Source organism: Kogia breviceps, chromosome 14 (genome assembly GCF_026419965.1).
Source record: "Kogia breviceps isolate mKogBre1 chromosome 14, mKogBre1 haplotype 1, whole genome shotgun sequence".
NCBI lineage: Eukaryota > Metazoa > Chordata > Mammalia > Artiodactyla > Physeteridae > Kogia > Kogia breviceps.
The window spans coordinates 13,948,133-14,072,735 of record NC_081323.1 but is presented as its reverse complement, the minus strand read 5'-3'; the positions used below and the strand labels follow the sequence as shown (position 1 = coordinate 14,072,735).

At 46.5% G+C, this 124,603-nt stretch overlaps 3 protein-coding genes across 4 annotated transcripts; all 3 read right to left on the bottom strand.

The window, feature by feature from the left end:
• Nucleotides 1-16,397: 16,397 nt before the first annotated feature.
• Nucleotides 16,398-23,030, bottom strand: OCSTAMP (osteoclast stimulatory transmembrane protein). The gene is made up of 3 exons (XM_059037537.2): nucleotides 22,987-23,030; nucleotides 19,781-20,783; nucleotides 16,398-16,972 (listed from the first exon to the last, which is right to left on the bottom strand). The coding sequence occupies exons 1-3, from the start codon at nucleotides 23,028-23,030 to the stop codon at nucleotides 16,610-16,612; spliced, it is 1,410 nt and encodes a 469-aa protein (XP_058893520.2). The 3' UTR covers nucleotides 16,398-16,609.
• A 4,961-nt stretch (nucleotides 23,031-27,991) lies between these two features.
• SLC13A3 (solute carrier family 13 member 3) lies at nucleotides 27,992-120,137 on the bottom strand. 2 transcript variants are annotated; one of them, XM_059037798.2, is made up of 14 exons: nucleotides 120,039-120,137; nucleotides 111,915-112,032; nucleotides 72,766-73,031; nucleotides 69,939-70,099; nucleotides 61,642-61,708; nucleotides 58,756-58,941; nucleotides 56,400-56,525; nucleotides 51,654-51,749; nucleotides 50,576-50,680; nucleotides 46,114-46,211; nucleotides 42,116-42,228; nucleotides 33,547-33,708; nucleotides 30,921-31,058; nucleotides 27,992-29,650 (listed from the first exon to the last, which is right to left on the bottom strand). In XM_059037798.2, exons 3-14 carry the CDS (start codon nucleotides 72,999-73,001, stop codon nucleotides 29,474-29,476), a joined length of 1,665 nt encoding a protein of 554 aa, XP_058893781.1. In that variant the 5' UTR covers nucleotides 73,002-73,031; nucleotides 111,915-112,032; nucleotides 120,039-120,137; the 3' UTR covers nucleotides 27,992-29,473. The 2 variants fall into 2 exon arrangements, with proteins under 2 accessions (XP_058893781.1, XP_066868316.1); XM_067012215.1 differs by lacking the exons at nucleotides 111,915-112,032; nucleotides 120,039-120,137 and adding an exon at nucleotides 102,703-102,896.
• Nucleotides 120,138-120,438: 301 nt separating this feature from the next.
• Nucleotides 120,439-123,145, bottom strand: TP53RK (TP53 regulating kinase). Its single transcript, XM_059037863.2, has 2 exons — nucleotides 122,814-123,145; nucleotides 120,439-121,023 (listed from the first exon to the last, which is right to left on the bottom strand). Exons 1-2 carry the CDS (start codon nucleotides 123,094-123,096, stop codon nucleotides 120,545-120,547), a joined length of 762 nt encoding a protein of 253 aa, XP_058893846.1. The 5' UTR covers nucleotides 123,097-123,145; the 3' UTR covers nucleotides 120,439-120,544.
• Between the last annotated feature and the right edge of the window lie 1,458 nt (nucleotides 123,146-124,603).

Below are 124,603 nucleotides of genomic sequence, written 5' to 3'. Positions count from 1 at the left end.
TTTTAAATGTGAGAAAGCCTTCTATAGTATACATCCAGGATCCAGGATCTCATAGGGAAGCAAGCAGAAGAATGTAACCAACACAGCAAAGCTTTCACCTATTTTAATGAATCCATATAAATATTTTGAATGTATGAAAATGTAGAATTCAAACATTCTCTAATCCGAGAATTCATGCTGAAAGGAAATCTATCAGTGGCGAGCATTGCATGGCTTGTCCAGCTTATGGTTTGGAAAGAGCAGGACTGGAGGATTGGGTGACAGCAAGAATATCCAAGGAAAACACGTGTAACAGGGAGCTCAGCTCCGTGCTCTGTGATGGCCTAGATGGGTGGGATTGGGGGGGAGAGAGGTCCAAGAGGGGGGCGATATATGTATACATATAGCTGATTCACTTCACTGTACAGCAGAAACTAACACAACATTATAAAGCAATTATACTCCAATAAAAAAAGACGATGTGAAGACAGAGGGAATGAAACCTACAAGCCAAGGAACGCCTGAGGCTACAAGAAGCTAGGAAAAGGGCTTGGCGAATCTCCCTCACTTCCCTCAGGAGGAATCAACCCTGCCAACAAGTGGATTTCAGACTTCTAGCCTCCGAACTGTGAGACAATAAATTTCTGTTGTTTAAGCCACCCAGTTTGCCGTACCTTGCTACTGCAGACCTAGCAAACTAACACAGAAGGCAAGATGGCAGAAGGAATGATTTGAGGACAGGCAGAAGTTACTGCAGCACTATGGAAATTTTTTAAAAGGAAAATACTTAACATCAAAGATAAAATTTTCCTATGAACCTGTACCTAAAAGTGATGATTTAGGTAATATTTTTATTCTCTTTTCTTCAGTGCTTATCTCAGTGAGGATCTGTGTGTATTCTATTCTTTCTGCCTTTACACACACACACACACACACACACACACACACACACACATGCATACATTTGAAATTCAAATTCAACTAGTACGCTAAGAATACCCTCATAGTCCTCTTCCTAAAAAAAAAAAAAAAACAACATTTATGGCAGTGGGCAAAAATTGTGAAGATCTTTGTGTTTGTATTAGTTTTCTACGACTGTGTAACTAAGTGTTAAGGCCTTACCTGGGTCCTTGGAGTCTAATCAGTAGAAATTGATAAGAGGCCACAGTGGAAACTGCATTGTCAATATCTGCTTGCTGGTCTGCCTCTTTCCCATCCTCCCTCCAGCCATTTTCCCTCCTCTGCCACCCCTTTCCCCTTGCTCCCCTCCCCTCCTGCTAGACTATCCAGACTGATTGATTCATCACCTCTGAGGACCAGTCCCCGAGCTCTGAGCTAACAAGATTGAGCCGTGGAGTTGGGGACCCGGGAAGCTATAGAACTCAGATCCCATCCCCCTATCACTTTCCCTGTTTCCCCCCTTATTCTTGCAATAATTTCCCCTCTGTTTTTTAAACCACTCATTCAACAGATGTTTATTGGAGCACCACCTATATGCTGGAATCAGCCTGAGATTCACTATCTCTGCCGTAGATTCCATGCTGGGATTTCTACCCTTGCAAGACCCACTTATGTCGTATGGTCCAAATAACTCAGAAGAGAGATATCCATACACATCACAAAGAAAATATAAAGTCATAATTAATTCTATTCTGATAGAGCTATCAGAAGGATTGTAGGATGGCGTCATGTTCCCCTAAGAGATGTTGAAGTTTTAACCCCCAGTACCTGTCGATGTGGCCTTATTTGGAAATAAGGTCTTTTCATGATCAAGTTAAGATGTGGTCATTAGTGTGGACTTTAATCTGATATGACTGTGTCTTTACTAAAAAAAAAAGGGGGGAAGGAAGCAACATGCAGAATTTGGACACAGAGACAGACATGTACAGTATTATCATGGGCCAGCGGCTGTTGACTATAGGTGAACTTTGCTGCCCTGGCAGAAGGGTCCTGCTGCTGTGAACCTGGGTGGACTCTTCTGTGGTGGATATCTATTGTTGTTAGTTTTTTTGCTTTTGTTTTTGTTTGGTCCTCTGACATCCATACTGCCTTTTTCTGATAACAAGCACTTCAACTTTCCTTTGAGGAACCGCCCTATTCCCATTCAGGTCTGCCATATACACTCACATAGGCTATGCACTGCACAACTTCAGAGGATCCATCCATTTAAACTGCTGAGTGGTGCCCACTGGAATGGAGCAGTACCCAAACTATACAAGAGTCAACGGCGGCTATTGAATGACAGTCCAATAAATTGCCCATCCTTCTCCTGGCCTAGGTGGGGTTGATTCATTCTGGTATAGACGCCATGAAGCCACTGCCCATTAATTCCTGCTATGTGGATCCCTGGGGTTATCCTGGTTATGGTTCTTTCCAACTCCAATCAATTCCTTTTTGATTTAATTAGCCAGAGATACTTTCTATTGCCAACAACGAACTCCCAACAAGTCACAATCTACACCTCACACTGGTAGCCAGATCTCAGCAAAGGGTGTTGAGTATTAAGATTAAAGTTAGTTTTTTATTCATTATCTATTCATTTGTTCACATAATAAATAATTGTGGCTACCTCTTAGATTTGTATATTTATTAAACTGGGAAACTGTTTTACTAAATATACAAATCTAGGCTGTCGGCAATGTTAATGGTGATCCTTAGGGTTGTGCAGTGCACAACCTGTGCACCTCTACCGAACAGCCCTGGATACCACTCTCTCCTCCAAGAGCCATGTTTCCCCGAATGCATGGAGACCCCTTCACCTCAGCAGGGGTAAGAGGGTGGGTCTTGTCCTGATGTGCCAGGATCCCCTCCCTGCCTGGACATCACACTTCCTGGTTCCTTCCAAGAGCCCAGTGTGTGCTGGGAACAGTCTTTGATGACACTGTAGTAAACAGGGGTGGCCTCCTGGGGCAGAAGCTGGGGCACGGCCAGCCGGCACTGAAATAGCCCATGGAAGGCCCCCCGGCAGCGCTGGGACCTGAGGGCATAGATGATGGAGTTGACTGCACTGTTCACATAGATGCAAAGGAGGCAGAAGAGAAAGAAGCTGAGGTTGAGGTAAGGCGGGCTCAGGAAGGAATTCACCACCACCAGGGTGGGGTAGGGCAGCCACAGCAGAGCAAAAAGAACCACCACCACAGCCAGCATCCTGGTGACCTGCAGGGTAAGACAGGAAAAAAGAAAGGCACGGGTGCCAAGGGAGAAACCTGGGTTCTGGGTCTCTCTGTGAGCTTGCAGGAGGAGTAACCCAAAAGAGTATCCGGGCCTTGCCAAGCTGTGCCCTCATGCATGCTCTCCCCTCAACTCCATTCCCACCTAGAAAACCACTATACAGTCTTCCCTGCCCTGCTCAAGCTTTTGGAAACCTCCCAGCTCCAATCTACCTCCAAAGCCCTTGGATGGGCTACCACATACTGTAAGCAAATTCATTCATCTGCTGAGCCTCAGTTCCTTCTTCTATAAGATGGAGACACAGTACTGTCTTCATCATAGGTGGACATGAGGAGTGAAAGAGTTAATGCCAGTAAAGAATGTAGAAGAGTGCCAGGCATGTAGTAGATGCCTATGTGGGTTTACTGCTGCTGCTACTACTACTAATATAACCTCTACTACTATTACTACTGCAGTTGCATGAGGTTCAGAGCTGGGCAGAGCTGGGTTAGAATCCTGGCTCCACCACGAGCCAGCTGTTTGGCCTTAGACATGTCCCTCTCTCCCCAACATTCCCAGCCACACGCTCCCTTCCGGCTCTTTCACTCACCTTACTCCCTCCCTCCTGATGCTCCAGGTGTGGTAGCCCTCCCTGAGTGTGGTCCAGAGCAATCCTTTTAGCCATATTAATCTCAAGTGGTTCCTGGACTTCTCTAAGCCTGCCAACCCTCTCTCTCCTGCCTAATTGAGCTGTTCAGTTGCCAGCAGCAAGGCGCAGTACTTGGCAATGAACTGAATATGTCTAAAGTGGAATTCCTTGATTCCCCATATCCTACCTCATCCATTTCTAGTCTTCCTCATCTTAGCAAAGGCACCCGTTGCTAAAACATCCACCCAGTTGCTAAAACCAAATATTTGGGAGTTATTATTTCTCTCTCTCCCTCACCACTGACATCCAATACTTTGGCAAGTTCTTCAATTCTACCTCCAAAATGTACCTCAAATTAATCCATATTTCACCACCATGTTCTCTACCAACACTTTCATTTATCCATAATCTTTTGTTTGGACAACTGTAATTGTTTCCTAGTGGGTGTCTCTGCTACATTCTTGCTCCTCTCTCTACAGACAGTATCAAGTGATCCCTTAAAAAATATAAGCCATTCCCCTGCTTACACCCTTCAATAGCATCCTGTTTCACTTAAAACCAATCCAAACACTTTATACAAGCCCTAGAATGCCCTCGGTGATGCGGCCCTTTTCTACCTCTCCCTCTTACTCACGATGCTTCAACCATAGCTTCCATCTTTCTGTTTGGCTTACATGGTATACGAGGTTGAATAGTATCCCCCCAAAATTCATGTCCACCAGAACCTCAGAATGTCACCTTATTTGGAAATAGGGTCTTTGAAGATGTAATTAAGATGAGGTCATACCGGATTAAGGTGGCCCTAAATCCAAGGGATGATATTTTTATTTTTTTATTTTTTATTTATTTTTTATTTATTTATTATTATTTTTTGCGCTACGCGGGCCTCTCACTGTTGTGGCCTCTCCCGTTGTGGAGCACAGGCCCAGCGGCCATGGCTCACGGGCCCAGCCGCTCCGCGGCATGTGGGATCTTCCCGGACCGGGGCACGAACCCGCGTCCCCTGCATCGGCAGACGGACTCTCAACCACTGCGCCACCAGGGAAGCCCTGGTGATGATATTTTTATAAGAAAAAAGGAGAGGGAGATTCAAACACGGAAACACAGAGGAGACATTCACAGGGAAGAAGGGCATGTAAAGACGGAGGCAGAGACTGAGGTGATGCAACTACAAGCCAAGGAAGAAGCTAGGAAGAGGCAAGGAAAGATTCTTCCCGTGAGCCTTCAGAGGGAGCAGGCTCTGCTGACACCTTGATTTCAGACTTATAGCCTCCCCAAATGAAGACAATAAACTTTTGTTTCAGGCCACTCAGTGTGTGGTGGTTTGTTACAGCAGCCCTGGAAAGCTAATAGATATGGCAAGCTCCTTCCTGCCCTGGAACCTTTGTAGCTGCTGTTCCCTTTACGTGGAGACCTCTTCTCCTGGGTCATCACATGGCTGGTTTCATATCATCCTTTCTGGTCTCCACTGGGATCTGTCTCCTCAGAGGTGCCTTCCTTAACCACCCCGAAGTCACTTCCCTTGAATTACTGTGAACCACCACTCCTTTACTTTTCTTCATAGCACTTGCCACTCAAACTGTTTTATAGATTTCTTTGAATATTTATTTGTTATCTTTCTTATCCCAACAGAAGCAGGCTACATAAGAATCACAGCTACACACGCAATACCCAGACAAGTACCTTGTATATGAGAGGAACTCAATAAATATTTGTTAAATGAACTTATTAAATAAAGGCTCAGAACAGTTAAAGAAGAAAACGTGCCCAGTGTTACACCACCAGGAAGTGGCATAGCTGTGATTTAAACACAGGCGCTCTGATGATAGAGCCCAAGCCTATAACCATTATGCAATAACATTATAGTTAACTTTGATGCAGAGGAGAAATAAATAAAATTTGGGATGGGGTCCAATAAGAAAATAAGACACAAAAGAGATTAATTTTACTCTAGTTATTGGGGTTAGAGTACGGCAGCATCAGCCGGAAAAATAAGACTGGGTTTGCAGAGCAAGTCTGACCTAGATTAACTTAAAGCCAGGAAGAAACATTCTCAACGTTGGGGAGCTGTCCAAGGCCCCTGGTGCTGAATTCCAGGTTTGAGTTGGATGGTGTCACCTCATGGCTTTCATGTTTGAGGTCCCAGGGCACACGCCCTGGCTACTCACATGTTCCTCCACTACCCCACCCTCACTGGGGGCAGCTCGTCCTTCATTGCTTTGTTTAATTCCTGAATTGGATTATTTGGTCCAAAAGTCCATTGAGCATCTGCCATGTCCCCTGTCCCAATCTCAGTCTAGTTAGGAAGGAAAAACTCACCATCACAGAATATCTAGAAAGGAATTTATAAGGGATTTGAATCTACTGGAACATGGTAGGATTCAGTCTACAAAGGCATTAGGGAAAAATAAGAAAAATTCTACCACTGGTAGGCACTGATCACTGGTTTAACTTCTGGTCTCTTCTTTCAGGAGGAGAAATGCACAGTGACTGCTTCCAGAGTTCAGTGATATCCCCCTGATTACAAGGCCTCTATTTCAGCTCTTGGAGGTGCTGCAGATCCTATGAGGGCTTGCTGGGAATCTCACTTGATCTCCACCTGGATAGTCCATACTCTAGACCTTGGACCCACCATCCCTACACCCGCTCCCTGCAGTGAAGCCCCGGGTAAATTGTCCCCCAGCCACCTTTTTTTCTCCACCACATCCCCACAGGGCATGGGCACTTCCGAATCCTGTACATACCAGTCAGGAGCTGAAGGACACTTGAGGTTATCTTAGGTCACTTTACAAAGACATTTACTTGTGCTTTTTTTTGTTCTGCTCCTGAGCCATATCGTACATGGCATTCGCCCAGATATTGGTGACAAATCAGTTTATAAGATTTCGGTCACAAGTAACAGAGTAGGTGATATAAAGTGGCTTAAAAACTGCGACCTCCCCAGTAACAATGATGATACCTGCCACCCAGATCTTGGTTTCTAATACCATTCTCCAATAAAATGAACCAGGACTCTTTGGATAAATGGCTGACTCCTGGAACAGGAATATTCATGATGAGCTTGAAACATCTTGTAGTGGCAGAAAATAAAACCTTAAAAAAACCCACATTGATGGGAATATGTCAAGGAGATACAGGAGCCAACTAAAAGAGCTCCCATTAGGCAAAGCTAGAACAATCTGAGTAACAAAAAAAGTGCTATTAGATTATAGCCCAAAGTATAAAGTAGGTATCCATGATTCGATACAGGTATAAATAAAGAACTTAAGAAATAAATAAATGGAGTAGGGAGAGAGAATAGACAAATCTCACATACAGAAGAATTTCAAATAATTTATGTAGCTACTCCTCTCTCAGGAAGGTAGAGCATAACTCTCACCTCTTAGTGTGGGCTGTGCCTAATGACTTCCTTTCAAAGAGGAAGCATGGAAAGGAGAGAAAAGAGTAACTTTATAGGAGAGAAACCTGCTGGCAAACGCCACCTCCGCCAGGTGATCAAGATTACATCAACGGTGGGCAGTCCTGTTGACGTGGTATGATGAAAATGGCAGTTTACCTCTGTGATCTTCCTTGAAAACAAACCATGACCTCGGTCTAATCATAAGAAAAACATCAGAAAAATCCCAGCTGAGGGGAAGTCTGCCTGGCCAGTATGTCTCAATATGGTCCAGATGAACAAAAATAAGGAAAATCTGAGAAACTGTCATTGCCAAGAGGAGCCTAAGAAGACGTGACAATTAAATGTCATGTGGGATCCTGGAGCAGAAAAAGGACATTAGGTAAAAACTAAAGGAATCTGAATAAAGCATATACTTTACTAAGTAATAATATATTAATATTAGTTCATTAATTGTAACAAATGTACCATGTTAATGTAAAATATTAATAATAGGGGAAACAGTAGGGTAGGAGCTGCCAGTAGCCTGGTGTTTCAGAGTCAGGTCAGCCACTTCCAAAACCAGTGTTTCCTCAGCTCAGTGCCCGGCCCAGATGCCTCCAGTCCTGGGCATGCGATTCCTAGGGTGGGAGTGGGGGTGATGCCTCGTTGGTGGGGAAGGAGAGGCTCCATTCACTTAGTCATTCAACAAACATTCACTGAGCACCTGCTCTGTGCTAGATCCTGCGGATGCAGAAGTGAATAAGATAGTCCTTGACCTGTTCACTCACACCTTCATTCATTTACTCACTCATGGATTCACTCATTCATTTGACAAATATTACTGTGGGCCTAGACACATTGTAGAGGTTTTTAATAATGGTCCAGATTGTTTGCCATTCCTCCTGGAGAGGCGAGGCCTCTGTCCCTTCCCTTAGAGTCTAGGCGGACTTGTGACTGTTTTGACAAATAGAGCATGACAGAAGTTATGCCGTGTGACTGTGCGGATAGGTCATAAAAGACGACCTGGCTTCCACTTGATTCTCTGAGAATGCTCATCCTTGGATGCTTGCTTCGGGGATGCTCTTCTCAGAGCCCAGGTGTTGTGAGAAGCCCACGCCCCATAAGCAGTCACATGTAGGTACTTTAGTCAACAGTCCAGACGTGACATCCCATCCCAGACAATAGACATGTAAGTGAAGAGGCCTTCAGCCCCTAGCCATTTGAGTCACTCCCAGCTGAGGCCCAAAATCTCATGGAGCAAAGATAAGCCATCTTCACCCTGCCCTATTCAAATTTCTGACACACAATCCATGAGCGCTATAACACGGATGGTTCTTTTATGCCACTAAGTTCAGGGTGGTTGTTAAGTAACAATAGGTAACAGATCACACTGAATCAGACTGTCCTCAATTATCAGGAAGCGAAGACTATCAAGGTGGCAAGGGAAACCCATACAGTAATTTAACACATGTTCACTGATGCTCTTCTATTATGTTAGGGACTGGTCTGGGTTGTTGTTATGAACAGTCAGGTCTGAATTAGGCACAGTGGGCATGATTACTCCCATTTTACAGATGTGGAAACTGAGGTTTAGAGAGATGAAGTGATCTTCTTGGTGTTAATAGACAATAGGGATAGGGAATTCCCTGGTGGCGCAGTGGTTAAGAATCCGCCTGCCAATGCAGGGAACACGGGTTTGAGCCCTGGTCTGGGAAGATCCCACGTGCCGTGGAGCAACTTAAGCCCGTGCACCACAACTACCGAGTCTGGGCTCTAGAGCCCGCGAACCACAAGTACTCAACTTCCATTCCTCCTTCCCCTCCTTCCCGGAGTGGCATCTGGAGGAAGCAAACAGGCAGATGGCCTCCATCACCCTGTCCTTTCCAGCTGAATTCAGAAAAGCTCCTGATCTTTGAAAGCCGAAGTCTTCATCTGGCTCCTCCTGCTGCCCTGGGGCAGGTTGCCTTTTCCAAGGATGCGCCCCACATGTTCTTTTGCAAGGTGACCTTGCTGCTTCCAATTGAGAGGTGAGGTATGTTTCTCCACTTCCTTGAATCTGGGTGGGAAGATGGGACTCCTTTGGTGGAAGCACTCTGACCAGTTCCAGGTATGGCCCTTCACTGGCTTGACAGCTTCTGCTTCCTGCCTCAGAGCCCCAAGTTGCCATTTAAGGCAATCAGGATGCTCTGTCCAGGCGACATGAAGGGATACTGAGCCCCAGGCTCTATGAGTGGAGAAGCCAACGTGGATGGCCAGCCCCGTCAAGCCTTCGAATGACCCCAGTCTTTGCCTTCACCCATATAAGAAACCCCAAGTAAGAACCACCCAGCTGAGCCCAGCCAACCCACAGAACTGTGAAAGATAATAATAAATTATTGTTTTAGGTCCCTAAGTTTTGGGCCACTTTGCTCCACAGCAACAGATAACCAAGAACATCCACACTACAATGAGGTAAGTCTATGATAGAAAAAGAATTAGAATTCAGGAATCTGATTCCCAGTTTAGAGATATTTTGTTTTGTTTTCCTTCCTCTTATTGGGACCTAGGACAAATCAGCCCTGGGACTTTGGCATCAGGACCCCCTCTTCACACTCAGGAAAGCTGAGACCCAGCATAGCTGAGGAACTTGTTGAGGTCATAGAATCAACAAGTGCTTGACTGGGGATTGGAACCCAGCACTTGAACTCATTTCTAGGGTCACCTGGGCATTTCCAGGTGGGCAGTGAGGTGGGGCAGCAGAGGACTTGGCCTTCTAACCTGGTACTTTTTCCTCCTGGCGCTCATCTTGAGGATGGTCCTGTGGCAGCCAGCAGAGGGCGTCTGTTACTGCCAAGTTTCCAAGTCCTTGGACAATTCACGGTCTCCAGCTGGAGATCCCAGGGCTCTCTCTACTACCTCAATCGAGGGGAATTAGCACCCCCTTCCCCATCTCACTTCCTTTGAATTTGGGGAATCTTCCTTGGGTAGGAGAAAGGACAACATTAACATTTATGACTCTTGGAAAATCCCATAATCCTCTCTGAACCTCAGCTTTTTCATCTGTAAAATGGGCCTGACGGTGGCCCCTTTGCTTGTCAGAGAGCTCTTGGGATAGAAAAGGGAAACAGTTTCCAGCTGCATGTTTTCCAATCTCTAGGCCAAAGAGTAAGAGGCTCCCGAGGTTAAGTGTGGGATTGTCAGCAGGGCTGGAATTATCCTTCACTTTGCTCTGTCCTTTTGGCCCTGGCATCCAACAGGTAGTCTGGTGGGGGTTCTGCAAAGGAGCTGAGGCCTCGGACAAGCTATCTAACAAGCTCCCCATCCTCATTTCTGTCCTTAAGAAACATCAGACTTATCCCCACCTCAGTGCCTTTGCACTTGCAGTTTTTCCTGCCTGGAATGTTCTTTCCCTTTCTCTTTGCATGTCTGGCTACTGCTCGTCCTTCAGGTCTCAATTCAAATGCCACCTCCTCAGATAGGCCCTCCCTGGCCACCCCATCTAAGATTTCTCACCACCCTCTTTTTTTTTTTTTTTTTTTTTTGCTGTATGCGGGCCTCTCACTGTTGTGGCCTCTCCCGTTGCGGAGCACAGGTTCCGGATGCGCAGGCTCAGCGGCCATGGCTCATGGGCCTAACCGCTCCGCGGCATGTGGGATCTTCCCGGACCAGGGCACGAACCCATGTCCCCTGCATCGGCAGGCGGACTCTCAACCACTGCGCCACCAGGGAAGCCCTCTCACCACCCTCTTTATGACACTTATCTCCACATGAAATTATCTTGTTTATTTATTAACTTGTTTCTTGCCAGTCTCTTGCCTAGAATGTAAGCTCCATAAGGAGTCTGTGTGTCCCTTTTACCACTGGACCACCAGAGCCTAGCACAGGGCTTAACATACAGTAGGTGCTCAATAAATATTTGTTGAGTAAATGAATGAAATGGTGAAAACTAAGTATGTGTAAAGGCTGGGCTAGACACTTCCTTCCATGGTTATCTCACATGGATGCGAGGAAAGTTCTATTATCCCCACTGAAAGGAAAAGTAATTGAGGTTCAGGGAGACTTAATGATTTGTTCCATGTCACACAGCTACTAAGTGGTGGAATCTGGATTTAAACACACACTCTTCTGACTCCAGATGGTATGTTCTTCCCAGTATACATGGAGGAGAAGATGCTCTCTGAGCCCCACTTGTATCCCCTCGGTACTTTGAGTTCCAGTTCAGGCTGCTGGTGTCCCACTGTAACACATGTGACTGTACCTGGGCATTTTCTCTCAGCCCAAGCAGAGGGCAGGCAGGAAGTGCCAAGGGAGTTACGTCTCCAGGAAGAGCCCTCAGCCAGCGGCAGCTATTAGTTGGAGGATAGATTCCCAGGACTGAGCCTCAGTTGCCTATAGCAGTGATCTGCTCACGGATGCACCTGAATGGGTTTCTTTCCCTTTCTTCCTTCATTTTCCCATTCCCCACTGGTGCTTCCAGGAATCACCTTCCAAATAAATGACTGCCCTTGAGTCCTTGTCTCAGTGTTGGCTTCTGGGAGAATCCCAGCAGTATTATTGTATAATAAATGACCACAAATGACGTAGCTTAAGACAACACACATTTCTTATCTCATGGTTTCTGTGGGTCTGGAGTCTGGATATGGCTTAGCTGGGTCCTCTGCTTCAGAGTCTGACAGGCTGCAGTCAAGGAATGGGTCATGGCTAGGGTCTCACCTGAAGGTCCAACTGGGGAAAGATTTGCTTCCAATCTGATTTAAAAGGCTGTTGGCAGAACTGGGGCCTGTTGGACTGAGGGCCTCAGTTTCTAGCTGACTGTTGCCAGAGGTCACCCGCAATTCCTTCCATGGGGGCGTCTCCAACATGACAGCTTCTTCATCAAAGAACGCAAGCCAAGAAAAAGGCAACAGAAAGAGTCTGTCAGCAAGATGGATGTTACAATCTTATGGATCATGGAAATGACATCCTACCACTTTTACCATATTCTATTATCTAGAAGCAAAGTCAGGTTCTGCCCATTCAAGGGGACAGGATCACGCAAGGGTGTAAATCCTAGGATGTGGGGTCATTGGAGGCCATCTTGGATGTCTGTCTGTCTTTCATCCCGCTAACATGCACCTAAAAACTAAAATGTCATCATTTAATAAGAAAATTCAGTAAGAAAATTCCTATATAAGAAATTCTACATCTATTCTAAAGAAACCCTCTGACATATACAATGGGTCATAAGCAGGATGTCCATTGCAGCATTGTTTACAACAGCAAAAATTAGAAACCACCTAAACATCCACCAACACTGAACTGCTGAACAACTCATGATATTTCAATGCCCTTCAGCAAAGACAAAGAATGAGGTAGGGCCAAGACATATTGGTGAATGAAGAAACAGGCTTCAGAACTGTACATATAGTATCATATTTACATATACATACACATACAGAAAAACATCTGCATGGTACCCACTCAACTGATAATAGTGGTTATGTCTGTGGGCGCAAGAAGGCAAACAGATTTGAGTGTGGTGGTCAAAGGAGGCTTTACCCTAATTTGAGAGATCAGTTAAGATCATAGGCTCTGGGAGCCAGACCCGCTGGGTTTAAATCCTGGCTCTGCAGCTTATAGCTGTGTGACTTTGAGAAAAATAGTTAACCTCTCTGAATCTCAATTTCTTTGCCTCTAGAAGAAGGAAAACAATAATACCATCGATCTCATATACTTCTGTGAGGTTTAAATAAGATGATGTACATAGAGGTTTTTACCGCGTTTGGGCACAGCTGATGGTATGCTGGGGCCGACCCACGCCAGCTCACGGGAGCCAGTTGCAAGCATCTCTTCCTAAGTCCACTTCCAGTGACAACGTGTGGGTCGCTTGAAGTCACATGGTGGGAGTGTTTACACCATGGAAATCTGCAAACACCACAAATGAGGGCTTTTTAAATTTTGTATTTATTTATTTATTTTTAGAACCAGTTGTTAAGCACTTACTAGCATACTCCCCACACATCATAAGCATCTAGCAAACACTAGCTATTGTTATCTGTCATGTTCAAATTTTTATAAGGACAAGGATTCATGTATTACTTGGGCAGTTAAAAACATGTGTGGATGAGTCACTGCCTAAGCAAACAACAAGGCAGCTTTGTGGGAACAGGAGCTGTGATGGGGGCTGGGTGTCATGGGAGGCCAAGGGTGCCCCTCAGGCATGAGGACAGACACCTTCAGAGAGTGGGTGGAAAAGTGGCTGGAGTGTGGCCCTGCTCATTGCAGCTGGCGATTCACAGCCTAAACATACCTCAGAGCTGGGGGCCTGCGGGTGGAAGGGGCAGGCGGTGGCGCTTCTGTTCTCCATCCTTTTGAAAACCCAACCACCGAGATGCGCCTTTGAATGTCAGCTCCATTAAAGGGCGGATCAGATGCTCTGGGCTGAAGCTCCCCCTGTGTGTCCTCCCCCTGTAATGACACGTGACCGCAGGGAGCCTAGGCCGCTGGGTGCCCTTTGAGTTCTGGCATTCAAAGAAACGCTTTGGCAGCCACATAGACCAAAAGCGGAAGGAACTTTTTTTTTTTTTTTTCTCTCGTTACGCGGGCCTCTCACTGTTGTGGCCTCTCCCGCAGCGGAGCACAGGCTCCGGACGTGGAGGCGCAGCGGCCATGGCTCACGGGCCCAGCCGCTCCGCGGCATGTGGGATCTTCCCGGACCGGGGCACGAACCCGCGTCCCCTGCATCGGCAGGCGGACTCTCAACCACTGCGCCACCAGGGAAGCCCCATCTCCTCCTTTTGACTCTGACCTTCCTTGCTCCCTCTTTCTTATAAGGACCATTGTGATTCTATTGCTTCCCCCCACCCCCCAGAAAATCCAGGATAATCTCCGCATCTCAAGACCCTTGACTTAATCACATCCACAAGACCCCTTTGGCCATGTCAGGTAGCACATTCACAGGTTCTGGGGATTAGGGTATGGACAGCCTTGGGGGGCATTATTCTGTCTACCACATGTGTGGTGCGAGGGAGCTGGCCTTAGGAGGCAAAGCTGATGCACTTCCTGGGGCCTGATGTGATTCTCTCAAACGTACCGGCTGTTTCAGTTGAAACTCTTGTCTGGGGATGTATGTCTTTTCTTTCCTTTTTTTTCTTTTTTTTTTTTTCCCAACACCTTTACTGGAGTATGATGGCGCTACAATGGTGCATTAGCTTCTGCTGTATAACAGAGTGAATCAGCCATACGTATACACATATCTCCATATCCCCTCCCTCATGCATCTCCCTCCCCCCCCTCCCTAGGGGATGTATTTCTTAGCGCTTTGTATCTTTCCCTTTGGCCACAAACTTGGCCTGATGCAGGCTGCTTCCAGTGCCTGACTATTCCCTTCTGCAAGCCCAAAATCTTCAGGAAGGAGCCGAGGCCAGAGAGAGCGCAATTCTACCTCCAGATATCTGGCCGTTCAACAATTGTCACTGAGCCTTTGCTCAGGTTCTGCTTTAGCTGCTAGGAAAACTGTGGAGGACCAGACAGATAGCATGGGATTTACACGTTTATGGGGATGACATGAAACACACCAGCAAGTAAAGAAAAAAAAGAGGCAGCTAAACATACAAATGCATACGGAATGAAGGATATTGATAAGGGTATGTATAAAGATGGTAAAACAACTTAATATGATAGATCAGCGGTCAGCAAACATTTTATTTAAAGAGCCAGATAGTGAATATTTCAGATTTTCTAGGCCATGTCTCAACTACTCAAATTTCCCATCAGAGCAAAAGAAGTCAGAGATACTTAATACTTAAACTAATGGGTGTGGCAATGGTCCAATAAAACTCTAGTAATGGAAACAGGCCCGATTTGGCCCACAGATTGGAGCTTGCTGACTCCTGTGATAGAGTAGAACTAGGTGGGATGGGACAGTTTTAGGTAGAAGAGTCAGGGAAGGCTTCTCTGAGGAGGTGTCATTTGAGCTAATGCCCAAATGATGCAAAGACGCCGGCCATGCCGAGACTTGAAGGAAGAGTGTTGCAGGATGTGGGAATAGCAAGGACGTTGCCCCGAGGTGCGAACCAGCCTCTGAGGAGCTTAAGTCCATGCGGCCAGGGCATAGGGAGGGAGGAAGAGGCTGGCTCGGTCAAGGTTTTGTGACCCAGGAAAGAGCCCTCAAAGGGATAACTACAGAGAGGGTTTTGTTTTTGTTTTTTCTTTTGGCCTCACAGCATGAAGGATCTTAGTTCCCTGACCAGGGATTGAACCCGTGCCCCCTGCAGGGGAAGCATGGAGTCTTAACCACTGGACCGCCAGGGAAGTCCCTAAAGAGAATTTAATGAAGGCATAGAGGTGGGGACTTGGTTAAGGGAATGATAGGGACACCCCCAGAGACCTGTACCTGGTAGATGGAAGCTGTGCCTCTCTGGACCACAGGGGGAACCATAGCAATAGGAGCAAGATCACCCAGAGCGTGGAACGTGGCCTTCGCCAAATAAGTGCCCAGCAGGCCGCAGGGACAAACAGCCTGACCTCTCTCTCCCTTCCCACTTTAAATCACCTGCTGGTGCCTCCCATTGGCCGAGCCCAACCAGGAGTCAGAGGTCAAAGGGACCAGGGTGATAGAACCACAAATGTCAGACTCCTGGGAAAGAGAGCAGGTGAGAGAAAGGCAGATAATGACCTGGAGGGAAAAACGGAATACCAAGCCCACAGGGTAAGGAGTTGCGATTGTATTGTAACTTTGATAGGGATGGAGTTGCCATAAAATATGGATTACCTATCAATTTGAATTTCAGATAAACAACAAATATGGGTTTCGTATAAGTAGCCTCGGGACATACTCATACCAAACCCATATTCGTTGTTTATCTGAAATTCAAATTGAACCCGGTGTCCTGTATTTTTATTTGCTAAACCTGGCAACCCTAGATGGGAAAACCCTGAAGGAATTTGAAGCAAAGGAATAACAATCTAATTTAGAATTTAATAAATACATTTATTTATAAAATCAAGAAAATTTGCATGACTATAAATAAGTTCAGAAGATTCAGAGACATATAAATAAGTTCCAGGGGCATTTAGACACAGTCAGGGTGCAAAGTCTCCATCTACCAGGTACAGCAGCCTATGCAGATGGAAGCCTGGACAGACACCTGGCACCGGCCAGAGGAACCTTGTCTTCACTTTGCATCGTCCTTTTCTGTTTATCCAGGCCTTTCCTGCCCAATATCTCATTCCGCCCTTAACACATTCCCGTGTGCAAAGTAGGTCACACTAATTGTTGTTACGCAGTCCTTATGCAGATATAGAAACCAAGGCTCAGAGAGGTGAAGCGACCTACCCAAGGTCACACAGGGGAGGCAGCAGAAGGGCCAAGGTTACCACTCAGGTCTGGGCGACTCCAAAGCGCCTTCCTCTCGGCGCCACTGCTCTCTGTCCTTCCAGGTATCCAGCAGGTCTGTCTAGCCGTTCTAGGTGCTTGCTGCCCGGCCCAGGTTTCAGGAGCAGGATGGAGTGCCCGGGGCCAGCTGCTGGCCTCGGTGCCTGTCATATCTTCGCTGGAGCCGGGCACGAAGGTGGTGGACCCTCCTTGCCTCCTGGGTCGAGAAGAAGGAGGCAGCGATGCTGTGCCTCAGGCGACGGGCGTAGGTCTCCAGGAGGACCGTGGAGCAAGCGACGAGCTGCAGGGCGCCTGCAGCCAGGGGGGCGGCTGTGTGCGGGCGCCGGGGGGGCAGCAGCGGGCAGCCAGGGGCGATAAAGCGCAGCTCCCACTGGAAGGAGTTGTGGGCAGAGAGGAAGGGGCTCTCCGGAGGCGGCTGGTTGAAGAGGAAAGGAATGAAGCCCAGGATGGTGTATGCAGCCTTCAAAAGGGAGAAAAAGGCCAAGTCAGCAGACAGACATCCCAGCCGTTCCCTGCCCCCCACCACATCCGGATGCTCGTGGGTCTGGACGGGTCCAACTTTCCCCGTCCTCATCTGCAAAATGGGCACAAAATCTCCCCGTCTTGAGGAGGGTCAACTGAGATCAGGAATCTGAAACAGGCTTTTTGCGGAATGAAAAGCACCATACAAATGCTATTTATATTGTTATTACTCTTTGCAGGGAACACTTTAGAGAAAACCAATTCATGCTTAAGGGCATTTACTCTTTTCTGAGCCCTTAGTGAAACTTCAGATGTTCTAGTCCATCAGGTAAGCACACAATTTTACGAGGATGAGTCCATGAGGAGCCTCATTTAAAAGACGGGAACCTATGGTCGCACCATGGGTTACATGCAGGCCACCCAGGGGTCAGTGCCAGCCAGGGTGGGTCCCAATATCCTGCTCCTAAGTATTAGGCCCTACAGTTTCCATGGGGCATGTTGGAACAAGAAGGATGGGGTCTAGAGAAGCAGGGAGGTCAGAGGTTAACCGTTTGAACTTCGGCGCCGGACTTCTTGGATTGGACCCTGGCTCTGCCCACGGACGTCTTCCCCATAAAGCACCGTGCTGGGGACCCACAGTACTTTTAGGGGTCTACGAAAATGTTTTATTTTCTTTTAAAATGAGAATTAAAAACCAAACTTCTAAGTTGAAGAATATGTTTTACCATATAATATTAATATATTTGTCATTATACCAATGCAATCATTAATATTTTTTCTGGAGAAAGGCATCCACAGAAGTAAACCTGTCTAGGGTCCACCAAAGTCACAGTGCAGCCCTGGTTCTGCACTTACAAGCTAGATGAACTGGGGCAAGTTCACTAACTTCTCTGAGCCCCGGTGTCTCCACCGGTAAATCAGCGGTGATAGTAATTCCTGTCTTACAGGATCACCGTGGCAATTACATGAACTATTTTATTTCAACAGCTCTGGGATTCTTTTTATTTTTTTTCCCCCCACATTTTCACATCTTTGCGATGAAGGTGTGTCTTCAAATCAATACGACTGGTAACATGCTTTCTGGTCAGAGGGTGCCAGCAGCAAAACTTGTGGACTGAGTGTCCACAGTCTGGAAGAAAATGATGGGAAACATAGTGGAGCATCCGAGTGCTCTCTCTCGAAGGCACAGAGAACAGTATCAGGTGAAAAACCAGACACTGACAACTCAGCCAGAGTCATTGCGAAGAGTCAGGCTTGAATGGGAGGAGGTTTTAGGAAAAGCTTCACAAAATTACTTCGCTATTTTTCTTGTTATCCATGAGAAAAATGATAAAATAAATCCATGCTAAACGATCAGTGAACAGTTTTACATGAATACAATTAAAATTCTAAATGATAAGAAGGCATTGTGTCATGGTTTAAGTGGCACCCTTTTCTTATCTAATGATGCATAGAATGATGGTATGACTTGCAGAAAACGGCATCTTAGATTTGATGAAATACAAAAAAATCAGGTAACGCACTTAGTACATTGGCTGACATGTTTCTTTACTGTGACTGACAGTAAGAAATGCATTTTATGAAGAAAATTTTGATAGAACAGTATATCCCCCATCACCTATGATATACTCTGAAATACATTTCTAGTCTATTCTAGCCATTAAAAAAAAAAAAAACAGCGACCATGACCCCTTAAATTGATTTCATGCAGTTTGAAGAACACTTTCCCAGTAGATATATAAGTACTCAGCAAATATTAGTTATTAATATTATTAACGCAGGGTCTGACACTTTGGCATGTTTTACACAATGGACTTTTGCGTGAGATCTCACCATTAAAAAGAAAAAGATTTGTGGCCAAAGAAAAGATTAAAAACCACAAAACTTGATGAGATCATAAATTTTTCCAACAGGAAATAGATGGTAAATATATATTACCATTAAAATAGTAAATATTTTAGGCTTTGCAGGCCATACAATCTCTGTTGCAATGATTCAGCTTTGTAGAGCAGCCATAGACAATATGTAAACAAAGTCATGGCTAATTTGAGTCCAATAAAACTCAGTTTATAAAAACAGGAAGCTGGCAGGATTGGCCCGTGGGCTGTTCCTAAGGCTTCCTCCAGTCTGTTATCTACAGATGTGAGCTATTAATAATAGTCACTACTTATTAAACATCTCCTATGTGGCATGGAGCCGACTAGGTACTTCTAGAGACTACCACATTTTAAGACTCACAGTTACCTTGTAGGGTAAGGAGGATTGATCCAGTTTGTACAAGTGAGAAAAATGAGGCTGGGATATGCTGTGACGTGTGAAGAGTGGCCTTGGGGGGCAAATTATTTTAATATCTCTGGGTATCAGTATCCTCACCTGCGATAAGGGGTGAAAACAGAACCCACTGCCTCAGGCTGCCGTAAGAATTACATGGTTCATCTGCCAAAGCCCCTGGATCCCACAGCGTATCCAAGAACCACGACTTGAAGGCGAGTAAAATTCAATTTTGAGTCAAGGGTTTAAAAAACCCTATCCTTGGGCTTCCCTGGTGGCGCAGAGGTTGGGAGTCCGCCTGCCGATGCGGGGGATACGGGTTCGTGCCCCGGTCTGGGAGGATCCCGCATGCTGCGGAGCGGCTGGGCCCGTGAGACATGGTCGCTGGGCCTGCGCGTCCGGAGCCTGTGCTCCGCAATGGGAGAGGCCACAGCAGTGAGAGGCCCGCGTACTGAAAAAAAAAAAAAAAAAAACAAACCCTATCCTTTCCCTCAAGGAAATGACTCTATGCCCACCTTCCTGTCACGGCACTTACATCGTATTTGACAGTGAGCGTGACGGGCACGGCGGGAAGCTCCTGAGCCCAGCCCACGGCTGCCTGCGCCAGGAGGAAGGCCACGTGGTCCATGGCCACTGTCACAGCTGTGGCCATCAGAAGCAGCGTGAGCCGCCCCAGCCTGAGGAGGCAACTCAGCAGCTCCCCCTGGGACAGCCTTGGCCGGGCGGCCCACAGCAGCCAGGTTGGTGGGGAGGCCACCAGGTGCGTGGCCCTGACCTCTGCCAGCTGCTGAGCCAGCTGCCAGGTAGCATAGATGTTATCAAACTGCAGGTCAGTCAGGTATCGATGGAGGTACCAGGCTGAATCCACCAGGAGGCCCAGCACAAAGAGCCCTGTGACTGCCCGCTGGGTCCCCAGTGCTGCCACTTGGGCCAAGGACTCCAGGTCAGAGAAGTCCTCCAGGACCTGCTGAGTGACCCTGAAAATATGGAGCCGAAAGGCGGAGCCATTGCCCTGGGCCTGGAGCGTCAGGCCCTGGCTGCCTGCTTGGCCGTCAGGGCCCAGAGCCTGGGATGCTCTGTGCAGCTGGTGAGTGGTGTTGAGCAGACTCTCCAGGGAGCCCTCCGTGACACACCTCAGCACCTGCCCAGCTGCGTGCACGTTGGCCAAAATGTTGGGCACCACAACGATGGCCAGGGTGGTGGTACTCCAGGATAGGAGCAGGCGGCGGCCCTGCTCCGTGCCCAGGGTGGGCACGCTGAGTGCAAACAGACAGCGGGCGGGTGGCACCAGTCCCAGGCCCAGGAAGGCCAGGAGGCCACAGACAGTGGCCACCATGGCCGAGGGCCCTAGAGGATAAAGCAGCAGGGACACCAGCCCATGGTAGGTCAGACCCGCAGCAGCAATGGCCAGGGAGCCGCACAGGAGGAGCTGGGTCAGCAGCTGGCCACAGCTGGCTGGGACAGGCTGGGAGAAGGCAACCCAGGCGGTCTGCAGCAGGGAAAGGGCCTTGTGGAGCCCCAGGTACCAGAATCTCCACCTGCACACAAGGAAATAGGGGGAGCCTCTATCAGGAGGGTTGGGGCACTGTGTGTGTCTGCCCAATGCCCCTGCCCTACGAACTCGTCAACTGCCAACAGGCTCCACCCCTTTAACCACAGTGGTGGGCACTCCTCCCAGGTGGGCCAATCAGAGTAACCCACCCCAAACCCACATGACCTAATCTGAGCCAATCAGAGCCTTCCCCAGGATTATTCTCACTGAGTTGTCAGGGAAGAACTAGTTTCCATGTAGTTCCTGAGGATGAGAGGATGAATACCTGGGCTGCTTGTGTCTTGTGAGGGCAACTGGTGCAAGGGAATGAAAGAGTCATGGAGAGAGAAGCACAAATGAAAGAGAGAGGAAGAGAGAGAGAGAAATGGGGAGAGATGCTTTTTCACTTGAATTCATAGTCTTGGTCAGCTCAGTGTGACCCTGGACACTCCTTTATGGATCTCAGTGTCTCCTCTATAATTTAGAGGATGGGAAGAGTGGACCAGTTGATCTCTGAGGAATGTTTCTCCTCTATTGTACTCTTATTTATTCATTCAACAGATGTTTATTAAGCAACTACTATGTGCTAGCCATTGGAGAAACAGGAACGGATAAAACAGAGGAGAATTCCTGGCCTCATAGAGCTTCCATGGAAGAGTGATAGCAGAGGAATAGTAAGAAGAGGTTGGGCTCTGGATACATTTTGCTGGAAGAGCCAACACGATTGGCAGACTGATTGATTGTGAGTGTGAGAGAAAGAGGGGGGTTCAGGATGACAAGGAGGTTTTGTGTCTGAGCAGCTGAAAGCACTGAGGTGTTGTTTCCTGAGATGGGAAATCTGCGGTTGAAACAGGTTTGAGTGGAGGGGGGAGAGGAAGAATTCAGCTGGCAGTCAGAAATTTGAGGTGCCAATCTTGCCATTTGGCAGAGCTGCTGAATGTGTGATTGGATGTTTCCATCCAGATTGTATCTGGAATTCAGAGGAGAGGGCAGGCTGGAGATATAAAGCTGGGAGTTGTGGATTGATAGATGGTATTTAAAGCCATGGGGTAGATGAGATTCCTTAAGACAGTGTGTTGACGGGAAGGAGAGAGCTCCGAGGACAGAGCTTCGTGGCACTCCAGGGTTCATGGGTTGGGAGATGAGGAGGAACCAGTACAGGAGACCAAGAAACCAGGCACTGTGGAGCTTGGGAAGCCAAGTCAATGAAATGTTTCAAGAAGAAGGGAGCGAGCAAACGTGTCAAGTGCTGCTGATGGGTCAAGGAAGATGAGAGCTGAGCAATGACCATTGGATTTAGCCACGTGGAAGTCACTGGTGACCTGGACAGGGGCAGCTGGGTAGCTTGTTCACGAGAGTGGACCCAAGGGAGGCTGGATGGAGAAGAACATGAGGCACGAGTGCAGACAACGGTTTCAGGTCATTTCTGCAGTAAAGGTGCAGAGAAATGGTGTAGTAGTTGATATGGGAAATGGAATCAAGTTCATTTAAGGTGGAGGAACTTGAGCATGTTTGCAGATGTGGGATCCAATCAAGAGGGGAGACATCGATGAAGGGGAGCCTCGCTGGTGTGATATTCTTCAGTGAGTGGCCTGGGTGAGGTTGAGAGCATGGAAGCTGGGGCTGGTCTTAGAAAGGAGCAGGGGCTATTCATCCTTAGTAGCAGGTGGGAAGGCACAGGAAATGGATACAGGTGATGGTGGATGGACAGGTAAGGTGTGCGTACTTATGTATCGGTATCAACCAGTATACACAGAACGGAGCGATAGTTAAGGGCATGACCTCCAGACTGCTTGGGTTCAAATCCCTGCTTCATCACTCACCATCTGTGTGACCTTGGTCAAGTTTCTTAAGCTCTTCGTGCCTCAGTTTTCTCATCTGTAAAATGGTGCGTAAAAGTAGTACCTCATAAGGTCATGGCACATAGGAAGTACCATGTCAGCTATTACCTGTCACTAGAGCCTCAATTCCACCAGGGCAGGGTGGAATTGAGGCATGCATTTTCTCATTCAATTCTCACAACAGTCTCGTAGACATTATTATTACTCCCATTTCACAGATGGGGAAACTGAGGCTCAAAGAGGTGAGGATTTACCCAAGGTCACACAGCCAGGGAATGGCAGAGACTGAGACCTAGCTCATACCCATCAGGCCTGACCACTGACTGTTTTCTTGCCTGTGACCCCCAGTGTCCAAGTCCCCAGACCTACCCGGTCCTGACGAGATGCTCAGCTATCTCCTGGGGGGCCCTCATGCTCCCTGAACAGCAGTGGATCTGGGCAGGCGGGCTCAGGCAGCGAAGGTAAGTGGAGAGGAAGTGGGGGGAATTCCGTCCTCCACAAGTGACCAGAACTGTCACTTCTGCTTTTCTGCCCTGAATTAAGTGCCTCTGGTGGCCTTGTCCCGCCCTGCCTGGGCCCACCTCCCAGGGGGTTGGGCAAGCTGACTCATCCTCTTTCGGAGGGCAGGAGCCAGTGGAAGGTATGGGAGGAGAGAAAAGGCCTTTTCCAAGCAAAGTCCCTAATCCCGATAGCAGGAAGGTAGAATTAGTCCCATTTTACAGAGGAGGAAACTGAGGCTCAGAGAAGCCATACAGCTCATTAGCGGTAGTGCTGGGGCTAGAACTCAGCTTGGCTTCATGTTCCCTCCCCCTGCAGAGTTATGTGCCCCCAGAAGAACCTGATCCCTAACTCTTAGGCGGTGGAAACCCACAGGAGACAATTGGACCTCTGCTATGACTCTTTCCAATCATCAGGGACTCTGGTCTCCCTCTCAGCTCCCTTCCTGTCTTTATCCCAACATGGACCTGGCTTCCAATCACAGTTCTGTCCCTCCCTAGCTGTGTGACCTTGGGCAGGTGATCTTGCCTCTCTGTCTCAGTTTTCTCCTCTTAAAAGAGCATAATGATAAGAACAGGTAACACGTATCGAGCACTTGTTAAGTATCAGGCACGCTGCTACATAGCTTCTATTGGCGTTCACTGAATCTTTTTTTTCCAACAACCCTTTGTGGCAGGGACTGTTATTTCCATTCTTCAGTTCAGAAAACTGAGATCCAGAGATTTAAGTCCCTTAATTCAGCCGCTCACTTAGTAACAGAGCCACGATTTATAGTCAGCCTCCTTGCTCCAGAGTTTACTGGTCAGCCACTGGACCCTACTGGTGGGGAGGGAAGAATTCACAAGATTCATGTTGACCTTGGGATGCATCTGGCACTGCCAAGAGCAGGCACTCCGTGAATGTGAATTCTCTGTTTATGGGCCCTGCCGCCGTCACTGCCCTGCAGGTACACTTCTGGGCTGTTCTGAAAGCCAATCCCTTCCTGGAAAGCAGACCCTCCTCCCCGCTACACTCCAGAGTCTCTGTGCCCCATCACTGCCAGCAGGACCACCTCCGCCAGGAGGCCTCTCCTGAGCCCCCAGCCCCCCACGCTACAGGATGGACTGGGGCGGGGGGCACAGTTAGGCAGCATTCCAGACTCCCTGTCGTTTCCTTTCTAAGGACATTGCCTGGGTCACTTGCTCAGGCCTGAAGGAGCGTGTTCCATGGCCCAGATAAGGGAAGTGGCATTCTCATAGTCACACAATTGGATGAGACACCTGTAGTCCTCAGAGGGCTTAACACCCTTCCTGGATCAAAAGCCCCTCTAGGAAGCCAGGCCACTGTCAAGTCTGCAAAGAACTGGGCACACAGAGTAGACCAAGAGCAGGAGATGCAGACAACTGCAGGGGCCACCTAAGGTAAGGAGCAGAGGGCCAGGTGGAAACAGCGGTGAACTGCCACGTGGAGGCCCTTCGAAAAGGGTAGCTTCTACTCCGCTCCAGCCAAGGGTTGAAGCCCCTCGAAAATGACGCCCGACATTACCAGGGTGGCCAGTTTTTCCAAAGATGCCAGTCATTCCCAATTTTATGTAGAAGTCTCCAAGTTTCAAAAGCCAGTATTTTTTTTAAATGAAAGACCAGGGCTTCCCTGGTGGCGCAGTGGTTGAGGGTCCGCCTGCCGACGCAGGGGACGCGGGTTTGTGCCCCGGTCCGGGAAGATCCCACATGCCGCGGAGCGGCTGGGCCCGTGAGCCACGGCCGCTGAGCCTGCGCGTCCGGAGCCTGTGCTCCACAACGGGAGAGGCCACAACAGTGAGAGGCCCGCGTACCGCAAAAAAAAAAAAAAAAAAAAAAAAAAGACCATTGTGCAGGCCAGTCTTGGTAGGTCTGTGGGCCAAAGTCAGCATGAAGGCCACTGGTTTACAAGTTCTGACAGAGGCCTCAGTAGGACTGATGCAGGGAGCAGTCTAGCTGTTCCTCTGATCCGCAGCGTCCCTGGGATGGAGGTGGCAGACCTTCACTCAAATGCCAGCTATGCCACTTACTGTGCTGTGTGACCTTGGGAAAGACACTGTCCCTCTCTGAACTTGGATGTACTCTGCTATAATGAGGAGAATACTAGTATGTGCGTCTTAGGGTTGAGAATTCAATGTGATAATGTATGTTCAGTGCCCAGTAAACAATATATAAATGCTCCAGGCCAGCTCCTTCCAACCTGGACTGATAGCTTGGCCTGAGTGAGCCCCAGGCTTCTCAGACCAGATCATACAGGCCTCTGTGATGCCCACTGGACCAGATTCCATGGCCTGGGTCCCATCACACAGGAAACTTCAGGGCATTGTGCTGGTCGGAGGGAAAAGTCCTGGAAAACACTAGCATTTGCCTAGTTACTGCACTGGCACGAGGGAGCTGATTGGTTAAGGAACATGTTGGTCATTTCCCCAGGGCCTCTAGTGGATGCATAAGATCTGGGAGGATGTGAGCATAGGGAGGGAAAGGGCAGAAGATATTTTTGGCTTTTCTCAGCACATAGAGGCAGTCACTTCTGCCTATTTAAGGCCGGCCTGAGCCTAAGCCCACAACATCCGGAAGGAGTGTCTGAATCATCAAAAATAGAAGGAGCTTTGTTGAGGGGAATTCTGGGTGGAGGATTCAGAGCCATAAGACAGAACATGAAGAGGAAGTGGTAAGTCTTCAGTTCTAGAATCATAATCAGAGGTCCGTAGAATATTAGAGTCATTGAATTTTACAGCTTGTGGGGGTAGAATGTTGCCACCATCCAGTTGGCTTCAGAATGTGGAGAGGTGGCTAGAGTCTTATCAAATAGGCCGTGCTCTCTTAGAGAAATGATGTGAGTCACATAGAAAATTTTAAATATCTAGTGGTCACATTAAAAAAGTGAAAATAATTTTAATAAAATATTCTATTCAACCTAATACATCCAAAATATTATCCTTTTAACATGTAATTAATACAAAAAATTATAAAGGGGGACCTGGATTGGCTGTATCCAAGGACTCCCTTACATCCCCAGTGATGGTCACCTTGGTGGCCTCCAGTTCCTTGGTACCTCAAACAACTGTGGCATGAATATCCTCCTACATTGTCTCTTTAGGGACCCATGGGATAATTTTGCTGGGGTATAAGCCCAAGAGCAGGATGGGCCATAGGGAACGCAATGAATGCCCGATTACTGCCAAGTTGCTTGCCAGGCTGATGGTAACAGTTTGTTGTCTCGCCAACAAAAAACAAGGGTTTCTGTGTCCTCCCATTTCACCATCACTCACTGTCCACTTTTCTAGTTTTTGCCAGTCTGATTGGCATGTTGTGGAACCTTGGTTTAACTTGCACTTACCTGATTACAAGTGGTCTGAGCATCTCTTTATAAACCCGCTGGCCACTTACATATCCCTTTTCAGAACGGCATATTCGTAACTTCCACCCAATTTTCTCTTGGGTGCTATGGTGGAAGGCTTCCAAAGTTGGTGGCTAGCCATCTTCTGCCCTGGATGTTGATGACACTCCTCCCATCAAGGAGTGGAGTGATTTCCCTCCCCTTGAACCAGGCTAACCCTGTGACCTGATGTGACCAATAGGATGTGGCAGAATTGACGTTCTTGGACTCCTAAGCCCACGCCTTAAGGGGACTTGTAGCTTCTGCTTTTGCCTTCTGAGAAACCCACTGCCATGTACAGAGGTCCAGGCTGGACTCCTGGAGAAGCCACGTGACCCTGGAGGGTCCACAGCCATCATGGACTTTCCAGTGCCAGCTAAACCCCCAGCTGCGTGGCCCCAGCCACACCATGTACAGCAGAGACAAAACCAGGCCTGCAGAACTCTGACCAAGTGCAGAAATGTGTTGTGTTTTAAGGCCCTGAATTTTGGGGTGATTTGTTATGCAGCCTCAGGTAAGTGTTTTGTTTTTGTCTCTTCTGGCTTCTGGGTATTCCTTGTGTATTCCAGATGAGTCCTTGGTAAATTTCTAATGACTCTGTACCACCCCTGCCATCTCCTTTCCTCCCACACCACTTCGAGCACATGGCTGACTCCTACTGGTCTCAGCCCAGGGCCGCCTCCTCAGAGAAGTCCTCCCTGACCACCCTGGCTAACATAGCCTCTGAGTAGGTTTCTCACATTGGCCAGTTTCATTTTCTTCTTAGCCCACGTTATGACCCAGAGTCACTTTACCTATTTGTTTACCTGCCTACTGCCTGTCTCCTGGGCTAAGTTCCATGTGGCTGGGGACAGTGAACTAGCACGTAACAGATTCTAAACAAATACTGTTGAATGAATAAATGGAAGAATGAGTGAATAAAGAAATGAGCCAAACAGACCCCAGATTGAAGAGTGAGTTTGCTTTCTCATAAATTCTGGTATAGATTTACTTATCAAATGTTTACTAAGCATCTACTATGTGCCAGAAACTGTTCTAGGAACTGGAGTTACAACGCTGAACAAAATAAAGTTTGTATTCTCATAGGTTTATCTTCTAGAGGGAGAGAAAGTTAATAAACAAGAAAGTAAATAATACAGTGTCCTGACTAAATATTAAGGAGAAAAATATAGCAGGATAAGGGGATAAAAAGTAATGAGGGTGATATTTTAGACCTGATGGTCAGGGAAGCTTCTCTGAGGAGGTGACATTTGAGCAGAGACCTGGATAAAGTGAGAAACAAGCATATATTCGGGAGCAAAGTGTTCTAGGTAACGGAAACAGCATGTGCAAAGGCCCTGAGGCAGGAGAGTTTGAGTATGTGGCTGGAGTAAAGTGGAGAGGGGAGAGCAGTAAGGAAGTGAGGTCAGGGAGGTCAATTCTGTGAAACCCCCAGTTCCAGAACTTAGGGCTTTGAAGCTCTTTCATGGCCACAAAGGAAAATAATCTCCAGGCCCAGGGTTGATTAACATTCTTTATTTTATAGAATTTTCAATCAGAAGTATTTGAAATCACGATTCATCCAGTTATAAGCCCCTTGGGTTTCTCTGTGAATGAATTTCTCCACTGCCCCATCCAATAGGAGTGCACGCCCCACCCCAACGGGCTGTAACTGTGACTAAATGTTGAAGTAACCCCATGGGAAGGACAGGGAGCCCATTCTCCCTACTCCCCACTGCTCCCAGGGGAACATCCATGACTCATTTGTGCTGTTTCAAGAACAAGTTCAGTCCCTGGGTGCCGCTTCCCAGCCCGAGCTGCTTGGGGAACCTCATCCCTCAGAGGCGTAGGAAGTCGGGGATGTGAGCTTTCTGGGCCCCTCAGCCGGTGCCTTTTCGAGATGTTCCTACTTGAAGTAAGGAGGGATCAGATCCTCTAGGACAGACCCCACCAGCCACTGGCTCAGGGGAAGTCTTAAGTTGTCCTCATCTGTAGAAGAGGATTATGGTGTTTCCCTGCCTGAAACATTTGACCTCTTACAAGGCCCCAATTTATCTTTTGACTTTTCTCTCACCCCTGAAAAATGTGGCCTTTGCTTATGTGACCCAAACATGCTTCCCGCTTTGGGTCGGGGTGGGGAGGTAAAGACCAGCTCCTGGAGCAAGAAGAAGCCTGCAGCCACGAAGGCCCCTGCGGGCCACGTGCGGAAGGGGCCCGGCTGGAGGGGCCATGGGTCACCTGTGAGAGGGCATGGCCCAGACTTGGCCTGACCCTGGAACTGTGGCCGCACTGAATCAGACTGAACAGGAAAATCCTAATAAGCTTGGGTAGAAAGGTCTAGAACTCCCCTTGTGTGCTCGGGAGCCCGGAGAAGCAGCAAGGAGGCTTTGCACGATCTCCATGTCCTCGGGATGTCATCTGTCCCTCCCCCTGTCTCCAGGGATTGAAAATACCCCTGGATGCTGGGTATCAGCAGGGGTGATATTTGAATAACTGGCAGAGAATTGGCCCCCACCAAGCAGAGCACACGCCAGCTGTGAACAGCTGGAACAGCTGGACTGGGACACAGCAGCCCCAAAGTCTCTTGAAGGAAGGTGATCCCTAAAGGCAAGATGGTCTCTCCAGATGGTAACTCGTGTAGTCAGTGAGGGCTGCTAGCTGTGCTTCCCACCCTACCTATTCAAGACAAACGCCATTCCAGATTTGCTTATTGTTGCTGAAACTGGGCTTTCTTGTATCCTAACCACGGAACAGCTCAGGGATAAAGGAGCTTGTTGCTCAGGCAGCAGATCTGGGAGGTAGCTGCACCCTGAACTGCATGACAGAGGAGAAGGTATCCTAGAGAACGAGACTATGGGCCCGAGTGGACCACTGGAAGTCACCCTTGCTTGCTGCGTACTGGATCACAGAGAAGAATTGCTTGATCATCCTGTAGGGTCCTGGCAGCAGAGGATGGCGAGAACTTCTGGGAGGGCCCAGCCCAAAGAGAGTACCTGAGGGGGGCTCAGAGGGTCTGAAACGTGTCATTGGCCAAGGTGGATGGCAGTGCTGTGACATTGGGTAGGTGGATGTTGGCCCAGTCCGGGAAGGTGCCCAGCTGGAAGATGGTCTGCGCCCAGGTATTCATGGCCAAGCTGAGCAGCAGGACGCCCATCACGTTCATCAGGAGTCCTGTCCGCGCCTGCAATGGAGCCCAGCGTGAGGGAGGGAGGGGTCTGCTCGAGGCCCATTATACAGATGGAAAAGCCCAGGCTCAGAGTCAGAAAGTCCTTCACCCAAGACTGCACAGCTGGGAAGTGATGGAGCCAGACCCAAACCCGGGTTGGTCGATACCCAAGACCCTTCCATCTTTACGCGCCTTAGGCTGACCCTCAAGGAGCTGAAAATGTCCCCATTCACTGAGCGGTTTCTAGGTGCCATGCAGTTGTCGCAGCGCTGTGTAATTTACCCTGAAAGCAACCCTGTGAGGGCTGCTCTCATCTTCATCATCATCATTATTCCCATTTTACAGAAGAGGGAAATGAGGCTCAGAGAATTTGGCTCACCCAGGATCACACAACCTGAAAATAAACTGCTTTGATCAGTAAACATACCCTCTGCTTTTCATGTACTGTCTCCCTCATAGAAGGCAGCCTCCTCAGAGGCAGGCCTGTGTCTCCCCTACGCTGTTCACCCCCCTGCCCAGAACATGGAATGTGCTCAGCACATATCTGTGCAGTGGATGAACCCACAGTGGATGAATGTCTGTCTGCCTGGGTCCCTGCTGTCTCTCTGCTCTGCGATCTCTTTCTGCCTCTCACCGTCTCCATTTGTCCTGGGGGAGCTCTGTGCCTGGAGAGCCTGCATGGGTTGAGGACTGGTTAAGCAGATTCCCCCTGCTCAGTTGCACCAGCTTAGGACCCCGAAGCTTAGGTCCCTGAGCACCCGCGGTGCAGACACCCCAGGCGGCCAGGGGAGCAGGAAGCAGGCGGAGGACGGGGCAGGAGCCGGTTCAGCAGGGGAGCCTGGGGGAGAGCCCTGCGGAAAGCTGGAGGTCCCCCGCCACGGCCACGACCCTCGGCCTCTGCGTCCTCTCCAGCAGGCTGGGCACCGAGGCCCGGCCCTAAGTCCCAGGTGTGGGCCACTAGTCCTCTCCTAGAGACGCCGCCACCGGGCACAGAGCACTTGGCCAAACAAGTCAGAAGACACGGCGGTGCCCAGAGAGAGGGGAAGCCCCTCGTCTCTGAAGCAAACTTTGGAAAGTAGTCGCGGAGGCGGTCCTTCCTGAAGTTGCCTAAGCATAAGAATCATCTCAGAGTGTTTGCTAAAAGGTATATTTCTGGGCTCACTCGGAAGGACCTAGTCAGAAATTGCGGGATGTCGGGGGAAGCACAAGTCCTGCCTTGATGCCTTGCCCACCCCTGGCGTCCACCCACCTCCCCGGACCTCTGCTAGAAAATGCCCAGACTCACCATGTCTTTGACCAGCAAGTGTCCAGAGGCGAAGGCGATGGAGTTGGGGGGTGTCGAGACTGGAAGCATGAAGGCATAGGAGCAGCCGACTGTGCCGGGGATCATCAAATACAGGGGGTGCACCCTCAGACGGATGGCCTGGGCCCAGCAGGGGCGGGAGAGACCGAGACCGAGAAACACAGAGAAACCACACGGGAGGTGGAGACAGGTGGAGAGACGGAGATCCGTGGAGAGAGATTGGCGAGTGAGAGAGAACGAGAGAAACAAACAGGAAGACGGATTTAAAGACACACAGAGAGAAATGCGGCCGGAGCGGACACACAGGCAGAAACGGAGACAGACAGACAAGAAGAGAACCAGACCGAGGGAGATATGGAGAGAACATTCCTAGGTTAGCGACATTCCAAGCACATGCAGGTTCACCAGGGAGGATGGGCTGGGGAGATTAGTCTAGAACACTCCCTCTTCCAACTTGAGTGCGTATCAGAATCACCTGGAGGGCTTGTTAAAACCCAGAGCGCTTGCGCCACCTCTTGCAGAGTTGCTGAGTCAGCAGGTCTAGGGCAGGGGGCCCCCAAGAGTTTGCGTTTCTAACAAGCCCCCAGGTGAGGCTGATGCTTCTGGTTCAGGGACCACATCTTGAGAACCACGGCTCTAAAAAGCCTCAAGTCCCCTGCCTGGTCCTTCTCTCAGCCTAACAATCCAAACAGCTGGCCTCTGGGTACCTTTTGTTGGGGCCTCACTGGATTTCAGAGATAAAGAGAGCTCAAGGTAGCACCCGTCGGCACTCATTTCCAAATTTCTAAGACCCTGTGGATCAAAGGTGTCTGTGGGTTGGCCTCAGTTAGCAGACCGCCGGGTCATCACCTCCCCCAAATGACATGGCCACCTATAACTCATGTTGATCACTTCGCCAGCATTTTATTTTAAGATAAGGATTTTTTTGGCCCCCCTAGGGAATTTTTGTAAACCAAAGCATATACATTTTCTCAAAAGGCACTGAGGTCACCCTCTTGCATGTAAAATGTTTTGATTTTGATGATAAGCAACGTTTAGAAGAATAAATCATTTGCTAGTATCTTCTTCAGCAAAAGCTGTCCCTGCAGACCTGACTGGGTCTGCTCTCCCTCCTCTCCCCCAGGGCACCCCCATCTCTCTCAATTGCCAGATCCATCAGATCCTGGGGAAGGGTGTGTTTAAATCCAATCACACTTAGCAAGGCTATGGGGACCCCTACCCCACACTGCTGGTGGGAGTGGAAATGGCACGCCCACACTTGGGAGGGCAATTTGTCCATTTCTTACAAAATTGTAAACGCACATGCTCTTTCACCCAGGGATCTCAGCTCTGGAGATCTAGATGTATCTACATATAAAAAGGTGCTCAGACAAGGAGAGGCCAAGGCAGCATTGTTGGGAAATAGCAGAGGCCGGAAACAACCTCTGTGTTCATCAGTAGAAGATTGCTTAAATAAAATCAGCAACTATGGATTCATAATGGAATATTCTCTAGTCACTGAGAAAGAATAAAGTGTACCTGTGTGAGCTAATACAGTGTGATATCCATTATAAATTGATGCATAAATAAACAAGTAAAAAGCAAAAAGTGATTCAGATAGTGTGCCTGGTATATCACTGTTTGCATACAAAGCATATACTTGCAACATTGATTTAACTTTATCATTTTGGTCTATATTGAGATAATCATATGGTTTGGTCTTCTTTAGTCTACTTAAATATAAAACTATACTGACAGTGTCTGTTAATCAGTTTTGAAATTTCTAGTAGAATTCATATGATCCTGGATCCATTTTGTTATTCGCATCCTTGTTTACATGTGACATTGAGTTGTAACTTTCTTTTCCTTTGCTCTCCTTCTGTTTTTGGTGTCAGGGTTTTGCTAACCTTGTACCTTGATTGAACAGCTTTCTCGATCTTTCTGTGCTCTGGAACACTTGGGGTAAGTGGGGACTATCTGTTCCTTGAAGGTTTGCTAGCTCTCACCTCAGACATCCCTCATGGGGCTAGTGATTTTTAGAGCAGTGATTCTCAACCGGGGATAATTTTGTCTCCCCAGGAGACATTTGGCAATGTCCGGAGACATTCTGGATTGTCACAATTTAGGGGGGATGCCTTTGGTACCCAGTAGGTAGAGAACAGGGATGGTGCTAAACATCCTACGATTCACAGGACAGCTTCACATAACAGAATTCTCTGGCCCAAAATGTCAGTAGTGCTGAGAAACCCTGCTTTGGAGGGAGGCTAGAGCTTTGCCTACCTACCATTAGAATTTCTCCACCCAGATTTTCTACTTCTTCTTAATCCATATTTGGCAATTCCTATTTTCCTAGAAAACTCTCCATGTCACCATGGGTTACTTTATCCAAAGGAGGGAATCTGGTGCATTTGGAAAATATTTACTCTGTTTACGCATTTCTTAAAGAAAAAAAAAACAGTATTCTTTTTAAAAGACATATCATGGTTCTGATACTGTCATGCATTTTGGCCGAGAGCGATGACCAACTGTGGCTCCCGGTGGAGCTCCCAGGAGCGAGAAAGGGCTTTCTGAAACGTGTGTTGGGGAGAGGTGTTTCCCTCCCGCCCCCGGACCCCACGTGGACCCTCACCAGCTCCGCCAGGACAGGCAGAAAGATGATGATAGTGGCCGTGTTGCTGGCAAACTCCGTGAAGAAGGCAACAACCACAGTGATGAGCAGCACGGCCAGCGCCGGCGGCAGCTCCTCCAGCGGGTGCAGCTGCCCGCCAATCCACGCGGACAGCCCCGACTCCTGCAGGCGGCAGCAAACGAGGACACCTCTTCACCCCCCAGCCCTCCGCCAGCCGCCCCGCCCCCGAGCCTGGGCCAAGGTGGGGGGGGGTGGTTAGGGTCGGCCACGGCCGTGACAACTACGCCCTTTCACACATGAGCTTCAGAGAGGGTGAGGCACCCGCTCAAGGTCACGTATTCCATCCTGGACTTCAGTCAGCTTCTCTGCTTCCTGAGCTGCTCTGTGCTCCATACTCTACAGGCCCAGGCCCCAAACCCCTGGATCCTCGAAGAATCCATTTGGTTCTCCAAATAATCCATTTGGTGGTGGGACCCTCAACTTGAGTGGGAGATGGGAACTGGACCCCCCCATGCTAAATCTTCTCATTCCTCCAGTGATGGTTATTAATTACAAAAATATTAACACATTTATACAAAATAGTCATGATTAATTTCATAATTATTATGTAGTGATACATACCAAATATATAATACGTACAAGATATTATATATATCATATATAATAGGAAACGTGTCAGTTATATATCAAATACAACACAATGAATAGGATTCTCAATAATAAAGATATTTATAATGAGTAGTACAATGGTGGTACCACAAACACTAACATTATTAACATATTATTCATTATCATAAGAATCACCATTATTGAGGCTTTACGGGGTGCCAGGCACCTGCCTGCATTACCTCCCTGACCCTTCCCAACCATCCAGCAAGGTAAGCATTCCTCCCTGTGTTACAGAGAAGGAACCCTAACTTGGGCAAAGTTTTTGTGACTTGCTCAAGGTCCCCAAAACAGTGACTAAGATGTATTTTGCACTCAGGGCCACGTACGTCAGTAAACTAACATTCTCCTGCAAAGTTCCTTGTCACTGGGCACCCTCCACTGGATACACCAGATTGTCACTGCACCTCTTAATGAAGGGCAGTGCCCAGAGCGGACCACTGCCCTCCAGGACAGAGAAAAGACAAGGTAGATTGTCTCCTCCCTGGCTCCAGACTACACCGGCCATCAACGCTGCAGAATTACCTCCGAGCTCTCTCTCTACTGAGTTCTCCAGGAATTACTGTACTTATGAGGATTTAATAATGATACTCTCCCCCACCTCTGTCCTCACCACTTCAAATGTATCCTTAACAACCCGGAATCCAATGCACCTTCATTAAGACCCCAAAGAGGAAAAACTGATGTAAAATTGTGCTCGATGCTGCCCCCTGGTGGTGCCATGCAGCAATATCTCATTAAAGCTGCAAGGGCGCTGCCTTGTAGGTCGTTTTCTTAACAAAGGTAACAAAGTTGTAGGCTTAGGACCTGATCCAGGACAGAGTTGGATTAGACCCCTAACATTGAGAATCAAGTGTATGTCTACCATAGCCCTTTTATGGTAGACATACACTTGTATGTCTACGCAGTATCTTTTGGTACCAACAAACTTCGGTTTATCAGAGACAATTTATGCTCTTTTGTGTTTAATAGAAAATTTGCTGCTTATTCCAAAACTTAAACTTTCGTAGTGGATTCTAGAATACAGTAGTCTGTTTTTACATAAATAAAATAATACATTTGTCGCTACGATATGACTTAAAATTTACCTTCAAGGAATGAATAATACATGCTTAGTTTTCCCTAGAAGAGACCTTATAAAATTAAGGTGCTTCTTTCATATCTGCACTGGCTGATAGCTTAGAAATTATAGAATATGGCAGAATCGAGCCCCAGCCCCTCCTCTGGCCCAGGGAACGCTGCAGGGAAAAATGGGTCCACTAGTTTTTCCCAGAGGCCACAGCTCTGGCAAAGAGACCAGCAGCCGTGTGCGCAATTAAATGGAGAGCGGCTGGAGAGAGGGAATATTAATGACTCAGATGAATGAGGAGCCAAGAGCTTCCCTGTAGCCGGGCCTCTGGGTGCCAGGCTTCCAGCCAGCGTCCCAGCAGCCACTCAGGGCCCTGGCCCAGCTTCCGTAGCTGGAGGGAGGTCTGGCAGCTTCCAGAGAGAGGAGACCCCCCAGCTGCTCTCAGGGGGACTCGAACGGGCTTCACCTGCCCTTTCCCATTCCCTTCGAATCAGAAGCTCTGTTTCCTTGGAAACACACAGCCACATGGTTTTCCCAGGGACTCCAGGACCAACAACGGCCAAGGTCAGAGGCAGCATGCCCAGGGGGTGAGGACAAGGGCTCTGGAATCAGATTAAGTTTGTCCCCCCACCTTAATCCATCCTAGCTGTGTCATCCTGGGCAAGTAACTTAACCTCTCTGTGCCTCACTTCCTCTTCTGTAAACTGAGATGTACCAGTCCCTGTCCCAGAGGGTTATTGTTGGGAGAAAAGGAGCTAATCTGTAAAGCACTTAGAAAAGTGCTTGGGCACTGGGCAAGTGCCCAAAACATGCCAGCTGCCATTAGTGGCATCAAGTCACGAGATGTCAGAGGTGTTAGAACACTCAGAAACTGCCCCATGCTGTGCTTGTCAAACTGTGCTCCTTACAGCCCTCACAGATGCCAAGAGGTACCTGAGGCCACATCGCAGGATGGGAGGGGGAGGCTGAACTGTGCCCTCTTCCTCCTCCTTTCCCAGTTCCACGAGGTCCTCTCTCCCTGATCTCTCTGACATATAGTAGGGTCAGATCTTAAAGGAGGGTGTTATGGTAGAAGTGGAATGTTTAAAGTTAAAATCTCTGGGACTTCCCTGGTGGCGCAGTGGATAAGAATCCGCTTCCCAAAGCAGGAGACACGGGTTTGATCCCTGGTCCGGGAAGATCCCACGTGCTGCAGAGCAACTAAGTCCATGCACCACCGCTACTGAGCCTGCGCTCTAGAGCCGCCAGCCACAACTACTGAGCCTGCGCTCTAGAGCCGCCAGCTACAACTACTGAGCCTGCGATCTAGAGCCTGTGAGCCACGACTACTGAGCCCGCGCGCCTAGAGCCTGGCTCCTTAACAAGAGAAGCCACTGCAATGAGAAGCCCGCGCACCGCAACAAAGGGTAGCCCCCACTCGCCGCAACTAGAGAAAGCCCGCGCGCAGCAATGAAGACCCAATGCAGCCATAAATAAATAATAAATAAATATATATATTTTTAAAAAGTTGAAATCTCAATAGAAAACCCTTGAAAATCTCTTTAAAAGCCTCATAAAACACAATAGGCTCAGCTGTGTGTGTACAACTGTATAAGAATTCTTAGGTAAAGAGAGTCAGTCAATTTGATTAAAGGAAAGGAGGAAGACTTTACGCACATGTGTGAACATTCAAACCACTGTAATACTTACAAGCTGTGTGGCATTGGGCAAATTAATGAACGTCTCTGTTCCTTGATTTCTTCAAGGGGCTGTGGTGAGGCTTAAATGAGTACAGGTAGAAACGATTCCTCTATATAGTAAGTACAGAACAGGGCTTATTGTTACTTATTTAACAAACACCTAATATAGTGCTCACTCTGTGCTGGGCACTCTTCTAAGTATTTTGTTAATGTTAACTTATTAATCTTCGAAACAACTCCATGAAGTAAGTAGTAGAATTATCTATATTTTATGGTTGAAGAAACTGAGGCACAAAGAGGTTGTGATTTGCCCAGATAAGTCAATTAAGTTTGGAATTTTGAGCCCAGGATCTGGCTCTTACTTCATCAGTCTACCTCGTCAATAAAATAACAACAACAGCAACAATAATAATAATAAGATAACTCTCCAGCAGGAAATGAGGGATTCAGGAGAATACACACATTTCTACTTGCCTATAGGGTCTGTTCCACCCTGATTTAATACCAAGCTTGTATCACTGAATATATTTGTAGATAAGTTTATTGTGTGTAGAGATTCAAAGAGATATAAATGAAGGTGTCAGAATAAGAGCTTTTTCTATGAGACAGTAAAATTATAATAACAAGAAAAGTGGTGAGGTTGACATAGGCTGCTGGTTTTAACACCTGGTCTGTATCAGCCCTCTGCTAGGTACTTGCCATCCATCATGTCATCAGTCCTCAAAACAGCCCATATTGTAGGTCTTGTCCAACCAATATTTATTAAATGATCATGTTATGTACTAGGACTTTTCTAGATGCTTAGATAAGACAGGTATGGTCCCTGCCCTTGTGGAGCTTACATTCTAGTAACAGAGATACCAATAAACAAACAAATGAACAGGATCACTTGGGGAGTAGGTATGGTGTAAAGGAAATAAGTGGGGTGATAAGAGGGAGAGTGACTGTGAAGTGCAGACGCTACTTTAGACAGGGTGGTCAGGGACGGTCTCTCTGAGGATGTGACCTTGGAGCCAAGACCTGAGGGTAAGGGCACAGAGATCTCAGGCAAAAGCATTTGGCAGAGAGAAAGCAGATGCAAAGGTCCTGGGGTGCAAATGAGTCGTGTGGTTGAGGAACATTAAGGGGCCAGTGGGACTGGAGGTGAGCCCACGAGGGGATAGAGGTAAGAGCTGACATCAGGAAGGTAGGCAGGGGCTGTCGTGTGTAGGCCAAGTCAAGCCATCAGACTAGAGTCTAATTATATGGGCAGTTTTTCAGTGAGAGAAACCTGCAGTGAGGATATCAAGTGGTCAAGCTCAGAGCAAGCACTGGGATCTGCTTCCAGCCGTTCAGAACCAGCAGGTGGGAGTCCAGTCCCAGTGCAAAGGCCTCTAAGCCACAGGAGGCCTGGCTGTCACCTGGCGAGGGCACTGGGCAGGGCTAGGAAGCAGGACATGCCATGAGCACACTGGTCCCTCCTGCAGCAGGCCGCCTGTTGGGGGGATGGTACGAGCAGGGGTTGGGGGAGGGAGCAGCTGTCACACAAAGTCCTTTTTGAACAGAAACCGCGGTCAGCTGCCCAAGGCTGGGCCAGGAGCCAGACTGGCCTCCCGGCATGCTCAGCGGTCCTGCAGCCAGGCTCACTGAGAGCCAGGCTTTGTCCACCACTGCCTGAGCTTGGAGAAGCCTTTGGGGTGCAGGTCAGGCTCAGGGTGAGGCGAGGTTCATATCATCTCGATAAATAGCATCATTTCCACCGAGTTGCTCAGGGCAAGAACCTCCCCTTTTCCATAATATCTAATCATAATAAACAACTATGTCTGGCTATGTTCTAAGTTCTCCACATGTATTAATTCACTTAATAAGTGTAACAAGTCTATGAGATGGGCACCATTATTATGCCCATTTTACAGATTAGGAAATGGAGGCACACAGCTCAGAGGTGAAAGTTCGACTCCAACCAAGATGGTCTGGGTCCACTGCCCATGCTTTCTACCATTGCATTGCATGGCCTCCTCAAGGCCATGGCTAACATGCCACTCCCTCCCAGAAGCCTTCCCTGATACATCCCCAGTAGGAGGCAATAGTGAGAATAGTGAGAAGAGTCAGACAGATGCAAGTTCAAAGCTCAGCTCTGTTACCTATGAGCTGTGTTCCCTAGCATGAGTCACTTAACCTCTCTGGTCCTCAGGATTCCTAAAATGGAGACAAAAACAGTACTTTTGCTCATCCATCCTTTTGTTCCTTTTGAAGTCTGTACCTTTGTATGTGCCATTTATTGAAAAAAAATGAACAAAATAAAAATACATTTCACATAAAAAGAGTAGCTATGTAGAGAAGCTGGATGTGCCCCCCAGTCCCCCTTTAGTGCGGCCTTGGTGTGGGGTCCGTAGCGTGATGGTTCCGCTCTCGGGACTCTGAAGGCCTTCTGTCCCAGCGCAGGGAGTGCGGGCAGCAGACAGCCCTCACTGTCAGCCCCTGAGGGACCGTCTCAGACAGGGAGCTGTCCTGCCCGAGGCTATACCACTCCTGGGGCGGAGTCTCCCCACCTCTCCTGCTTCCTTCCCTCCCTACCACAGGGCACAGCTTAATGCCTGCTCACTAATCCCCGCCTCAGAGTCAGCCTCCTGGAAGCTGAACCTGCAATCACCATGGAGTGAGTGTTTCGAGAGAACACACAGGGAGCTTTGGGCTCCTATGAGCGGTGTATCCCTTCATTTACTCTCTTCTTTAGTTACTCCCAACAATCCCCTAGAGTAAGAACTTCAAGCCCATTCGTAGCTGAGAAAACTGGTGCCCAGAGGGGTTAAGGAACTTGCCTAAAGGGCCCCAGCAAGGAGTAGGATAGCTCGGATTTGAATCCAGGTTCTCAGAGCCCCAAGCTTGGGCTTCCGTAACACTATTTGAAACTGATAATTAAAACCGAATTTTATAATGCCATTTGCAGCAACATGGATGGACCTAGAGATTATCACGCCAAGTGAAGGAAGTCAGAAAGAGAAAGACAAATATTGTATGATATCACTTATATGTGGAATATAAAATATGACACGAGTGAACTTATTTACAAAACAGAAACAGACTCACAGACATAGAGAACAGACTTGTTGCCAAGGGGGAGAGGGGTGGTGGAGGGATGGATTGGGAGGTTAGAATTAGAAGATGAAAATTATTACAGAGAGAATGGATAAACAACAAGGTCCTACTGTATAGCATAGGGAACTATATTCAATATCCAGTAATAAACCATAATGGAAAAGAATTTGAAAACGAATGTGTATATATATATATATATATATATATATAAAACAATCAATTTGCTGTGCAGCAGAAATTAAAAGTTGTAAATCAACTTTACTTCAATAAATTTTTTTTAAAACGGAATTTTCTTTTTTTTGAATTTTATTTATTTATTTTTATACAGCAGGTTCTTATTAGTTATCTATTTTATATATATTAGTGTATATATGTCAATCCCAATCTCCCAATTCATCCCACAACTCCCATCCTCCCACCCCACTTTCCCCCCTTGGTGTCCATACGTTTGTTCTCTACATCTGTGTCTCTATTTCTGCCGTGCAAACACAAAACTGAATTTTAAAAAGTAAGCGAATTGAGAAGTAATTTCAGGTTTCCTTTACCTTAATTTCCCATTGACCCTTAATTGGCTGTGGCCTCTCATACCTCGGCTTACATGGCGAAATTTGCAGGGTGGGGGGGCCCAGCTTCATGAGCTGTGGGTTCAAATCCCAGCTCTGCCTTCTGGCTGCACAAAAGTAGGCAACTTGTTTAGCCTCGAGTTGCCTCCATTTCCTCATCTTGGAAATGAGGACAGCAACAGTATCTACTTCAACTGTGTCTTTGAAGATTAACAGAGTCAGTATTTGCAAAGTGCTTCCTGAGGTGCCTGGCACTTGGGAAGTTCTCAAGAGTGAGCCGTTAGGAGGCTGGACTCTGAAATCAGACGGACTGGAGTTCGAACCCCACCCCTTAAGCAGAGGGCAACTGTATGACCTTAAGAGAATTGCTTCATTTTTCCAGGCCTCGGTTTTTCTACCTGGAAAATGGGTATAAAAATATTCCCCCCGCAGTGGTTAAGAATCCGCCTGCCAATGCAGGGGACACGGGTTCGAGCCCTGGTCCGAGAAGATCCCACATGCTGCGGAGCAGCTAAGCCTGTGCGCCACAACTACTGAGCCTGTGCTCTAGAACCTGCAAGCCACAACTACTGAGCCCATGCGCTATAACTACTGAAGCTCGCGCACCTAGAGCCCGTGCTCTGCAACAAGAAGCCACCGTGATGAGAAGCCCGCGCACTGCAACAAAGAGTAGCCCCCGCTCGCCGCAACTAGAGAAAGCCCGCACGCAGCAACGAAAACCCAACCCAGCCAAAAATTAAAAAAATTAAAAAAATAAATATTCTCCAACCCTGAGAGCCAGTGTGAGGATTCAATGAGATAATATGTTATGATACACGTTGGACACTGAAGCTGCACTTCCTCTGAGCAGGGCTGGCTGTGCTGAGACTGCGTGCCTCCGGAAATTCTGCTCTGTCAGTGCCTCACTCACTCAGTCTAGTCCCGGCTCTGCCTCTGTGCTCACAGAGCCCTCTAGAATAACATTAATAGTAACACCAAGTAATTAATATTCACAACACCTAACACAGTGGTCAAGAGCATAGGCTCTAGAGCCAAACTACCTGGATTCTTATCCTGGGTACATAGCTGTGTGGCCTCAGGCAAGTTACTTTACCTCCCTGTGCCTCAGTTTCCTAATCTATAGAATGGGGATAACGACGGCATCTATCTCATAGGCTTGCTGGGAAGTTTAAATGTGATATGTGTAAGGCACGTTGAACAGTGCCTGGTACAGGGTGAGCCTGCTAGGGTGTTACTCCTCTGTGCTCACAGGACCCTCTAGTCATGATATCAGTAGTAGTACTAGGGTAATGCTCACTGCAAGCTCCTTGAGATTCTGCACCGTACCTTTTCTCTCTCTTTCTGGGCAGCGCCAGGCACAGCACGGAGCTGGGAGGTGTTAGCTATGATGACCCTCAGGTGGCAGATGGGGAATCTGTGGTGCCCGTGGGGCCCGTGTAGTCAGCTCCTGCGCCTGCGGCTGCCCCGGGGCTGGCGCTCACCTCCCCAGGCTGCGGCCTGCCTGCTGCTCTCACCTCACAGCCTTTGGCCATGGCGAAGCCCCCTCCCAGGAGAAGGATGATGTTCCAGGGCACCGTGTCCTGAGCCTTCTTCCACGTCAGCAAGGGCTCTGTCTCTGTGTTGGGAGCTGGGCAGAGAGAAGACACTCAGCCTGGGAGGGGACACCCTTCCCCTCCGGGCAGGGAGGAGACCCAACACACATTCAGGACAGTCAGCCGGAGGAGGGGATACCGGCCCCAGCAGCCCCATCTTGGTGGGGACACTCAGGGGTCTCCAGGAAGCCACAATCTGGCTCCAGCATCCGATTTGGGGCGTCTGCTCTACTCAGAATGCAGCTTGAGAATCTTCTGGAAATGGGCAGTCCACACGCAGAACATCCTTTAAATCTCATAACAGCCCTTCTGGGTAAGTACTACTTTCACTCTCATTGACAAGAGAAAAGGCCCTCCTTGTAACTGAAGGTGTACAGAGAGGGGAAAAAAGAGGAAGGAAATGCAGGAGAATAGAAACCAAGGGAATGTTTGGTCCACGGAATTACAGGATGATTTGTATTTCTTCAAAAGCAGCCGCGTCTGCAGTAGTTAGAACAAGGGGTCGGCAAATGTCTTCCGTAGGGAGTTGGAGAGTGACTAATTTAGGCTCTGCGGGCCTCTGTTGCATCAAGGTTGCCACGATAGCATGAAAGCACCACAGACAAAAAACGGATACACGTGGGTGTGGCAGTGTTTCCATGAAATTCTATTTACAGAGTGGGTGGCAGCCCGATTTGGCCCACGGGCTATAGTTTGTCGGCCCCCCGCACTGAGAGCATCCTCCTGGACCCTGGCTCACCGTGTGCCCTTGAAACGTGACCTTGCCTCTAAGCCCCCATATCCTCAGCCAACACCTGACACAATAATAGTACCTTCTCAGAGACCAATTGGGAAGATGACACGGGCCCATATATGCAAAGGGCTCAGCACAGGATGTGGCCCAGAGCAAGCCCTCGGTCATTTATTTCACAAGTGTATATTGGGGACCTACCATGTGTCAAGCACTCTTCTAGACACCGGGGATATGGGAGCGGCGAAAACAGAGAAAATCCCGCCCATTGGAAAACTTACATTCCCATAAGTAAGGCAGGTGATAAATCAGTAAGTGTATAATGTTGGGACATTTTATGTGCTATGAAGAACAAGAAAATACAGGAAAGGGACAGAGTGACAAAGGAGGGGTGCTTTTATAGATGGTATAGTCAGAGAAGGCTTCTCTGGAGATGTCTGGAGGAAGAGCTTTTCGGGCAAAGAGGAAACGGAAGCTGTCACCATCCACATGGTGGTCACGTCCTCCTCCTCATCAACAACCCCCTCCGCCTCCTCTTCCTCCTCCTCACCATCCACATCACCATCATCTTCATCCTCAACATCATCGTCATCACCGTCGTCATTATCGTCAACCACAAGCTCAGTGCCTGGCACGTAGTAGGCAGAGCATCAATACTTGCTGAGTGACCATAAAGGGAGTTGCAAGTGCAACTCAGATCCATAGAAGAATGGAAGACAGTGGGTAAGATAAGAAGAATCAAGGTTGGCTTGGATGTCTGGGTTCCGCCTCCTGTCTCTTTTGAACTAGCTGTGTGACCTTGATCAAGTCACTTTCTCTCCATGGAAACTGACTGACCACTCTCTAAGGCTGCCTCTAAGACATGGGTGTTGAGTCCTAGAAAGTATCATTTCAGCCAAGTCTGCCCGGGGCCCACTGGCTGCCGAAGGAAGGGCAGTGAGGATGGAATTCCCCCTCCCCACCCACTGGGCAACTCTGAAGCCTCAGCTGAGGCGGGATGCTACACTCCATGGGCCAGACCCAACCTAGAGATGTGTTTTAACACTACTGGACGGGCCCATGTAGTATTCGTTTTCCAGTGTTAGTTGCCAAAGTTTAAAATCAGGGGGATTTCATACAATTCCAGATTCTTTGCTTCTCTTAAAAAATCAGCAAATCTGGCTAAACTAGTCGTGCTTTGCTACACGGTGACAGTCAGGGGAGACTGAGTAACAGCCGCCCCCTTTATTTGGACATTGGCTTGGCTGTTTTCCACAGATCTCACCAGGCTCTGACACTGAAGGTCTTGCCAATTACGATCATCCTCTGCTGCTGTTTTCCCTGTAATACAGAAACTGTCCTCTGTTTCAAAAATGTGAAAGGAGAGATGGACAGGGAGGGCCAAGTTTCACCAAACACATTCTCCTGCATCCCATCAGCGGCACACAAAAATGTTAGGTGGCGTCTGAGTTTGGACATGTCCTGGACAACTGCTGAAGCCAGGGGTGAAAAGTGGCTAAGGGCCCCACTCACTTCCTGACTGTGAAAGCAAGGCCCAGAGGGTACAGGACCTTTCTCGAGGTCACCCAGCCAATCCGTAACAGAGCTGGGATTCCGCACATCTATGCCATAGTGCCTTCACAACAGTCCCAGCTGAGAGGACGCTCTGGGCCTTAGGAGCCCACCCGCAGGTGACAGAACCATGGCTGGGCACCTGATCTAGAGCAGAGAGGCCACAGGCTGGCCAGGAAACTATGAGGCTACAAGGTGACACGGCAGGAAGCGATCTGCTTTTATAAGAACAAGCTGGACCAAGCAGTCTCTGACTCTCATAAGCATCAGTAGGAAGTAGAGAGACAACTCGGTGAAGAGAAGTGATAACTGGAGATGCAAGAGCGGACGGAGAGAGACAGGGCCGGGTGATACGGAGGCCGTGAGTGGGCTGAGTTCTGAGGAGGCAGAACGAGTGAGGCAATAGGTACTGTGAGGGAGAGGGCGCTACCCCACAAGGGAAAAGAAGTTACAATGAAGCGGGAACTAGGATGGAGCAGAAGCCACCAGGATGCCAAAACTCAGAAGCAGTAGAAACTCTGAACAGACCAAGAAATGATACCGAGACTGGATGGTGAGGAAAGCCGGCTGGCCACAGGACAGAGAAGCAGAGAGGAAGAGAGTAACTGAATCCTGTTCAGTGGCAGAGCCTCAGGGGCCACAGCCTAAGTCCCCTCGGACCCAGGGCTAGCCTCCTCGAGGTCCAGCTCTGCTACAGTAACTGTCTGTGCGTCCCTGGGAAATCGGCTCCCTACCGGTCCGTATGCCGTACTGCACACACACACAAACCCACTCCTCCTTGAAACTGGAGCTGTCCTGTGTAATACGCGATTTTTTTCCGACAATAGAAGATAGTTGGATTACAACCCCCTAGTTCCTGACTCCTGGTCCAGAGCTCATCCCACTGTCCCAGATGGAGATGGGCCAGTCACAGCCTCTGTCACAGGTGGCAGGTGTTGGCACCTTCTTCTGCAGACACCGGCTGGAAACCCGGTGGGGTCACAGACTGGTGATCTGAAGGCCAGCTTACAGGCAGTTTGGTGTGGAGGGCTCAGTGATTCCCTGAGGCTGAACTTGAATGCCTATCGCCAGTTTTGCCTCAGTTCCCCCACCACTTGCTATCCGTTTAAACCCAGCTCGAGGTTTTCATCTCTGGGCCCTTAGGCCACTGACTTGCAACTCCTGCTTTGGGCCCAGAGTTTTTCTGCGCAAAGTCGAGGCTACTGTATAGGTATTTGTATGACTAAAGAAAATACTAATAGGTGTCCGCAAACCTCTTATTGAAGAAATTAAAAACATTTTATTTGTGGACACAACTTTGAATTTCATGCCATGTTCACGAGTCATGAAATATTTTTCTTTTGATTCTTTTCAACCATTTTAAGAACGTGAAAGGCATTATTCTTAGCTCACAGGCTGTATAAAAACAGCCATCCAGCTGGATTTGGCCCACGGACTATAACTGCTAATCTCTGCCCTGGACTGTCACCTCTGGCAGCACTGAGTACCCCGACGTGGTAACTGCTCAGACCGGGAAAGGGAAGACGCAGCATCACGTGATGTTTAGTACAATAGGGCTGTCAGTCCCAGGAGGGCCCTGCCTTCAGGCCACTGATTACCACGCTCCAGGCCACCGACACCCCAGCCTTGCCCACCTTACCTTTAAAGTCAAACCACCACTTGAGAGATGGCTTTTGGGATGGGAAGAAGAACAAGATGGTGACAATGGACACGCCAGTGACAGCATCAGAAATAAACCTACAATGACAAGGCCCCAAAGCATGTGACCCTGGGCATCTCAGCAGGCCAAGCTTTGGCAGATTTGCAAATGAGGATTTGTCGAAGGGAATTAGGCCCACCGTGAAGGGGACATTGTTGGAGGCCACCGATTCTGTTCTGCACTGCAATCGGCAGGGGTGCAACCACCCACGGATGCAGAAGCTCTTTATCCACTGCTCCCTGGGGCATTTAGACTCTGCTTGAGCCAAACAAATGTTTATCCTCCCATTTCAAGGGCCCTAGGAAGAGGGACTTGATCAAAGAGGGGAGAATCTGAGAGCCACAGAAGGTTGGGGTCTATGGTACCCCCATGCATCACCATAACCGGGGCTCCTGTAACAGTCCTGTATGTATTTGTTCAGCTCCTGCTTGCATTCCTCCTGGGACGGGCAGCTTAGTACATGGAGCTGCAGCCCATTCACACCAGCAGAGCCCAGATGGAGCCCACCTCACAGCCCCTCAAAACCTCACTACCACCTTCCAAGGATCCACAACATGTCCTATGGAGACATTAAGCCCACAGAAGTCTCAGAAACAGCCCTTGAGGGCAGGCATCTTCCATTTCAGATGAGGAATCTGAGGCTCAAAGAGCAATAGCAACTTGCTCAGGGCCAGACCATAGTCTGTAGAGGAGATGGCCTTGAACTCAGATATATCTGGCTCCAGGTTCAATGAAGCACAGAGCCAAGTGCCAACAAAAGGGCTTTCAGCCCACATATTTGGGAATAAGAGTATTCAAACAGCCAAGAAACTGGAAAAGATGGTCAATATCACTGTAATAGAGAAATACAGATCAAAACACATGCTAACAGACAGGCAAAACGTGAAAAGGGTGACAATATCTAATGAGGATGTTGAGAAACACATGCTGGCAATACATTTCAAAACTTTACGTGTGAATACCCCTCAATCCAGTTGTTGTACCTCTAGGAATTTATCCTCAGGAAATAACTGGGCTCTTGAACACAGATTATGTACCGGGATGTTCATTATTGATAAGATTAGAAAAAATGGAGGATTTTTAGTAGGGACATGTTTAAATACATTGTGTATTACAATATATATAACGAAATACCCCTCAGCTGTTCAAAAAAAGGATAAAAGATATTATCAATTGTTACATTTGACATGGAAATACAACCAAGTTACCTTGTAAATTAAAAAAAAAAGCAAGTTTTCATCTGCAGTATTGGACACGATCTAAAAAGGAATTGGTTAAATAAATTAAGATGCGCCCATTCTATAGGCTACAATGCACTGTTTAAAAAGAATGAAGTAGGTCAGAAATAGCAAGTTGTCTATGATCGTATTACTGTATTTTTCCAATTTTTTGTTATATGTAAACTTATATGTATGTGTATATGTATTAATATGGGTTGTGTGTGTGTATCTGAAATGTTATACACCAAACTGTTAATTGTGATAATCTCTGGGGAATGAAGGAAAACTAACTTTTACTTTTTCAATTTAGCATTGTTTGAGTTTTTTATAATGAGCATAATTTTGTAATTAAACAACAAAGAAAAAAGCAGATCACAAATACTACGTTTCATGTATATGTATAACTGAATCATTTTGCTGTACACCTGAAACTATCACAACATCGTTAATCAACTCTACTCCAATATACAATAAAAAGTTAAAAAAAACAACAAATACTATGTTTACTGTAATCACGTTTCTCTTTAAAAAATTCTTGTGTTTGCTAGGCTTCTTTTTAGTGAGTTTGCATGTGTTTTAAAATTAGTTGTACTGAGGTATAATTAACATGCCATAAAATGCACCCATTTAAGGATATAGTTCAATGAGTTTTGACTAATGTATACGGTCCTGTAACCAACAATGCGATCAAGATGTAGAACAGTTCCCAGACAGGCATTTTTTAAGTCAGAAAAAAGACATACATCAGAACTGGAGACTGAGGTTCTAAGTGATTTTCACTATTGTTGGAATGTTTATAACACCAGTTTTCATTTGAAAAAAAACCCAAAGTACCTACATTTTGGAAAAATAGAAGAGTGGTAATAAGAGCCACTTCTTTGGGCTCCATGATATTATATTGTTTCTTCCTCATAAGAACCCTCATGAAATTGGAACGTATATCCCCCATTTTGCCAGGGGTGGGGGGATCTGAGGCTCAGAGGGTGAAGTGTGTAGGGCTGCTCTATCCAGTATGGTCGCCACGAGCCACATGTGTCTAGTGGATACTTGAAATGTGACGAGACTAAATGTGGCACGTGTAAAACACACATCAGATTTTGAAGATTTAGTGTGGAAAAAAGAAAGTAAAATAGCTCAACAATAATTTACTATATGGATTACATATTGGAATGATATTGTGTTAAATAAAATACATTATTCAAATTAATTTCATCTTTTAAAAAAATTTTTTTATGTGACTACTAAAAAATTTAAAATCACATTTGTGGTTCACATTACATCTCTATTGGATGGTGCTGATCAAAATCATCAGAGCTCGCCAAATCCAGAGGACGTATCTTCCATCTAATCGTGTTCTAACTCACACCAGAATTTGACACATTTGCCCACTCACTCTTTCCTTAAACACTCCCCTCTCTTGGCCTGCGCTAGTCCGTTGCTCCAGTGTTTCCCCCTACCTCGCTGACTGCTTCCCCATTTTCTCTAATGGGATCAATTCTCTACCCAGCTCCTAAACGTTGGGGTTCCTCAGAGTCTTCTCTGCGCTCCTATATGCTTTCCCTGGCTGAGCCCATCAATTCCTAGGGATTCGAATTGGAAATTTATATGGTGACCCCCAGATTTACATCTGCAACCTGACTCCTCTGAGCTTCAGGCTTGCGCATCCAACTACCCTTTGCAGTATTTGAAAGGCATTCTAGACTTGACATGTCTAAAACAACACCAAAATGGAATTGTTGATAAGCCACCCCCAACCCCCTAAGGAAATGTTATTCTCCAACTACCCACCTATGCAGGTACTCCTTTCCCTCATGCCCTCAAATCCGACCCAGTAGCAAGTCCTATCATTTCCAACTTTGAAATATATTTTGTCCGCTCCATCTCCATTGCCACCACTTTCATTCAAGCCATCGAAGCTTTCGTCCTCAACCAGGTTCAGTAAACATCTCCTATAAAGGGCACACAATACGAAAACAGCCACAGACAATACGTAAATGAATGGGTGTGGCTGTGTTCCAATAAAACTTTATTTGTAGATACTGAAATTTGAATTTCATATAATGTTCATGTGCCACAAAATGTTATTTGTCTTTTGACTTTCCCCTAGCCACTTAAAAACATTTAAAAAAATTCAAAAACAAGCAGTGGACCAGATTTGATCCATGAGCCTTGGTTTGACCACCGCTGGGATCATCTAGGTGGTGGTATAGCTCCTAACTGTTCTCCCCACCTATATTTTGCTCCCACTATCCATTCCCTAATAAATACAGCTAACATTTGATTGAGCTCTTTCTAGGTGCCATTCTAATCACTTGACATGTATTAACTCACTGCTCCTTAGAACAATTCAATGAGAATTGGACTATTTACAAAACCATTTTACAGATGAGAATGCTGAGGCACAGAGAGATTAAGTACCTTAAAACCCTCCAATAGCTTGCTACTGATCTCCCATAAAACAAACAAACAAACAAACAAAAAACAGGACCAAAACTCTTAGCATGTCCAACAAGACCCTTCATGGTCTGGTCCTCACCTGCCCTTCCAGTCACATGTCTGCCAATTTTCCTCCCTCCCACCAGGCCCTGGTTACACTGGGCTTCTTTCAGTTCTTCAAATGTTGATTTCCACCTCAGGCTTTTAGTGGATATTCCCAGTGTGTCTCTAATTTTTACTCTTCCTAAACTTTGGTTCTTTCCAGAGCTATCCAAAGTCAATGCCCCCCACTCCATTCTTTTATAGTATAACCCTCTCACTCCTTCTTTCATAGCACTCATTACAATTTGCAGTTATTTTGTTGTCTGTTTTTATCTCTGTCCCCAGCTGCTGGCATAATGTTTAACACAAAATAGGTGCTCAATAAAAGTTGTCTGAGTGAATGAATGAATGAATGAATGAATGACGTGCTCAGGGTTGCACAGTTTGTAAATGGCGGAGCTGGCATTCGAACCCAGTTCTGTCTGATTCCAAAGGCAAACCTCTTAACACATGAGACCCTAAATGTTTTATCATCCAAATCTAAACTCTTTTGAGGGCAAAAGAAGGAAACTGTTAATAATTACATGGGATGAGAGGTGGAAACCTAGCCCAGCTCTCCCCAGCTGCGTGGCCTCCTCAGCTCTGGCGGCCCAGCCCCGAGTCTTCCCTGTTGGACTCCATCCCATGGGTCCCCAGAGTCTCACCCAGGAGTGAAGAGGCTGGCCCAGCCAGGGATGAACTTCGGGTCCCGGGAGAAGAGGAGGATGGCGAATATGCAGAAAAGGATGAACACGGCCTGTTCAGCAAACCTGTGGCACAGAGGTGCAGACACCGTGGTGACGGCGGGCTGTGGCCGGACCACAGCACAGGAAGCCCTCGGGCAGGGGCCCACTGGGTGTGACTGGGCCAGGACCTACCTCTGAAAGCTGGAAGTACTTCACTCCCCAGGTGGTCCCGAGAGTGAGGGGAGTGGTGTCCCAGGTGTAAGTGATTCCTTTCCTGGGGCTCCCATGCTGCCCTAGGATCCTTCCTGAGCATCAGGCACCCCTCCCCACAAACCATTCATATCATTCCCGCTGGGAATTTCCCATAGTCCTAGGGACAATCCAGAGAGAAAAAGAAGTGAAACAGAGGCAGAGTCAGAAAGGCAGAGAGAAAGGAAACTGACAGAAACAGAGAGGTAGGCAAAGAGAGAGGAACAGTCATACATACAGAGGGGCAGACATAGAGAGGGACAGACATGGAGAGAGGGGTAGACAGAGGCAGAAAGAGAGAATCCCTAAATGTTGGAGCAAATATCTACCCAATGTGCCCATTTCACAGATCAGGGAGCAGGGCCCAGAGAGGGTTAGTGCCTTGTTCAAGGCTACACGAGAAATTAGTGGCAGAGTCAGACCTTGTGTGAAGGCCTGCTAACTCTTAGTTATTTTCACTACGTGAGACATATGCGCTAAGCAAGGGTCTGGAAGCCACCCAAGGCAGCATCGGGTATTCCATGAACCAGGAAGGAAAGTGTGCATTAGGCGGGAAGGTGACAGGTTCCCCCTCCAAGTTCAACCTGAGAGGCTTACTGGTCCTCAGGGTATCTACGCCAGTGACAGGGCAAGAGCTGACTGTGTAAGTCATCTCCCTACCCTCCACCTCTAGGCTCCCAGGCCGTTGGTCCTGAAATCCCCTTGGGACTCAGTCTCCAAGGGGGTCAGGGATTAAGCCAGGAGGTAGCTCTCCTGAAAGTCTAGTATCTGGCTCTCTCCCCACCCTGAGAACCCCTGTGCCACGTACTTGATGGGCCCCAGGTTCTGGAATTCCTCCTGAATCATGGCTCGAGCCCTATTTTCTTCATCACTTCTGATCTCAGATTTCTTCTTCCTCCAGCCCCTGAAACAGAAAGTGGGGAGGTTAGGAGTGGCCACTGCAGTCTAACTAACGTCTCACCTCCCCCACCACCATCTGGCCAGGTCTCACTATCTCTGTTTAGGAGACTCTGCAACAGCCTGCTGAGTGGTCTCCCTGCCTCTATGTTCCCTTTCTAAAATCTGTTCTGCCCACCTATAGCCTGGATAGTCTTTTAAAAATGTGAATCTGATCATATGGCTCCCAGGCCATATGATCCTTTAGGGGGTCAAACAGACTCATGAATAAACAGACAAACCAAGGAAATAAAATAGAAAGTCCAGAAATAGACAAAACCGTAAATTGGAATTCAATCTATGATAAAGTTGGTATCCCAGCTTGGTGTAGAAAAGATGACCTATTCAGTCATTGATGTTAGACATATAGACCAATGGAATCGAATCGAGAGTCCAGAAATAAACCCACATTTCTATGGTCAATTGATTTTTGATAAGGGTACCAACACCATTCAATGGGGAAAGAATAGTCTTTCATCAAATGGTGTTAAGACAACTGGATAGCCACATGCAAAGAGATGAACGTGGACCCCTACCTCATACCACATACAAAATTTAACTCAAAATGGATCAAAGGCCTAAATAGAAGAAGAGCTAGACCTGTAACATTTTTTCGAAGAAAACATAAGGGTAAATTTTCATGGCTTCAGATTAGGCAAATATTTCTTAAACATGATACGAAAAGCACAAGCAACCAAAAATAGATAAATTGACTTCATTAAAATTTAAAATGTCTGTGTGTCAGTAAATGGTATCAGGACAACTGGATGGCCATCTGGAACAACAAAAAAAAGTTGGATCCAAACCTGTACCCCAAGGTTGGATCCTTACACTGCACCCTAAGGATAAGCTCCAAATACACAAAAAATTTAAACATAAAAAATATTAAAATACTAGAAGAAAACATGGGATTATTCTTTTATAACTCCTATAATGGGAAGACCTTTCTAATTGTAACTGAAAATTCAGAAGACACTTAAGAAAATATTGATAAATTCATCTACATAAAATGTTTCTAAAAAATTCTGCATGGAAGAAAGCACCATAAGCAAAGTAAAAAATCAGGAAAAAATATTTGCAACTCATACTCAAAATAAGCACTAATCTTTCAATATAGAAAGAGTACTCGAAATCAATGAAACCAAGACCAACAATCAATTTTTTAAACGTACAAAGGATATAAACACACAGCTTAACAATTCACAGGAAAGGAAATACCAGGATCTCCCATGAATATATGAAAAGTTTTCATATTGTTCCTCAATATGAAAAGTTTCTCAAAATTACTTCTCAAATAAATGCAAATTATTTTTCTCTTATCAGATTGGCAAAAATCCACTTTGCTGCATGGAAACAGACACTCTCATACATTGTAAATGGGGGAACAAATTAGTGCAATTCCTATGGAGAACGACTCGACAATATCTATTAAAATAAAGTGTTTATTCTCTGACCCAGAAATCCCTCCTATGGGGCTTCCCTCGTGGCGCAGTGGTTTAGAATCCGCCTGCCAATGCAGGGGACACGGGTTTGAGCCCTGGTCCGGGAAGATCCCACAAACCGCGGAGTAGCTAAGCCCGTGAGCCACCAGTACTGAAGCCCACGCACCTAGAGCCCGTGCTCCGCAACAAGAGAAGCCACCGCAATGAGAAGCCCGCGCACCGCAACGAAGAGTAGCCCCTGGTCGATGCAACTAGAGAAAAGCCCGTGCGCAGCAACAGACCCAACGCAGACAAAAATTAATTAATTAATTAAAAAAAGAAAAGAAATCCCTCCTATGGAAAGCTACCTTACAAAAATACCTGTTGCTATACAAAATGCTATCTGTCAGGGAGACCAGTCACCAGAAAATATATAGTATCTGTTTGTATTTGCTTATGGAAACTCTGGAAGATTACCCAAGAAACCAATAAAAGTGGATACCTGTTTGGGCGGGATGTATTGGGTGACTGGGTAATTGAAGGCGTGGTTGGGAAGAATTCTCACTGCATAACCTCTTTGTGTTGTTTTTGATTTTTGAACCGTGTGTATGTGTTGCTTATCCAAATTAAACAAATAAATGCTTTTTTAAAAACTCACAACGGTTCTTTTTTGTGAAGATCCATGTCCCACAAGGCCCTCAGTGATCTAACCCAGGGTTTCTCAGTCTTGGAGCTCTTGACAATATTGGGGCAGGATCATTCTTTGTTGTGGGGTGGGATAATTCTTTGGTGTAGGGGGTTGACTTGTATATTGTAGAATGTTTCGCAGCATCTCTGGCCTCTGCCCCATGGACCCCAGTAGTACTTCCTCGGCTGTGACAACCAAAATGTCTCCAGACGTTGCCAGAAGTCCCTGGGTCGGGGTGAGGTGGGGGGAGGTCAAATCATGCCCAGCTGATCATTTTGCCTCATCGCCCACAGATCTCCCTCACACCCTGAACTCAGTCCCTTTAACCTTTTTTCATTTCCAGAAGACCCCTTGCTGCCTCTGGCCTGGGGGCCTTTGCATTCATTGTTCTATCTGCCCGGAATGCTCTTCATCAGCCCTATCTCCTTCTCTCCCTTTACTGAGTTCATCTATCCACTCTTCCTATTCCTGCTCAAAACGCACTTTCCCAAGGAAGCTCTCCTGCCCTCCCAGTAAGGTGAGAGCCCTCTAGCGTGCACCCTCAGATCTCACCATCCATTTCCCTCCCAGCGCTAATCATGACTGGTATTTCTGCTTTGATTAGTTTGTTCACTGTCTGTCTCCCCCGACCTAGACTGCAAGCTCCCCAAGGGCAGGAATGCCTCACCCTTGCCCAGGGGCTGCATCCTCGGCACCTGTGACAGCATCAGGCACGTAGCAGATGCTCGGTGGATACTTGCTGAGGGAAGGTGGTGCTATGGGATTGGCCGGAACCTTTCATGCTACCCACCCAGAAACACCTCTCTCACTGGGCTTCCCTCCACCTCCATTTCCTTCATCCCAGCCTCCTCCGAGACCAAGTATTGCAGATGTCCAAGGAACAGGCAGACAGGAGAAAGGGGCTCTGTTTCAGGCTCAGCACTGGGCAGTTTTCGCACTCTCCCTCATTTAGACTTTATTTTAGCTGTAGCTCATTATTATCCCCCATCTACAAGTGAAGAAGTTAAAGAAGTAAAGGCTCAGGGAGGTGACAGAGTTGCTCAAGGTCATGCAGAACCATGATGCGAACTCTGGTTTATCTGAGTCCAATGTCTGGGCTTGCTTCTCTCGGCTAAGCTGGGCTTTGAACCCTGAGTTTCTGCTTTGAGGGATCAAGGAACACCACGATCAGAGCCTTTCTATTCTCAAGGTGTTTTCACATCTCTTTGATCCAGAGTAGCTCTTACTGGTCCCATTTTACAGATGAGAAAAATTAAGGCCCAGAGAGGTGAGGGGACTGAGTCAGAGAATGACACTATGACATGCCTGCTACCCCAGCCCTGAGCTGCAGCTCCTATTTTAGTACTCCCCAAACTCCAGGCATTCATAACCTACTTTCACAAACGTTCCTATAGCTACATACTACGGGGCTCATGTTTCCTTAATATTTTCCTCCAGCTAGACTCAGCAATTTTTTTGGGGGGGTGAGGGGTACGCAGGCCTCTCACTGTCGCGGCCTCTCCCGTTGCGGAGCACAGGCTCTGGACTCGCAGGCTCAGCGGCCATGGCTCACGGGCCCAGCCGCTCCGCGGCATGTGGGATCTTCCCGGACCAGGGCATGAACCTGTGTCCCCTGCATCGGCAGGCAGATTCTCAACCACTGCGCCACCAGGGAAGCCTGACTCAGCATTTTAAATAAAGAAATGTATTTGAATGGAAAACTTTCTATCGCTCCCATATGTAGAAAACAAAAATCACTTGTCATACATAGAAAGTACCCACAAAAATAAAGACATGAAAGCAAAGCAAAGTGGCTAGATACCACTGCTGGCTTTAGTCTCTGGGCCTGAGGCTTGCTCTTTCTTTTTTCCGTATGCGGGCCTCTCACTGTCGTGGCCTCTCCCATTGCGGAGCACAGGCTCCGGACGCGCAGGCCCAGCGGCCATGGCTCACGGGCTCAGTCGCTCCGCGGCATGTGGGATCTTCCCGGACCAGGGCACGAACCCGTGTCTCCTGCATCGGCAGGCGGATTCTCAACCGCTGCGCCACCAGGGAAGCCCTGCTCTTTCTTTTTTAAAAGGCTAATTTGGAAAGGTTGGAGAGTTAAAGTTTTTCCTCACCCTACTGAGACTTTCTCCCTAGCATAAGCAGATTGATTCTACATGAGTCGATAAAGGAATATTTTTCTCACTGTCTCAGTCAATGTTATTTGATACCTTGTCCTCATGAGCCCCCAGACTCTCTCCCGTACTGAGGCCCCGTAAAATGGGAAACGCTACACATCTTCTCCTCTGAGTGTGTACCTTACTTAAGTAACAACACTGTTAGTAATTACTGATGGTGAGCGACATTCCCTGAGGGCCTGGGCTTAGCAGGCGAGTTCCCACACCACCTGTAATCCCCACATCCCCGGGAGGCGGGGAGGATTACAGGCACCACATCTGACATGAAACTGTAACGACCTAGGAAGGCCACTCGCTACTGAGCACAGTTCATCCTGCCGCAAAGCTCGGGTGAAACACCAGGGTACCTCAGGGTTATCCCTCCGTACAGGAAGGAGATCCAGAGCCAGCCCACCAACAGGAACATCAGCATGAGAGGGAAGGCGAAGATGAACCAGGAGCCGAAATTCACCACGTCGCACTGTGGGAAGAAACTGGAGAAAAGAGGGAGGTGAGAGCCCGCCGAGGTCGGCCACCCCGATGGATGCACGTATACTTACAGAGGAAAACTAAAGGAAGCATGCTAAATATTAACAGTGGGATTGAACGTCGTTCAAATTTTTTTTTCCTGTATTTTCTGAGTGTTCTATAATGTGTCTATATCGTGCACGATCAGAATAAACTAATAAAATGTATTTGGGGAGCCAAGGCCAAGGAGAACATTCAGGGCAGCCATTTCCCTGTCTCCCAGGTTCCCCGAGGGGGTTCAGAACCCCACATTAACCCCATATTCCTTTCAAATACCCTCCTTTCCTGACCAGAAGGTCCTAGCTTGTGCAATTAAATGTTGTATAGGATTTGCATGTAATTTGCGTGCACTTTACTCAAAATCCTTCATGTTTGATACGTTTACTTACAGCTCCAGCATCTTCCCCCTAATTTCTTTTCAAGTTGGAACAAAGGCTTGCTCACATAAGAGCAGACGGGCAGCCTAAAAACCCTCTGATAGCAAATGCCCTCCCATTCTCCCCAACCCCCAACTCAGGACCAGCCCCTGAGGCCCCCAGAGCCCACAGCTTTCCTGTCCAGTCCTGGGGATGTGCCCCAGCAAGAACTAATACACAACACTCCGCTTTGTCCTCCCAGTCAACGGCCCCTTTGCTGGCACTTCCTGCTAATGGAGGAGACTAAAGGGTCAGCCCAGATCGTCCCTACGTCTGAAGCAGGACCATCTTGGTTTCTGGTTTTCCAGTCTCACAGCCAAGTCTTGCTCAGAGAATGGAGACGAAAAGACACCGAAGGTTTGCAGTGGGCTGAAATCAATTGGGGAAATACTGATACCTGGCCCCCATCCCACACCTCCTGAATCAGAATCTCTGCAACCGAGATCCAAGCATATTTTTTTCACCTTCCCTGGAGACTCTAAAATGCGCCCGTGGCTGAGAATCACTGTTTTTCATCATACTCTTAAAATCAAAGGATCTGAGAACCTGAGAACATGGTGCAGGGTTAAGGTTTTAAAATTGGTTCATGAGGTAAGACATGGGCGTACTTAAGTTTTCTCATGAAAATAACTTTGACTACCTGCAAGTATAGTACTGACTTATGTACACCAAGCCCACTCTCAGGGAGACCAACCCAACCAGCTTTCCCTCCAGCATCCCAGTAAGTCCTTGATTCTTTGGTTGAATACCAGATAAAGAAGTTGGCCAGCACATGTGGCCATGTTGAATATCAAATAATTTTGTTGCTGTTTGTTTGTCAAATGCTTACGTTCATAGATTAAATGCATCTCCACTGCAATGAAGTCTTAGAAACCCCACCTCTCAGAATCCTGGAATCTGAAAATACTTAGAATCTTGAAGGATTCTAAGGATTTTTTAAATCTTCAGACTAAGAGGTTTGGTATAATGGAATCAATGACAAGCCATCTTGTCTAATCCTTCTCTGATTCTCACGCCCTGAAAGATGGCCACCCAGCCTCTGCTTGAACAGTTTCAGCGATGGGGAAATTTCACTTCTTGGCAGAATCCACTCCACTGCTGGCCCGTGTGGCTGGTTGCAAAGCTTCTCACGGCACATCACAGCCACACACACCAACACCTCCCACCGGGGTTGGTTTTAGAAGCAGATGTCATATCGTGTCACCCCTCAGCTCTCAGCCCTCCTCTGGCTCCCCATCTCACTTTTAGGAAGAGCTGCGTCCTCACAATTGTTGCCTTAGTCTGGCCTCTTCTTACCTTATCCCCTTCTGAGCCCCAGCCTGGCTGGTCTTTGTGCTGTTGCCCAGGACGGTCCCCCCTTTGCACAAGGTATTCCCTCTGTCTGGGATGCTCTTCCCTCCTGTGTCCACAAAGTTCACCCCCTCACTTCTAGGGCTCTGCTGAACTGTCACCATATCAGAGAGGTCACCCATCCACGACCAACCTACCTAAAACAGCATCACTCCTGTCACCTCTACTCCATTATCCTGCTTTATTTCATAACTCGTCACAGCAACATATTATATATTCTTTTGCTTTTTCTTGTTTTGCTTGACTCTCCCACCAGAATGGAAGCGCCCCAGAGTAAGGACTTTGCTGGGGTTTGTGCATCGCTGGGTCCCCAGAGCCTGGCCAATAGAAGACATTCAACAGACGCCCCTGAATGTTGGATGAAGGAGGAGGAGAAGAGTAGGAAGAGCAGAAACCCCAGTGCTGGAGGGGGGTGGGCACTGGCTTTTACCTCTTGAGCTGGCCAAGCAGGATGAGGTTGGGGGCCGTGCCCGTGAGGGTGGCAGTGCCCCCGATGCTGGCCGAGTAGGGGATGGAGATGAGGAAGCCCTTCCAGATGTCCCTGCGATAGTCCTCCTCCTTCTTAGAGTTTGCCTGGAGATCCGTTGGAGCCTCCGCCTCCTCAGGACAGTCTTTGCTTTAAACAAACCCAAAGAGGAAGCCATTCAGAAGACGCTCAGAATTCCTGGCCTTCTGGGGAAACACACTGCCCAGGACGGGAGAGCTAAGTGAACTTTCTAGAAGGCAACTGGCACAGGCTCCAAAAACCTCTAAAAATGTGCAACCCTTCAGCTTAAGTGTTCTACTCTAAGAAGTTGTCCTAAAGCAATAATTGGTATTAAATATAGTTTAAATGGAAAACAACCTAAATTATCTATCCAAAAGGGATTGGCTAAAAAAGATGATCCTCTTTCTGGATGGAATACCAATGCAGCTATTAAAAATGGTGATTTAGATGGGTGTTTATTAAAATGACAGATGTCCATTATATAAACTGAAAAGGTAGGTAACAGCACTACTTAGTTTTTTTATTTTAAAAATATGCATATATTTCATGAATATATGAATATTAAGAAAAGTCTAGAATGGTATACACAAAGTTGTTTTGGTGCCTTTCTTGGGGACGGAATTATGAATTTTTTTCCTCTTTTACTTTTTATTTGTATTATCTGGGTTATTTTCCTGGTACAGTTGAGGAGTTTGGGGAAAAAATAAAATTAAGAATGATTAATTATATGATTAAAAGATAATGATGTTGACACAAATTTATTGAGGTGAAAAGATGCCCACTACACTCCATTAAGTGAGATGATGCGTTATAAAGTGGCATATGTAGCGTGATCAATTTTTTTAAATAAAGAAGTGCACTTATGTATATAGACAATATTAAGAAACAATCTAGAATCGTATTAACTGTTCTAATCTATCTTTGGGAGTGAGATACTGAGTACATTTTTCTTTAAGAGTTTTTTCTTTTTACTTGTGCAGTTATAAAATGTTTATCAGTGAATAAAACTAAGAATTGTCCCTGCGTAACAAATCAATTTCTTTTGAAGAATGAAAGATAGTTCAAATATCTTCAGGCCTTCATTATTAACATGAGGGGCCCCTTCTCCAGAGGGCAGTGGGGATGTGATCTGGGTCTGAAAGGAAGACAATGGCTGGAAGCGGCTGGAGACAGATGCCTTGGCCTGACTTTTCAAGGTGAGAGGCCTCGTCAGGAACCTGTGGCCTCCCTCAGACCTGGGGCCCCAACCAGACTGAGCCTCATAGGAGAATGAGAGAGGGAAAGGGCCCTCAGGCTCGTCTCGTTCATTCCCTTCCTCATTTGGATGGGAAACGGAGGCCCAGAGTGGGGCTGGGGACTGCATCCAGTGGACATGGAGTTCCAGAGGGTGGGGATCAGCTCTTTTCCAAAAGATTCAGCACAAGCTCTGCGTGGGCAGGTGGTTCCCAGGTTGCAGGGTAGTGAGTAGCTGGGCCAACTATAGAACCCATATCTCAAAGCTGGACTCAAAGTCCCCAAACAAGGTGTCAGGAAGGAGCGCAGGCCATGGGATAAGATAAACTCATGTAAAATCATGTCCCTCCTCTGCTAGAACCCTCCACCAGCTCCCATCTCATTCAAAGTCAAAGCTACATCAATGGCCGATGAGGTCCTGCATGCTCTGTCCCTCTACCACTGTCTTCCTGCCACACAAGCAATCTCTCTGACCCCCACCTCCAGCCACACTGGCTTCCTGGCTGCTTTGAACTCTCAGGAGTTTTGCACCTGCTGGCCCTTCTGCTGAGAACCCTCTTCCCACAGATCCTTCACCTCCCACAGCCGTTTGCTCAAGAATGACTTTTTTAGCGAGGCTTCCCTGACCACCCATTTAAAAACTGCCCTTTACCCCAACCCCATCCCTAGCCTGCTTTCCTGCTTTGTTCTCCTGCATAGCATTCACCAACCTTCTGACACACTATGGATTTTACTTGTGTATTTGTTTCTTCGCAAGGGCAGGGTTTTTTTTTTCCTGTTTGTTGCTGTATCCCTGACAGTACCTGGCTCATCATAAGCTCCCTATAAATATTTGTTGAATGAATGAAACAGATCTGACTCATGCCCAGCAATGCCTTGAGCAAGTCACTTTACTTCCTGCTGTTTGTTTCATCACCATTAAATCGAGATAACAATGCCATTAATAACAAGCATTACCATCTGTGCATGGAAGCCCCAGAAACCTGCTTTAGCTACATGTTCTCATTTGATATCAAAACAGCCCTATAAGGTGGGTTCTGATATCATGTCTAGTTGGTAAGTGAAACTAACTGAGGTTCAGAGAGGTTAAGTGACTTGTCCAAAATCACAGAGCCGGTAAGCGGCAAAGCCAGGCTTCAAAGCCAGGTCTGCATGGTTCTAAGCACCCAGATCTTATCCACGCTGCCATATACAAAAGACACCAAAGACTAAATGTGCTGTCAATGTCAAGATACTTCCTAAGTCACACAAGTGCGAAGGGTGTCTCAGGATATTTTTGTCTTTGGAGCCGCTTGGCCTGGTACACCCTCTCCTCCGCAACTGTCATGTGGCCTGTGCCTCCTGCTCTTCTGGTCCCTCCTTCCAGACCCTGCACCTCAGCAGACCTTTAGGCATTTAATGTGCTCCCCTGCCCTTCCCACATTTGCTTTTTTCAAGGAGGCTGGAGCCAAAGCTATAAATGGTGGAAACTTGGGCATTAGGTCATTTGGGGAAAAACTGGGGGGTAGGCGGAGGATTGCTTGGAGCATTGAATTCTTGTTCATAATCTCCTTGGATCAAGCACTGGCTCCCCTGTGAATTTCACCAGGTACTCACTCTTCTGTGCCGGCAATAAATTGCATCTCCGTGGGCACACTATGCAGGCCATTTTTCCGCACAGCAGCTAGGAGGAAAGAACACGACGTCTTTAGTGTGATGTAGTAAATGGGACAGGAGTGTCCCATTCTTGTGCAGTCAATCAAGAGTGCTTCCTCAGGTCCTGGCCTATACTAGTCATTGGATCTAAAAAAAAAAAAAAGATACTCAAAATTCCATCCTCCTGTCCCACGCATCCCTTTTTGGAGAGGGCTTCAGGCCCGTGGGCAGGGAGTTAGCTGCAAGGCTGCTTGACAACCCGTACCTCAAGCCTAGGCTAACCTGAGCTGTCATTGTCAAAGGGATGTCTGGGAAAGACTAGCTCTAGTGGTAATGGATCAGCAATGGGATGGGTGACCCCAGTCTGCCATACATTCAAAAAGCATTTATTGAGCACCTACTGTGTACTATTGACTATGAGCTTGGGGTACCCAGTGAATAATATAGAACAGTGTCCTTGCTCCCATGAAAGTTACATTCTAGAAAGGGAGCCAGACAATAACCAAATAAAGAAAACTTCAAGTTGTGATGAAAGTGACAGAGGAAATGAAACTGGGCAATGTGATGGAAAATGACTGCAGCGTGGGGAGAAGGAGCAGGTGGACCACTGTGATCAGGTCAACAGAGAAGACGGATGAGCTGATGGCACTTGGGCTGAGACCTCAAGGATAAAGAGGAGCCAATCATCTGAAGAGTTGTGGGAAGAGGGGTGGGGGCAACAGGAACAGCAAGTGCAAAGGCCCTGAAGTGAGAGTGCGTCTGGTGTGTTGGGAAGCAGGAAGGATATCAGTGGGGCTGGAGGGGCATGAAGGAGGAGGAGAGGTGGGAGAAGTGGCAGGAGTGAGGTGGCAGGAAGTGGTGTGGATCACACAGAGGTCTTGGGGCTCACAGTAAGGACTTTAGCTTCTCCTCTGAGCCAGATGGGAGTGGAGCCAGGGGAGTGTTTGAGCAAAGGAGAGTCAGGACAGGATCTGACTTCATTTTTAAAGAAGCCCTTGCTTGATAGGTCAGTCTCCCCGCAGGAGTCTTGGAGTGTCGTGGAGACAACTGATTTTTAAAAATTAACAGGAATCTGAACACTAGCGGGAATTTAGAAAATGTGGGTTACTACTAAGAAAGAATAAAAGAGTGGCCCCTGAAGTCTGGAACTGGTCTGACCCAGATACAACACATCATTCTCTTGTTGGACCTAAATAATCTTACACATCACCGACTTCAGACAAAGTCACTCTGGGACTGATAAAATGAGCCAGAGCAAGGACACCTCATAATCTCGTTTAGGTGCCAAGCCACTCGCCACCCACAAAATATCAAGCTTCCACTTCTCTTGCTAAATAAATGGTTACTGCTTGCCTAATCACAGAATCACCCCCAGTCTCCGAGAGCACCCAATCTAGAGCAAACCCTGCTTCCTTAGCCCCCATCCCCACCCCAGATGACCCAGCCAAAGCCCCAATCCTACGAGAGGTGCTTTCTAGCACCCTCTGAGTTGAGTGTAGTTGCCCGTGGTGTGTGCTCTCCCTCACTGCAGCAAAGATAACAAACTCAACCTGTTTAACTACAGAGGTATTCCTGGGGGGCTTTGGCCACGTGGATTGGGTGGAAGGGTCTAGACTCCAGCCTCAGTTCTTTCCCTGTCTCACCAGGGGGCTTGGGGAAGTCCCCTCCTTTCTCCACTCTGGGCTGTTCTTTTCCTGCTGCCGAGGAGCAGGAAAAGAACAGCCCAGGGTACGAGGGAGCAGGATTCCATGGTGGCTGGCTGGGTCATTTTTACTGTGCCTGAGGCTGGCCCTGCTGACCACCAGCAGGGGTCTGAAGGCTAAGTTCAGATCAGCTCACCTTGGGTCATGGGGACAACGGCTTCAGGGCTCCCGTGATGGGAACACATGTCCACATGCAACACATGAGGCCAGAGGCCGGGGCACTGAAGCAGGAAGTGAAGGGCTGTTAATAGGACACTGATGCTGGTGGGCAAAGTTGCTCCCCAGGAGATGGCCAGACAGGAGGAACCCTGACCCAGTGACTCCCTACCCCCCACCCATCTCTAGCTCTCTCTGTACCCTTCTCACCCGGGTTGGGAATGGCTGTCACGCAGCATCAGATGTCCGCAGAGCTCACAAGCATCTCGGGTGTAACAATAGGCCACCTTCCTCAGCCCTGGATGAACATTAGAATTTGCTGCGAATGCCCAGGTCCCACCCTGGAGGTTCTGGTTTAGAGGCTCTGGGGACTCAGTATTTTTAAAAGCTCTGTAGGTCATTCTTTTGGGCAGGCAGGGTTGAGAAGACTCCCCTGGAGTTAGAGATGGGGAACTGAAGCCTCCAGTGGCTGCCCATGACCTTACAGGGGGGTGAGTCCTCACCAGTCTGCCACAGTCCTCACCTGTCCGCTTTTCTCAGCCATGGAAGCTGGTTGCTGCCAGCATCGGAGTTGGAGAGCCCTGATACAAAACTGTACGTGCTATAGACGAGGCAGAGGAAGCTATTCATACACACACGGCTATGAACAGTAATTATCTGTAGCAATTAAAATTAGGAAGGAGGGAGTTTCACTTTTTCTTTATGCAAATTAGTAATGTGAAAAAATTTGATACCAAGCGTTATTTTTTTCTAATGATGATGATAAAACCAACGAAGATGAAGTTGAAAAAACCTTGCAAAACCAAGGTGCTACTCAGCCGCCAGCAGCTCAGCTACTCTTAACCATTTATTCCGGGTCATCCTTGTACTTCTTGTGACCACGGTGACCCAAGTGACCACATGAAAACAGGCCAAAGTCTCCAAAGGTTCTGACTTCCCTGGGTCCAGAAATCACAGGCTGGTTAGGAGCTTGGTGCTTATGTAAGATCTTACTCGAATAATAACAATCTCTGAGTTTATATCGGGTGGGGGAACTGAGAACTTTCACATTTGTAATCTTCCAGCAGCCTCAGAACAGACTGGGAGAGCTGGGCAGGGGTTATTACCTTCCTCTTTACACCTCGGGAGACGGAGGCCCGGAGACGTGGGGGAAGCGTGGGACCAAGACGACCCACTGGGTTAATGGCAGAGTCGGGCTTGTTCCCAGGACTACTGATTCCCCAGCCCTTGAATCTCACCCCACCTCCAAAGGCACCCACCTGGCTCTGACCTGGAACAGGTAACTCTAATCGAACCTCCCCGGTATGACTGAAATGTTCTTGAAGTTTGGCACACAGAAGGCTCTCAGGAATGAGTTCTTGAATCAGATTAGGTAAACAGCACCCCAGGGAAAGTCAAAGGTCCCCAGGATAGGCAGTTTTATATCCATTAATTTACTTAGTTCTCACAACTACCTGGGTGGTAAGGATTAATATCCCCATTTTATATATGAGGAAACAGGCGTAGAACAATTCAGTAACGGGTTTGTTTATTTATTTATTCATTTCACACACTTATTGATGATCTACTACATGCCAAACAGTGTTCTAGGTGAGCAATACTATAGTCCATAGCAATGAGAAAGATTGACACAAGCTCCCACGGAACTTGGAGTCCATGGAGGAGACAGGTAATAAACAAATCTTTCTCAACGAGCAGTCATAGGAAACTTCAACCTGAATCAAGGTGTAGGGTCTTATTACCCACTCTTTCCAATTCCTGGAACTCTTATACTGGTTTTTATATAATAGCAATTGTATAACTGCCATGTATTAACCATGCCTATGTGCCAGGCTCTCATTTCTCATGTAAGCCTCACAACAATATGTATGAAATGGGTGGTTTTGTCCTCATTTTATAGATGAGAGAAGAGCCTCAGGAAGAGGACCCCTCTCCCAGCCTCATGAATGAAGAGGGAAGAGGAGGGCAATGCTTACCTCAGCTTACAAGATTGCTTTTGGAATGACAGCATCTTGGGCATTCCTAAAGGAAAGGCATGGGTGGCAACCTAGCCTTCTTTGGGCAGAAAAAAGGAGGGGGAAGAGTGGTAGAGTTTAGATTCAAAAGCCCAGTGGGCCCCTTACTGGCTGAGGGACTTTGGGCAAATACTTTACCACGCTGTGGTGAAGTTTCCTCCTCTGTAAAATGGGCATGAGGATAGGGCCACCCTTGCAGGGCTGAAGTGGAGGATCTAATGAGAACATGCATGTAGAAGGAGAAGCCACCACCCATGTGGCCCGGGTCCCCCAGGCAGTGCAAGGAGCAGAGTGTGTAAAAGGACTGAAGAGAAGCAGCAGGGCTGATCTGCAAGGCTGAGGATCCCTGGGGTCTCCTCCAGCGAGCCCTGCCCTGCCCCAGGCTCTATCTTGTTCTGGCTTGTAAGCACAGATTCCAGATTCAGACAAAGCTCAGCAACTAACTCACCATGTTGCTTTGGGCAAAACATTTTGCCTCTCTGACCCTCAGTCTCTTCATCTGTAAAATGGGTGTCATCTAATTCACAGCACTGTCATGAAGATTAAAGGAGCTAATGGGTATGAAAAATTTAGCACAGTGTCTGGCATAGGGTGGTTCTTCAGGAAATGGTAGCTCACATCATCCTTATAGTTGTTGCTCTGGGGGTCCCTCAGGGACTTAAAGCCTCCAGGAGCCTCCTCGCCCCTATCCTGGCCCATAAACAGAGTCTCCACTCCCTCCACTCCTGTTCTTACCTCTTGCCACCAGGACAGAGCACAGAAACTGGATGAAAGAGAACATATCTCTCTGTACTGGAATTACCCGTTTTAGGTCTTGGGGCTGATCATTAACTAATCCCTGCTCTCTGATCCCGCCGCCTATGAAAGCAGGGGTCTGCCCCAGCCTACCAGGGTCTCCTGCCTCCTGACATCCTGCAGCGTCAGGGAAAAGACTCTGGATTTCGCATGACGCTGTGTGTGACTTTGGGCAAGTCCCTTCCCCTTCCCGAGTCTCAGGTTTTTCATCTTCTTTCATATAATGAGGGAATTGGCTTTCACATTTTTCTTTTTTTTTTTTTTTGCCACTAAACTCTTAGAAAAAACATCTTCTATGGGAGGCAGAACAACAGAGGTTAAGAGTACAGGCTCTAAGGTCAACCAACCTGGATTCAAAATACCAGAGCTGCTGTTCTGGAATTATGTGACCTTGGGGACTACTTTAACCACTTTTAAAATTTCTTCCTCCATTTCCATTGCTCTAAATGAGGTCAAAGCTAGCTCCACGTCATTCAGATGTAAGGCCCTTAGATGAGACCTTGCATAAAAGTAAGTACTCAGAAAACATCGGTGATTGTTACTTGGAAGCTCAGGGTATAAAGTATGTAAAGTGGCCGCAGCCCGGTTGAAATGAGAGAGCAGAGTTAACTGCTTGCTGCCACCCCAAGGTGACTATGAGGTATTCTCTTGGAGCCCCAAGACTCAGGGGAAACAGTTTGAAAGCTGACAAAGCCAATACTAGGCTCCTACTAAGGAATACTAGGGATCTGCAGACTATGGTCCACGGGCTGAATCTGGCCTGCTGCCTGCCAGCTGTAGTTTTCACACTTTTAAGTGGATGGCTAAAATCAGTAGAAGAATAATATTTTGTGATGTAAAAATTATACAAAATTTTAATTTCAGCACCCACAAGTAGAATTTCATTGGAACACAGCCACGCCCACTCATTTACATATTGTCTATGGATGCTTTCTCCCTGCAAGGGCAGAGTTTGAGTAGTTGTGACCAAGTGGCCAGCAAAACGTATTTTACTGTCTTGTCATTTACAGAATAAGTTTGCCAACCCCTGCTATGGAACATCTCTTCCCTTCCATGTGGAAGACTTTGAAGACCTTGCATAGATCCCGGCTCTACTATTTTACCAACACTATGATTGATTCTTCACCTCTCTAAACCTCATCTGTAAAGTACTTATAATCATTTCTAGCTTTCAGGGCTGTCATAGAAATAAAATAATCAAGACCCTTTACTGCATGATGGGGAAATACCCATACCACAGTAAGTGAGATTAACATAGGTGGCACATGGATCGATATTTAGATTTTTAACAGATATGTATTTATTTTCATGAATATTTGAAAAAATATAACTAGCATACAAAGCCCATGGTTTTTTTTTTTTTTTTTTTTTTTGCCGTACGCGGGCCTCTCACTGTTGTGGCCTCTCCCGTTGCAGAGCACAGGCTCCGGACGCACAGGCTCAGCGGCCGTGGCTCACGGGCCCAGCCGCTCCACGGCATGTGGGATCTTCCCAGACCCGGGCACGAACCCGTGTCTCCTGCATTGGCAGGCGGATTCTCAACCACTGCGCCACCAGGGAAGCCCAAGCCCATAGTTTTGTGGAAAATGCTGTGTTCACTGGAGTAAATGATCCAAAGCTACTGGAGCAGATCTACGATCCCCTCTCTCAACACGCATCTTCCATCTTTGGGTCCTAGGTAGCATCTCTCATCTGCACCATCCTATTCACATCCCAACCAGCAGGAGTAGGAAGTAGGAAGGGCAGTACTCAGAAGCTGCACACACCATTCCCACTCATACCCCATTGGCTAATCTCAGTCACATGACCACATCTAATCACAAGGGAAGCTGAGACATTCAGTCTTTTCTCTGCACAAGCATGTGCCCAGGTAGGGGTTCTATTACTAAAAGAACAAAGGAAGAATTAATACTGAAATCTCTGCCCGCATATATACCAATTTAAAACTTCCTTTTAAAATACATGTGTGTAGGGCTTCCCTGGTGGCGCAGTGGTTGAGAATCTGCCTGCCAATGCAGGGGACACGGGGTCATGCCCTGGTCTGGGAAGATCCCACATGCCGCAGAGCAGCTGGGCCCGTGAGCCATGGCCGCTGAGCCTGCGTGTCCGGAGCCTGTGCTCCGCAACGGGAGAGGCCACGGCAGTGAGAGGCCCGCGTACCACAAAAAATAAAAATAAAAATAAAATACACGTGTGTAAAGAAAGATGTTTTAAAGCAGACGGATGTGGCAGCCATTTTGCAACCATGAGGGAAAGACCAAGGGAATCACAGAGATACCAGTAAACAACCCTGACTTCCTTGTGCCTCTGAAATGACCCTGGAACTGCCCTTCTCTGACTTTTTGACATTTGAGGAAAATAAACCCTTGTTCATTAAGTCACTGGCAGACAGGCATCCTTTTACCTGCAGCCAAAAGAATTCTCACTGATGCAGCTGACTTCATGGGGAAGAGAGTGGGCTCTGCAGCCAGACTGCCTGGGTGCAAAGTTGAGCTCTACCATTTGCTCGCTGTGTGACTTAGAGAAGTCAGTTCCCCTCTCTGAGCTCTCATTTAGTCACTTAAAAACATGGCAGCTACTTGTGTTTTGTTTTCTTTAGAACAAATTCTTTAGAATTTCTCATGGCACATTCTCACTATCTGTTGCACAAGGCCACTCTTTTTGTTTTATTAATTTGGTCCTTTTTATCCCCATTTCCCAACCCCATCCTTTCCAGAGCAACCACTGGGATGCGTTTAATGTGTAGCTTTTCCTTTATGTTCTTGCAAACGTTTTGTCTTTTGTGAGTATTTTTAATTTACATAATGATATTGTGTTCTATATCTCCTTCTGGCTTTTCCAATCACCACTAGGTTTTATGAGATTTATTTATATAACTGTATGTCCCTCTAATTCTTTGCTCCTAAAAGCAGCATAGTGCTCAGTGACATGCACTCACCACACTCAATCTCCTCCTTTACTGGCGATGGTGGCCATACCACAGCCCTAAACCTAACCCGAACCCGAACCCTAGCTGGCATCCCACAGGGAATGCTGCACTCAACATGGTCACACGTGTCTCCTCATGAACCTGTGTCAGAATGCCTTTAGCACTTGCATTCAGGGCCAAACTTCTGGGTTCCAGGGTATACGCACTCTTAATTTGATTAAATATTTGTAGAATGCCCTTAAGAAAGGCTGACTGTCCACACTGTCTAGCAGCGCACAGAGTTCCAGTGGCTCCCGTTCCTGCCAACACTGGGCACTATCCAGCTTTCTTATTTTTGCCAATCTCATTGAAATAAATCTCATCATTGTTTCAAGTTGCATAGTACCTGCTTCATGAGGCTGTTTTGAGAGGCCAAGGAGTTAATGTATGTAAAGTGTTTAACTCATTGCTTAGCACATAGTAAACGCTCAATAAATGCAAATATTTAGAAAAGGTACCATGGTTTGACTTAATGAATTCTCAGTTATTATTATTAAACTTGGCACACAGTAGGTGCTCAATAAGTGCATCCCCTTGGCCTTCCCCAACACCCTCTGGATGTCCCCACACCCACTCTTCCACCTTGGTGGAGTTCCTCCCAGTCCCTTCCCACAGACTCACCTGCTTTCTCTTCACTCTCCCAGCTGAGGTCTTTACGAACCTCCTGGCCAAAGAGACTCTTCAGGATGGCGCTGGCAATGGGCAGCATCATGGCAGTGGAGGCCGTGTTGCTCAGCCACATGGACAGAAAGGAGGTGGTCACCATCATCCCTAGGATGAGCCTGGGAACAGAGAGAGTTAGAGGCAGATCTAGAACTGGGGCCTCTGGTTTGTATCTCACTTGTTCACTCATGAAAAGTTAAGGCCCAGAGAGGACAAGCTAGTGGCCAAGTGGAAACCAAATCCATTCACCAAGCTTATTCTAGATCTAAGGAAACTGACTCAGTATATGTAAGTGAACTGACCTCAGGTACCCAAGGTAAAATGGTTCTAAAGACACACCAACCCTGAAATTTTCTCTCCTTTGCCCACATATCTTGGATAGCTCCCATTGCAGAATAAAGGTGTCTCGGTTTGGCACCAAGACTCTCCACTGTTTCACCCTAAGTGGTCTTCCCAGCCTCCTCTCTCCCCCTTCCCTTCCCACTTCTCCCAGGCACCCCTGCTCAGGCTCTGCTGAGTTTCTCACCAGCTCCCAAACACACTTTGATGTCCTGACTGCCTGCCTGCCTGCCATTGCTTGGTCTCTCCCACCAACAGGAATCTAAGTTTAGTGATTTGCTTTTCTTTACATAGAACTCTTAATCCACCTGGAATTTATCTAATCTAAGTAGAATTTTTTCCTAAAGAATACACAAATTATTCCAACTCCCACCACTTCTTGAATCCTTCCCTTTCCCATGGATTTAGATTTCTTCAAGATTATTTATTCTGTGTTTTAAAAATCTATTTCTGAACTAGTGTCATACTGTTTTCATTGTTGTAACTTGAAAACATGTTTGACAGCAGCCTCATCCATTCTTCAAGGCCAAATGTAACCTCCTCCAAGAAGTCACCCTATATCTCTCATGTGGGCTCATATTGCACCATGTGTCCCTTAGGTATTAAATTCTGTTCTGTGTTGGGATCAGTTCTATAGATGGAATCTCTCCCATAGGACTGACAGACAGTTCCTCCATGAGGAAACAGCTACAGAGCCTAGCAGAATGCCTGGCCCAGAGCAGACGCTAGAAAATCATGAGTTATTCAGAACCTCCTTCTCCCTCATCACCACCCCCATCCCCACCACAAAAAGAGCTCTCAAACCTACCCATTCAGTCCATCTCCATTGCCACCACCCTAGTCCAAGGTGCCGCTATCTCTCATCTGGATCCCCAGAACAGTCTCTTACCTAGGCTGCATCCAGCTTCTCACCTTCATCTGATCCCCACATGGCAGCCAAGAGGAATTTTTTTAAAAAGGCAAATCTGGTCATGTCACTCCCCAGCTTAGAATTCTTTAAAGCAGAGACTGATAACCAGGGGGACCATGGATATAATTCAAAATGGACATGATAGGGGAAAATACACCTCTATTTTACTAACATCTAATAGAAATTAAATATTTCCTTCAGTGATAAACATAGGCAAAAAAGTTCAGTATTATTAGAAGGGGAGGACTTCCCTGGTAGTGCAGTGGTTAAGAATCCACCTGCCAATGCAGGGGACACAGGTTCGAGCCCTGGTCCAGGAAGATCCCACATGTCGTGGAGCAACTAAGCCCGTGAGCCACAACTACTGAGCCTGTATTCTAGAGCCCGCGAGCCACAACTACTGAAGCCCACGCACCTAGAGCCTGTGCTCCACAACAAGAGAAGCCACCACAGTGAGAAGCCCGCACACCACAACGAAGAGTAGCCCCCGCTCGCCACAACTAAAGAAAGCCCGCGTGCAGCAACGAAGACCCATTGCAGTCAAAAATTAACTAATTAATTAATTAATTTTAAAAAGTTTTTCTCCATTAGAAGGGGAGTTGGTTACCAGTAAAGATCACAGACACTTCCATATCACATTATAACAGTTGAGATATACTGGAATATCATTGACACTCAGAACTGCCTCAAAACTACAGTTATGAGGCTGTTGCTAGATCTCATCATTTATTGTGTTAATAAAGAAGTTCATATAGTATTCTATCACAAATTTGTGTGGTTTTAAAAAATTGTTTGGATAAGTGCATTTTGCTGTAATTGTTGTGGTTGTTGTTTTAAATTCTGTATGTTGTGCTTTATGCATTTAAAAACTTTACTGGGAAGGAATCCTTAAGATTCAACAAATTGCAACAACAACAAAAAGATTAAAAGAACAACAATGACCTTATTTTAAAGGCCATTCAATCATCTTAAAATAAAAGTTGGAATCCTAGCTAGGGGGCCCGAGGCCCTTAGGAATGGACCCTACCTCCCTGCCTCTCCAAGGCCATCTCTCCATCCACTCCCCACCCACCATGTCACCTTGGCTGGTAAATAGAAAACCAGGATGATAACAGCCAGCATTTACTGTGCAGGTCCAAGCTACTGTATCATCATTTTAGAGGCAAAGAGAGGCTAAGTCACTTCCCAGAGCAGGAAGGGTGGGATTCAGCCCCAAGTAGTCTGAGTCAAACTGCTCATATGGCCCCTTCTAAAACTACTGGACAGGAATCCCTGGGGGTGAGGTCTGGGAATCAGCATTTCAACTGATTCCCCTGTGATTCTTACGTACTTTCAAGAACTGCCCAAGGGCCTAGCACTGTGTCTGGCACACAGAGCGGCTCACTAAATATTTGAGAAATGAATAAACAAGGGGATGGTGGGACATGATGAGTTTGTTGCCCTGGATGACCAGAGCAGGAAGAGTGGGTTTGGGCTCCAAGAGCTATGGTCCTTCTGCCTCGCCACCTCTGGGCTGGACCCATTACCTGGCCTTACCTGGCCGGCTGGACCCCAGTGAGCATCAGGACCTTGAGGGCAATTCTCCGGTGCAGGTTCCACTCCTCGATGGCGCTGGCCATGATCAGACCGCTGAGGAAGAGGAAGTTGGTGTCCAGGAAGTACTGGGCGCAGACCTTGTTGGAGGGCAGGATGCCCAGGAAGGGGAAGAGGATGATGGGAAGCAAGGCTGTCACCGAGAGGGGCAGGGCCTCTGTGCACCAGTACACCGCCATGAGCAGGATGACGAACAGGCAGCGACCTTCCTGCAGGGGGGAGATGCAGGCCCAGGAGGGTCAGCAGAGCTTGGGGTGGCAGAGAGAGGAGAGGTCCTGGAGCAGGGCCCACCAGGGCCCATTCCTCGGGGAGGCAATGGAGAGGGTATGTGCCCAAGGCTCAGACTTTGAGCCAGTGGTGTCACCTATCTGAGCCTCATTTTGCTCAACTACAAAATGGGGAAGCTATATCTGTCCATTTTATAGGATTGTTTGACGATAACATGAAATACCCCATTGTCTTAGAAGTAGACCCTGAGATGAGCATGAGAGGGAAAAGTAGTTTGCTCGACAGGAAATCTCAGAAAGTTCTGGAAGGGCAGTGAGGAAGTGAAACAGAGAAGGACGCCAAGACAGTGTATTAACAAGAAGGTTACTAGGGAGGGCAGCTGGGGCTCAGTCTTGACGGGGACCCTAGAAGACAGTGTAGGTCATGCCTCAGAGTAGTCCCCCAGGGAGGCAAGGAAGCTGGCTATTTATCTGCCAGCTCTTGGTCATCACTGGTTGAGGGCTGCTCATGGGAGCGTTAACTCTCCAGCACTTTGACCTGCCCTGTGCAGCAGCCAGATAACAAGCTCACGCAGAGCATCCAGGGCTCTGCAAGAAGCTATTGGCATGTGCAGAATGGTAACCGCCAACAGGGATGTGGAGAGAGCACCAGTAGCAAGTGCCGCATCCACACACGGCATTTAGCACAATGTCCAACACTTGGCACCCACTCTGTAAATAGTAATAATAATAACTGATATCTATTGGGCTAGTAGGTACCAGCTATTGTTTATTCCTCACAAAATCCCAGTGAAGTACGTATAATTATTATGACCATTTGGCGGATTGGGAAACTGAGATTCCAGGAGGTCAGGAGCAAGGCAATGGTTGTGAAAACAAGACAATCTGCCTCCAGAGCCAACTCCCTTAACCAAGTACCCCACAGCTGTTATCAGCTGAATGCTAGAATCTATGCATTCAGGATGACAATGCAATTTCAAAGATTCAAAACAAAACGGATCTGTGGTTGCCAAGGCTGGGGTTAAGATGTTTGTGTTTTGTTGGCGGCGGGGGGGGGGGGAGCTGCAAAGGAAACTACTGGGGTCACAGAAATGTTCTAGACCTCGATTGGGGTGGTGGTTACATGGGTTTGTACATTTGTCAAAACCTGTAAAACTATTTACCTGCTGATGAGACAAGAGCGCAGTAATGGTAACGTCTTCTAATAACATCAGTGTCCCACAGGATCCATAACAAATAGTGTCTTATTATTCCCATAGTCACTATTTAAATAAAACTGCCTACTGCCCTGACCTTGCTTTCTTATATTCTCTCAAGGCAATGATCTTGCATGTTCCAGTGAACACGGACTATTTCTTGGATTTGGTGCTGTCTGGTGCCATTTATTCTTACTTCTTACTCATCGTAGGTTTTGTTGACTTTATTCAGTGTCCACAGCACACTGAACTGAATTCCATCCTAACAAGCACCATCCTAATAGAACATATCCTCAGCTACACAGGACAGGCATCAAACTATGTGCAGACACTATGATTAGTTAATCCATCTAAAGGGGCAAGGTCCAATGGTCCAGGGAGACCAATGAGATGGCTTTGGCAATAATCCAAGCAACAGATACTGGCAGCTAGGGTCTGATGGGAGCAGTGTAGGTAATGAGAAGTCTTCAAATTCTGGATCTATTTCTAAGCTAGCTTTGCCAAGGATCTGTTATGATGTGTAAGGCAAAGAGAGAAGCCCAGGGTAATTCTAGTTGTTGACCTCAATGGAAGAATGCGGTTGTCCCTTACTGTGAGAGGGAAGACTATGAGACACACCTACATCCACTTCCAGATCTTGAAAACACACCCTGAGACTCTGCTTAACACGCCCAACATTGGAGAATTTCCATTTCCCAAGTGCCTTAGCTTTTGTACCAGTGTTTACATTCTCTCATGCAATTTACAGACATACAAAAAGTCTCTTGCGGAGGGAATTTTTGTAAAAGAAATCCTCTTTTCCCATTTGTCTATTTTTTCTTTTGTTGCCTGTGCCTCTGGTCTCATATCCAAGAAATCATTGCCAAATCCAATGTCCTGAAGCTTATGTCTTACGTTTTCTTCTTAGATTTTTATACTTTTAGGTATTATGTTTAGATCGTGAGCACATTGAGTTCATTTTTGTATGTGATGTTAGGTAAAGGTCTAACTTCATTCTTTTGCATATGAATATCTAGTTTTCCCAGCACAATCTGGTGAAAAGATTGTCCTTTCCCCATTGAATGGTCTTGGGACCCTCTCCAAAAATCATTTGACCATACACATGAGGGTTTATTTCTGGGCTTTCTATTCTGTTCCATCGGTTTATATCTGTCTTTTTGCCAGTACCACACTGTTCTGATTACTGCAGCTTTGTAGTAAGTTTGAAAATCAGGAAAACTTCTGAGTCCTCCAGCTTTGTTCATTTTCAAGATTGTTTTGGCTATTTGGGGTCCCTTGAGATTCCACATGAATTGTAGGATGGGTTTTCTATTTCCACAAAAAAAACCCATTGGGGTTTTGATAAGGATTGCACTGACTCTTTAGAACACTTTGGGTAGTATTGATATCTTAACAATATTAAGTTTTCCAACCCATGAACACAAGATATGCTTCCACTTACAGTCAGTTCCCTATTTCTGATGGTTCAACTTAACGATTTTTTAAACTTTGTGATGGTGCAAAAGTGATACGCATTCAGTAGAATTTTGAAGTTTGATCTTTTTCCAAGCTAGCAATATGCAGTCTGATCCTCTCTCCTGATGCTGGGCAGTGGCAGCGAGCCTCAGCTCCCAGCCAACCACACCACCACGAGGGTAAACAACCGATGTACTTACAAGCATTCTGTACCCAGGCAACCATTCCGCTCTTCACTTTCAGTACAGCATTCAATAAATTACATGAGATATTCAACACTTGATTATAAAATAGGCTTTGTGCTAGATGATTTTTGCCCAGCTGTAGGCTAATGTAAGTGAGTACATTTAAGGTAGGCTAGGCTAAACTATGATGTTGAGTAGGTTAGGTGTATCAAATGCATTTTTGACTTATGATATTTTCAATTTACAATGTGTTTATTGGGATGTAACCCCATTGCAAGTTGAGGAAGATCTGTATTTATGTCTTTCATTTCTTTCAGCCATGTTTTGTAGTTTTCATTGTACATGTCTTTCACCTCCTTGGTTAATTCCTAAGTATTTTATCCTCTTTGATACTATTGTAAATGAATTATTTTCTTAATTTCCTTTTTAGATTGTATAGAAATGCAACTGATTTTTGTGTGTTGACTTTGTATCCTGCTACTTTGCTGAATTTATTTATTAGTTCTCACAGTTTTGAGTTCTTAGAGTCAGGGAAGAATAATTGTAAAACAAATCAACATCACTTGAAACAAATATTTTAAGAGGTCAGATTATTGAGCACACACTTTACAGATCGAAAGCAAAAGCAATAATATGGAATCAAATACCACGACTAAAACTTGCCTAAGTTTTGATTTCCTAACATCTTTTTGGTTCCTATACCAGGCAGATTCCTACATATCAGGGATGAGAGATCTTAGATAATCACAGATTTATAAGTATTTATAACTTCCAGCTCTTTGTCCAAGCAAAATTGTATATTGAATCACAACATAAAACAGACAAACCCTGAGAGTAAAATTTAGTTAAAAGGAGTTTTACTGGGACAAGTGGGATGAGGAGCTCACTACTGGGCCCCCTGTTCGCTCTGTCCCTCCCAGCCACCCTGGCAAACCTAATACCTCCCTGATCCAGGAATTCAATGGAGGACAGTCAGACCATTGCCAAGCCCCCTGCTTTACGAATATGAACACTGAGACCAGAGAGGCAACAGATAGGTGTCAGGCATGTTTCTAGAACCCCAAACTGGGGTTTCCCAGGCAGCTGAGATTCTGCACTGCATCTGTTATAGAAAAGGACCTCTTTGTCTCAATGGGTGCTTGGAGCCAAAAGGCATCGTTCCAGGGTTCCACAGAGGCAAACAAAGGGGCAGACCCAACCCAGGTACTCCTAGTACAGCAAAGAAAGATGCAGGAAAGTGGCAGCACAATAAACAGCACCCCATTTACAGAAGCTTCTGGAATGCCCACATTCTGCCAGTGGAGTTTCAGGGACCACCCAGGAAGCCAATGAATCCAAAGGTTCAGACCACAGAAAAGCAAATTTGGCCAACAAGGTCTTCTTAGGGCTTGGAACCTGTGAGTCCACAAATGGACCCGAATATCAGCTAGAGACAGTTTTCATAGCTCAGAGAGGTCAAGTGACTACTCTGAAGACACACAGCTTCCTAGAGATGGAGCCAGGTTTTAAGTAGAAGGCCATGTCCTGGCTCCTTGTGTGGCAGAAGCTTGATACCACTTGTCTCCATCCCCTTCTCCTGCTTCACTTTTCTTCACATAACCAATTGCTGCCACCTGTATTAGTCAGTGTTCGCCAGAGAATGGATAGGATATATCTAGATACATATAAGAGGAGATTTGTGATAGGATTTGGCTCCCACAGTTATGGAGGCCAGGAAGTCTCACGATTTTCCATCTGCGAGCAGGAGAACCAGGAGAGCTGGTGGTGTAATTCAGTCCAAGGTCAAAGCCCTGAGAAGCAGGGGGACTGACAGTGTAGGTTCCAATCTGAGTCCAAAAGCCCGAGAACCGGAAGCACCAATGTCTGAGGGCAGGAGAAATGGATGGCTCAGATCGAGCAGAAGGGAATTTGCCCTCCCTCCACCCTTTTGTTCTATTCAGGCCCTCAGCTGACTGGATGATGCCCAACACATTGGTGAGTGCAGATCTCAAGTCTACTGATTTAAATGCAATCTCTTCCAGAGACATCCTCACAGATACACTACGAAATAATGTTTCACCAACTAACTAGGCATCTCTTAGCCTAGTCAAGGTGACATAAAATTAACCTGAAAGCAGATTTTGTACTTTACTGGTTTTCTCTTCCACTAGAATGTAAGCTCTAGGAGGGCAGGGATTGTGTCCCTGAAGCCAAGAACAGTGCCTGACACATAGTAGGAACCCAAAATATTTATTGAATAACTAATACGTGCTTCTGCAACTCAGACAGTGCTTACAACATGTTCACTATCATCCATTCAGCAAACGTTATTCCTGACCATGTGCTAAGCACCAGACTGGGAGTTGAGACTACGAAAATGACTGAGACATAGTCACGGCACTTTTACCAGGAAACCTGACAGTGCCAATCATAGGACCATTCTCAATGGCTAGTTCTTCTCAAACTCAAATGACCTTATCAGACTCTAACCACAAAATATCCTTCAAGCGGTGTGCCGGTAAATGTTTAACAACTGGCTCTCTGAAAAAACTGTGGGTGTATATGTTTGTGTGTGTGTGTAAAAGTTCTTGATTATTATTCAATTCAGCTAAGAAGTCACTCATGTTATTGACCAGTGAGTTTAGTTCCACTATGAATGTCGGTTATGTTTTCATTTACATTAATTATTAAGACAAAACAGACACAATGAAGGAATATGTCAGAACGTCACTTGCTTACCAGTGGTGTGTCTTCTTTACTGAATCAAATGATGGCTTTCAAATACCAGAAGAATAGTTCCTCATTTTTTGTGCTAGTCACAATATAACAGCTATAGACAACACATTTTAAGTGTGATCTGTATTACTAACTTTTCCCATTACCTTCTTAAATCTAGACAAGCAACCAAACAATGAGCTAAGCCCTGATTTGTAGTGTTTACTGATTTCTATGGTGTAAATATGCCCACATGGCTGATTTCAAGCCACCAAGTTACATCACTGAGCACAGTGTTGGAAAGAGATGGACTGTATCACAACACTCCACAGTATTTCCTCCGCACATATAGATGTAAATAACCTCAAGACCATAGATAATAGTAAAACAATTAGGAAGTGATGAGTTTTGACTATCTATTGCCTTTGTTTTGACATAATTTTTTAACCCCAATTAATAAAATTTCATTTAAAATCGTATCTATGTTTAACAACTAGCTAGCAAAATTCATGAAAATGTAACCATTAGGTCTCGTGAGCCAGTACATGGGCTCCAGTCACTCTGTGGGCCTCCAGGCAGAAGAACATCCATGGAAAGCCCCCAAGGAATCTGGGTCACATTCTGGTGCAGACTTGACATTCTTCAACCCATGTGTGGTATCATGCTCCATAATGCATCTATTGTTTAAAAATATACAATTATTTGCTGTCATAGTTGGAAACTTGTTGCTGGCGTTGGATGACACAACTATCCTGTTTTATGCACCACCTGACAGACCAATAGGTATTCCAGTTTGAAGAATATATGTCTGTCTTAATCAGCTCAGGTTGCTACAAGCAAATAGCACAGACGGGGTGGCTTAAACAGCAGACATTTATTTCTCACAGTTCTGGAGACTGGAGGATCTAAGATCCAGGTGCCAGCAGATTTGGGTTGTGCGGAGAGCTCTCTTCCTGGCTTACAGACGGCTGTCTTTTCCTTCTGTCCCCACATGGTTCTTCCTTGGTGCCAGGCATGCAGAGATAAGCTCTCTTCTTCTAAGGGCTATAATTCCATCATGGGCACCCACCCACCCACCCTCATGAACTAATCTAATCTTACAGATTTGAAAGGATACTAAATGGACAGTATGAACTAATTTATACCAATAAATTTGATAACTCAGAGGAAACAAAAACTTCTTGAAAAACATAACTTATTCAACTATGAGAAAAAGAAAAGCTGAATATTCCATTGTCTCTTAAAGAGAATCAATCATTTAAAAACTCCCCTCAAGGGCTTCCCTGGTGGCGCAGTGGTTGAGAGTCTGCGTGCTGATGCAGGGGACGCGGGTTCATGCCCCGGTCCAGGAAGATCCCACATGCCGCGGAGTGGCTGGGCCCGTGAGCCATGGCGTGTCCGGAGCCTGTGCTCCGCAACGGGAGAGGCCACAGCAGTGAGAGGCCCGCATACCGCAAACAAACAAACAAACAAACTCCCCTCAATAAACAACAACACAAAAAAACCCCTCTAAGCCCTGCTGACCTCAATGGTAATTCTACTAAACATTTAAGGACTAAGTAATACCCATCTTACACAAACCCTTCCAGAGAATAGAGAAAAGAGGAGCCTTTCCCAATTCATTTTGTGAGGCCACAGTAACCCTGCTACCTGAGTTATCCTTACAAGGGCATGAAAAGAAAACAAAAGAAAAGAAAAAAGAAAAGAAAAGAAAAGAAAAGAAAAGAAAAGAAGAGAAAAGAAAAGAGAATATTATAGTGGTCGAGGTCAGTGGCATGGAAAGCCACCTGGAAAATCTGAACCCTAAGAAGTTCTGTTCAGAGCTGCCTTTTCTATCCTGTCCCACATCACTATGCAGGAGAATAATTATGATAATAATGACAACCCAAACCACCAACATGTTTTGAGTATTTATTAAGTTCCAGGTATTTTACATATATTAATTCATTTAATGAGAGGTCCTATTATTTTTCAGAGGGGATTATAAATGACATCAATTTAGTCATGCATGTAAAGCTGTGACCCAGGTAATTCGGTCCCAGGGTAGTGTTAATGTTCATGAACTGCATATCTAAACAGAAATTCTAATCTTTAAACTCTCTTCCCCTAAACATTTAAAGGGCTCCGAGTATAATGAGAGTTAATGAACAAGTACTTAAAACTGGCCAGGTACTTTTCCTAATAATTTACATGTATTAACTCATCCCGTTCCATAGCCACGCTTGGAGGCAGGTATTATTATTTCCATTTTAGCGATGGGACAACTGAGGCAAAGAGAGTAAGTCAGGTAACCTGCCCGAGGTTGCTGAGGCAGAGCCAGGATTTGAACCCAAGGCGGTCTGACTCCAGAGTTTGCACTCTGTACCACTCCGCATCTCTGCATGATCCATGGGTGCCCTTGCCACATTCCTGCAGCCTCTAACTCTCTAGCATCCCTGGAATCTCTCACATTCCTAGACCAAAAGAACCCCTCTCAAGCCTGGCCTTGCCATCTATGTCCCTCCATCACTTCTCGTCTGTGCCCCACTGCCTCCAAAGGGCATGCTTTTAATAATCGCCATGTCCCCTCACAATTCTCCCATCCAGAAGCCTCATCCTTCTTTCCATTTTGGCTCTTTTTCTCTAGAGAATAATCTAAGTGGAAGCTATAGTCCTCCCTCTCTTCATAGGATAGCAACCACCACCACCACAGTAAGACTACTAAGACCCAACATCTACTGAGAATGTACTATGTGCCAGACACCATTCCAGCTACTGTCCCTGCGTTATCTCAGTTTAGTTGTGATTGTCACAACAGCCTTATGAAGTAAGTCCCGTGATTATCTCCATTTAACAGATAAGGAAACTAATGCACAGAGTGATTAAGTAACCTGGCCAAGGTCACAAGGGCAGCCTACTGGATAAAACAGGCAGGTTCCCGGGCCTCCGCTTAGCATTATGTCAGTACAGAAGTGGGAGGTGGGGAGAAGCTAAGCAGGCTACTTCCAAATGTCCAATCAGCATCCAGATGAATAGCAATGAATGAATTTTTTAGCGTAAGTATAACCCATGTAACATTTGGAACATACTTATACTAAAAAAAATTATTCACTGTTCATCTGAAACTCAAAGTGAACTGGGCACTCTGTATTTTATCTGGCAACCCTAGCTGGACAAATACTCCAAAAATGTGAGGAGGAAAATCCCGAGTGTTTCTTGAGGACCAGAGGTGGGTCACCAGGGCCACTTTAAATCCTGCCTAAGAAGTCTGCTTCTATCTAGGTCCCCCCCAGCCCTCAAAAGTTCACACACAGCAAACCAATGGAAAACCAGGCACTGGAGGGGCGCAGCCTGTCAGAGAAAATGTATCCCACAAGGAAAGTGTTCCTGGAGTGGGGACCCTCTGTTCCCCCACCTCCTGCGATGCTCGCAAGACAATGTGTCAGAGGACGTACCAGGCCCCCAGTGGGGGAAGCCAGCCGAACAGAGGAGCCAGCAGGCACTCACCCCCAGGCTCCTCTTGCCCTCCTGGCTTCTCTCACACTGGATGTCAGAGACCTCTCTCTAGAACATGAGGAAGAGGAAAAACTTAAGGGGGAGTCCGGGAGAGAAGGATCTCCCTCTCAGTGGCCCCCAGCCCATGGAGCACCCAGGTAGGGGAGGGAAAAAGACTTCTTCGAACCAAGTTCCACATTTTGATCCTTGCCTGGAACTGAACATTGACTTTCTGAATAGAGATCGTGTTTGTATATTCAAGTAATTGGAGGATTTTAATTACTTCTCAAGAGTGATGGGGAAAAAGTCATGGTCTGCAGGAGTTTTAGTCCAGGTTATAGGGGAAGAACGTCCCCTACTGAATACATTTTAGAGCAATAGCTGGAAAGAAAAATAAACATGACTTTTTAAAAAAAATTAGCTTTATGAGCTATAGTTTACGTACAATAAAATGTGTCCATTGTAAGTGTACAGTTTGCATTTCAACAAATGTACGTACCCATACAACCACCATCCCAGTCAAGACATAGAACATTTCCAATAAAGAAATATACATACAAAGGAATATTACTCAGCCATAAAAAAGAATGAAATAATGTCATATGCAGCAACATGAATGGATATAGAGATTATCATACTATGTGAAGTAAGTCAGATAGAGAAAGACAAATATATGATATCACTTATATGTGGAACCTAAAAAAATGATACAAATGAATTTATTTACAAAACAGAAACAGACTCACAGACATAGAAAACAAACTTATCAAAGGGGAAAGGTTGGGGGGATAAATTAGGAGTTTGGGATTAGCAGATACAAACTACCACTTATAAAATAGAGGACCTACTGCATAGCCCAGGGAACTATATTCAATATCTTATAATAAACTATAATGGAAAAGAACCTGAGAAAGAATATATATATGTATATACGTATAACTGAATCACTTTGCTGTACACCAGAAACTAACAGAACATTGTAAATCAACTATAGTTTAAAAAAAAAGGTATAGAATATTTCCATCCCCCAGAAAGTTCCCCTTAGCCCCTTTCAGGTCAATCCTCACGCCCCCTCCAAAACACTGCTGTGATTTCCATTGCTATAGATTGGTTTCTCCTGTTCTTGGACTTTACTTAAATGAAATGATGTACTTTTGTACTTTCTGCTCAGTATAATGCCTGTGGATTCATCCATGAAGTTGCATGTATCAGCAGTTAATTCTTTTTTACTTCTGCATATTATTCCATCCGGTAAATATACCACTCTTTCTTTGATCTTCTTGCTGGTGGCAAGTGGAGTGTTTCCATTTTGGCATTATTATGAATAAAGCTGCTGTAAATATTCAAGGACTTCTGCTTCGGGGGTGACATCCTGCCAGTTGTTTAGTGCAATGTATTAACTCTGCACATTATAGAATATGGAGGGAGAAGTGTTGGTAAATTCTGGCTGCAAGTGTTGCCTTTCAAAGGCCTTGAGTCCCAGGCATGCATTCTCCCTCTCCCTCTTTCCCCTCTTTTCTCTCTCACTCTGTTTCTCTCACTCCCTCCTATTCTCTCCTCACTCTCTGGGTGCTCTTGCCCGGATGTCAACATCAATCCTTTGTGGAGGAATGATTCCAGATGCAGCATGCGTCAGCCAGGGAGGCGACGTGAGGGAAATGGCAAGAGTTGGGAAGTCGATCCTTGGCCCACACGCGGCTTGGGCAGTGAGGGGGTCGAGAGTGTTTCATTACCTTGCTGGTTAGGGATTGCAGCAGGGCCGAGGTGACACCAAATAGCTTCCCTGCCCCAGCTGAGCTTTCTGTGGGCAAACTGGATTCAGAATTGGCATCTGGATGCCAGACATCTGGTGAGGAATTAATAAGTACTACTGCCCCTCACCCCCACCCCTCCACCCTGGTGGGCCGCGAGGACAATAACTGGCTTCCGGAGAGCAAAAGTCTCCCAGGAGGCATGGAGGCAGGGACCAGAGAGCTGGCCTGTGGACACTAAGCGGTGGGCTCTCAGAGATCCAGCGGGCCAAGCCCATTCCCACCTCCAGGTCTTTGCACCTGCTGTCTCCTCTGCCTGGCCCGCCTGGCCCTCACTCCTTGATCTCTGGCCCCTTGATCTCTGCCCAGCTCACTCCTTGTTGTTCGGCCTCATCTCAAAGGTCACCTCTTCACAGACCACGCTATTGTCTGTTGTCTGATCTCCACCATCCAGCCTTGTGCTCGTCAAGCACTTACCAATAGCCGAAGTATTTCTTGTTTGTTCACTTATCATTAGCTCTCTTCCCACCAGACTGTAAGCTCCATACAAACAGGGCCCTTGTCTGTGTTTGTTCACCTCTATCTTCAGGGCCTTGATGGACATTTGTTAAATGAATGATTAAGTACTCTAAATCAGGCATCACAAACTCAAATGCAAGGGACAATTTAATGAATGAAGTAGGCTGGCATTAAGAAATATCACCTTGTTTTCTCAAGTCTGATTTGCAATTCTGACAGTGTTTTGGGTACAGAAAACCATCCTTTCAGCAGGGAAAAAAATGCCCAAGTTTGATGATAAATTACAGCTGGCATTGGGCTTTATTTAGTGTCATGGCTGCGATAGGGAGGAGTGGGGACTGTGGTGAAGTGGGGAATATATAGGCCCCTTGGAAACAGCAACTGCTGCTAAGCTCCTGACGGTTGCCATGGGGAAACGTGGGGCCCAAGATGACAGATCTCCTGTTTTTTCAAGAGAAGCTTGAAATTGTGCTTTTATGTGAAATCTTACCATTTTAAATGATTTGCTCATTAAAAGGAAAGTGTGGTCCAAAAAACACATCTGCAAAATGCATCAGACCCACGGTCACCACTTTATGCCCTCTCGTCTAAATGGTTTTAATTAGTGGAAAATCCCAGAAAAGTGCTCACACATACACAACTTGGAATCTAATGTCAAGTTGTTCACAGATTACTAGGAATCAGGATGCTCTGTGAAAAATCCCTGCTCCGCCTTAAAATACCCATTTTACAGGTACAGAAACTGAGGTCACAGGAGGCGTGATCTCTTCAGGACCATATACAGCACAAGAGAAGATCTCACGGCCCCCGGTCCAAATAGTGGATCAGGGAGTGGGGTCCAGTGAATCCATGATTTTACTCCAGTGCACAGCACGTCTGACCCACCTCTACCTCTGGGCCCCCTGTTTGGTGAACTCAGAGCAGCCACATGGACACAGGGAGAGTCAGTCTGCGTGTCGGCAGAATGGAATCTTCCTTTGATCCCTCAAGGGCAGATTAGGGTAGAAGGAGGGTAGAAGGCTAGAGTCACATGATCCCGAGACCCTGTTCCTTTGAATTTTAACTTCTGGAGTCCAGAGGTGGGGGAAAGTGTCTGATCTTGCAGGCTCACTTTCTGGGTCATCTCAAGAGTCAGCAGTCTGCCACTTTGCCACTTTGTTCTGTCCAGAGGCTCAGCTTCAGGAAGGGGAATGTTGCTGAGGTGGCCCAGGGTAGACGGAGTCGTGGCTCCAGGTGAAACATCTCTCACAGCCCCAGCCTGTCCCCTCTGCCAGCAGAAGCTGGAGTGACTCAGCTAAAACCTCCAGGGGTGGACAAGCCCGAAGGAGACTGCAGCCTGAGAAGACAGGAGCCAGAAGCCAGAAGGCTGGGCCTAACTACGAAGGCTGATTGATCCCAGAGGCCAGAATTTGGAAGAACTTGATGTGGATGTGCTTGGGAGATGGCTGAAATGGAAAGTGATACGCTTTCTTTTTCAGAAGGGAAAAGAATGCCAAGGAAATCTCTAGAGCTGGGCTGTCCGAATATAGTAGCTTCGGGCCACCTGTGGCTACGTAAGTTTGAATTCATTAAAGTGAAATGAAATTTAGAATTCCAGTTTCTTGGTCACACGAGTCACATTTCAAGTGTTCCATAGGTATGTGAGACTAGTGTCTACCCTTCTCGATGGAGCAGATCTAGAACATCCCCATCACCACAGAAAGTTCTGTTGGACAGAGCTACTCTAGAGAATTCGGGACTGAGGGCCAGGAAGTCTGGGTGTAGTGGTTTGGCCACTGAATTCTTGTGTCAAGTCACTGAGTTCATTCATCTGCAAACTGGAAATAATAATTTTGCGATGTCTACGTCACAGAGGATCCCATTAGAATGAATGCACGTGAAAGCATTTTGAAATACGTACTTGACAGGCAGACTATTTTAGGAGTGAGATTATGAATACATGTGTTCATTATATGCTCTGCTTTTCCAAATTTCAACAATAAACATGGATTTTTTTTAAAGTAGACGTTCCCTGAATACACAGTTAATATATCTGCAAAATTCTGGGGTTATGCTTTCTTTTTCTGAGAATTAGGAGATATTTCACTGTGCAGAAATTTGAGGCCAGCCTGATTTCTTCCCTCTTACAGCTCATCAAATTTTTTGCCTGGAGAGCCATAAGACTTTTTTGGTTGAATCCTCAAGTTCTTTCATGTTACCATGATATAGCTCAGTGTTGATGAGTCTCTGTAAGTTTTTTTCTAGGAGACAGAAAATTTGCATGTGTTTTAAGTTAGTTTGGTTTCAGAGACGTTTTCTACTATTAAAGATTCCAATATTGTTTTCTGTTTTACTTGTTTGACTTCTTTTTCTTTCTTCTTCAGCAATACCAATTATGCAGAAGTTGGATTTCCTTTGTCCCCCCTATTGATCATTTTTCTTTCATCCTTTCTTACTCTTTCTTTCCCACTTCATTTTGTTCAATCTTCTTTAGCCTGTGTAACATGTCCTTGATTATGTTTTTAATATTTTCCATTTTGCTGTTTCTAAAAGAGCTTTTATAATAGAGTGGCTTCACTTTTCTCCTCCCTCCACTTCCAGAAGACTGCTTTTTTCATCTCCGTCTACTTTTTATTATCTCTTCTTTGACACTTTTATTTCTCATCTTGAGATTTATTTTAGGAAGGCCATCATTTTTTAATTTTTTTGTGTATTTCACAGAAAAATGTCTGTTCAGTAGTTTCTCTTCATTACACAACTCTTCCAGTATTCTTTGTCTACTTTTCATTTGACGTTCCCTTTCTTCTTATTTCTCACACAGTCTTTTTGTAGGTCCCATGCTGGCTACTTATCACAGTTCTTTGTTAAAAGAAAGTGTGGGGAGAGGGGCTAGGAGGAAGCCGGGGCAGCAGGTGTCTATGCAGTAGCCCTGTGGATTATCTCAGAACCCTTTCTCACCACCACTGCCCTGAAATATATCTCTACTCTAAGCAATAGACTTAGTGTGGAGATTAAGTGTAAAGACCCAAGAATGTCACAGTTCTTCAGTATCTCCTTGAGTAAGTCTCTTCGACTTACTGAGAGAGAAAATTAGAACCCTTACAACCATATGGTTGATCGTTACCCATCCTTCTCTCACCTGCCACTTTAACATCCTGCTTCTTACCAATGGTCTTCGAGCCTCTTCATCCAGTTCATCTGAACTCTGAACTGTCACATACATTTCAGCAACTCTCCCTTCCCGTGTGCATGCTTCAGGCTTTGCTGGGATTAGGAAGGGCTCAGAGAGTTGAAAAATACTTCTGGAGAATTCTGCCTCCTGCCCAGGGGCTGCAGAAGCTCTTGGTTACATCCTGCAATTTGGTCCAAATCCTACCACCACTGTCAGCTCTTCTTCACAAACCAAGGGTGGGACTGTGGTCTGCCCTTCTTTCAGCAGAGACGGCATTTTCTTCTCCATTTGTTGCTTTTTGTTGCTGCTTTCAGACTGCTTCAGAAAGGTGAATGGAATAGAAAAGTCTGGACTCCACCAACTTAAACCAGAAGTGCCTTCCACCTAATAATTCTGTCATCAGAAAGTACTATATTTCCTTTTGCTTATCTGTATTTTCTAATCTTCCTTCAATAAACATGCACTCTAGAAATAGTATGGGCTTTGGAATCAGACAAGCCTGAGCTATAAACTCAATCCTTCCACACTCTAGCTGTGTGACCTAGTTTTTTAACTGCCCTCACCCTCAGTTTCCCTGTGTGCTGTAGGTACATAATAATAGTACCTACCTCGGAGAGTGATTTATTTCATATAAAATAACCACTGACCCGGTGATGGACACGTGGGAATGCTCAACAAATGTCAGCTATTGTTACGTTGTAATAATTATTAAAAATCATATATTAATGTTACTTTATTCTTAATAATACAAGTTTAATTTCTTAAATGCTGAGTTTTAAATACATTGTTCTTAAATCTTTAAATAAATCCTAAAATATCAGAGCCAGAATGAACCTGAGATTACTTAATCTAGTGGTTCTCAATAGGGGATGATTTTGAACTCCAGGGGACAAAGGGACATTTTTGGGTGATTGGAGGGGATGATGCTGGTGGCATCTAGTGGGTAGAGGCAAGGGATGCTACTAAAAAACATCCTATAGTGCCCCACAACAGAAAATTATTTGTTCCCAATAGGATCAATGTCACCAGTGCTGAGGCTGAGAAACCCTGGTCTAATTTAACCCCTAATACAATGACTGCCCAGAGAAGGAAACTGGCTTGCCTGAGGTCACACAGCAAGTCAGAAGTAAGGACTTGTTTTATGTTGTTTCATGGAAAGACCATTGTGCCCTGAGGTTTATCAGATAGCAGGAGTTGGGAGCTGGGCTGTGACCAGGGTGAGGCAGGTGCAGCATGACCCTGACAGTGGGTCCCTCCTTAAACTTTGTTTCCAGGGTGCCTCGCCTGGCTCTCCCTAGTCCTGACCCTGGTTGGGAGCAAGAATTGGGCCAGGGGTCCCCTTAGTGCCTGACCGGCCTGATTCATGCCAACTGAACCCAGACATTTCTTACAGGAAGCTTTATAATCCCCCCACCAAAGAAATCCCAGCTTCTCAGGCTCAGCCAATCCATAACCACGGGGATTAAAGTCTGCAGGCAAAACACGCAGAGGTGACAGGGGAGAAAGAAGAAAGTGCCATGTCAGGCGGTTAATTTTTGAGCTGGGGAATGATTTCTAGGCACACACACGGCAACTTTCCCCCCATTGCCCCCAAGTCTGCCCCCCTCACTCAGGAAAAGAAAGAGAAATGGTGTGTTCTCCGAGCCCAGGGCAGGAGCTGTCTGGAAACTGCATCCACCACCACCTTCCCTCCTGTGCCCCATCTCCCTGCTGGGCTGAGTTTTTGTCAAGGCACTGGGCTGTGACCAGGCTCTCAGCAGGCACTGGAGGCTCCATGCCAGGCCCTTCAGGGAGCAGGACCAGGGCCAGCTGCCCACAGTGGTGCCCTCCTGCTGTCCACTAGAGGCCCATGCCCCCGGGGTGTCCAGGGCCAGGGCTGTGGGAAGCCTTGAACATTGAACTCTAGAAAGGCCAAAGCCACGCCTTAAACCTTTCAGTATCCCCTCATCACCCCCAGCCCAAGGCTGGGCCTACACAGTGGTCAAAACCCCTGGGGCCACTCAGGGCTTGAAACACGGTGGCTCAGGCATCCATGACTGGTGTGAGTGGCCTTGGGCAGGCTCGGAGCTCACTTTGCTCACAGATAACCCAGGAACGATGGCATCTCAGAGTCACAGTGGTACAGCACCTGGAAAATGACCAGTTCCCGAGAAGCTGGAGCTGTTGGGGTCAGCAGAAAGAGCAGTGGACAGGGAGCTAGGAGACGGGGGCTGAAATCAGGACCTGATGCCAAGAAGCAGAGGAGCCTGAGTCACGAGCCTGGCTTTCGGTGCCAGGGTGCCTGGGCTCGAATCCTGTCTCTACCGCTTCCTAGAAAAGTGACTTAACTCCGTGCCTCAGTTTTCTCATCTGTAAAATGGGGACGATGATAATGATGATAAGAATTTCAACCTCATAGAGTTATTGCTATGGGGATTAAATAAAGTGAATGTAGGTTGAGTGCTGGGAGCAGACTGCTGGTAGAGTAAGGAATATATATAAAATGTTACCTCCTACTGATGGAATCTGTTACTTTTGCACATTTCTTGCCCTCTTTATATCAGAAGTTTCATCTTAGTGATCCCTAAAGCACTTCCAGTCTGCCATGTGGGGATGAAGGCAATGATGCTAGGTAGATATTGACCCCAAAAGGAAAGGAGTTTGGAGCACACACAGCAGGCCCAGGCAAAGGACCCAGCAAGACGAGACAACCCAGGAGAAACCCTCTCCACTGAGGCCAAGAGGCACTGAGGCATGAGCCTCCACTTACAAAAAGGGAGTTAAGTAAGGCCAGCTGAGGCTCTGGGTATAAGGCCACTAGGAGTCACAGAGTTGCCGGTGCAAATCCTGGTCTACCACCTACAAGCTTCGGGCTTTGGAAGGACCGGTGGCCTTTTTGAGCCTCTGCGTCCTCATCCGTAAATGAGGATGCTTATTACGCCCTCCTGAGAGAGCTGGGAAGGAGATCAAAGAGAACATGGATGGATGTGGCCGTTCTTTGGAAGCCCTGCAACGCTGGCAGCATGTCTCTCCATGGTCGCCCGAGCAGCTGTCCCTCATGGTCTCAGAGCAGCAGCACTGTTATTCAAGATGGCCGCCCACATTGAGCACTTGCTATGTGCCAGGCACGGTTCGTGGATTCCCTCATTCAACTCTACCCACAGCCCCACGAGGCAGCTACGACTGCTGTTCCCAGTTTACGTGTGGCTCAGAGAGCTTAAGTGACTGGCCCAAGTTCACACTGCCTCCGTGTGAATGACAGGTGAGAATAATAAAGCCACCGTTCATTGAGGGCTTACTATGACCAGGCACCAAGCCTTGCCTGCATTAGCTCACCTGCTCGTCTCACAACCCTGTTTAGAAATGAGAAACTGGAGGCACACAGAGGTCCTAGCAGCTTCTTCATCCATGTGTGCATCTCTAGCAAGGGATGAAGCCGTGATTTCAGCAGAGTGGTCCGAGCTCAGGGCCGTGGTCCACGATCCCCTGGGCCCTCCCTGGTCCTGGGCTCAGTGAGGAGAGTAACAGTAGTGATGGTAACAGCCAGCATTTACTGAGACTCACTATGTACAGGTGCTGAGCTAAGCCTTTTACACTTATTGTGACTTTTGCTCCTCCCACACTCTGGTAGTTTCTGGAAATGGAAGGACAGATATTCAACAGAAAAGCACTTTACAGGCCCTTTCACATCCTCTCTGGATCTGTTCAGTCTTGAGGATAAGCCCGGCTGATCTCAGTGCCCACTTTCTGGAGGAGGAGACAGGCAGGGAGGGTTAAGACCAAAACTAGCCCAGGGTGACCCAGAGGGAAATAGTTGAGACAGCGCAGATGTCTAGTCTCTGATTTCCAGGCAGGGCTCCCTCCTACCCTCTCTTCTGAGAAAGCAGTTAGGAACCACCTGTGTCTATTTGGGCTCAAGACTCAATGGGGGAAACAGGAGAAAGTGGAAGGGGTGACTTGTCCCAGGAGACCTCTGAGGCAGCCACTCTATCCTCCTACCCCTTCCTCTGGAACAGACTGTGTTAGACCCCTGGACTTATTAGCAGGTGGTGTCACAAGTTAAAGTTCTTCGAGCCATTCATTAAAAGCCTTCCTGGGGCAGCTCACACCCCACTGCCGCCCACGCCTCGCTAATCATTCATGAGCCAGACAGGCAGCTGGGGGCAGCTGCATGGGACCCAGGAGTCCCCAGCGGCCTGGCTCAGCCAGAGGAGGACAGAACATGTTCTTCTGAAAACGAGGCCAACTGACTGTGTGACCTTGAAGGGCAGCTTCTTCTTCTCTGTGGGCCTCAGTCCCCATCTGCCCAAAGGGCTCTTCAGTTCCCAACATGGGTGGCGGGTGTGTTTAAAGCCCGCTCAGGGCTTCTCCACCTCTCGCTGCTCCTGATAGCCTGTCCCACACCTTTGGAGGCCTGGTGTGGGAAGGAAGCCTTTCTCTGGTTGAAGGAAAATCCAGCCTGAAGGCATTATGGTGGGATCTGCCTTTAAATCCCATTTAAGATCTTCAACTTAGTTTCCCTATGATCAGGGGGCCAGGGGTCAGTCTCCTGGAAGAGGGCTGTCACGAGGACCCAGGAAGACCTTTTAATATTTCTTGAACAGTCTCCATGCTCCCATCTCAGGACCTTTGACTTGCTGTCCCCTCACCTGGAATGCTCTTCCTCTATATACGCTCAGGGCTCCTTTCTTCACCTCCTTCAAGTCTTGCTCCAATGTCATCTCCTTCAGGTATTTGTTCAAATGTTCCCTTCTCGAAATCTTCCTGATTCTAAAATTGCACTTACCTCCATTCCAGGCTCCCTGCCTTCTCTGATTTTATTCTCCACAGCACTTATCAACATCTGACCTACTATAGATCTTACTTATTTATCTGCTTGCTTTTCTTTGTTTGTTTGTTTCTAATGTTTACCCCCTCTAAAATGTCAGCTCCTTAAGTATAAGAATTTGTGACTATTTGGTTCATTGCCATGTTCCTCTAGAACAGTAGCTGGCATGTAGTAGGTGCTCAATTAATAGTTTTAAATGAAATGTAATAATCACTTATGGACAGTGTCTGGCCCACAGGAAACACTAAAGAAATATTGCTTTGATTCTGTATTCATTCTGGACATATTTATTAAGCACCCTGCTTGCCAAGTGCTAGGGGTATATTAGTGAAGATGGACAGGATCCCTATTTGTACTTTACTATTTGCAGGGTACTTCACTGTTTACAAAGTGCTTGGTTTCCCTGGCTCCTCCCCACAGCACCATGAGGGAAGCGGGTGCATGAGACAGATGAGGAAACTGAGGCTGGCAAGGGAAGTGTCTTGCTTCCCCCCACAGAGCAAGTGCTTGGCAGGGATCCATCCTGGATCATCTGAGGCTGCATCCTGTGTGCCCACCACTTAGCCTAACTTCTCCTGGGCACTGAGGTCTTCCCTGCCCCTGACATTTTCAATTCTCTACAGTTTACCATCATCCCACCTCCACTCTGGTCCAGCTGGCCCTGCCCCAGGCATCCTGGGAGCTGATGCAGTGGGGGATGGGAAAGCTGACCTCTGCTGTTAAGGCCTGACCTGTGGAGTTTCCAAGCCCCTCTTGACAATGACCCTCCACTGCCCACAATCCCTCACTTCTTAGGCCTTTGGGGCTCTGGGCTTCAGGGCAAGAATAAGAATGGCAAGGGAGGGCTTCCCTGGTGACGCAGTGGTTGGGAATCTGCCTGCCGAATGCAGGGCACACAGGTTCGAGCCCTGGTCCAGGAAGATCCCACATGCTACGGAGCAGCTAAGCCCGTGTGCCACAACTACTGAGCCTGTGCTCTAGAGCCCATGAGCCACAACTACTGAGCTCACGTGCCACAACTACTGAAGCCCATGTGCCTAGAGCCTGTGCTCCACAACAAAGAGAAGCCACCGCAAAGAGAAGCCTATGCACCACAACGAAGAGTAGCCCCCACTCGCCACAACTAGAGAAAGCCCATGTGCAGCAACGAAGACTCAACACAGCCAAAAATAAAATAAATTAAATAAATAAAATTTTTTAAAAAAGAATGGAAAGGGAACTTTCACTGGGATTTTTCTCTGAATAAACACTATCTCATTTAATCTTCCCAGCAGCTCCTAGGAGATGAGCTTTACTCCATATACAGCGGAGGAAATGGAGGCTCAGAGAACCCAAGAACCTACACAGAGAGTAAAGGGAAGAAGCCAGTAGGATGCAGAAGAAAGTCTCATCCCCTATAAAGCACTTCCATGGGATCCATGGGCTCATTTGTAATGCGAATAACAATACTACTACTGCCAAACATAGTAACAATAGACATTTACCTAATACCTCTTATGATCAGGAGCAGCCCAGAGTATTTTAGGTATCTGAACCAATCTTCACAACACCCCTCTGCGGTAGGTCCCATTACTGCACCTCATTTCTCAGAGGAGGAAACTGAGGCACAGAGAGGCTAAGTAACTTGCCCAAGGTCACACAGCCAGGAAGTGGAGGAGCTGTCCTGGCGTCCAGGAAATCTGGTGCTAGAGTTCATACTCTCATGATGTTGCCCCCTCCCCCTCAGAGAGTGATTCTGGGGGACAAACCAGCCCAGTGATTCTGGGAAGACCCCTTGTCCAGAGGAGGAAAGCCAAGGTCTGAAGGAGGTCCAGATCCCACAGAAGATCAGGAGCAGGAAAGGAAGCCAGGTCTCCCAGGTAGATGGCCAGTTTAGTGGAGGTAGGAAGAGCCTCTCAGCACAGTCTCAGTTTCCCCAACAAGAGGTGGGAGCTGGGTCACGGGCAGGGCCCTGCATCAGGCCTCTGCCAGCTCCCCCAGGCCTGGAGACCCCACATTCTAGTCCCAGATATCGGCACAGCCGACCACATTCCCAGGACTCATGTCTCAGGAAACTGCCTACACTTCTGTTTTTTGGACTCTGTGCTGTAAAATGCCCTGCTCGGGCACCAGGAGAAGTTTTGCTGAGTCCCAGCCCTTTCCAGAGAAATCCAAGGGGGCTCCAGACAGGGGCAGGAAATGGCTAAAAGGAGCAGGAAGACTTTTCCTTCCTTCTCCCACTCTCCAGGCCTCCGAAGCCAGCCAGCAAAGTGGATTGTCATGAGAGTAAGGTGCAAGCGGCATGTGAAATCGAGGGGACAATCCGGACTGTGGGTGGCAGCAAACAAGGGCCTCTCTTGTTATTTCTCCCAGCCAAGGGAAAGGAGGCTGCTCCCGCCCGCTGACAGCCCAGAAGGCAGAGGGAACGGGTCAGCCCCGTGTAGCAGAGCCCGCGTGGGGCTGGAGGGCCCGGGGGTGTTTTGTCTTGCCTGGAACGCCCTCCATTTCCAAATCCCCTCCACCCTGGGAGGCCTTCTGTGGCCAGGCTGTGTGTCCACAGGCAAGCACTTCCCCTCTCTGGGACACAGTGTCCCTGACAGAAAATTGGACTTGACTGTGCCTGCCTCACAGCCTGCTGGGGGATGGAACAAACTAACGCATCGAAGGCAGAGGTTCTCAACCTCAGCACCACTAACATTTGGGGCCCGATAATTCTTTGTTGTGGGGGCCATCCTGTGTACTGTAGGATGTTTAGCAGCATCCCTAGATGCCGGTAGCAGCTCCTTCCAGCTGTGACGATCAAAAATGTCTCCAGGCGCTGCCAAATGTCTCCTGGGGAGCAAAATGCTTAAGAACCCTGATTTAAAGGATTTCCCAGAGCCCAGGACACAGGCAGTGATTTATCCATGAAGGCAGGCAACATCTGTTGAGCCCTTTACAAGCATCATTATTATCATACCCATTTACAGAGGAGGAAACTGAGCACAGAGAAGTTAAGTAACTAGCCCAAGGTCACACAGCATATTAAAAAGCCAGGATTTGAACCCAAGCACCCAAATCCAAGCTCCTACCTATCATGTTTGACCAGCCACGTTAGTTCCTATCTTCAGGCCCCTCTGAGACCTCCAAACTCCCACTCCAGTGTCAGAAGGACAGGTCTCTCCTCTGGGAAGCCTTTCTTAATGTCCTCCACCACACCCAGCACAATCACTCCTTTCCCCGTTACCTCCACTGAACCATAAAGGAGTGTGGGCTTTCAACAAGGCAGACGTAGGCTCGATTGGCAGCCTCACTTACTCATTCAATGGCCGTGAGGTGGCAGGTGACTTCACCTCTCTGAGCCTCAGCCTTCTCACTTGTAAAATGGGTCCATCACCCCTGTGTCACACAGCGGCTAAAAGCACAGACTCTGGGGCTTGAATGTCAGAGTCGGAATCCCAGCTCTGCCACATCCAAAACGTGGGAGCTTGGGCAAGTGACTGAACCATTCTGTGACTCAGTTTCTGCATCTATGAATGTGGATAATAACAGCACCTGCGCCACAGAGCCAGGGCGAGCATAAACGAGCTAGCAAGCATATCTTGAGTGCTTTGAACCGTGCCTGGCACTTCATAAGTGCTAGAGAGGTGTTGACTATGGCTCTTAGGAGGCCTCTTGGGGGACAGAGGAGAGAGTATGAATAAGGCATGTGGCCTAGGACATCAACAAACTTGAATTCACTTCCTGAGCCTCCCAGGGACCAGCACATTCCTGTAGGAGAGCTTAATATGGCTGAAATCAAATCCCTCTCAGCCCAGACTGAGAGAGGACCCTGCAGGAGAGTAGAGCAAAAGGAACTGGGCAGGGGAACCACTGGGCTGGCCAAGAGGGGCATGCTGGCCTCCTCAGACCTTTTCCAATGTCTTTATCATACTGGGGATCACTGTTCTGTCCTGTGTATCAGTCCTCCTGCCTTCCTCTGCCCCCCACCCAGCACAGCCTCCTTCCCATTGGCTGCCCCTCCCCCTATGAATTTCAAGGACAAGTACATAGAGCTGAGAGCCTGGTACCCCTATTTTGCAGATAAGAGAAAGAGCCGCAATTCATTATCAAGTACCTACTATGCGTCAGGCACTGTCAAGTCTTCCAAGCAGGTGGGTTTCATTATGCCCATTTTTGAGATGAGGAAATGGAGGTTTGCCAGAGATGGCGTGGCCTTGTGCATCTCTCTCGTCCCTGGTGCATCTCCGCTGGACAGAGCAGTTCGGGCACACCTGTGTCACTTGGTCCAGGCCCTGGCCAGGTCCAGCCTAGCTAGGACGCTGACTTTGTGTCTTCAAGGTCTGAGGGTGTCTGAAATCCTGCTCATCGGTCCAGAGGGCATTGTCCTGCCGAGTTAGGTCAGGAAACACGATCTTGCTCCCCGCCGCATCACCAGGAATCGCACTGGCCTGTTTACACACCTGGCAGGAGCTCTGGGAAAGTGGAAAGTTGGCTGGACCTCAGAGGAGCGTTTCCGAGGCCAAGGGGTCTGTGTGGGCAACTGGTGAAACCTGGCGGGAGAGCATGGAGGGGGCACAGATGAGGGTTCTGGGACCACCTGGCTGGGAGGGGCTGGGAAAGTCCCTCCATGTGCCCTCTGGGCCTCAGTCTTCCCAACTGAAAAACGAAAGGGCTGGAAACACCGATTCCAGCTCAAATCTTCCACAGATTAGTAGCAGTCTGGGGTTTTAGAAAGTGCATGTCTTCTGAAATCAGAGATACCTGAGTTCAAATGCAAATTCATTCATTCACTTGTTTACTGAGTATCTACTATGTGTCAGACGTTGTCCTAGGCACTGGGGATGCTGCAGGGAACAAGACAGACACGGGTCTTGCCCTTACATCACTCACAGCCTAGTGGCAGAGGCAGACAGTGAACAGATAACACTTCAGATTGGGATGAATGCCATGAAGGAAATAAAACAGGAAGCTGTTTTAGAGAGTGTTTTGTACGGTGAGGAGAGTAAGTGTTCTTGAGAAAAGGTAATCAAGGAGGATTCCTTGGAGGAGGTGCCTTTGGAGCTAAGACCCAAATGACCAGACAGATCCAGCTGTAGAAGATCAGGGGCAAGAGCATCCCAGGCGGAGAACAGCAAGTGCAAAGGCCCTGAGGCAGCAACAAGCTTGGCAGGTTTAAAGACCCAAAAGAAGGCCTATGAGGCTGGACCATAGTGAGAGAAGAGAAGAGTATGGGAGATTGTAACAACCATGTTTTCAAGTTTCTGAATTTGATGCTCTGGCATCTTGGGACCTTGCTAAACCTAGAGTGTCTGCCTCTCCCAGGGCTAGCTAATTCCTAGAGATAGTAAACAACTCACCTATGCAACAGTTTTTCAAATGTAAACCAGCCAATCCAGAGTCCACACCCCCAACCACCTCCTTTATTGGGCTCTCTCACTCCAGGCCACTATCTGCCTGCCATAATCATCCAGGGCCGGGGACCAAACAACTAGGGACAGTGTCTTATGTCCCAGAGCCCACTGAAATTATTTGAACTAGCCAGTCCTAAGTCTGCTTACTCTGATTTGGCCGTTCCTTAAATACATAATATATTGGCAGATAGTGATGAAGACCATGAAGTAAGATAAGGCAGAGAAGAAAGTGTAAAGGATTTTTTGTATTCTATGTTAGATAGGGTGGCCAGGGAAGGCCTTTGAGGAGGTTCATCTTTGAACTAAGATGCATGAAGTGAGGGAGCAAGGCTTGCAGACACCGGAGGGGGGGAAGAGCAGTTCAGACAGTAAGTGCAAAGGCCCTGGCGTGAGAGCAATCTTGGCATATTTAAGGAATACCAAGAAGACCAGTGTGGCTGGTGCAGAGGGAGAGAGGGGGCCTGAGATTCTAGTAAGTAATCAATAAATATTAGCTGTTCCTATCCTTTCTTGAGGGCTTACTATAATCTGAACGGAAATAAGAGAGTTTGACCTCTGCTTCCCCGCATCCCTAATCTAGAAGTTAGGCTTTAGAGATTAATTGAAATGTCGATAGAATAAAACAGTGATGACTGGGAGCCTGAGATGGGGGAATCACTGGACAAGAAGAGGGAGATGGAGGCACTCACCCCTGCCCTGCCACTCACAGCTCACTGTGAGGCTTCAGGCAACTTCCTTCCTTCTCTGGGCCTCACTTTCCTCATCTGTAAAAATGGGGATAATCATTATTCCCACTTCTTAAGGCTGATGTGAAGAGTAAATGAACTAAAATGTGAAAGGCATGTAAAACAGTGTGGGGCAAATGGAAAAAATTTTTAGCAATTATTATTATTATAAACTCCCACCACGTTTGACACGGCACTGGACAATTTCTGTATCTTCTCTTAATTAAGTCCCATAGTAGCCCTTTGGGAAGCAGGTGAGTTCTCCCCACTTCACAAGTGAGGAAACCAAGGCTCAGAAATGTGAAATCTCCAACCCAAGCTCCCTGACTCACAGTTTCAGAACCAAGACCCAAACCCAGGTCTTCCCAGCTCCAAGGCCCATGCTATTTTGATCATCTTACTTCTGAGTCTCAGTTTCCTCATCTGCAAAATAGGAGAGTCAAAACATACCTTGAGTGTTGAATAAAAAAGTAAGAAGTTATAGTGCAAGTATAATATACGATTTCATTGGGCCCAAATAATAACCAGGGAGGAAGGTGATGTTATGGGCACGGTATCAATGAAGAAACTGAGGCCCAGAGAAGCCAAATGACTTGCCCAAGGTCACAGAGCAATGACGTGGAATGAGAATCCAGTTCTGATTCCAAAGACTCAAAACTGGGAATGAAATAACCATTTTCCTGGTCACCCACCTGAATTTCCCCCACCCAAGAATTAGGCAGATGCAAAAAAAAGTGGGCCTCTGACTTCACAGATGTAGTACCGCCCCAGAACAAGTGTGCTGCTAGCCAGACTTGACGCCTTTGTGCAAACTGGGAAAAGGGGCTCTTCCTCAGGTGGATCCAGCACTGCACCAGAGTGCACAGCTTGGCATGTGGACTGCAGGTTGGTTCAGTCTCATTTTGCCTCCTCAGGTCTCCTTGTGCAGTGCACAGCCTGTAGAACACTCTGCAGCAGTCCTGCCCAGAGCACCCCTCCTCCAAACTCCTCCTCCTCAAAGCATCCTTAGAAAGAGTCACCTATGAGTACCCACTGTAAGAACTCATCTTGGCCAGATGGTCATTCCAGCTAAATTTGCTTTCAGTGGGTGTAAGAAGTGAAAGGAGGCAAGATTTCTCTGCAAACACATGGGACTGGTGCAGATTTGCAAGCCTGATTTAATAGTCTCATCTGTCCCCTCTAGCTGTCCAAGGCCGGTCCTCTAATATCCACCTCCCAAGATGCCCATTCTTGGAAAACTTTGAGGTGGTCCCTCTGGCAGTGTCCTGACTTCCTTAGTCTCTGGCACTCTTTGAGGCAAGAGCCATGATCCCCAGTGGCCCTGGAAATTGCAGCCACTGCATTCCAGAAGGGCATCCCACTCCTTTTCACCCCTGCTGACAGGGTTCCAAGCCAGGAGGACATAATGTAAGAATTGTTCCCATCCCCTGCCATCCCCACCCCCTGGCTCTACCCTTCAGATTAACCCCAGCCTCCCTGCAGCCTCCCTCACCAGTCGCCAGGGGACAGGTATATGAGAACCAACCCTTTCGATCACACAGACTTCTAAAACATGAAAGCAGCAATGGCCTGTAGACCTTATCAAGCTGGAAAAACAGAACCCAGCGAGGGGCAAATGATCAGTGCCAAGGATCTCAAACTTCTTTCCCGATACCTACAATTTTGCAAAAGTTTTTGGGAACCCAGGTGTACCCTATGACCGGCATTGGTGGCTCCAGAGTTTCCAGGTGAGAGCGGCTTAGAAGCAGCAATCTGATGTTGGGGGTGGGGTGGACAAGGAGGACACTTGCCTTAAAGCTTCATTTGCACAGAAAGCACAATGTTTTTTTAGACTGCCAGCCTTTGTTTGGGGAGGTTATCACAGGATTAAAACTGGTTACGATTACAGGAATTGTCTTGAAACTATGTGTGCAGAGCACACCCACTCTGTTTGCTTTAAATGTATGTCACAGATCAATAAAAACAGCAATTTTCTCTGTTCATTATTCTCTAAGGATGCTTTTATTCACATTGTACATTAAGAGACATGTCAGTTGTTAATATCCAAGGATATAATAATAATATAATATGATAAATACACGCATATTACATGGAGGAGGAGGCTTTGAGTGTGCCGACAGAGATTTTGAGGGAGGCTAAGATCTCCCAAGAAGTCAGACCTGCCTCCTGGGAGGAGGCCCTGGCTTATCAGCCACTTTAAAAGGTAGTGACATCTAGGGCCACACCAAGAGTACCCACCAGGGATCTGGAGGGAAACAGGAGAGGTTCTTAGTCAATGATAATGAAAGAAAGAGTATAAAATGCAGCTGTACAGACACTGCATTCTGGCTTTGTACTGGCTGTGTGACCTTGGGCAAGTCACCTAACCCTGCTGAGCTTCCATTTCCTCACCTGTACTATAGAGATGCTAACAGCAGCTGCCTCCCTGATTATATGGACATTATATAGGACAATGCCTGAGAAACTCTTAGCATGGAGCCTGGCACATAAGAAGAGTGAAGCACTCAATGAAACACTTTATTTATTAGGCTCACCACCATCGCAGAGGGTCAGACATTCGCTGTTACATGTGCACATTGGGGGTCACATGGAAGTGGATTCTCTGTGAAGCTAATGAAGTTTAAGCTTCAGAGCCACTCCCAAACCCTGTAATGAATTTTGTATCCGTACATCTGTATGCTTTTTCTTAAAGAGAGCCCCTTAAGTACTACATGCCTCAGGCCCCGTAACACTTGGACCTGCCCCTGGGTTCACAAATCTTGCTAGAGGGCAGAGCAAAGAGAAGCTTTCAGAAACCCCTGCTGAGGAGAGAGACTCTGTGTGTTTCATCACTTCTTCCCCAGAGCTCCGCCTGGGACCTCCCAGACCCATCCGGCCTTCCACCGGTGATGCTTCACAAAGCGAGGCAACTTCTTTACTCAGCCCCTCACATCAAGTCTCAGAAGCTAGCATGGAGATCACTCTATTTTATAGACAAAGAAAGGGAGACCCAAAGAAGAAAGGAGATTGGTCCAAGGTCCTGAAGTCAGCGAGTGGTCTGGGGTGGGCTAGTTTTTGAATAAGCAACCTAATCCTTACACCAGGATTTATTGTTTTTCTCTTGCACGTCAAGAAAGTCTAATTGCTTGGATAATTCCACACCAAAGAACTTGCCCTGGATCTCCTGACACCATCCCCTTCGTATCACTTCCTCACCCCCTGGGCCCAAGGAGGGCTCCTTCCTGCAGGCATACCTCTCTGAACACCTCTCCCAGCTCCCCTGGTCTCTGCTGGTGGTGCTGGGTAACCTGCCACTAAGTTACACACTCTCTGTACTTTTACTTTTATGAACATTTACTATCTCATTGAGGGATAGTGAAGCAACTTCCTGGAGGTAGAAGCCTTGTCTAATGAGCCTAGTGCCCTCCCATGATGCTGCAAATGGGCTGAGCAGAGGTGAGGGAACCAACAGGGACCTGCAGTACCATCTCCTTCCAGCTCCCATTGGTGGTGACTTTTATCATGACACTCCTGACCTCAATCTGCAGCCTTTGATCTTCTAGGGATTACTTTCTTTGAGAGTCTAGAAACAGGTCATGTTCTGGATTCTGATAAGCCAGGGATTGAATCCCACTCAGCTGCTTGCTGTGTGATTGTAAGCAGGTCACTTCTCTCCGAGCCTCAGTTTTCTCCTCTGGAAAATGGGGTAAATAATCCTCCCCCTCTGAGGGGCACTTTCAGTCTGGATTAAATAAGATGGTGCACATAAAGCAGGTTTTAGCACTGCACCTTGCTCCCGGTAAGCGTTTATTAAATCTTGGCCGTCCCCATCATGTAAGGTGCGTGGAAATAGGACCAGCCTGTGCGTTCTTAGGCACTTACTGCGTATCAGGCTCAGTTCTAAGAGATTTACATACATTACTTCATTTATTTCCCCCATGTTTACAAATGAGTAAACTGAAGTTCAGAGCGGTTAAATGACTTGCCCCAGGTTACACAGCTTGGCATTCATCAAGTGTTCCTTGTGATTATCAAGTGAAATGTGCAACACAGCACCAAGCACAATAAAAAGAAATCATTCCTGTAGAAGTGAGAAGATCCAGAAGGCTAGGTGGGACCCAGACTCCAAGGAGCAAGCAGCTGGTAAAGGGGAACTGCGGCAAGAGGTGTTCCCAGCAGTCCAAGGCAGGGTAAAGGGGGGACGGTCGAGGGGGTCTGGTGAAATCTGTCTAGACTGGGACCTCAAGCGGTGTTCCGCCTCAGAGGCTCGGGAGGAGAGGGTCCTGCCTGTTGCGCGGCCGCCCAGGGCGCGGAACCGGGGTCCCACAGGCAAAGGAGGCGTTACCTTGGGCGGGAGGGCGAAGACCACCGGCAGCAGCGCGAGCGGCGCGAACAGCAGTACCAGCAGCCGCCGCGCGCTCCACACCTTCTTAGCCACTGTCGCCAGCGCCGCCATCTGCGCGATCGCCCCGCGGAGCGGGCCAGTCCGGGACTGCCTGCGCCTGGCCCCCCGGCTCCGGCTTATAGCCTGGGGGAGGGTTTGGGGAGGGGACTGCGCTTGGGGACCCGCCCTCTCCCTGCGCCTCCCGGAGGCAAAGGGTGGTGCCTGCTCCCCTGGGACTGGGCGAAAGAAAGCCGGGAAAGTTAGGAAAAGCTCGACCCTAGAACTAAGGAACAGGACTCCAGCCCAGAAGGCAGAATAGCCGCCGGTTTAAACCTCCTGACTTTCCAGCTATGTGGCCTGGGGCAACTGGCTGAACCCTTCCTTACTCTCCCGTGAAAAGGGCCATACTGACAACCGGAAGATTAAAATCACTTACTAGTACTAAGTGGGTTCAGGTACTGCTGGCTCTGCCACATACTAGCTGCGTGGCCTTGACAACTGCCTCTGAACCTCAGTTTTCTCAACCACAAAGTGGGGGTGATGACAATAATGGTCTCTACTAGACAAGAGGTCTGTTGGCAGTTATTGCTGTTGATATTGTTTTTCTTATTTTCTCCCACGGTGGGTCAGTCATCTGTGGGTTGGAGTCTGGAGGAGTCTTTTTGTTCCTCTTGGATAAATGCACAGGAGTACAATCCTGGATTGTATGGTAGTTGCACCCTTGGTTTTTGAAGAAACCGCCGAGCGATTTTCCGGGGCGTTAGCACTGTTTTACATTTCTGTTAGCCATGTATGAGTGAGCCAGTTTCCCCACGTCCTTGCCAGCACTGGGGTGGTATTTTTTATTTTAGCCTTTCCGATAGGGGTGTAGAGATATCTCACTGTGGTTTTAATCAGCATTTTCTTAACAGCTAATGATGTTTAACATCTTTTCACGTGCTTCTTTGCCATCTGTATATCCTCTTTGGGGGAAATTATTTCCTCCTGTTGTTTGCCCATTTTCTCATTGGACCGTTTTTTCTGCTGTTGAGTCTTGAGAGTACTTTATATAGTCTAGATACCAGTCCTTTGACAAAAACGTTGTCTGCAAAAATTTTCTCCCAGTCTATAGCTTGGCTTTTCATCCTCTTAACAGACTTTTCAAAGAGCAAACATTTGTAATTTTGGTGGAGTCAAATTTAACAATTTTTCCCTTTTTTGGATCACGCTTTTGGTGTCAAACTCTTTGCACAGCCCTAGATCCTGAAGATTTTTCTCACATTTTTTTCTAGAAGTTTTATAGTTTATAGTTTTATGTTTTATATTTAAGTCCATGAGTTAATTTTTATATCAGGTATGAGGCTTAGATTGAGGTTCTTTTTTTTTTTGCCTATCATTGACCAATTGCTGCAGCTTCACTTGTTTAAGAAGTTATCTTTATTCCATTGAATTGCTTTTGCACTTTTGTCAAAAATCAATTGGGCATATTTGGTGGATCTGTTTCTGGTTTCCCTATTCTGTTCCATTGATCTAATTGTCTATCCCTCTACCAATACCACACAGTCTTAATGACTGTAACTGTATAAGTCTTGAAAATAGGGACAGTGATTCCTCCCACTTTATTCTTCTTTTTCAAAATTGTTTCAGATATTCTAGTTTCTTTGCATTTCTATGTAAATTCTTAGAATAATATTATCTATACCTACAAAAATTAAACCTGCATATCGATTTAGAGATAATTGACATCTTTACTCTGTTGGCTCTTCTAATCCATGAATGTGGTATGTTTCTAGATCTTCTTTGATTAGTATTTTATAATTTTCAGCCTAAAAGTCCTATACATGTTTTGTTAGATTTGCACATAAGTACTGCATTTTTGAGCAATGTAAATGTTATTCTATTTTTTTCAGGATCCATATATTCACTGCTAGTATACAGAAATAAAATTGAGTTTTGTATGTTTATCTTATATCCTAAAATCTTGCTCAATTCATTAATTAGTTCTAGGAGGGTTTTTTTTGTTTTTGTTTTTGTCAAATTCTTCAGACTTCTATATAGACAATCATGTCATCTACAAATAATAACTGGTTTATTTCTTCCTTTCAGATCTGTATGTCTTGTATTTACTTTTCTTGCCTTATTGCACTGGCTAGAACTTCAGGCACTATGGTTGAATAAGAGTTTGAGAAAGGACATTCTTGCATGATTCACAATCTCAGGGAGAAAGCATTCAATCTTTCACTATTAACTATAATGTTAGCTGTAGGTGTTTTGTAAATGCTCCTTTTCAAAATTAAGAAAGTTCCCATCTATTTTTATTTTTCTGAGAGTTTTTATCATGGATGAGTGTTGAATTTTATCAAATGCTTTGGGAGGGGGCATCAATTAATATGATCAAATGATTTTTCTTCTTTAGCCTATTAATATGATGGATTACAGTGATTGGTATTCAAGTAGTGAACCAGCTTTGTATCCCTGGGGAATATGCCACTTGATCATAATGTATAATTATTTTTATATTTTGTTGAATTCTATTTGCTAATATTTTATTAAAGATTTTTACATCTATAATCATGAGGGATATTGTCTGTAGTTTTTCTTTTTTTATTGTCTTTGTCTGGTTTTGGTATCTGGATAATACTAGCCTCATAAACGAATTGGGAATTGTTCCCTTCTCTTCTATTTTCTAGAAGAGATTGCATGGAATTGGTGTTAATTCTTGTTTAAGTGTTTGGTATTATTTCCCAGTGAAACCATCTAGGCCTATAGATTTTTTTTTTTTGCAAAATTTTATATTTAATTTTCTTAATAGTTATAGGGCTATTTGAATTATCTACTTCATATTGAGTACATTGTGGTAGTTTATATTTTCTGAGGAGTTGGTCTGTTTCATCTAAATTGTTAAATGTTTGCATGTAGAGTTTCTAGTACTCCCTTTTGATGTCTGCAGGTTCTATAGTGATATCCTTGATTCATTCATCCATTCCTGATTCATTCGTTTGGTAACTTGCATCTTTTCTCTCTCTTTTTGTCAGTCTTACTAGAGATTTTTAAATTTAATCCTCTTTTCAAAGAACCAATGCTTAGAGGTTGTTTTTCTGTTTTCAATTTCATTGATTTCCAGGCTTATCTTTCTTTTTTCCATGCTTCTCACTCTTCTTTTTCTAGGACATTGAAGTGGGAGCCTAGATTACTGATTTGAGATCTTTTTCACCTTTTCAAATGTATATATTTAATGATAAAAATTCCCCCTCTCTGCACTGGTTTAGCTGTGTCTCACAAATCTTATATGGTGTATTTTCATTATCATTCAGTTCAATGTATTTTTTATTTTCCCTTGAGATGTCTTCTTTGACCCGTGGATTATTTAGAAGAGAGGTGTTTAGTTTCTAAGTGTTTGGAGATTTTCCTATGATCTTTCTGTTATTGATTTTTAATTTGATTCCACTATGGTCAAAGAACCATAACCTTGTATAATTTCAATTCTTTTAACTTTATTGAGGTTTGTATTATGGTCCAGCATAACTATCTTTCTATATGCTCTATAGTCACTTGAAAGAATGTGTATTTTGCTGTTGCTGGGTAGACTGTTCTATAAACGTCAACTAGATTCTGTTGTTTGATGGTATCGTCAAGTTCTTCTATAGCCTTGCTGATTCTCTGTTTACTTATTCCATCAATTATTGAGTCAAGGATGTTGAAGTCTCTATAAATGTATATTTGTCTATTTCTCTTTCCAGTTCTATCATTTTTTGCTTCACATATTTTGTAGCCCTGTTACTTGGCATATACACATTTAAGATTGCTAAAACTTTTAGTGTATTGACTCCATTATTATATAATGTCCCTCTATGTCTCTGGGAACTTTCTTTGTTCTGAAGTCTACCTTCTTTGATATTAATATAGACACTTATGATTTCTTTTGACTACCATTTGCCATATATGTTTTTTTATCCTTTTACTTTCAATATGCATATATCATTATATTTGAAGTGAGTTTCTTACAGACAGCATACAGTTGGGTCATGCTTTTAAAAACTCCACTCTGCTAGGTTCTGTCTTTTAATTCATGTTTTTAGACCATTTACATTTAACATAATTGTTGATATATTAGGGCTTAAATCTGCCATTCTGTTTACTATATGTTCTCTATCTATTCTCTATCTCTACCTCTAGCTCTCTTATTTCTCTGTTTTCTTTTTCCTGCCTTCCTGTGGATTACTTGAACATTTTTTAGAATTCCATTTTGATTTTTATATAGCGATTTTTGAGTGCATTTATTAGTATGGATTTTTTAGTGCTTATTCTAGCTATTATATTGTATGTACATAACTCAGCACAGTCTACTGGTACCAATTTCAGTAAAGTATAGATACCTTATCTCCCTTTATGTCCCTTTACTTTACCCTGTTATAGTATTACTATCTTGTATTTCCTCCTCATACATTTAGAACCACATCAGACAATGTCATAATTTTGGCCTCAACCATTAAACATAATTTAGAAAACCCAAGAGGAAAACAGTTTATTGCAGTTACCTATATTTTTGCTTGCTGTGTTCTTTCTTCCTTCCTAATATTCAAATATTCCTTTGTTTATCATTTCCTTTTGGTTTAGAGAACTTCCTTTAGTCATTCTTTTAGAGTAGGTCCAATGGCAACAAACTCTCTCAGGTTTTCTTCATCTGAGAAGGTCTTGACTTCCCCTTTGTTCCTAAAGGACATTTTCACAGGATATAGGATTCTGAGTTGACAGCTTTTTTCTTTCAGCACTTGACAAATGTTATGCCACTTTTTTCTGGACTTCATGAATTTTGGTAAGAAATTCGCTGTCATTTGAATTGTTTTTCCTCTAGAGGTAAGATGTCATTTCTCTCTCACTGCTTGCAAGGTGTTTTTCTTTGTCTTTAGTTTTTAGAAGTTTGACTATATGCCTTGGTGTAGTTTCTTTTAGTTATCTTGTTTGGAGTTAACTCAGCCTCTTGAGTCTGTACATTTATTCTTTTTCCAAATTTGAGAACTTTTCAGCCATTATTTCTTTGAATACTTTTATGCTCCTTCTTCTTTTTCCTCTCTTTTCAGAACTCCAATGACACAAATGTTAGGCCATTTGTTATAATCCCACAGATTCTTGAGGCTCTGTTCATTTTTTCAGTCTATTTTCTCTCTGGTGTTCAGATTATGTAATTTCTATAGTTCTATCTATAAATTTTTTAAAACTATGATTTTCTAAAAATATGAATAAGAAATAAACTAAATTCCATGGGGTCAGCACTTTTGTAACCTATCTTAGTGTAAGAGTATGTATGAGTTTCATCCACAATGAATCTGTGTATACTTGGTCTACTAGTTTATATATATATATATATATATATATATATTTATTTTCCTTTTTTTTTTGGCTGTGTTGGGTCTTAGTCACAGCACACGGGATCTTTGTTGAGGCATGCGGGATCTTTGCATCATGGCTCATGGTCTGCTCGGGTTTCTCTCTAGTTGCAGCACACAGACTTCTCTCTAGTTGTGGCCTGTGGGTTTTCTCTCTCTAGTTGTGGCGTGCAGGCTCCAGTGCGCATGAGCTCTGTAGTTTGCGGCACCCAGGCTCTCTCATTGAGGCATGTGAGCTCAGTAGTTGAGGCATGTGAGCTCAATAGTTGTGGCACATGGACTTAGTTGCCCCGCGGCACGTGGGATCTTAGTTCCCCTACCAGGGATCGAACCCACATCCCCTGCATTGGAAGGCATTCTTTACCACTGTACCACCAAGGAGGTCCCTGGTCTACTGTTTAATATGCTTGAACCATTCAAAAGAATCAGATTTACTAAAATGTATAATTGCAGTTTATACTGTTCAAGAGAATTTAATCAAATTAGTGATCTATGTCAAATGCTCAAGGAATGTTGGCTTCATATCTTATTTATTAATGAATAATAACAGCCAACATTCACTGGCTACTTACTCTGTGTCAGGCCCTGTTCTAAGAGCTTTATATGATTTAACTCACTGAAAACAAAAATGACCTTATGAAGTAGATGCTAATATATTCCCATTTTGCAGAGGAGGAAACTGAGGTACAGAGAGCTTGAGGAGCTTATCCAAGGACACACAGCTATTAAGGAGGATTCAAATCCCAGTAGTCTAGCTCCAGAGTCCCCATGCCTAACCATGATGTAGTAATGACTCAGAGTATATGTTTTATTAGATATGTTTCATTAGATGTGTTTATTAGATACGAGAAATATGACTTTTACGGTGAACATTAAAGTAAAATAACACCTCATCCCCTCAAATATTTGAGAGTTGTCAACAATTTGAGCATATGCACTCAAGAAACTGTTTCCTAATACTCAGTACCATCAGATAACAAGGGTGATCAACACTCCTCTAACCATCTAACACAGTGGTTCTCAACCCTGGCTGCACTTGGAATCACCTGGGAAGCTTTAAAAATTTTGACGCCCAGGCACTGCCCTTAGAGGGTCTGATTTAATTGTCTGGGATGTGGCCTGAACATCAGGATTTTTAAGAGCTCCCAGCAGATTCTAATGTGCAGCTGGGGTTGACAGCCACTTTTGGAACAACTCCACTGCCTTCCAACTCCCCACACCCCTAAAAGCTAATCCATCTTTTGTCAGATTCTGGTGGAAACATTTCCCTGATGCAAAATCTGAGTTGGCTTCTATAACTTCACATCTAGAGACTTCAATCTGGTTCTCATGGCCCTCCTGAGTTCTACCAAAATTTTGCCACTTAATATCTCCAGGGCCCGGGCGTGGTCTGTGGTAGGTGTTCTGTCAATGTTTACTAAATGAATATTTAAACAGAAGACTTTGTTTTCCTCATCAGTAAACTTGGGCTAATCATACATATCTTTCATTATTCCTTTTATTCAATAAATATTGACTGCATGGCAACTATATACCAGGCTATGAATACAGTCATGAATAAAACCAAAAATTTAAAATCTCTGCCTACCTGGAACTTTCATTTAGTTTGGGGGGGTGGAGTTGGAGGAGACAAATGATAAACAAATGAGTAAAATGTATTATGGCATAAAGGTGAGAAGAGGACAAGTGCTACGGAGGAAAAGGAGGCAGGAGAGGGAGATGGCTTGTGATAGGGGGCGGGGGAACCATTTCAGATAATGTGGTCAGGGAAGCCCTGGATGACTAGGTGACTAAGGGCCTTAAGCTAAGCAGAGACCCAAGGAAAGTGAGCTAATGGACCCTCTGAGTACGTGAAGGAAGCACTCCAAGAGGAAGGAAAAGCCAAGTGCAATGGCTCTGAGGCAAGAGCAAGCAAGACCTGGCTTAGAGTCATCAAGAAACTGGGTACAGAGGTGTGATCAGAAGGGCAGCCAGCGACTAGAAGACACAGGATCTTGAAAGGCTAAGGATTTTGCATTCTACCCTGAATGACAAGGGCAGCCACTGCAGGGATTTAAGCAGAGTGACAGATTCTGCCTGAATTATGTTAGTAACAGATTTACTTAGATATAACTGACATAGCATACAATTCATCCATTTAAAGCCAAGAGGTCAATAGTTTTTAGTATACTCACAAAGTTGTGCAACCATTACTATAATCGATTATAGAAATTTTTCATCATCCTAGAAAGAAACCCCACACACATTAACAGTCTCAACCAAACCCCAATCTCCCCCCAACCTCCAAAGCCCTAGATAACCACTGATCTACTTTTTGTCTCTCTAGATTTGCCTATTCTGGACATTTTGTATAAATGGAATCATATAATATGTGGTCCTTTGTGTCTGGCTTCTTTCACTTAGCATGATTTTGTTCAAGGTTCACCCACACTGTAGCATGTGTAAGTACTTCTCTCATTTTTATGGCCAAATAATGTTCCATTGTATAAATATACCACATTTTATTTATCCATGCATCACTTGATGGATATTTGAGTTGTTTCCACTTTGGGGCTATTATGATAACGCTGCTATGAACATTTGTGTGCAGGTTTTTCTGTGGACATATCTTCAGATCTCTGAGGGAGGGACAGAAAGGAGCTGTCATTGAGACCGAATGAGATGGTGGAATATTTCTCAACATGTGAGAGGCAGACCCGTAAGGAAACACAGATCGTTTTATGTTATACTAGATGGTATTTAAATAACATTTAATCCCACAGAGTGAAAGTTATTCCCTGTGTCAATTTTCTTTAACTCTTCATTACACCACGGAGAGGGTCTCGGCTGGGTGTCAGTGTCCCTTTAACACCTCATCACTTGGTAACTCTCTTTGTAACAGCCAAAGAAGACTTCAGGCCAGAGACTTGGACATCTTGCTGCAACTGGACAGCACTGGTTTCTTTTTATTTTATTTATTCTTCTAATTACTTTTGACTTAGGACACGTGATTTTTGTTTTTTAACTAAATCCCATGAGTTTAAAACAATCCTCCTTTTAAGTTAAATCTATTGAAGTTTACAATGTGAAGCAACTCAAAGAAAAATACTAAGTAACTCTTAGTGTGGAAAGTGCATGGCTATGGCAAAATTCCAAAAACTGGATGCAAAGATCTGAAATTTGGGAAACCAAGAGATGGCAAGAGAAAGGCCCTGGAAGAGGTGCAGTGCTCACTTCCTATCCAGGTCATGCTGCCATGATTCCCATAAACCCCTAGGGCAAGTTATTTCCCAATGGACCCTTTGCAGGCTGTGATGCAACCTCCTCCCATGTCCTTTCAAGTTGGAGACCTGACCTTGAGCCAGCCCAATAGTCGGCTTCATCAAAGGTTCTAGCCAGGTTAGTGTCAGACAGCCTTGTATGGTCGGCGAGGCCCTGCAGGGAGCACTTCGGACATTTGAGGCCCAGGTGTGGGAAGATGGGGTGCTCCAAACTGGTAAAACGAGTCCTGGGGATTTGGACCAGCTGACATCATAGAAACTCAAGTCCATTCCCCAAAGCCCGAGTGGAGGCAACTGGGACCAGGGTATATTGCACCCAGCGCCCCTGGACTGGCTCCCTGTTTCTGGAACCAGCTGAGAGATTCAGAGTACAAATATCTTCTATTAGAGCAGAGGTTTCAATCTGGTGACTCAAATGTAGTAATAATAATAATGATAGCATTAATAATAGCAAGCACATATACTGCACTTACTATGTGTGAGGCACTGTTTGCAGCACTTTACATGTATTAATTTATTTAATCCTTATAATAATCCATTTCATTACCTTATTGAGCCTGTCACACCGCACTGGATGAAGCAACACTCAAATTCTGGCTGTACCACTTGCTTGTTATGCAACCCTGGGCAAGACGTTTAATTCCATTGGGCTTCAGTTTCCTTATCTGAAATGAGAACAAAAATTGTATGTAACTCATAGGGATGTTGGGAGCGTTAACAGGAGAGGGTATAGCACAGTACTTGCATACGGTAAGTGTGCAACAATTGGCCATTGTTATTCTGCTTGTGGCAGATTTTCCAAGGACCGCACCAATATATTTCTTCCATCCTATGTGTGCATCCCATATGCTCCTCTTACAATGTGATTAACACTTCGCACTGAGAGTTGGGGGTCCATGTCCCCAGCTCTGGAAAGTGGGTGGGGGCTTGTGATGCGCCAACCAATAGAACATGGCAGAATGGATGTGATGTGATTTCTAAGGTTGAGCCATAAAGTGGGTACAGCTTCTGCTTGGTTCCCTCACTCTTTGAGACTCTCGCCCTTGAAACCCAGCTGTCATATTGGGAGTTCAAACTAAACCAGGCAGAAAAACCACATGGAGAGAAACCGAGGTTCCCAAGAAGCCACTAGCAATAACTAACTGGCATATGAGTGAATGAGCCTTCAGATAATTCCAGCCCTTCGCCTTTCAACTAAGGCCACAGACGTGGTAGATCAAAGACATCCCTCGGTTAAAAAAGAAAAAAAAAAAAAAAAAAAGAGATCCCTGGGTTGCCCTGTCCAAAGTTCTGACCCACATAATCTGCAAACATAATAAATGGTTGTTTTATGCCATTATGTTTTGGAGCAGTTTGTCACATGGCAATAGGTAAATGTTACCACCACTATTACTTTTCTCACCTGGAGAAGAGCATCTTATAGGAAGGAGAGTCTGTAGACATGAGGCCTCTAGCTGGATGACTTAGAATTCTACAGGGGGCAAGGGGGCTCCAAGTCTGGACCCACTAATTAGCTCCCTGCCTTTGTTTCTCCCCCCCTTTACACTGAAAAGAAAGTAGAGTGTGGGAGGGAATTCTTTCTTTTCTTTTTTTTGGTGTGTTTTATCTTCTGTGTGTGTTGGGAGAGGGAATTCTTAAAGAACTTCTGCAGTCAGAGGATGGTTTGACTACCATTTATTGTCATTCTCATTGATATGCCCATTGGACAGATGAGGAAACTAAGGCACAGAGAAATTAAGACATTTGTCCAAGCTCCCACACCCAGCGCACAATAGAGCTGAAATTCTAATTATACACATCACTACCCCCCTTTTTAATACGCAAATTACAACCTCTGTAAAGTGTGTGTGTGTGTGTGTGTGTGTGTGTATATGCACACTGATTATACTCATCAGCTCAGTTACTAAGGGGCTTGCTATGTGCCAAGCACTGTGCTGGTCACTGACATGAATGACTGAATCCTGCCTAATACTTCAACACCATGTCCCGCCCACCTTCCCCTCAACCATTGGGTGCCACCCTCTTTGTGACCTTCTTCCTGTTCCGTGAACATGCCAAGTTCTTGCACTGACTGCTCCCTCTGCCTGGATCTCTCCTCTCCACTCCTTCCCCACCATCCCTTCATAGTGGCTGGTTCCTTCTCCTCACTCAGGTCTCAATTCAGACGTCACCTCCTCAGAAGGGCCTCCATGACTACCTAATTTAATGAAACGTAGCCTTCCTCAACTCTACAACACTCCCTCTGTATAAAATCCCCTGAGTTGTTCCTTCACAGCATGATCCACCACTTGAAACTATTCCCTCCTAGAAGAAGCCCCACGAGAATAAGGAGTCCAGATTGTACTGTGCCACGGTCCCAGTGCCTGGGACACAGCAGGGGTTCAATCAACTATTTTATTACTATGAACATCGACCAAAATCATGCATATCATTCGTTCAACAAATATGAATTGAGTGCATACTATGTACCAGGCATCTTTCTGGGTGCTGGGGCTATGGCAGTGATCGAATGAAGCAAAAGTCCCTGCTCTCATAGAGCTTTTATTTTGGCAGCTCTATAACGAGATGCATGAGTGACATATATAGCATATCACACGGTGCTTAGTGCTATGAAGAAACATAAAGCAGGGAGAGGGGAGAGAGCCTGAGGGGAGAGTATGGGCACCAGTTTCTACTTCACCTGCACGGAAGGGACTCTCAGTGCCTCCCCCACTCCCTTCGCTGAGCCCCGTACCACAGTCAGCATCTTTCAGCATGACATCTTGGTCAAGGCCTCTATGGCTCCAAGAGCAATACTAGCTTTGAAGCAAGTCCCAGCAGGTGGGCTGAGGCTGGGGCTGGGATAAGTCACCCCTTGAGATCCCCTGGAGGGAGGGGGTCAAGCAACTTGACCTCTCAGGGCCTTTCCTCTCTACGGGGAAAGGGGCAGGGCCCGGACTCCCCTGGCCTGGAGCTACAACTAACTCTGGATTCTGGGCCATCCCCTAACCCCCTCTATCCCGGGCAGAGAGCGAAGATTTACAAACATCAGGAGGCCTTTGATCGGCACCAAACCCCCAGGGTTCTGACTGTTTTTTGTTCCAAGCTGCAGGCCAGGACCCTACTCTGCTTTGCCTCCAGCAGGGAAGACTGCGGGTAGGGTGTGTGTGTGCGTGTGTGGTGTGTGTGCGTGCGTGCGTGCGTGTGTGTGTGTGTGTGTGTGTTTGGCATAGGGGAGGAAGGCTCACGTGGCTCCTTGGTTTTTTTTCCAACAAGCAGGCCGGGCTTGTATGAGGGAATCCAACTCAATTCAGTAAATGTTTACTGAGCACCCACTACCTTCCAGGCACCAATAGAGAAACAAAGGCTAAGACAGTGCAGCAAACAGGACCCTCTGCCCCCCAGAGCGTACAAGAAGCAAATGAGCAAGTGAATATAAATGGTAGCAGGTGCTTGTGAATGGGATGGAGACAAAGCTGGGGAGGTGATGGGGAGGGCTGAGGCTGGGGGTGTTAGCTTCTATACAGGGTGCTCATGGAAGACAAAGTGGTGTTTGACAGAGAATTGAAGGAAGTGAAGGCGGTAGCCACGTGAGGATGTGTGAGGAACAGTGTGACAGACAAAGGGAACAGCAAGTACAATGGCCCTGAGATGGGAGCATGACTGCCTACTAGAAGAACCGTGTAACTGACCCAAAGTGAGAAGAGGGGGTCAGAAAGATATACCATGCTCTTGGATTGGAATTCTCTCACCTTCTGTAAGAAGCAAAATCTTCCCCCAAAGCAAACTTTGCAATTTTCTCTTGTGTCTTATTGGCCAGAAAAAGGTCACATGCCCACCCCTATATCAGGGACCAATCTGAGCTTCTCTGAGATAAAGCCATCTGCACCTAATAAATACCTGGACAAAGCCAGGCTCCGTCCAAAGGGAATAAGGGGGCTGGCTTTTCGTAGGCAACAGACAATGTCTAGCACAGTCTCTACCATACAGGCTGATGACTCTAGGCAAGGTGCTTAGCATCTGTGAGCCTCAGCTTCCTCTTCTGTAAAAGGGGTAGAGCAAAGAACTATTGTTTCTGCCCTACCAGCATCCATTTCCTGATCTTCCCATGAAACACCTTGATTTCCCTTAGGGCAGTGGTCTCAGAACAGCAGCCTCAGCATCACCTGGGAACTTGTTAGAAATGAAAATTCTCAGCCCAGCCTGAGACGTTTTGATTCAGATAGATTAGGGTTGGGGCCAGGCAATGTGCACCTGTGTATTCTTGGCTTATAAAGTGAAGCAAATGACGCTGTATTATAATTGCCTGTTTGTTGGTCTCTAAAAATAGTAGCAATATAAATTATATAATAATAACAACAGCTAATTGTTATGATGTGCCAAGCACTGCAGTAGTGCTCTACGTGCATTATTTCATTAATGCTTATGGGGGCATTGACGTGAGGCCCAGTTCCTCTACAAGGAGGGACCGATTGCCCCAGATGCAGATGTGGTCAGCAGGCAGCCTTCATCTGTCTCCCCTTCAGGAATCGAGTCACAAGCAGAGTGGCCTCATCCAAGCCCAAACCCTTCCAGGGGTGGCCTGCTCATGTCTGGGTGATGTGAGATTATGAAGGCCTGGCCATCTCTGCCCAACTTGGGACATCTCTGCAGGACCATTGTAGCTGCAGACACCCCCCTCCACCGGGCGGGGAAGCTGGCTGAGGCTGTTGTTGGGTCTGCCTCTCAGCTCCACTTCTGCCCCCGCTCTCCCTTGCTTCCTTCCCTCCCTTCCCTTCTCTGGAGGCTGACACCTTAATAAACACCCCACATGCTAAACTGCATCACTGAGTGTGCTTCCTGGGAATTCCAACCAGGAGAGTGCTCACAGCAGCTCCACGAGGTAGACGCCAGTTAGCCCATTTTACAGATGAGGACACTGTGACTCAGAGGTACAGTGAGGGGGTCCCAAGCCATGCAGCTGGTGAGCAAGGAGACATGGGATGGAAGCCATCACACTTCTGAAGAGGGGAGTGGCATCCTCTGGCTTTACAAGGGTGTCTCTGGCTGCTGAGTGAGGAAGAATGCAGGGGGTGGGGGTCCAGGGCAGAAGGGGCGGGGCAGGCAGCAGTGGGGAAACCATTGATTGCAGCGGCACTGGGGTAGCGGTAGGGGGACTTCCTCATCACTGTAGCTTCTTCAGGATCTGGCACTGAGCTGGACACAGCCAACATGCTTGCTAAATGCCTAGTGAGTGAACAAGTGAGTGAGAGAACGGATGACAAAATCAAAGGGGGAGGGAACTAGACGTCCCCACGTCTGGTCTGTCTTACTCACTAGGATCCTGAGTGATCAGCTGAGGTGTTGAGTGAATAAATGAACAAGTTCAAGGGAGAGAGGGAGGGAGGGAGACAGAAAGAAAAGAGGGAAGGAGATGAAGGAGAACAAGGAGGTGGAGGGGAGGAGGACAGAGGAGGAGGAGGAGGGGAGGAGAGAAGGAAGTGAAAGAGAGGATGGAAGGGGAGGGAAGTTTCTTTTTGACTTCTTTGCACAGAGAATGATGGTAACTTGCGACCTCTGGTGGCTAAGGAGAGCCACTCCACTGGGTTCGGGGAAAGGGGAATTCAGTCCTTTGGAGTTGCAGGGCCCTGAGTTCAAGACAAAAGAGATACCCAGTTCCAGAAAGAGGGTTGGCAGGCCCTTGTAAGGACGTGGGCACTCACTGTCAGGGGCTCTGTCAGTTGGTGACAGCAGGGTTAGGGCTCTGGCAAGGCGAGAGAAGCACCTGCCTTGGGCACAAACTCAAGGGGGCCCCTAAAACTCAGTTAACTGACACAAATATGTTAATGTAATATTTTAAAACATCAAAGTGTGGCCCACAAACCGGCTGCCTGTTCTTGTAAATAAAATTGTATTGGAACCAGTATCAGGATTCAGGCTGAGGTCCTCAGTTATGGCAGAGATTATAGCCCACGTGCCTCCTGAGTGCAGGTGGTCCCATCTCCTCTCAGCCAGCTCAGATCATTTAATAAGAGCACGCCTATACGGGGCACTCAGTAGGCCAGGCTTGGGTAACTCCATTCCGTGGCCGGCGGACTGGCCACGATTTCCCAGGAGATGTGGGTCTGTGTCCTTTTCAGTGTTGGACACATCTGTGTCACATCACACTTCCCTGGCTCTGCCATTCATTAGCAGTGTGACCTTGGGCAAGATTGAATTTCTGTGCCTCAGTTGTCTCCTCTGTAAGATGGGTTAATGCACGCAAAGAACTTAGTGACTGCTCAATAAAGTTAACTGTTGTTAAAAATGTGGGCTTGAATCCCAGCTCTGTCACTTATTGTGATCCTAGGACGTCCTACTTCTCATTGCTAAGAGCGTTTCCTCATCCATTATAACCCTCGTTATAAACGATGGGAATTCACACGCTGCTGCTGGTGCCATTGGCTCATCAGTGCAAAGCACAGGCTGTCTGTCCCCTGTGGACTTTGAGGGATCTGGGATCGCAGAGGGTTCCTTAGCCCTCTGTGAGACACTGAACTAGGAGAGGAATCCACTGCTCCCCTAGGAAGGCTTGTTAATCCTTATTTCCCTGCCCCGGCCACGGGCTAAGTACGAAGACAGGAGATACTCCTACTGGGAACACGTGTGAAGTGTCTCCAGCCTCCGGTGTCTCCCTCTCCCTCTTAATGCCTGCAGAGGTCATTTTTGTTTCCCTGCTGCTGCCGCCGCCACACCCACAGCTGCTGGCCACCGTGTCACATACCCCGGTGACTGCCACACAGCTTGCGGCATGCATGCCGACGCCTCCACCCTGGTCTACCGTCATCATAGGCTAACCTTCTCACTGTTTTCTTGCCTCCACTCTGGCCCCTTGCAGTTTTTTTTTTTCTACCAATGTCATCCTTTCACAATGTAAATCAGATGTTCCTTGTTTAAAACCTCCCGAGCTGCATTAAGAATAAAAACCCAGCCTTGTTACTAGGCCCTGAGTGACCCAGCGCTTACCCACCTCTCTGATCTCATTTCCTGCTCCTCCTCCTTGTTCGGCCGCAAACCAGCCCCACCAGCCTTGCTGTCCCGCAAGGATGTTCCTCCTTCACCAACTTGGTACATGACGTTCCATACCCCATCTCCTGGTTCTCCGTCACGTCTTACTTCCAATGTCACCTCATCGAGGCTTTCCCTGACCACTCCTCCCTCTCCCTCCACTCGAGGTCACTCAGAATCTCAGCATCCTTCACAGCAGGGGTCGTAGCCTGCTAGGAACCGGGCCGCAGGTGAGCGGCGGGCAAGTGAGCGGAGCTTCATCTGCTGCCCCCCATTCCTCCCCATTGCTGGCATTACCGCCTGAACCAGTGCCCCCAACCCCCTGGAAAAACTGTCTTCCATGAAACCGGTCCCTGGTGCCAAAAAGGTTGGGGACAGCTGCTTCACTGTCTGAAATTGTCTTAGGTACTCAGTTTGTTTCCAGAGAGATTTGTGTCCCCTCTGTATCTCCGGTGCCTGGCACACAGCGAGCGCTAGGTATCTGCTGACTTAACAGCTGCACACACGGGTCAACCATTCTCCCCACGAGGTAGAGATTAGCCATATTAGCTGTAAAGTATATGAGGAAACTGGGGAATGAGCCCTCAGTCACGTTGAGAATATTCATTGAAAAAAATTATGGCCAGCTCCTGTGGCCTTGGAGTTATTTGAAAATAGTGTAACATAATGCCAACACATATTATAATATGTGTCATATATTGAAATGCATCTCATTGCTTAAAGGATCAGTAGAGAGCATACGGGCTTTGGAGCCAGGGAAAAGTACCCCTTGCTACCTGTGACATCTTGGACAAGCTCCCCCCTTTCTGAGCCCGTTTCTCTATCAAATGGTGACAATACCTAATTTAGCGTTGTTTTAGATTCAATGCCTGACGTGTAGTAACCAACAATGATGTCAGTTCTCTCAACCAGTCACCACTACCCAGAAAGGGAAGTTTTCTTTCATTCCTGGGCATCTGCCATGCGCAGAGTGATAAGTGTGGTGAACAAAACTGACACAGTCCAAGTTGCTCCAGAACGTTCACTCCATGAGAACAATGCTTGTCCATCTTGCTCATCATTGCACCTGGTACCCAGTACAGTGCCCGCACTTAAATTATTGACTTGCTAGTTAGAGCTTACAAGGAGGGAGGTGGTTTATTATACCCACCTCCCTCCCAACACACAGACAAATTCTTTGGGGGAAGAAACCGGGCAAGGATAAGTGTGAGCTAATTCGCAGTACTTTGCATCTTAATACAGTTTTCCTGCACCTTCTCTAAACCAGGTTTTATCAAACTTCAGTCATTTCCAAGCTACTTCACTATCTTTGCTCGATCTACTTTCTGTCTTTGATATAAACCGGCTTTTTTACCTATAGAAATTAAAAGGAACTTTATACCGATCACTTATCTTAATTAGAAGATAGCTATAAAAACACAGAGCAACAAAAAAACAAAAACACAGAGCAACAAAAATAAAAAGTCTTGTACAGAAGTACATAAATTTCAGTTGCCTGAAAGCTATGAGCCTGCTTTTTTTAAAAAGGAGAAATTGGAGTTAAGCGGTATTTTTCATCTTTTTTTTTTACCATGACCCTCAAAAAAAACTGTATTTTACATCAAAATGTAGTACATACCATTGTCTATATACACATGTCAAACAAGTTTCATAAAACAGTACTTACAATACTACATGTAATGTGCTCTGATATTTTCTAATCTCTGATTCCATTTCTTTCTTAAAATGCTGGTTGTAACCCACTGTATTGGTTTCAAAGAGGAGTCTGTCATGAACACAACAACAAAAAAAGGCTGGGTTAGAGGGCTGATAAAGACATACTGTCACCAACTGAGACTGTCCTTGCCTCACCGGGACTGAAAACAGAATAAGGTTCTCAGTATGTGATTCAATGTTTTGTAACGCCATGCCCTTGATCTGAGGTGTACATGGCACAATTGCAGAGAAAGCCTGAGATTTATTCTGAATGCCCAGTTCTGCCAGACATGTCTTATGTACAGAGTAAGCTCTTGAGAACAGTCAACTGCAGATGATAATGCCTAAGAAGCATGATCACAGACGGCACCTAAAAATATCCTACCACCTTTATTTAGGTCAAATCTCATATTCATAGCATTCCTTCAAAGTTGCTGTGAACAGCTTAACCGTCTGTGGTCATCACACAGAATTCTTCTACCCCACCATGGACCTCTTTCTCCCTCTCAGGCGCACCGCATCTAATTTTTTAAGCACTGGCCTGGCCTTTTTGGAGGCAGCGGAGTAGCTCTCCAGAAAGGCTTCAAACACAGTCTCAGTGTTGGGATGGGTACTAAGGAAGGCTTTCTCTAGCACGTACAGGTCAACTCCCTTATCTTCTGGAAGTGCTGAAATGAAACTCAGCCCAAAGTCTATGAGCACGATGTTCAGCTGTTCCAGGGGAGGTTTCAGGAGCATGTTGGACGTGGTGAGATCACCATGAATGAGGTCTTCATCGTGCATTCGAGCCAAAACCTGTCCGATTGTCTTGGCTAAGCCAAAGAGACTTTGGGGAGATTTTTCAGTCTCCATAGTGGATTCGATATAATCTCGAACAGTCACTGAGCCTTCGATTTCTTCCATGAATAAGCAGTTGGAAGCATGGTCCACAAAAAAGACAACCGGGGCACATATTCCTGCAACCAAGACATAAGGGGTCATTGAATTAGATACTTTTTTTTTTTTTAAATAGTAAGCTTAATTTTCAAAGACTGAGCCAGTTTTTTACAGTGTGTATCTGCGTATTTCGGGGAAAAGATTTAGGAATGCTGCAGAATGGTACAGCTTAACTTCTCTGGAAGTTTCCCCTGTAGTACTGTGCTAAGACCACCCCATAGCTAAGGTGAGCAGCGCCAAAGCTCCCTCCTCCCTTCCACTCTTTATGATTGGACTTAATTTGTCATACTTATTCGCTAAAATACAAAACAAAATAAAGAGCCAGAAGGGTAAGCACAGCCCAGTCAGAGCCGTTTCTACCTGACAAGGACACCAGCAGGAGACCAAGCCATGTGCCGGCTTAGAGATTCCTCTTTTTTTTTTTTCGGGCCTCTCACTGCTGTGGCCTCCCCCGTTGCGGAGCACAGGCTCCGGACGCACAGGCTCAGCGGCCATGGCTCACGGGCCCAGCCGCTCCGCGGCATGTGGGATCTTCCCGGACCGGGGCACGAACCCGTGTCCCCTGCATCGGCAGGCGGATTCTCAACCACTGCGCCACCAGAGAAGCCCAGAGATTCCTCTTTAAAGAGAGGAAGGACAAGCTTAAATCCCTGCTTCCTTGCTTAACAGCTGTATAACTTTAAAGTCACATTAATTTCTCTAAGCTGCCGTTTCTGCTTCTACAACATGAGATCAATACTTCCAATAATTCAATGACTTCTCTGAATCTGAAGATTCAATGAATGTCAATCACCCTCAAGACACTTCTAGATACTGGAGACAAATCTGTTGGGATACAGCAGAAAACAAAGCAGGCACGATCCCTACTTAACAGAACTTAGATCTTGGAGAGGGTGAAAACAGAAAATATGAACACGTGAATAATGTCATTAAATCTGAGCAAGGGCAGAGGTGCATCTGTTTGTCCGCTACTGAATTTCCTCCAGATTTTCCTGCACCTAACAGTGTCTTGGACGACAGCGGACACCTAAAAAATACCAATGACAGAAACAAAGGTAGGAAGTGTAAAAGTGAAAAGCAACACTAGTTGCTGTGTCAGAGGGATACAGGCTGAGGGCCTGGCTGGGTCGCTTGGGCAAGTTACTTCTCTGAGCCTACGCTTCTCATGTGATGACGAGGTTTACGGTCATGGTGCATAATGGTGTTTTAATGAAAAAATAAACAATTGAATGAAATCTAATGTTAACTGAGCGCCACAAGGCAGTCCTACGTTCAAACATAATACATGGCATACACATCTCGTCGAATGGTCACAACATCCCTATGAGATGGATATAGCTACAGTGACTTCCCTTTACATGTAAGGAAACTGAGGCTGAGGTTATATACCTTTGCTGAAAGGCTATATATGAATCAGCGGAGTATTTGAACCCAGAGAGCCTGGCTCCCGGGCAAGTACTTATAATTACGTCTGCTTCTTAAAAGGAAAAAAAGATAATGATCGAAAATTGAGACGGTACAAATAGGGAAACGGAGGTTCAGGGCAGTTAAATGACATGTGCAACATTGAGCAAGAGTGGCAGAGCCTAGAACTGAACCAGGCGCCAAAGGCTCCGGGACAAATGCTAGTCGCTGCAAGGCCAAGCGGCTTCTGAAGAGTTAATGAACGAAAAGAAGGACGAAAGGATGACATTTCGTAACGGAAAGCCACGCAAAAGGTACAAACAGAGAAACTGAGGCAAATCGCGGCCCACAGCGCAGGGGAGCCCCTTACCCGCGTCCCCCACGCCCCCAAGCCGGGCAGCCTCACCTGCGCGGCGGCAGCGGAGCAGCGCCCGGGCCTCCTGCACCGTCCGTCGCCGGCCGAGCCGCGCCTCCAGCGCCGGGTGTCGGTAGCCCTTGGGGAAGCGGTACTTCACCACGGCCGCGCGGCCCTGGAAACGGCCGCGGAACACGCGCGCCTCGGCGCCCTGCTTCACCAGCTCTAGGCCGCTTAAGAAGCGTCTGCTCCGCTCCCGGGCCACTACCAGTGCTTCGGCCGCAGGCGCCAGCCCCTCGTTCACCTCACTCTCACCGGGTGCTGCCTCCGCCATGTTTGCGCCTCCGCATAGCCGCTCGGAGACCCTCGGCCCTCTCCGGAAACTGTCGGAGCTGCTTCGGCTAGCTCCGACAATCCTCGGAGCTCTTCGGCCACTCGAACGCCGACACTTCCGCCTAGTGGAAGTGGTTCCTCCTCCCAACCTTTCGGCTCTTTTCGAAGCCTAGTTGGCCCCGCCTCCCTGCCCTTCGTCTATCTCCGTAAGCTCTCGGCAACTCTCGGTAAACTTCTCTTTCCACTCCTCGGCTTTTTCCGGAAGCCCTTCGCGACTCGCTGTCGGCTTTGTTGGCCACTGTATCCCAGCTCTTCGGCTGTTTTCGGAAAGCTTCGGTGCTTCTCGCGGAAAAACTTTTTCGGAATCTGCCCTCCTCAGGAGTCTTTCTGGATCCCGGCAAGCTGCACCCCCAGGAGTTCTCTTCTTGGAACTCGTCGTCCCTGGGCTCCTGAATTCCCCCCCAATAGGGGCTTACACTAGTCAGAGTCGGGTGTGGCTGGTGGACAATGAACCATGTGTCCGACGTCGTCTTTAGAGCTAGGATAGTAACAGCTACCGTTTATTGAGTGCATTCAGGAGGAATAAAGTTAAATGATGAAAGCCCATCTTACAGAAAAAATAATAATAATAATTGAGAGTCAGAGAGGGTGGTGGGGATAAAACAGGCTGCGGAGTTTTTCAAAGGAGACAGAACCCAAGCCGAATTGGGAGTGATTAGCAAATAAACTTTTACTGTTTATTTTATTTGCAAACCTAATACAGGCTATAACAAATTCTTACAATACACAGTTTTGTCCACAAGAAAAATTGAAGAACCCCTGTCCCTGTCATCAATCTGCCCCCCCGTCACTATTGTATAAAGTTTCTTTCCAGATTTTTTTTTTAATGTATATGTGTTCACTCTCACACATAGTGGAGGCAGCCTCAAGTGCCTGTCACACTGTGTGATGCAGCAACAAACATTATTTCTCTGAGTTTCAGATCCATCATCTTCAGAAAGAAGATAATTAGTTTTACTTTAGCAATAGATTATTAAAATTAAATAAGATGTTGCTCATGAGGGTAGCTGAGAGCATACACTCTTCACGTGTGCATTTTCCTTCCCCCATCACTGAGACCCTGTTTGAAATATTGAAGAAAGGCCCTTGGGTCTGAGGGTTGCTACGACTGACACCGACCCTCAACTCCACAGTCCCTGCGTTCATTCATGCACAGGGTAGGTCACCTTTTCCATCATCAGACCCTTTGTGTTGACATAATGTGGCTTCCAGCACCTTTCATCAGCCAGCATACTTAAAGCTCACCCAGAAACAATTCTATTTATAGTGCCCAGCTTCCCAGGTTTGTAGTTTCATTATCATCATTGTTAGTGTCCACATGATCATCTCCATGGTTACCAAATCTGTCTGAACCCCTCTGTATGGCTGTTAGCATAACTGATGCCATCTTGAGTCCGTACAGTTCCTGCTGTCCTTCCACTGACCCTACCTACGGCTGTTCTGCATAG

Excerpts from the sequence above, each read along its gene's own strand:
- TP53RK (XM_059037863.2), bottom strand. The coding sequence starts at position 123,096 with ATGGCGGAGGCAGCACCCGGTGAGAGTGAGGTGAACGAGGGGCTGGCG. Across the intron at positions 121,024-122,813 it reads GCTCCGCTGCCGCCGCGCAG|GAATATGTGCCCCGGTTGTC; the intron begins GTGAGGCTGCCC and ends TCTTGGTTGCAG.
- SLC13A3 (XM_067012215.1), bottom strand. The coding sequence starts at position 102,813 with ATGGCGGCGCTGGCGACAGTGGCTAAGAAGGTGTGGAGCGCGCGGCGG. Across the intron at positions 51,750-56,399 it reads TACGGAGGGATAACCCTGAG|GGGCTGGAGGAAGAAGAAAT; the intron begins GTACCCTGGTGT and ends TTTCTGTTTCAG. Across the intron at positions 31,059-33,546 it reads TGCCTGTCCTGGCGGAGCTG|GCCATCCGTCTGAGGGTGCA; the intron begins GTGAGGGTCCAC and ends TGCTGGGCCCAG.
- OCSTAMP (XM_059037537.2), bottom strand. The coding sequence starts at position 23,030 with ATGAGGGCCCCCCAGGAGATAGCTGAGCATCTCGTCAGGACCGG. Across the intron at positions 20,784-22,986 it reads GAGCATCTCGTCAGGACCGG|GTGGAGATTCTGGTACCTGG; the intron begins GTAGGTCTGGGG and ends CCTTGTGTGCAG. Across the intron at positions 16,973-19,780 it reads CGCTCACTGTCAAATACGAT|GCTGCATACACCATCCTGGG; the intron begins GTAAGTGCCGTG and ends TCCCTTTTGAAG.